The sequence below is a fragment of the Aplidium turbinatum genome, chromosome 2 (genome assembly GCF_918807975.1).
Source record: "Aplidium turbinatum chromosome 2, kaAplTurb1.1, whole genome shotgun sequence".
Classification (NCBI taxonomy): domain Eukaryota; kingdom Metazoa; phylum Chordata; class Ascidiacea; order Aplousobranchia; family Polyclinidae; genus Aplidium; species Aplidium turbinatum.
The window spans coordinates 45,710,466-45,831,493 of record NC_137473.1 but is presented as its reverse complement, the minus strand read 5'-3'; the positions used below and the strand labels follow the sequence as shown (position 1 = coordinate 45,831,493).

The 121,028-nt window shown below is 37.2% G+C and overlaps 6 protein-coding genes, 11 non-coding genes and 2 pseudogenes across 17 annotated transcripts; 5 read left to right on the top strand and 14 right to left on the bottom strand.

The window, feature by feature from the left end:
* Positions 1-2,546: 2,546 nt before the first annotated feature.
* Positions 2,547-29,765, bottom strand: LOC145764938 (galactose-3-O-sulfotransferase 2-like). The gene is made up of 9 exons (XM_082576644.1): positions 29,748-29,765; positions 11,277-11,397; positions 10,699-10,802; positions 8,713-8,830; positions 7,482-7,611; positions 6,381-6,486; positions 5,982-6,133; positions 5,331-5,523; positions 2,547-4,300 (listed from the first exon to the last, which is right to left on the bottom strand). Exons 2-9 carry the CDS (start codon positions 11,365-11,367, stop codon positions 3,896-3,898), a joined length of 1,299 nt encoding a protein of 432 aa, XP_082432770.1. The 5' UTR covers positions 11,368-11,397; positions 29,748-29,765; the 3' UTR covers positions 2,547-3,895.
* Positions 29,766-30,855: 1,090 nt separating this feature from the next.
* On the bottom strand, positions 30,856-30,928 carry Trnak-cuu (transfer RNA lysine (anticodon CUU)). Its single transcript has one exon. It is a non-coding gene; the product is annotated as a tRNA-Lys (tRNA).
* A 7-nt stretch (positions 30,929-30,935) lies between these two features.
* Trnal-cag (transfer RNA leucine (anticodon CAG)) lies at positions 30,936-31,018 on the bottom strand. The gene has a single exon. It is a non-coding gene; the product is annotated as a tRNA-Leu (tRNA).
* Positions 31,019-35,224: 4,206 nt separating this feature from the next.
* Trnal-cag (transfer RNA leucine (anticodon CAG)) lies at positions 35,225-35,307 on the top strand. Its single transcript has one exon. It is a non-coding gene; the product is annotated as a tRNA-Leu (tRNA).
* A 1,537-nt stretch (positions 35,308-36,844) lies between these two features.
* Positions 36,845-36,917, bottom strand: Trnak-cuu (transfer RNA lysine (anticodon CUU)). Its single transcript has one exon. It is a non-coding gene; the product is annotated as a tRNA-Lys (tRNA).
* Positions 36,918-36,924: 7 nt separating this feature from the next.
* On the bottom strand, positions 36,925-37,007 carry Trnal-cag (transfer RNA leucine (anticodon CAG)). Its single transcript has one exon. It is a non-coding gene; the product is annotated as a tRNA-Leu (tRNA).
* Positions 37,008-38,716: 1,709 nt separating this feature from the next.
* Trnal-cag (transfer RNA leucine (anticodon CAG)) lies at positions 38,717-38,799 on the top strand. The gene has a single exon. It is a non-coding gene; the product is annotated as a tRNA-Leu (tRNA).
* Positions 38,800-38,805: 6 nt separating this feature from the next.
* Trnak-cuu (transfer RNA lysine (anticodon CUU)) lies at positions 38,806-38,878 on the top strand. The gene has a single exon. It is a non-coding gene; the product is annotated as a tRNA-Lys (tRNA).
* An 852-nt stretch (positions 38,879-39,730) lies between these two features.
* Positions 39,731-39,805, bottom strand: Trnak-cuu (transfer RNA lysine (anticodon CUU)). Its single transcript has one exon. It is a non-coding gene; the product is annotated as a tRNA-Lys (tRNA).
* A 7,261-nt stretch (positions 39,806-47,066) lies between these two features.
* On the top strand, positions 47,067-49,152 carry LOC145765166 (3-oxoacyl-[acyl-carrier-protein] reductase FabG-like). The gene has a single exon (XM_082576941.1). The coding sequence runs from the start codon at positions 47,124-47,126 to the stop codon at positions 47,883-47,885; it is 762 nt and encodes a 253-aa protein (XP_082433067.1). The 5' UTR covers positions 47,067-47,123; the 3' UTR covers positions 47,886-49,152.
* A 2,660-nt stretch (positions 49,153-51,812) lies between these two features.
* Trnak-cuu (transfer RNA lysine (anticodon CUU)) lies at positions 51,813-51,885 on the bottom strand. Its single transcript has one exon. It is a non-coding gene; the product is annotated as a tRNA-Lys (tRNA).
* Positions 51,886-51,891: 6 nt separating this feature from the next.
* Trnal-cag (transfer RNA leucine (anticodon CAG)) lies at positions 51,892-51,974 on the bottom strand. Its single transcript has one exon. It is a non-coding gene; the product is annotated as a tRNA-Leu (tRNA).
* Positions 51,975-52,712: 738 nt separating this feature from the next.
* LOC145765585 (uncharacterized) lies at positions 52,713-54,414 on the bottom strand. Its single transcript, XM_082577421.1, has 2 exons — positions 53,339-54,414; positions 52,713-53,209 (listed from the first exon to the last, which is right to left on the bottom strand). Exon 1 carries the CDS (start codon positions 54,394-54,396, stop codon positions 53,800-53,802), a length of 597 nt encoding a protein of 198 aa, XP_082433547.1. The 5' UTR covers positions 54,397-54,414; the 3' UTR covers positions 52,713-53,209; positions 53,339-53,799.
* A 4,836-nt stretch (positions 54,415-59,250) lies between these two features.
* On the bottom strand, positions 59,251-59,333 carry Trnal-cag (transfer RNA leucine (anticodon CAG)). Its single transcript has one exon. It is a non-coding gene; the product is annotated as a tRNA-Leu (tRNA).
* A 7,036-nt stretch (positions 59,334-66,369) lies between these two features.
* On the top strand, positions 66,370-85,883 carry LOC145764338 (uncharacterized). The gene is made up of 9 exons (XM_082575955.1): positions 66,370-66,458; positions 72,803-72,987; positions 73,376-73,473; positions 74,510-75,503; positions 76,636-76,786; positions 78,570-78,687; positions 80,385-80,525; positions 82,320-82,463; positions 85,776-85,883. The coding sequence occupies exons 1-9, from the start codon at positions 66,370-66,372 to the stop codon at positions 85,881-85,883; spliced, it is 2,028 nt and encodes a 675-aa protein (XP_082432081.1).
* A 9,917-nt stretch (positions 85,884-95,800) lies between these two features.
* Positions 95,801-99,899, bottom strand: LOC145764822 (arylsulfatase J-like). Its single transcript, XM_082576500.1, has one exon. The coding sequence runs from the start codon at positions 99,862-99,864 to the stop codon at positions 98,275-98,277; it is 1,590 nt and encodes a 529-aa protein (XP_082432626.1). The 5' UTR covers positions 99,865-99,899; the 3' UTR covers positions 95,801-98,274.
* Positions 99,900-102,583: 2,684 nt separating this feature from the next.
* LOC145788217 (arylsulfatase B pseudogene) lies at positions 102,584-104,781 on the bottom strand (annotated as a pseudogene).
* Positions 104,782-107,719: 2,938 nt separating this feature from the next.
* Positions 107,720-112,037, bottom strand: LOC145788216 (arylsulfatase B-like). The gene is given in 2 exon segments (XM_082599913.1): positions 107,720-108,561; positions 111,374-112,037. Coding segments are annotated over 2 exon segments (1,428 nt in total). The 5' UTR covers positions 111,960-112,037.
* Positions 112,038-116,880: 4,843 nt separating this feature from the next.
* Positions 116,881-121,028, bottom strand: part of LOC145764487 (arylsulfatase J pseudogene) — a 4,172-nt pseudogene continuing 24 nt past the window's right edge.

The window sequence follows — 121,028 nt, the reverse complement described above, 5'->3', positions numbered from 1 at the left end:
GGACAGTTTTTTTCTGCTCGTGACATCACTAGTCAAGGATATTTATAATTACGGTAGTGTAAATGTTAAAAATGAAATGATAAATTATAAAATAAATTTAATATATAGGTAGCCTATGTGAATTTACAAAGGGCCCAACTCCGTTTTTTTTCATTTCACTTTTTCTGCTTTCCGATTCCTTTCAATTAAAAGAAATTGAATACCGGTATGTAAATTCAAGAAGGGCCCTCTAGTATTTTTTTCATTTCACTATTTGTGCTTTCCAATTTCTTTCAATGTCTTGTAAATTATACTAAAAACACATACAAATTTTTCAAACATATCGATAAACACATAAAAAATACCCTATCAATATTTCCATTGATTTTGAAATGGGCCCAACTACATCAATTACACTTCAACTTCTAAATAGTTTCTCCATAGAATCTTCACCGAGTGAACTTATTAGGTATGATGCTTCTTACCAGTAAGCATAAAATCATTATCGAAGTTTCACCACAAAAGTAAATGACCAAAATAATTAAAACGGTTGTGCAAAAACACTTTGTGGCAATTGGGCCCTTTTTGAATTCAATATTCAATTGCATCCCACCTGTTATATATATGTTAAATATATTTCTGCAGATCATGTTACCGGAACTAACGTTGTCGCATTTTAACTTTCTTTTAAGATAGTAATGGTGGTTTTAGAGAAGTTTCAATGTAGTAAGGGCCCAAATTTGAGATGTTTCAGTATAGTAAGACCTAAATCATCTTTATAATGGACAAGTAGACTACACGCAGTAAACTTTAGAAAATCAAAAAAAAATTCACTGAAACGCAAATGTCTGTTATTTGTGGGCCCCCTGAGATGGTGGGCCCGGGATGCGGGCCCCCCTTGGCCCTCTCCTTAACACAGCACTGACTGGAGAGTCCTGGTCAACCCTCTCAGGCAATGATAGTTGAAATCGTGATTATGACGCAGCCATGATTTTAATTTTTCTCGCCTGGATTTTTGGATGAAAAAATACTGTCTTCATCAATTTTTAAATCCTACAAGTTTAGTTTGTATTATTTGATTGATTTCTGTGTGTTGGCAAGCCAAAAATAGCAGACTGCGCAACAACAGGCGCGGCCATGCAAAAATGTATCGTCGGCACTCGGTCGGACTTGGCCCGTAGGACAGACTTTGGACACCCCTATAGTAGGCTAGCCTAGCCTATAGTCTATGCCACGGTCGCTATTGCGGACCAGAAAACTAAGCACATCAATAATAGGCCTACAAGCCCAAACGGGACAAAATGCGGGTTATTTTAGAAATCAGAAACGGAATGCATGATATAGCAGCATGGAACAAAGCTACTCTTATCTGGCTTTTCATCACCTGTCCTAAGCTTTGCAAAACGAGAAAGATAAAGCTCATGATACGGTGGAAAACACTTAGCAAAACACCGATCAATAGATTAATTGTTATTTTTGTTTTAAAACACATTTCGGTAAAAGTGATTGCCTATTTTATATCATAAGTAGGGCAAGTTTTTATTGACCTAGAAATACAAAAAAAAAGACTTTAAAATTCAATAAAATTGATTTTATTGACCTAACGAAAGTTTGACTAAATAAACCTCATGATTAGAGCAAGTAAAGTCAATAAAGTCAAGTTTTTTGAGTAACTTATGTGGTTTTAAGTAAAAGTTCTGTACATAAGGAGAAGGTTTCAAAATTTTAGTTTGATAGGTCAATAAAAAGTCAATTTTAATCGTTTGGTCATTTTTTCAATTTTAGATCAATAAAGTCAATTTTATGTAGGCCTAATTGACATGTCCAGTCCAAATGCTTTTGAGAAAAACTGATACTAACAACTTTTTGTTCATCGGTCTCAATCTGTGCTTCATTTGGCTTTTTAACATTAAAAACACTGCAAAACAATGACGACACTTCTAAAATAATGAACATAAAAATACCAGAAAGTAGATTGAGCGCCGGTTTGACACCGCTCAAGAGCATGTGACTGTATTTTTGGCAAGACACAGAAAGGCGTGCCGTCGATTGAGGAATGACACCCATTTGACTATGGCCCTAGATTTCTTTCATGGTTATAAACTCTACATTGCTGTAGAGAGAAATTATTACTGCCCTTCTTTGTATTATGTCCTAGTACTGAACTGAACATTACGTCACATTTAAACTTATTCTCTTAGTGAACGTGATGTTCATTGTAGAGTAGAGTTAGTTGCCTCCTTATACTGTACATAGCCTTTAGTCGTGACTAATATATTCTGTTGAAGATTTTAAATGTTTTTTCATTGAGTTGCATTTTTTTCGTTCAAGCAGCCTCATATAAAATGCAAGAATCATGAGGTTTTATTTGGCTTTTATACTTAACGATAAGCTACGTACCCTTGTTTCGTTAGATTGCAGATCGTGCTCATTTACTGCAAAAAACAAAAACACACAACATGATCAAACTCTACCTGACGTTTTGTGATCAGTGAATTTCCTTTAGCTGATAATTAATCTTGTAGCTGCTGTGAGGTGCACTTCCAAATCAAGAAATGTAGTTCATCGAATAAAATTTTTAATGTACCTTTTCTTCATGATTAACCTACTTATAATAAGCGAATGTAAAGAGTGAACAATAAAACAGGAATAAAGTTCGACAAAACGCTGATAAATGTAAACTAGACACAATAACAACAATACAGAAAATAATTTACTGTTTGCATTTCAGCTCAAAACCAGCTTAGACTATGAGGAGATCCAAATAACATTTTCAAATATAGGTCAATTAATTATTTGAACAGTTTTCAAATTGGAGTGATGTATTATCTTTTGAGTGACCGAGAGTCGACATCGACTGAATGGATGAAGATGAGATGATCTCTTGAATATTCCAATTTTTACAAATTTCTTTTTCAAATGTCTCAAAGCTTTTTAACTAAACATAGCCTACTAGTTTTCTTATTTAATATCACAAAGGATGATACCATAAATATTGTAGGATGAAACAAACATTTAGTAGTTTTGCCTTGATTATTAAATACATGTAGTAAGCTTTAAATGAGCATAGTATTCACCATTCAACACTGAAAGGATAAATAAAAACAGTTTAATATTTGATTTGGAACATCTAAATTAAAAAAACCAAAAGCTACTTTATGTTTATAGCCTAAGTGGATTGATACCGGGTTTGGATTCTAAAATATCGTACGTCATGTTTTCAACAAGACACTCTCATGTGAGCAACGTCGGGACGTCAAAACAGATTAAACGTCTATTCAAGTGGATTGATCTTTAGTGAAGTAGACTTTTAGCAGCAATTTCATAACTTTACATGGCTACCTAGAGATACGGCCTGAATTGTTACTTTCTGCAAACTTTTCGAGATTTTGCCAACTTTTGGTAACAGCTTAAATAAAATTTTCTTAAAATTATGTTTTGAAGTCTTTTTTACTGTCTTTCCTAGATGACAAATTGGGTTTTTACTTTACCTGACTTTGAAAAAAAAAAAAAAAAACTTGGTTCAGAAAATTTCAATCAAACTGTTAGCCGCTTTGAGTCTGATTGAATGTTTTTTAACTTACTTTTATCATTTTGTAGGCTACTGCTTCCCCAAGGCTACGAGAAGCTTTTATATCATCACGAGTCAGCAAAAAGTAAAAAAAATCTTACAATACATTTTCAGTCAAGCAGTTGCAGTAGCAGTAGTCAAAATCTGGCAATGTGGCAAATGAGGCCGCAGCTCTAGGTAGCCATGAACTTCACAAGCAATACTTCAGACTTTAAGTAACTTGCTCTTATTTGAATGAAACGAAATGTGCGAGGAATAACCTACTTGGTCATTAAAAAAAGGGTTACTAAGCAATGCTTAATAGCATAAAATAATAGAAGATAATAACATTTTTGCTTGAACTTTTTAGTCATTTTGAAGAGCTCCATTTGCTATTTGATTAAACAATTCATTCTTTTCTGCTTGTTCGTGTTCCGTTGGCTTAGTAAGACCAGGAATACTACCATACATTTTATCTCTTAACTGCTCTCCATAGACGGTTTCTGACCATGCTAAGTGTTTACAGTAATCAGAAGGCTTCTTTTTTAGCTTTGCTCCCACCATCCAGGGTTTCTTTTTGAAGGGTTGGTAAGAGTCAATGCAGAGATCTTCCGCTTCCTTTTGCTTTGCTTGAAAAGTTGCAAGATCCGCTTCCATCCTGCTCTTACCGTACTCTTCCACCGTTCTCCAGAACGTTTTATTGAAATAGTCATACAGCTTGTAATCCGCTTTGTTCCATTTCACGATTTTCTTCCCTAGCTCTTCGTTGACCTGCGTAAACATATTTCGTTCAAATATAGCCTAACCACTGAATAAAGCTTTCGAAAATTGACATTGACGATTATTTGTCAAGCAAACATCATGTAATTGATTGAGTTTCGCTTTTAGCAGCATGATCGTTGCTTGCTTCGCAGTGTAGATTCTCATAGCACATGACTAGGGAACTGTGTTCCGAAAGCTCGTGTAATTTGACATTGCCACCACGAACCCACAGCATCAGGCTAATACAGATCGTTAGAATCTACACTGTGAAGTAAACATCATGTAGTCTGTATTGAATTTGCTGCTGCAGTGCACTCCACTTTATAAGAATGAAAAAAAATCGTCTAAAAATTTAGATATTTCATGAAATCTTGCTATGCCTATTTCGCTTTCTACCGATTAGCAACCGACTCCTTTAGCGAGCAAGGCATTTCCACAAAGGGGATGCTTTTCAGTTGAAAACTTTACCAGGATGGAATAAATATACGGCTGGTTTTGGACCAATCCAGTGCAACATTCTCTAATACGAAAGAAAAAACTGACACATGCAATTCTTCGATCTTAAAAACGTATTTTTTCACTCAAGATAATAGAGCTTGTATAGGCAATTGTTCTTTGGATGTTTATTGTTTAATTATATGTTGATAATAATTAGGAAATACCAAATATTGAAATAATATGATTTGCCACTACACATTATAGCCTGATAAATTTTACTTTAAGTTTAAAAACTGAGAAATACTTAGAAAATTAGGCATGCTTAATTATAGTATACAGACATAAAACATAGTCGAAAACGTACTTATATCTTATATGCAATGTACCTACAGAAGATGACACAGTGAAAGCTACAAATTTGACTTTATCCAATTGAAGCTGCTCATTTGATGCTACAAAATTACATGATTTCTGCAATTGAACGACATTTTATTGAGTAATAAGCATATTTTCTAATGTAATTTCTGATAAATACTTTTTATATTGCAGTTGCAGCGAAACGAGTAATGCAACAGATTTTCGTGGAATTACTCATTCTTACCTCTGTTTTAGCTTCTTGAATTCGCATTTTGAATTTGATATAAACTACATCATCCCAATCCCAACATAGTTTATGCTTCATTATGATAAGACTTTCATCAAAAAAGTCAGTGAGCAATACCAGAGTGAAAATGTCATCCATTTCGTGTATTTTCGTATCGATGTATGTGTCATCCGTGTTAGACACATCGTATCTGGTGCAAAAATGAAGAAAAAAACATGAAATAATTTTCTTGTGACAGAGTAAGCAACTATTGATGCTCTGAAAAGTTGTCTCTTGCGTTTTTTTTAAAATATTTATCAGAAAACAATCTATTGGTAGACATGCATTATTGTCCCTTTTGTGTTTAGAACTTACTGGTTAAATCCAGACAGAAACTGTAAATTTTCAACCGCAATTAAATAAATCATTCAAATCATTAAGATGATTATTTTACAATCGATATTATTACCAACATCGTCGCAGCTACGCAATTTTACACCAATCAAACGCAAGCAAGCAAAAGAAATGCAGCAAATGTAGCCTATAATGTCCTATTTTTGTTTCCAGCTACTGCGTTAAACGTAAGTAAATCGAACTTTTAAATTGCTTGTATTAAACCTTCAGAATGAAAGAAAAAACAATAGGAATTTAAACAATGTATATATATACCCTATATCGAAAAACATGTGATTCTTTGCTCTGAAAAACCAATCCGTATTTTTGTTGTAAAACTTTTCTGGATTGTCGTAAAACGTTTGTAGTCTCAATGCAGTCGTACTGGCGGTTATATCCTTCAACCAGTCATTGAATGGGCTTTGGTCCTGTAAAAGAGGAAAAATAAAATGAAAAAAATGTAGCAAGTCACATTGAATATTATGTCGGTAAAATAACATAAGTGTCCGTTAAATATTTTCAATGTTATTCATTCCTTAGCTTGTTTGCTGTGGTATACGGAAAACAAACAACCTGGCCCCTTTTAAATAAACAAATAATAACAGATATGTTGATTGAAAACAAGAGCGTTGTTATCATTCAACAAACAGTATGCTACGTCATACGAAAACTAACCTGAAAGAAACCAAAAACAGATTCGACGTTATCCATAGGTGCTCTTATGATTGTAATATATCGTGTATCATCAGGCATGATTTGTCTAAGGTTGTCAATGTTAAACCTGCAAAATTGTAAAAACTTTAAAAGTAATTCAGGCCTTGCCCTTTTGCAATTTGCAAGTTGTTGTCAAGAACAAAATAGAACTAGATCTGAAGAGACCAATTTCACAGGATTGTTGGTGGCAACTTGCTATGTCGATTGCAGCGGTATTGCTTAGAGCCTTAGCCTACACAACTTTTTTTACATAACTTGCTTTGATTGTAAAAGTTTGTTATCAGTAGAATCAGTGTAGTCTATCTGAATTTATCATTAGCCTGTTTCATTTGTAATACTGACCTGGATATGCTATTGAATGAGAAGTTGCAATGATATATGACTACACCGTATGTTTAAAATAGTTTATTACTAAAACAGCTCCAAAAGATTACTCTGTCGTACGATGGATGCTTGCTCACTAAATAGCCTTGCATTGTAGGTACCAGCAGTGGCGTAGCCAGGGGGGGTTGGGGGTTACAACCCCCCCCTTTGGCACGCGTGTGGCGTCACGATATTGAGAATGATGCTTTTAGTGTAAAAAAAATTTGCCTAATTTTAAACAAATCTGCATTAAAAGAGCGAGTTTTGCCAATACCAAACACTGAAATATCTCAGCCTGGAAGTAGCAACAAGAAAACATACAGACTTAGCTTTATTTCAGAAAAATACCGAAAAAAACATGATCTAATGCTTTTGCTATGCCACCGGACAGCACCATTTTACAGGAATATTCATACCCACATTTTTGTTGAAATGGCTCTCAGAATGCACCAAATTCAATGTAATTTTTCAAAATTTTCTGGGGGAGGCTCCCCAGACCCCCCGCCGCTGGGTGTTGTCTTAGGCGAAAACCCCACCCCCCCCCCTTTCAAAATTCCTGGCTACGCTACTGGGTACCAGCAGTGTTGGTGTACATTTCCGTCATTTTATGGTGACCTCAAATAAATAATAACAATAGATGGAAGATAGTCAGACCTCGATTGTTTGGCCACACATCATCCGAAAAAAAAGTACCGGTACCTAAAGTGATGCCCAATGATGTTGTACTTGGGAAGCGGCGGATCAATAAGCCGTCTGTCAATGTATGCTGGATAACCACCCAACTCCCAATGGTCTTTGAGTGGCAATCCAACTGTGAGATTATGGTTGTCTGCAAAAGCATAAATAACAGTGTTAAATAAGGTTATTCAGTGCTCACCAGGAAATTTTCTTCAGTTTTAAACTATGTTGATAGCAAAATCCAATGTTCAAGTTTTTTGTCAAGTTTTCATATAGTATTTTTATAAAAATTTTGAATTACCTTTGCACTTCAATTTTTTGCATCACTGTACAGTGTACACTTTTTATGAGAACAGTTTAAACAAAAGCGGAAATTGCCTGACCTTTGCAAAACCAGCGATGATCAACATCTTTGCAATGTAAACGTAATTTTAAACCCGATTAATCATGGTTACATCACAGCGGATTTTAGTTTTAAAAAAGGAACGCCAAGTTTTGAGAAATGGCAAAAAAAAATAAACAAAATGTTAAGTGAAAACGTAAGTCGACTTTTTGATAACAGCGCTTTGTGCAAAGTTTCTTAGCTCATGGTGTATAGTCGTACATTATGTAAATTTACGTTGAGTTTCATTTTTTCTACTACGTTTTTGCACACGGTACGCCTGATTGCTTTTTCAATGTCAAGAAATGACTCCGCTTAGCATTCTGGAAACTGCATCGCACATTCATGCGCAGTTGTTCAAGTAATTTTAATCCAGCATTCTTCCTACGTTAAAGTGACGTGATATGACAACATATCAATATAAAAGTGATGCCGGTTGATGGTAAGAAAGCATCAAAACATGTGGACACTGCAACGAGCGTTTAATTTGATATAGAAAAAAAATAATGTGACAATTTTGTGAAAGTAAATTGCTGAATGACATGGCTATAATTGAGACTTCAAAACGCATCTACATTATCGGTACATTTCATCGTCAATTTTGAATATAAATTATATAATGAAAATTAGGCCTACTTCTGTAAATTATGACTTTCAGATGTACGATACTGGATCATACAATTTCCTGGATCGTGTTTAAAACAAATGAAAAAGAATACGATGCAAAAGCACCCGTTTTCTTTTGTTTCAGCCATATGAAATTCGTCTGAACACCTGTAATTTTAACTTTTATCTAACGTCAGCATCTTTCAATCAATGATAAAAAAAAGATATTGACATTTAAACTATCCTACATATAACATAGCTTACCAGCGAAACGGAGCATGATATTGGACATAGTTGAGGAGCCGGTCTTGTGAGTTTTCAAGAATACAACATTAGTTGAAGTTTTCGTGCATGCTTCTTTTACTTTGTGATACCGAGAACCCTGAACAAATAGGTTTTTATCAAAAATATCACCTTGTGGCTTTGGTGGCCGCAAAAACATAAACATATATTTTGCCTGATGAATGAAGAGTTTATCTTTGGTTTCATCAAATAACATAGCTTGGGCTTTGACCGATTCGTAGAAAAAAGATTATGAGGGAGATCTGGAACAAATTGATTCAATCAGCCAATAGACTCGAGTATAGTAGACAAACCTCATGAACTGTAAGAAAAAGATAGTGACAACACTGATCGAAACAAACAAAAAATTGCAAAATTGAAAAGTATTAAACTGTCAAAACCTCTTTTTTTGCCAGAAATGCACCGAAATAATAATACTATTAAAAATTTAATAAATTATTGATTTGTTCGATTTACATCAAAGAAGTTGCTTTTTTGGGTTGTTGTAATTCGTTTTCTTACCTATAAATCAGTTATTTAATTTAAGCATGTGCTTTTGTTTGTATATTGCAGAATTGACAACCACCAGTTGCAACTCTACTAGTCCTTTGCTAGCATATCATCCAATACGCTTCCAGTGTCAAGGATTAAAATGTTTAATAACTGTTTGTTTTTAATTCTACACAACTTAGCAAGGCCTTTAGAAACACTATTTTAAAGTCAAATTACTGCACCAATTAGGCCTACTAAGTAGGCTATACACAGTTTTATAGTCACCTAACCGGAAACTACAATACTTTTAAGCATTTTTGTTTCTAGTACTGGAAAGTAGTTATAGTTTACCATTCCAGTGTTGAATATGCAAACATATGTTTGGGATTTGGCCATCTGCAATTGGCAGCTTCGTAAAATTCGAAAATATGAACAGAAAAAGTATAACAACTGAAGAAAGTGTGAGTTGAGTTTTAGTATGTGGCTTGGCTCCCAACAAGCTTGGCTCCCAACTCACAAATAATGACAACTACAGTACTTTGATACTGATTTCAAATCAACAAACTTTCAACTCTTTGAAATGAAAAATGAAACTCTGCTTGTGAACATTAATTTTCAAATGTTTAATACAGCAAAGAGGAGATTAAATTGAGATATAATTAGGTTTGGCTATCACAACTATTGCGTACCTTATATGTACTGTCAAACACAAAAAATTGCAGCAAATGATCAACAATTAGGGATATTGTGAAAATTGAATATTGTGAAGAACAGCATACTTCAACATTTGTTTCACTAAATCGTTGATGCAACAAAATCAAAAATATGTGATAATAGCTTCAGGCATGAACTCTACGTCCTACCTTCCATAAGCTATAAGCTTTAAATGCGAGAGCAAATTAAACAGGCTGTTAAACCTGATTCAGGAATTCGTTAATCAGAAATTGAAATGTCAAAAAGACATTAGGGCAAATGGATAACAAAGACAAAGTAGCCAATGAAATACTGGCAGGAGTCTCATTTAATCAAAAAAATCCGGACTTGTTGAATTCAAGTAGGCTACGAAGTACACCAAGAATTAATGAAAAAAACAGCATTCTACCGTAAGAACCAGCTAAAACGACAATCGGCAATACTGCCTTATCAATGCATACAATTTAAAGCGACGAAATCTGATGTTATTGAGATGAGTTTGCAAAAATAGCGGTGTTATCTTTCATGAGATCTCACAAGATCAAAAATTAAAAGAAACTCGTGATAATATAAAATTGTTTGCACTGCTGTATTTTCACAAATCCTTATGGTATTGGGCTACTTGTCAATCAATATAATAGCCTACTGAAGGGAAAGCATCTTTAATAAAATTCTTGATGAAATCTATCGTACTTCAATGATGCACCGTTAAAAAGATAAAGAAACCTCAACAATATATTTACATGATCCCAAACTTTGGAGAAATAAAAGTCTAAAACAAACCTGTACTGCTGATTCGTGTGCTGCCATGTTAACTTCTTTTGAGCCTCGAAGATTGCTTTCTGGGGCCATCATGCTTCGTACAGACCTGTTATGCATATGCAAATCTGAAAAGAAGAATAACGATTATGCAAATACATGGTCAGCTTTGTTAAAAAGCGTGATGAAAAAAAACTCACGTCATTTGTAGTCATTTGCATGTCTCGGACAAAAGGATAATCCAACTACAACGAAATAATGACGTTGCAAAAAGCTGTTCTAACAACTTTTGGAATTGTTTAGCAATTTCAAATAACAAATAGCTAATTAACTCCCCTGTACAGCATACCTTGCAATGTAGGCTACTGTTGTAAAGTGCATGTACATTTTTTTTTTTTTTAATAGTTTTAGATGTTTAAACCTTACGATGACTTATTCTGACATTCCAAGTTGAATTTTTTCATGTTTATTGTTCAGTTAGCTCAAACAAAACATAAGCTGAGCTTCTTGTAAGCAAGCTTTAAAAAAGGAATTTTGATTCCTATTGACGTTTGGGTTCCAACTACAAATGAACAGTTATGCTTGTTAATTGAGAAACTTACGCGTTTTGGGATGGTTGAATGACCACAAGATGAAGGCACAGAGAACAACAAGAGTGATCTTAAAAAAAGGAGGAACTCTTCTTCGGAACATGATCGAGTGAGGCGTAGAGGGTCTTGAGGCCTGGAAGGAATAAACGGGCCTTAAACTCAGTAAAAAATAAAATTGAAACCATTTTATAGTAAACATATTTACAACAAAAAATAAGCTGTATATCGGCAATCTACTTGAAACAATTCAGAATTCAGCGGTAGAAAGTAGTTTTTTCCTCGTGATTACTGCTTCGTGATATTATCAGTATCTTATACAGCACTAGGTATTGAGAATTAACTCTTCAGTTTTTCACTATTAAGCATTAGCCTACGTTTTTACAGTATAATGTCATGGTTTTCGATACATGACACTACTCCACTCCGTGTTACATCAAGTTCACTATTCCCAGTGCAATGCTACAGCAACCATGCAACAGCAGTTTCTGTCAAATCATCCTTTCCATTTGTAATTACTAAAATCGAACTACTCATTTACACACGCCACTTTGCGTTCATCTATTCGTAGCTGGTAAAATGGAAATGGTTTATAAAGCGCATGTAATACAGTATGAGAATGAGATCATTTTTTTGAAGCTAACCTCGTCTAGTGATGTAAATTTTTACTTTTTTTACGAATTTATTTTTTCTATAGTGATAATTTTCTTGTCCATATTCTCATTTTGCTGTTGTTAAGTATTGGACTCTCGGGGTTTGTGCTTGAGCAACGCATTTCAGGACTGCTCTCCATTCAACGGCACCTAGTAAATGGAATAATTCCCCGACAACAAAACTTCAACATTCGGAAAACTTCAGTCTGTCAAGCTCGGTAACCGGCTCTGCGTCAAGAGCCTCTACAAGTAGGCCTATGCATGCGAAACGACCAGGAATAACCTATCAAGGCTTTGTCAGTCCGAGGATAAAGATTCAAAACCAACCAACCAATACGTCGTAACGTTCACGTTTTATTGCTTCCACTTTTTATTCTGACTTTGTCTTTGCTCTGTATTCATTCTAACTCTTGTGACAGTTAGTGAAATGATATTCTAAAATGCTAATAATTATTAGTTATTTTCATCAGACAAGAATCTCTATATTCTCATCACAAAAAAGAAATATACGAAACTAAAAGTCCTACAGTCGTATACAAACAGCATCTGGGCAAAAGCAGCGCAAATAGTGTTACGACTGAATTAGCCTCTAATACACAAGTTATCAATAATTATAGATTTGAAGTTGTTGTACGTAATGATCATTAGACAGTACTTTGCTATAATATCTCTGTTTATTACAAGTATTATTTTGCCTGTAATAACCCTAGTAATACTTTTTTGCCTTGGGCAATGGTTGCACCATCTCTTTGTGAGCTATTAAGTTGCAACTTTTAGGCAACTACAATAGGCGTTGACCCTTGTTATCCTTCAGAAACAAAAATCTAAGACTTTAATCCATTGCTTTTGAAAGGTTTAACAATGAAAAATTGTCAACTGACTGATTACAAACACAAAGGTCAAAATTTTGAAACTGAAAATAAAATAAAAGGAAAGAAAATCACATATTTTCGTCGACTATGTTTCAGCCAACGTTACATTGATTGAAAAAAAAAAAAGTTTCAATAAAAAAAACACATAATCTGCAGTATTTAGCTGTTGATCCACCCTGACACGTCTTATTGATATCAATGTCAAACGCACGTTTCAATTACGTGGTCTTTATCAATACAAAACGTCTTAAGCAAATTGTGTTCCGACGTGTTTCACTTCCTCTGTCAAATTTTTGTCTTGTTTAAGAAGTTGGCAAGGCAGCTTTGTCTTACGTTGACGTATCGTCATAAAATGTTAATTTAACGACAGCTCATAATAAAGCTTCACAAATGATTCAATAATTGGTGACAACAGATAAATTATTCTATTCGTTTATCGAAATTGCTTCAGCAGACTTTCAATATACCGTACGTCTAGTTTAGAAAATTATCCGCTGGTATGTGTTGCCTCAGTTCAAATAAAGAGCAGTGAACGCCAAAATGATCATATTTCTAACATTGCTGCAGCTTTGCAAATTTTCTCAGAGAATACTGTAACAATAGCTGCAATCTACTTCTTCGTTGTTAAAGTCTCTGGGGTAAAACATTTCTTATTTTATCACCCTAAATACTGTTTAAGACAATCATTTCTAAGGACAACGTACAAATTCATTTTTTCTCAATTGTTTTGCTAATGTAAACGAAACTATTTTTAAAATTACTTTACTAAACGTATGGTTATAGAAGTTGATCCGCTACAACGACTCAAAACTTGTACATGTAGTCCTACAGGACAACAACAAAGTGATGTTTCAGGGATTTAGGGAATTAGATTTTAAAAACCAATCATTTAAAGCAAAATTTAATGATCATTGAGGTAATGTTTGTTGCATTAAAAAGTGTGAAGATTAAAAATTTAATTTTCAACTAAAGTAAATTCCAGCAAGCTTTTATACAATCAGGATCACTTCAGATATAGCAGCCTACAATTAACCATAAACCTATTGACACACATGCCAAAAGAGTAAATAGCTATGGAAGAAATTACAATTTTTAGTCAACTGTTTATCAAGCATAGGCCTACCAAACCTCTGCTCGACACCACGCGTAGCAGGTGCTGGTTGGTAATGTAAAAATTTAGTATAATGACTTTTACTGAGCTAATATTTACCCGGGACATTTTCAAAATTTTTATTTTAGATCATTGTTCAGTTCAAAGTGGATGGTACAGATGCACATTTACCACAGTAGACGTTGGTGGTAACAACTGAAGTCTAGTTGTTGTAGTTTAGGTTAATATAGTATATAACACATTTCCTTTGAACTTAACATCTGTAAAAGTTGCAGCAAACATTTTCAATTAAAAAGAAGAAAAAAAATGTTGCATCACTAATTCCTGATAAGAAGTCGTAATATCTTAAGTTTGTATTTGGGCCACTGCATGTTTTATGTTTCGAAAGATACTGGAAGTTGTAACAAAGCCACATAACGTTGCCTTGGTTTTCATTCAATTACCGACTCAAGTATGGAGTTGCTCAAATTCACACGAAGTTTTGGTCAATAGTTCAGAAGAGCATCTAGAAGAAGATTTTTGGGGGACACCTGAGTTATGTCAAAGTAAAAATTTGTAAAGTAAAAAAACGGATAATATGGTGTTTGAGGTGCAATTAAAAATAAAAGATAGTGTAGAGCAGGGTTACTCAACTAATCTTAACAAAGGTCCAGTTTGACAAGTTGAATATTTTTATCGGTCCGGTGAATAAGTTATTTCACACGCAACCACGAAAGTTAAACAATCTGTACCAAACCACTTTTTTAGGTAAAATGTAACTCGAATGGGATTTCTGAGAAAGTGTTGGGGAGTCTAGGAGTCGAAACCCCCCTTGCAACTAGGATAATCACAGCAAAGATTGCTTCCTCCCAGTAGAAATCTGTTTAAAGAAGCCCTGAAATGTGGCAATGAGGTTATTCTTGCAAAAGCTCAAGGTCCACCATCAGCACCCAGAAGGTCCGGATTCGGATCGCGGTCTGCCAGTTGAGTAGCCTGGTGTAGGGGATGTCCTTCATAAATTTTGACATGTATAGTCTATTTGTCATCTTTTGGTTTCAAAAATGCCTCTTGTTTGAAACACACGGTTTACGTTTCACCTTCATTCTCAATCAGAGCGTGGTTGATCTATAGTACAGATAAGCCTACACAAATTGTACACTGGCTTTTTTCGGTTTGAGTACTATCTACTTGCGATTATGAACAAAATCGTGTAATGGGATACTTAGAGTAATAAACCTGTCTGCCTTAAATCACGCTAAACACCTTTCAGTCTCAGCGTATAACCTTGAGAACTCAACTATTAGAGTAAATTATGACTTGTACTAAACTGACAATTAACATTCTACTGTATGACTGCAATGGCACAGTTCTGACTACCATGACAAATGAGAATCATCACGACCACAGCCACCGATATCCAACTTGGTTATAAAAAGATTGACAATTTTCTTGATAACACTTAAATTACCAGTCCAAAATTGTACAACACTGCTTGACTTCACTGTTTCAGATTACAAATAGGCAGAGAAGACCATGCATTAGATTATACATAGCGATCTTGGGAGCATTTTATAAGAATCATGGTTATCTGGGACCTTTTCAACATATACTTCGAGACTGAGGCTACCTTGTCGTAGGACTAATTTCAAACATGTCTCACAAAAACTGAAGTAGCTTGCAATGTGTTTGAATGTATCGGTTACTGAAATACATTTGCATTTAAACTTTGGGCTTATCAATGATTTTAGCCTACGACAGATCGCTCACACGTAGGTGAAGCCGTGCCTGCATGCGCTCAAACATAAATTGTTTTCATATTTCAAATCTCACTTTCATGAATCATAAATACACTTTGTTCTGGTACTTCGTTTGTTTTTGGTTTGTTTTGTCAGGCTTGTACTGCAGCTGTCACATCTCTCAGTTGTAACTAGTCAGACCTCGAGGCAAACTATTCGCCACTGCCTTGTTTATTACACATAACTTGTGATTACCTTGCTTGTTAAATTTATCGTTGAAATAACGTAAGCAAGCGCAAAATTTTACTTTTGAATATCTTCTGTTGGTAAGGTGTGTGAATACCTCAACGGAATAGCAGTAATCTTGCTCACGACGTTAGTTTAATGGAAATTAACTTGTGTAAAAATAGCTCCATTTTGACGTTGTTGTTACATTTTATCTTTGAGAAATAAAACAAAGTAACTTCAGCGGGTTTAACATGATGTATTACATACACATTACACAAATATAACATAATTAATAATAAACTCTAACGTTTTCGACACGTACGTGTGTCCTCATCAGGAATTACGTATCTGCAATATACATAAAATGAAACGTTACTGAAGTGTCGTTAGTATGCAGTTACAGTTATAGTGCAAAGTAAAATTTACCTTACAATTTTCATTTTATGTATATTGCAGATATGTAATTCCTGGTGAGGACACACGTACGTGTCGAAAACGTTAGAGTTTATTTTTAATTATGTTATATTTGTGTAATGTGTATGTAATAAATCATGTTAAACCCGCTGAAGTTACTTTGTTCTATTTCTCTATGGTTCAACAAAGCAAACTCTCTACCAAAGCTTTATCATTCTATCTTTATTGCACATTTTTTTTCTTGTGGTGCCAATATACAGGAGAAACGCCAAGAATCGTATTAAAACGTAACTACTTGGTAAGGTGTGTGAACACATAAATATGCTGAGGTTTTTTTTATTACCAGCGACTCAAAATTGTCAGTGGAGTTACAGTGGAGAAACAAATTAAGCCTGCAGTGTCATTGCCTCTGATACTCATCACATAACCAATCCCTCCTGAAATAACATTTTCTCAAAATTTCAATATTTTGAAAAGGTTTTGTATGAACTCGACTTCGTCATGATGAGTTTACATCTCGCTTCGAAACCATCGAGCTTCAGCAAGTACGATTAAACACATGTGCCTCAGAAACAGCACTTTTTATATTATCTAAAGAGGAAGTTAAAACTATAAACCCGAAAGCATACCTCGACCTACACTTTTAATACTAGAACGTTTCTCAGCAGCTGTTCGGAATTAAAAAAAAAAAAAAACGAATTACGTTTAAATGCGGGCTAAGTACAATTAGTCCAATAGAATTACGTTCAGACAGTGCCAAATGAAATCCATCCTCTCAAACACCACTACGTTTTTACGACAAAATTAGAGCAGCATGTAGCCCACACGGCCTGTCCCAAATGGCTTATAACTAAATAAAGACTAGGGTTTGGAACAGAGGCATGTGAGCAATAATAGTTTACTTTTTTTCAAGGTGTGGGCACAACGTGGTCAGACGGTTAAACAAACTAGGCTATTCGATTTTGCAAAAACTTTGAGTTAGAATATAGAAAAGTAGGCTAATCACTTTTTTCTGAGTCCTTTGTAGATAACTAAAATTGTCTACACAGTGTCCAAAGCGGTTCAAAGCTTTTAGAAAAGGTTTCTCAGCATCAAGAAATTAATTCATTTTTAATCGGTTGTCATAACGCATTTAACATTTTGAAGAATAGGTAGTTTATTTCACTCTTTTATCTCTGTTTGCTGGGCTTCGGTGCATGAGCTGCATTGAAGTAGCCTACTGCATATTTAGAAGAAAGAAAATTCATTACGTTGGATCTCTTAAGATTCTAGTAAAGCTGTTATCACGAATTTCTCGTCTAGTTTACAATATTGTTACGGTACTCCAGAGCATTTCTCTTACCTGAAGAATATATAAAGGTTTTTCTTTCCGTCTCACGTTAATTAAGAAATTCGACTGCAATGGACCCTTGAGCTTTTTTAAATATCTTTTCTTGCTTTTAGAATCTAAACCGCATTTGATGTCAACTTCCACAATTGGGAGCCCAGAAAATCTGCTTCCCATCTATCGCTACCAGTGCGAAAAAATGTCAAATTCCCTGTCAGAGCACAAGAGTTAAGCTTCCAACCTTCTCAAGATTTTCAAGCTGACTGGCCACTTCGGCCTTGTAGGAGCGGTCGTCGCATTAGCGATAGCCCTGTAGGCATTCTCCGCTAGATTAAAAACGATAAGTGTTTTGTTTGTTTTCTTTTTTTCATACGAAATAAAGCAAATTATTTAGGCTACGTAGCTCGAAACGTCACGCACTTCATTGTTTGCAGTGTCGTACGACTGAGCCAAAAATCTTTACTTTTCCTTTTTTTTTATATAATTTAAGTTAAAGCATCCTGGTTTGCAGTTGTGCAAATTCTTTTCTAGATAAGAGTTTCAAATACTAGAAAAAATACTTTATAGAAAATTGTTATACATATAAAAAAAATAACCTACATTTTTAAAGCAATGTTAGTTCACGGTAGAAGTGGTCATGGGGAATAAAACAAATATTCTTGCTTTAATATAGTAGTCCAATTGCGATAAAATACTGTAGTTTCGGGAGACAGTTTGTTTTCTTGTACCAAAAACAGGCAAGACACTACAATACAACAGGGTTGAGCAATATAACAACATATTGTACATATTCAAGAAGTTGAAATTCATTGCATTTTTATAAATATTTTCAGATTCCTGATGAGGGGTTAAGTTAAGCCGAAAACGTTTGACTGTTAAAACTAATTGCAATAAAACACTTCAATTCTATACTTCACCCATAAATAGTATATGGATCACAAAATGTATATAATAAATTTAATTTGCAATAGAACTTAGTTCATATTGACTCTCTTGTGTTTTTCTAATTGAAAAAAAATTTAAAAAAATTTGGACATTGAGAATCTTTTCAAGAAGTTATGCCGACAAGTAGTTTATCTGGTCCAGATCTTTACTAGATCTGAACCAGATAAAGTGGTTGTCTGAGTAATTCTAGTGATATTTGCCGACCTGTACCTGTAGATTGAAGGTAGCCTACATTGAAAACCTGGCTTGTAAGTAGATGGAAAACTTTTGCATGTTAATGCAATGTAAGAAAATAATTTATTTTGGAAATTTTTTCTTCAAATATCAAATGTTGATAAAGTACAAATCACGGGACTTTTACTGATATTTACAGCATAGGAAAGAGGTTGTATTTTTTCGTAATAATATCTAAAATTCTACATTTAAATATCAGATAATGATTAAGATGTGCATTAATTGATGAAAGAATTTGTTTTCAGAACTGACAGGTTATAATTAAAAGTGTCATTGCCAACTTTAGTGTATAGCCTACATATGTTTGTCAGTTGTTTGTAAAAAACAAAAATGGCTTACAACATAAGCTATCTAATTAAGTTACTATCGTCAAATCAAAAGTGTAGATAATGACAATCTCGCAATAAGATAACCTTGCCCGAATCTTGTCTAACAGGTTTTGAGTCAAAAATGACATCACTATCAGCACGATGCCAAAATGAGGATAGGCCTGCGCAATAGCGGGACAACTCTAGGCGTGACATCTAATTAAAGCGATTCTGTTTGAGATTTGAAAGCGTAAGAACTAGGGCAGGGGCTCTGAAACGTTCTAAAGCAGGGGTTCTGAAGCTTTATTGTGCAACCCCATTTTAGAAAATAATTTTCTATGAAACCCCTGACGAGCAGTTTGCAGTTTAAACTGCTCGCTGTAGGCCCAGTGGGCCTATTGATTTGTTTGGTGAACCTAAAATTAAATTCGACCCAAAAAGATCAGTCGCATCAAGTTGTTTCAGATAGAATGGACGATACTATAAATTCAGGAATAAAATTAAATAGTTGGTCTAAAAAAATTTGACACATTGTTTTTATTTCGTTGCTTTCTACCTGTTATTTCGCTTCAAACACGCTTCTTGTTCTAAATCTAAACGCACGCTTTTTGTTCTTAATCATACTCCTCAAATCTGTCTTTATTAGACTGTCCTCAAATTCGAAGTTAAGTGTTTGCAAACGATGGGTTGAAAAAATTCAGTTTGAAATCGGGCTTGAGATTTAAAACCATGTTTTCAAAACTTTTCTTTGATCCTTAACGTTATAAAAACTGAAATACCAGTATTTTATTTATTTTTAGAAACGTTTTGAGCATGGCGGTCTATACAAAATACCAGGGGTGGTAACCACCGCCGGTGCAATCGATGCAATGCACTGGGGCCCCATAGCAAGAGGGCCAGGCATTATTTTATTGTAAAATATTTAAGTTAAAAACCAAAGTAAACTTGTTATTATTTTGTTACGAATCTACACGCAGTGAAACAATTATATTATAATTTATAATTAATTGTTTTCGAGCAGGATTTTCATTTATTACTTGAGGTTTTGTCATAGCTTACTTAGGGCTTCACTCTACTGTAGTCACTAAATGTTAGTGTTTGGTTCGGTTCACTTTTCTCTCATGAAACTCATATGTTGATACCGAATCAAGCATCATTTTCATTCTTTGCAATTATTACTTGTAACGCAATAGTTTCAATTCTTAGAACATCCACGCTTTTTATTTGGTATGGGTCAGCTACGTACACAGGCCCGTTGAGAGAATAATTTGGACCCAGTACCAATAAGATTTTAGCGCCCAAAGCAAGACACTTCTAAGAAAAATACTCCACATCCAAGCAGTAATCGGTGGTTTCTTCAAGTTTTCGGGCCCTTTGGAAAGACTCCCGGCTTCTAAAATTGTTCTGGGCCTGGATCCAAAACTACCCCCTGTCAACGCTACTGGCTGCGTAGCTAAAACTGCAAAAGTGAATATTAATTTTTTGGTTACAGTTTTATTAACTTTTTACATTTTACATAGCAGTAAAAAGTAAAACATTTCGGGGGAGCGAACAAAATTTGCCCAAATTTTGTCTTTCTAAATATGCCATCAAAAACGAAACATTACTCACAATCCTCCGCAAGAACCATATAATGCTTTAATACTTAATACAAGTGACATGTAGTGGTGAGTGATGAGTTGTAAAATAGGCCCATGTGTTTACTAAAGATGAGAAAAAAAGAAGGGGGATTCTGAGGGACCTTCCTCAGAAAAATTTGAAAAAATGCATTTGATTTGGTGCATTTTGCTGAGCGTATTTTCAGCTTTAAATCGTAATGAAAAGTTAAGATAAAACTTTCTGAGACCCAGATGGCGTCACGAAGAGCCATATCCATGGGTTCCCGACCCTGTCTGGTGTAATAACTCCACATTCATCAACTTGGCAGTGTACGAAAACACAGGCAACAAAACGTTCAACTTAGGTAAACAAAGCTGACTTAACTTTAATCTACATTTATAGATCTGTCTGTGTCCTAATTGTAAATACAACATCAGATTGAATCTTTCATCCATCAAACTTGCACCTTTGAACAAAACTATTTTAAGTATTTGATGTAACATTACAATGAAATCATAGTCAATGCTCTTTCAGCACCATCGTTACGTTAATAACTGGAAGTTTTTGTCCAAATATATTTACAAATAGCTGCATTAGTAGGGTATGGACAAGAAATCAAAAAACCTAAACGGATTTTCAATGCTAAAACAGAAAGCTTATAAGGTTACCAGGACCCAGCAGGCTTTCAAAATCGTACCGATGAAGACATGTAGGCTATAGTATCCTAAGAGGAATATCTGAAGAAAGCTTAGGTCTACATCTGTTTACTAATTGCATTTTTACATTTAAATTCTGCAGATACTAAATCGAAGCTTAACATTCAGCCCAATTTACAATACTAAATACAAAAGCTTCCAAAATTGGTGATGCTATGTTTTACATTTAAAGAAAAATGTTAATACACTTCACAATACAACACTAAACAAAGTTTCTATACTGATGAAATGTTGAAAACTCATGGTAAAAATTGATTTGTCCAAATAATTATAATTTTTGCAAGAATAATTTTATTAATAACTGCATTAGTTAGGATATAGAGAAGAAACCAAACAAAAGGTCATAAGATCACTAGTACCCAACAGGCTTTTGAATCCTACCCATGAAGAAATGTGGCCTACATGCTAGTGAATAAGCTTACCTCTGCTCGCCTCTTTTATCTTTTACAAATGTTGAATCAAAACTTTACATTCTGCCGAAATTGCAATACCACATATGCAATAGTTTCCAATACATTGAAAAACATCAATGTAAATGTATCTCATAAATTATAACAATTGCGTATCGTTGTAAACTGGTGAGATGTCGAAACATCATGGTAAGGTTGATGTGTAACCAAATAACGGTATCTTTTCGCCCAATTTTTTTTCAGTGGGGAACGACCACCCCTCCCTAGCCCCCAACCTTCTACGACCATGACTTTTTATTAACTGTTGTCAAAGTTTTATTAAAATTTTTAGGTTTTAAGTAACAATATTATAAAACTCTAGTTGACTAGGCTACAATTTAGTATGAAAGAGCTCAGCGCGGAGCACAAAAGAGACTAGAAAAGAGAGAAAAAAATAGCTGAAGCAGCCAAAAACTTCCAGCGATTGTGTTCGTAGCTGATGCAACTAAAAACATTAAAGCTGGTGATTTGAGTCCTCGTACGAAGAGACAAATAAATGTGTTGTTTTACTGCAACAATTTAAAAAAAAAAAAATTTGCAACAACATAAATGTTTCCACTCGTATTATTAATTGATTTAAGAAAAATGAGGAAAGTATGAATGCCAAAAGAATTGGAAAATGTGAAAAAAAACCGCAAAACCTCACCTACACTTGATAAAAATATAGTAAAAGTGCTTTTAGGCGGCAGGTGGAATTCTTGCAAAATATAATGCACCCTTCAAAGGGAGAAAAAAATACAAAAAATGCAAATAAATTAGTCACTAAAAGAAGATAATTTGGATGTAAACTCATTATTATACTATAGTAAAATAATACGTGGTGTTTTAGTTAACTGTTCGGCATCTTTGAAAATACATCGAGCCTTTAAAATCATCGCAGACCTGGGTCCAAAAGTGCCCTATAGAGTTGATTCACCCGATCAACGCTACTGGCCTAAGTCCCAACTTCTCAAATGGAAATACATCACCACGCATTTGTTAGAAAGCTAACGTGAATCAGAAAAGATTTTCACTAGAGAGCAGAAAAGGTTCCTATCCAGGCTGCGGAAATTTTAGCCTTTGCATCTGACGATAGTCTGAGTTTTAAATAGAGATGTAAAAAAACGGTTTTTTTTGTTTTTAAAAAAAACGAGCTCGTTTTTTTTGTTTTTTATCGTTTTTTTTGTTTTTTATTCGTTTTTTTTGTTTTTTTTGTTTTTTTTACCTATTTTTTTATTAAATGTCACAATATGCAGCAATTAGGGTAAACTCATTGCAATAGCGTCTCTTTCAACAAAAAAATAGTCTCATAACTCGTATAACATCTTTCAAATGAGACAATATGTCTCTCAAGTCTCAACACACGAGCCATAAAGGTTTCTCATCGTCTCAAATAGTAACACAGTGTCCTATGGTTGGCACATCTCAAGTATTGTCTGTAATTTGGTTCAGCCAGTTGTTAAATGCAGTACCACACTCGTGTACAGTTTCGAAGCCACCTGGGATTTTGGTTAATGGGCATGTTACGTTAGGACCAGGTGGTCAGGGTCCTGTTTCTCTACTTCACAAAGGCACTTTTCACCAGCACACCACACCATTACCAGTACAACGTCAAGAGATTGTTCCAGTTGATGTGCATTTGGTGCAAACGTGATGAAAATCACACAAGCGGTTCTCGAGTTATAAGTGAAATAACCTTAGCCACTAAGTGGCTTTATAGATAAGGAGCAATAGAAAAACGGCCATATCTCAAGAACCGCTCAACATATTTACATAAGTTTTAGCTCTACCCCCATGTTTTATGGGGTGGGCTATCTGTTTATGAATATTAAAACAAGTTTTGGCTACTACTTTTTGAGCTAAAAAGAAATTAACCTCTTGTCGTTACGCACCAATAAAACCATGGTGCGTAAATTAAAAAAAAAAATAATTGGGTAGAAGAAAGATTGATGACAAGTTTGGCAAAAGCAGTGTAGTGCTAAAGTCCCAACTTTTAGCCCAAATCACATTTAAATGTAGTGAAAGATGGAAACGTTTTGATGTTTTTTTATTTTCCCTGAAGAGATTCAATAATCCTTTGTGACGTCATAGTCATGTTTGTTTTCCCTTAATCACACCATTGTGCTGTCATAGACATGTTTAAAAGAAGTATGGTTATTGGTTGCACTTAATCCATCCAATTTGAACTAGTTTGCAGAACTTTGAGACTTTAGCACTTTTTTTGTTTTTGCCTAACTTTTCGTCAATCTTTCCTCTGCCCAATAAAAAAAATTAAAGTTTGCATCATGGTTTTATTGGTGCGTAACGACAAGAGGTCAATTTCTTTTTATCTCAAAAAACAGTAGGCCTAGTTCTCAAATAAAATAAGTTTTCATCTTTGATGTTTGTTTTGTATCTTTATCCTGCATTGTGGGAATATGGGTAAAACTTTATTCTTGTCAGGAAAAGCATTATAAAGCATTTATTCACTATGTGAACACTGAGCACTGAGCAGTGCTGAAAAACTCCACTTTAAAGGAAAAATTTCTTCATTCAAGGTTGGTAGAATGGTAGTTACTAGCAATAGTCAACATGGGTGGTGGGCATTTGAAAGGAACATTAACCTAAACCTTTTCTGACAAATGCACTAACTTTTGACAGCTAAAAATATCAGTGATAAGGTCTCTTGCATTATATGTCCCAAATAATCTGCAAGAAGCATCAATGACGAAGTGTCCAATCCAAGATCTTACAACACACGAAAAGAATACTTCTGTTTCAACATTTATAAAGCATATACATCGTTGGCAAGCTATCAGTTACAAAACATGTTTAAACAAGCTATTGGCAATAGCTTGCATTAGTAAATTACCACGTCCACAAACAAGGTGAATGTGTGTACTGAATACTGCCACCTTGTTTTGTCAAAATTTCGTCAACCCATTGTGTGTGTACAAGAATAACCAGTACCACAGTATACTAACATCATAGGCTAACTTCCATAAAAGGAAAAAGAAATTAACTCATCTACATTATGTCATGTATCAAATTTCATTAATTCAATGTTTGTCAGGTCTACTGCCACAAACATGCCAGAGAATGAAGAAGAAAGCGAAACAACATAGGTCCTCATAGGACTATGCAAGAACATATGCTGCCAAACACAAACACTTAGGAATTTCAGCACACCAATAAAACTATTTTTAGTAATTTAATGTTTTTCAAGAGCACTATAATGAAACTAAGCTGTAAATTGCAAAAAAATTGCAACTTTTTCAGAAAAATATGAAAAAAAACAAAAAAAACAAAAAAAACCAAAAAACGAGTGTTTTTTTTGGCTCAAGTTTTTTTTTAAAAAAAACACGTTTTTTTTTAAAAAAAACGGTTCGTTTTTTTTGCATTTACATCTCTAGTTTTAATACAGCAGACAAATTTTTTACCTTATTTTTTTTGTGCGGAAAAAGTATATAGGTAGCCATAAACCTCTGTTTAAACCAGTAGGCTAGCTGTTGTCCAAGCACTAAGCACGATTCTTATATTTTTGCGGCATGCTTCCTATACGAGCGTTATGCTGCAAAGCGTCACATTTTCAGCAATAGCAGACTAACTTTAATCACAATAGTGGAAAAGTTATTGGTTCAAAACCGGTTGCCTGGCTAAATAAAAGCCCGTTACTGTCAAACATTAACACCCCTACAAAACATTCAAGTTTCAAGATTTAAGTTAGAATAGGTCTATGTCTACACTGACATTAGTGACATATGCTGGAGGATGGAAACCGACAAAAATCTTGAAAAAAGACCATTAGAATCTATCACCAAAGAATGAAGAAACATTTCAAAAACTGAAAGATTTAAATGTATCAAATCATAAGAATGCTGCTCAGTGTCTAAACTCTAAACGCAGCCGGCTTTAATTGTGAACGCAACTGTTGACGTAACAGAGTTTACGCCTACGCCATGGGCCACTCACGTTCGCGGACATAAATTTCAATATTTCAAGCTATATCACAGTTGATGGCCGACTGCTAAAAGTGGTTGATATTTACAATAACAAAAAACTTTTATTCGAGACAAAGAGCGCACCTGCATGCGTAGGCTATAGGCCACCAGCATTCCGAAGTAAATTCCGAAGCCGTCGTTAACACAAATGGTCAATGAATCGACTTTATTTTAAGAGCTACCAAGAAAATGGCAATAAACACAATTAAAGTTTAGTCACGACTAAGTCATAACATTCTGGCTAAACTACAATTCTCAAAACTTAATCGTTTCAGCTAAAAATAACCTCACAAACTAAACAATAAACAAGTATAAAGCCCACGTGAAAGGTAGCCTATTGACTTGATTTTCAAGCGATGTTCAGCACAGATTACTCACTTTGCTTGTGATATCCAAACTTTCGCTTGCGGTTGATCGTTATGCAGTTCTTAAGTTACAGTTCTTTACCATTCAGCGTGCCATCAAACAACTAATACCTCAGCCACCCAACTGATCATAAAGTTTAGCTTCCACGAGTAAAAGCTGGCTAAAGTATGCACAATGTACGTACAGGCAAAAAGTTGCCCAAGGCAACATCAACAGCACCAAGCCTTGAAGAATAGTGATCACGTTCGAAATGGTATTGAGACCTAAACTTGAGACGTTGTTATTTTAATCGGGCTAAAATCAAAAGATTTGAAAGTAAAAATTACTACTTTGCTCCTGTTTATTGAAGGCTATTGAGCAATTAACAAGACAACAAACAGTACTCCGAACCCCAGGTAATCTAATTCAAAATAGTTGGAATGGGTTCATTTTGTTGATATAAAAAAACCTTTAGAATTCATGGCAAACACAACATTGTATTAACACAGATTGACTGAAGTGATCGTTAAAGATTATAATAATCATTCGCTATCTCCGCTTGCAGCAGATTGCGCATCAACATGGGTTATAAATAAAGATTATATTGACGTCTTTTTATAAAATGTTTGTAATTTTAAGAGAAGCAGAATGATTACAGCATAGACAAAAAAATATGCTTTTTAGCATCATACTGTTAACTACATAGAACCCAAAAGCTTCTTGTATCTTTTTGGTTGCATGCAGGAAACCACAAAAATAACTTCATGAGATATTCAGTGGCGAGTAATTGTTTATTTTATTTATGATCATTTAAACAAAACATAACAGAAAAGGTAGAAGCGTAAGTTCAAGCGTGTTCAAGACCGGAAGAAAATACTCTAATAAGAAAGGATTTGACACTGTTCGCAACCAGGGGCTATGATTGTAAGTAAGTATTATAGTTTATTTCAGTGAGACCGGCAGCGAGTTGGCAAAAGCAAAGCACCCAGAGGGGGACATTACCCAGAGAAGTTTGAAAAAATACCTTAAAATTGCGCATTCTGAGTGTACTTTCAGCCTTAATCAATAACAAAACTCTATCAAATGATGCTGTAACAGAAGGTAACATCTTTATTCAAATTATTTTGGGGGAAGGCGCAATTTCCCTTTTACCTTCCCCTTCCTTTGACTACGCCTCTAGTCGCAAACATCTTGGTTGGTTGTACATCATTGATAAGCAAATAAAACTAAACAACGATACGGCATTTGACATAAAACATAATATAAAGTAGAAATAAACTAGTAAATGTGAAATTTTTTCACTATACACCAGGGGCGGATCTACCGGGTGGGCCTGATTGGTACATGCTCACCCAGATTGACAGTGGACCCATCCAAAATCAGATTCATGAAAAAAAACGTATTAATGTTTAACACTAAAACAACCAAGTGGCACTGAATTGTCTGTGGCATCACTATTTCACAGCATTTGTAAGAGATATTCGGTAACAATAAGTTTTTGTATGCTGGCCGCCGTGGCATTATTGGTAAAGGCCCACCAAGATATTTCCTAGGCCCACCCATAAATTATTTTCTGAATCCGCCACTGCTATACACAGCACGCTAGCCCTTGTCAAGCATCTGAAGAACCTTTTAAGCACTGCCGTGTCTTTGCTTGATTTTCTTAACTTATGGTTCTACAATGTTACCTCTCCATCGAACCGGATATCAAAAGCAATCAAAGACCATAAACCACAGCAAAATTGCTTTCTAGTAAACCATAGCTTGGCTAAACTCAGTAGCCTATTATGGATAGTTCTTAAATCTCAAAATGCGACTTAATGTACATAGACTATCTACCAATATTTTCAACCATAGACCAAGAATAGCTTCATACATGTGTATTGTGTAATGTCGGTCCTGATCAGCTGGCGATTAAAGCAAAACAAAGAAGGGAAAAACAAATAATAGAATTAATGAAATAATAAAATTTAGCACAACTTTTCTTGAACCGACAAGAAATGCAATCTGTTACAAAAAATTAAAACGCTTGATTCAAAGATAAAGCTTCGATATGCTGGAAATATGGAGATTGAACTTTGCTTCCAGATGTAGGCCTATCTTCTTATTTAAAGAAACTAAAGTTACGTCTTCATAGAAAAAATGAAACATTTGGCAAGTTCCGTGTCTAAATCACCTCCATACCAAAATAATAGCTTTAAATACAAATAAAACAACAACTGTGTTAATTTTTCTACTCTGGTTACATTACAATCTTCGCATTACTGTAGCCTATCCACATGAACTTGTAATTCAACTTTGTTGAAATAGGTCAAAGCGTTTTTGTTAATTTTCCAGTAATATAATGTCATGTCGATGATCTCAACAACCCCTTATGTGCACTAATAGTATTAAATCTTCATTTGACTGACAGTTTAGCAAGTTTGGTCACAAATGATTACTTCTTTGCCGTTTTCTAAGTGACTTTTCAAAAACATTTTAAGGCGGTCGAGAGAAAGAAACTGGCCACCTTACTCTCCATAGTGTCGAAGGCTTAGTACAAGGAAAACCTTATCTTCCCATTTCCGACGCTTGAAGTCAAGTATGGGACCACGTTTACTTTTATACAAGGCTAGGCTATGCCTTTACAGCTTACCCAGCGTTCATATTGATAGTGCTTAAAATCAAATTGAATTCAAGTTAGTGCTTACATGTTAGTGTTTTATTTCTAAAATTAATGCATTTAGTCAGGGGCGAGTTTAACTGATGGGGGCCCGGGCACTTTTAGATCGGGGGACCGGTGCAAAAAAGTTTTTCTCGCCCTCGGCACGAAAAACTTTACAAGGTAACTTGAAAGTTACGCACACCGTTGTTAATGACTTTACACCAAGCTCAGTCGCAACCTTGTGACTAATAATTAACTTTGAAAAAAAAGGAGTTTTTTTGCAGAAACTTCAAAACCTGAGAGAAAATAATAATAATAACACAAAATCACATTTTTCCAAGTCGGGAGGCCCTTCAAAAAGGGGGCCCGGGCAACTGCACCCTCTGCCCTCCCTTAAATCCGGGCCTGCATTTAGTATCTACATGCTTACCCTTTTAAAGTTTTCACGACGTCTGTGGGCACAAGGTATACGAAAGTGGTTTATTCCAAGAAATATCCGTCGTGCAAAAAAGATCAGTCTAACCTCTAACTCTAGACTACATACTTTAATCAAAAAATGACAAAATAGTTCATTTGATGATTTTTTATTTTTTTTTGGCTTCTTTTTTCCACTTTTCTGTTTTGAAAATGAAAAATCCGTGATTTGAAATGAAAAATGCCCAGACGGAAAATAGAAACTAAAGATTGAATGCACCAAGAATGGATCATGTACCGACCATGCAAAAGCAGCGCATTGCGCCCAGGAAATTTCATTCCAATGCACTAATCGTGATCCGTTGATCAGAATCAACGATTACAGATCCACCGATGTAGTTTGTGCAACTGTCGTTCAAACGAATAATCACACAGTTAGCTTAATTGCCGGCTTAAAAGACCCGCGGCTGGTGCACCCAATTCTAAATCGCTAAATTCCAGAGATTTTAAAACGGACGTCTTGGGTGTCAAGCCTAGTTCCACACTAACTTACCAAATATTGGTTGATCTGGCTTTCTCCTGCGATGTACACCATTTTGTGTTTAGTTGTGTTGATAATTTCTGAAGCAAAACGTGACAACCAGTTTCAAATAATTCACTTATTAATTTAAACCTAATGATATTTAACAGTAGGTAGTTCAAAATTCCTGCAAAACTTTTTTTTAATGCCGTTGTTAGAGTTTTTGATCTAGTATTACTTTTGCAAGCTAACAAAAATGCGAAAACGTAGGCTATAACGTTTTCTTGAAACCTAATTTGCAAATAAGCTAATAAGCAACAATGGATGATCGATGTGGGGAATTAAGGTAGCCGACGCCGTATTTAGAGATGGCCGATGATGATGTTAAAACGTACTGTAGCCTATAGGTTATTTCGACTTCAAAAGCGTCAAATTCTCAAATAAACAAAACCCTTTTTGATTTTCAATAACTTAACCTTCTGCTTTTTATCTCTCTATATTTAGTTATGCTTTTTGTTGTAGCATGCATTTTCACAGCAAACAACCTTTTAAAATACAAATTAAACGAGTTTTCGTAAACGACCACCACGTAGCCTGTCAACAAATCATTAATTTCAACTGAATGAAACTTCCACCTTAAAACTTTCTCTACATTACAAAACTTTTCTGATTTCAGTCAACACTTGCTTAATATTGTAGGTGACCTTACTGACCTGTAACAAAGAGATTCACGGGAGACATTTGGATCGAGTCTCCTACAAGTCAGCAGTTGTGAACTGAGCAAGTGACAACTGAGCTAGCAACATTTGAGCGAGTGGCTGAAGATAGCAAGTGACAACTGAGCTAGCAACATTTGAGCGAGGGGCTAAAGATAGCAAATGATGAAACTGAGCAAGTAACAACTGAGCAAACTGAAACACCACAACTCAACAAAATGAGTTCGACAAAAGTCCGACACGAATACGTAAATCTCATTTGCTGACTTGTCGCATGCCGAGTGGTCCGACGACCACTTAGATCAGACCCCAGGATAATTTTAGAGACACGGAACCTTTCCAAAAGGTACAGAACTGGAGGAAGCCAGTCCTGACGACTTGATTTATATTTCTAAATTTTGGAAAAAATGTAGTCATAAAAACATCGCCCAACGTGGGGTTCGAACTCACGACCGTTGGATTAAGAGTCCAACGCTCTACCGACTGAGCTAGCCGGGCGAACCATTGACAGGAGCGGGATTCGAACCCGCGCCTCCATTGGAGACTGCGACCTGAACGCAGCGCCTTAGACCACTCGGCCATCCTGCCTGTGACTATCCAGCTAAGTAAAGTGTTGTTTTCCAACGTAACAAAATTTGGTTTTTATTTTTTGTTCACGCCAAAAAATTATTCTTACTAACCTATTACCTAACTGACACTTTTCGAACAAAAATTAAAATGTATGTTAGTTACAGTATACCCATTGATGGTAGCCTACACAGTTTTATATGTATGTGGGGTAGTACAACAAAGTGAACTCTCTACCAATGCTTTTGACAAATATTTAAAGCAACAACTTTTACACAATCATCAATCAATCCTTTTATTTTTCGTCATTAACGCGTCCGGGACGAAAAAGATACTAACTACAAAAATCGATATAAACCTACCAGCACGTTAACGAACGGGATATCAGCTGAATATACAGTTATACACCTACACCTACAGATACACATCTGAATATCAGCTAATAGCATCACCAAGCCTGTTTGAAAAACCTTCATGGTTTAAAACTAAATAAATCATAGCATGACTCATACAAACCAACTTCTTATCTTTCGCCTTCCTTCGCTTATATTTGGTCAGATGAATATCGCTTTCAAATCAAAATGTAACTTCAAATTTTGGGTTAAGATTGAATTCAAGCACACTTTAAAGTAGACCAACTGAAATAATTTTACATAGCGTCCTTTGTCAAAGTAAACAATTCAAATTGTCTAAAACACGTTCTGGTAGTTGAAGTTATTGAAATATCACCACGCCAACAAGTTTTAAATGAAAGCTAAACTGTAATATGATAAAATCAGGAGTTAGAAAAGAATAAGCTTACTAAGATATTACAAATTTTATCAGGGTTACACATAAAAGCTTGATGAAAACCAATCAGAAAGACGTAGCCTATTGCATGCCTGCTTAAATCCTTAGTCTATGTCCTAAATTATTATGTCCTCAAGGCTGCACTCAAAAATTAACATATAAATTCATGACCATGATAAGCAAACACGTCTAGCAACAAGCTTACTTCTATCAATGGGTGGGTTACGCAGCATGATTCACCAGTCATCTCGCCACACTGATATTAATCTCCATAAGTAGCTTGCAGGTTTGGTTAAACAAAAGCTTTGGCATGCTGTCAAAAATGATCAATTTTATGCTCTGGTCCATTTCTTCGTAGTTTTTTTCATATAGGCGGCCTACTGTACTTTCAAATTTTCTCTGCCAGTTTGTTGTTGCTAAACATTTTGTCTTAGCCTACTTTAATAGTAGCCTAATTAATTTTTCTGATTTGGGCATTTTCAACACTATTTCGCGATGTTTTAAGCTATAAATTGCATTTTTTAAACATTCATAACTTAATACACTTCATTTCAGTTTTGAAGTGGTTTTTCGGCATCAGTTCGTATAAAAATTTTTACTTGTGGTGAGTGAAGGTATTAGGTGGCTATGAAAACACTGCGAACTTTTTCAAACGAAATTAAATACCTTTTGGTGTTCTTACGTGCTTTATTAATACTAAAACTAACTCTAGCTATGATTTACTTCGGTCAGTTCCGTTGACAGGAGGGTTCAGGGGATATTTCTTGGCCTGGACCCGAGATGGTTTTGGAGCCCGTGACGTGACCTTTCTGAGGGGTCCGGAAATTGGAAGAAACCACGGCGTGTTTTTAGATGTAGCGCATTTTTTGATTTGAGGCCACGGATCTCATTGGTACATGACCAAATTATTCACTCAACGGCTGTGCTCACGGTGGACGGCTAAGCTATCAAAAGCCTGCAGAACAAATTTATTTCTGAATTCTCCATGTAGCATATTGGTCTTACACTGTACCCTGCTAATGCAGGCTATCAAGCTCAGTTGCTCGTGCGTTCTGGTCATACACGTGCTCTTTGCCTTCAAAAAGCACACGTTTGTTGCATGTTAACGCTTTATCATCTTATGGCATAGTCCAGCTCACATTCTTCTGAAGATTAAATTTGTGCTTTTAGGCTTAGATGAGTAGTATAAATAGTCTCACTAAACTTTTATTTCACTGTCAGATACTCGCTTCTGGTCTGTGAAACTACATTCAATCAAAAATGCTCTTTTATTAGGAAAATTTGTAATATCTTTGACAGTAAGCAGGCTAATTTTTTTCTTGCAAAAATGAGAATTTTGTCAATTGAAACCATGCTATTAATACTTTAGTTTTTGCAGAGATTCGAATTGCCTTGGTGACTGCATTCGGGCAATGAATGGACTGTTTAAAGTCTACCTGACAATAATCTCCAACCTGCGTCTAGTTTTCATGCTTGTTTACGTTACGTAGATGTGATTTGAATGTGAATTCAGCTAAGTATAAACACATTTTCTCACAAAGTGGCTTTATTGTTTTATCATCAACAAGCACATAAAACCTAGACGTTTCAGAACTGAAATAAGCCGGTTATGACTGGTAGTGGATACTGGTTGAACCCTATTAGGTCAGTAATATGCACGCCTTTGCACGGGTTGGCACTATAGACGTCCAGGTTCAGCATAAATCAGATGCAATAAACTTACAGCAAAAAGCTTTAGTTAAGAAAAGAATCGTTATTTTTAAAATGTTTTCTCTCGTAAATAACAAACCTAGAGTGCCCTAATTGTTACAAAAAAAACAAATCTACTGCGTGTTTTTAAAGAAACCTATTGCAATCAAGAAGCTATTGTGGAGATAATTTTGTATGAAAATCATCAAACTGCTTTCAAAAAATAAATTTTTGTCAGTTTTCACAACACTTCTGCATTATGTAAAGTGCTAACATTGACTTATAATTAGTTTAGTGATGCACTTGAGGCAACAACTTGGGTCATGAAGCCTTACACTTCGTATCTGCCAAAGTTTATCAAATCAAAACTGGATTCCCGTAGAAGTTTCAGTGACAAGTTTTAGTTTAAAACTGAAGTTACGTTTTGAATATTTTTTTTTCATGAACACAGAAGGATTTCAATAATCTATTTCTTTAAGGTTTGTTTAGTGTTGTGTAGTCTTTTAGTAAAACTTCAAACACTACATTTCACCTCACATTTTTATAAACAAAGAAATTGGTCAATTTAATTGTTAACGAGTTGAATGAACAATGGTTTTATTTCGGAATAGCCTATTGCAACATTTTTATAGGTTTTTTGAGGAGTTCAGAAATCATTTCTACCCTTAAATAAACTGCTCTTGAAACCCTGCGCACCTAATGCCTCGGTTAAGTTAATTAAATGGGATTTAGCAAGCGCAACAAGTGAAAATTTGTGCAAAACAGAAGAAAAATTACATTATCATCAGTCGTCATCTTCGCCTGCAGCAGATTGCGCATCAACATGGGTTATTTTCTTCCAAGAGTGGCGATTTTGAGCCAACTCGCCCAGTGTCGCCAAGTTGAGTCCGGTCCATGATTAGATGTTGTCTTGCCATCGTTTTCGTTGTCTGCCACATTTTCTTTTTCCTTCTACTTTGCCTTCTGTGCAAACTTTGCTGATTTCGAATAGTGATCTTTTAGTGTGGCCGAACAGTTTTAAAACTTTTGATTTTATTATTGCTGCAATTGGATGTAATTTTGTCATAATTAAAAGATCTCCTGTTTTCGTGTGGTCAAGTAGCCTTTTGTTGGTCATGCTTCTCATGAAGTGATTTTGGAAGGTAGTGAGTTTTTTTTTTTGCAAAACGGAAGAAAAATTACATATGCTTTTTTATTTATTTTTTTTATCTGGAAGAATGGGGGCACAAAAACAAGTGCCCTCCTTTTGGATCCACTACTGGACTACACCAAGTGCAAGTCAGTCAGTTATGGGTAGCTAATGTTCACAAGAGTTGAAAAATAATCTATAGAGAAGAAAAAGGCCCGGATAAATAAAAATTATTCCGTGCAAAGCAGATTTAAGCACTAAAGATACGCCACAAATAGAAAAAAAAAATTCGTCGATTGCATAAAACAAGAGCATACAGAAAAAAACTGATTGCAGATTTGGAATGAGCATTCCAAACTCATGTAGAATCCGTCAAAAAATCTTATGCAACAAAAATTCTAAAACAAAACTGTTGATCTGTCTAATGAAAATGAACCACTTGAAGTCGGTCTTCAATTTTTTTGAAAAAGTGGACGTTGAATAAAATATACTACGCATTTGTAGCAACGATTGAAGAATTTAATGAAGACCAACTTATTGCTGCAACGCTTTGCCACTTCCGGTTTTCAATGCAGAGTACAGGCCAATTACTTGAAACATCGCAAGCTGATGAATCAGCAGGCAGGATGGCCGAGTGGTCTAAGGCGCTGCGTTCAGGTCGCAGTCTCCAATGGAGGCGCGGGTTCGAATCCCGCTCCTGTCAATAGTTCGCCCGGCTAGCTCAGTCGGTAGGGCGTTGGCGGTCATGGGTTCGAGCTCCACGTTGGGCGTCAACATTTTAATAATGCAAGTAAATTTAAAAGCAACAAAAAATATTTTTGTTGAAACCAACATGCAAAGTCAACTGCTAGAATGGAAAACTAAATAAGTGCAGATGACCAAGAATTTGAAAGACTGGACGGATTTGACCAGGGATGTGATTGACTATAAAACTGCAATCGAAAAGCCTCATAAAGGAAAATTTGGCGCTGCATCGCGTATGACCTTCGACGAGAGCAAGGAACTTGATGATGGAAATGGCAGTTCTTCATAACCCGAGATCAGGGATGTTAAACTTTGTTCCCGACAATTATCACCAAATCAAACGTCATATAAAAACCGTTATGGTCTACTTAACCTAGCTGGCATCTTACGTCATGGAAATTGCTAGAAAATGTCCAAATATTGCACCATCGGTCGTAAGACCTGATGAAATATTGCATTAGCCGCTTGAACACCTGTTTGAATGACTTCATAATTGTCTTTCATTATTGCGTCACAGTTACTGTCTACGTGCATTTGAGATATCGCAAATTATTCTAGTCATTCGTAAAATTGTTTGTTGGAAGTCAGTCGCAAGTTTAACTGTTTGCTTGGTGCTTGCTAGCTGGACAAATTTTCCGTCTTTTATCCAAGTAATCTGTTCTGTAGTGACAGTTTTAGAGGCGTACGGTGTTGCGTCCCATTTTCGATAGCCACGGGCTAATTTTACAGGAATACACTTTTGAATAGACGTTTCAAAAGAGTGTTTATTTTTCGGTCATTACATGCAGATGAACGGATTTGGGAATCTTATGTTACAATTTTCCCACGAAGAGATTATGGTTTACCGCTGTGACCAAACTTAAATTTTTTTGAAAGTGTTACGACTTTTCTAAATTGCTTAACTCAGCACTCAGCAGCCTATCCTATTTCGATCACAAACACATTTTCATGTTTGCGTTTTTTGGTTTCCTGAACGTCTGCTATGTTGGCATATCTTGCATTAACTTTGTTAGTAGACTTAAGTAAAAGTCTCCAAATCTAAGTTTTGACCAGGTCATCATCATCCACCATCAGCTTTTTTGATTGCTTGGATTCAGAAGAATTGATCTGATAGCACGGAACAAAAGTTCTAATACATTTAAATTGATTTGTAACTTTGAAAATTTATAAAAAGCTTTGAAATGTAGAAACTTAGAAACAAGCTTTATTCGAAGCTATCTTTTAATAATGTCTTTTTAGACATAATTTTTAAACAAACATAAAAGAGTTAACATGTCTTTTTAGACATTATTTTTAAACAAATAAAAAAAGAGTCAAAAGTCATGTAAATTTCACTTTGTGTGGAGCTACATGTACTTGAGAGGTTAACTGTTATTTCTTTATTCACTTGTTTATTAGAAACTAGAAACAAGCTTTAAAATTTATAAAAAAAAAGCGTAAGTGAAAAAGTAAAAGTCAAAAGAGCGTAACTATTTATTGTCTCATTAAAACGTTGACGCCCAACGTGGGGCTCGAACCCACGACCGTTGGATTAAGAGTCCAACGCTCTACCGACTGAGCTAGCCGGGCGAACCATTGACAGGAGCGGGATTCGAACCCGCGCCTCCATTGGAGACTGCGACCTGAACGCAGCGCCTTAGACCACTCGGCCATCCTGCCTGTTGTTTCAACAAAAGATGTCAGTCAAAAATAATGAAAATTCAGTTTTTGTGTTGTATTCTGTGTTTAAATCCTGCTATTTTTTTACTTTTCTCATTACAACCTAAATTAGAATGTTGTCTGGGTTAGATGAAAGAAAGCGAAAACGTATTTGTTCAATTTCCAATAGCATGAACTGACATAACTGACAAACACATACATTCATTCTTTTATTTCACAAAATAAAATCTTTGGCAACGAAACTCTTTCAATGTAAGTTTTATGTCTTTAGCCTACAATATGACATTTTGGTCATTTTTGCCAAATAATTTTAAGTCCAAATAATTTTTAGTCCAAAATGTAGTTCAGAGAAAATTCAACAATGAATTAACAGGAAAATCGTGAAAATACTTACTGCACTTACTGATAATGAACAGTTCAATGCTGACACTTGGCTGTTAATACATGTTTCAAATAATACTTTCACCCCTTCTCCCCCATGAAAAAGTACCTATTGCAATCAAGAAGCTATTGTGGAGATAATTTTGTATGAAAATCATCAAACTGCTTTCAAAAAAAAATTGTTGTCAGTTTTCACAACACTTCTGCATTATGTAAAGTGGTAAGATTGACTTATAATAAATAGTCGTGCACTTGAGGCAACAACTTGGGTCATGAAGCCTTACACTTCGTATCTGCCAAAGTTTATCAAATCAAAACAGGATTCCGTAGAAGTTCCAGTGACAAGTTTTAGTTTAAAACTGAAGTTACGTTTTGAATATTTTTTTTAAGAACACAGAAGGATTTCAATAATCTATTTCTTTAAAGTTTGTTTAGTGTTGAGTAGTCTTTTAGTAAAACTTCAAACACTACATTTCACCTCACATTTTTATAAACAAAGAAATTGGTCAATTTAATTGTTAACTAGTTGAATGAACAATGGTTTTATTTCGGAATAGCCTATTTAATTGTTAACTAGTTGAATGAACAATGGTTTTATTTCGGAATAGCCTATTGCAACATTTTTATAGGTTTTTTGAGGAGTTCAGAAATCATTTCTACCCTTAAATAAATTGCTCTTGAAACCCTGCGCACCTAATGCCTCGGTTAAGTTAATTAAATGGGATTTAGCAAGCGCAACAAGTGAGAATTTGTGCAAAACGAGAGAAAAATTACATATGCTTTTTTTTCTGGAAGAATGGGGGCACAAAAACAAGTGCCTTCCTTTTGGATCCACTACTGGACTACACCAAGTGTAAGTCAGTCAGTTATGGGTAGCTAATGTTCACAAGAGTTGAAAAATAATGTATAAAGAAGAAAAAGGCCCGGATAAATAAAAATTATTCCGTGCAAAGCAGATTTAAGCACTAAAGATACGCCACAAATAGAAAAAAATAAATTGTCGATTGCATAAAACAAGAGCATACAGAAAAAAACTGATTGCAGATTTGGAATGAGCATTCCAAACTCATGTAGAATCCGTCAAAAAATCTTATGCAACAAAAATTCAAAAACAAAACTGTTGATCTGTCTAATGAAAATGAACCACTTGAAGTCGGTCTTCAATTTTTTTGAAAAAGTAGACGTTGAATAAATTATACTACGCATTTGTAGCAACGATTGAAGAATTTAATGAAGACCAACTTATTGCTGCAACGCTTTGCCACTTCCGGTTTTCAATGCAGAGTACAGGCCAATTACTAGAAACATCGCAAGCTGATAAATCGGCAGGCAGGATGGCCGAGTGGTCTAAGGCGCTGCGTTCAGGTCGCAGTCTTCAATGGAGGCGCGGGTTCGAATCCCGCTCCTGTCAATCTTCGCCCGGCTAGCTCAGTCGGTAGAGCGTTGGACTCTTAATCCAACGGTCGTGGGTTCGAGCCCCACGTTGGGCGTCAGCATTTTAATATAACGTCAACATTTTAATAATAATAAATCAATTAAAAAGCGACAAAAACTACTTTTTTAAAAAGACAACTGCCAGAATGAAAAAATCAATAGAAAACGAAATAAGTGCAGATCACCAAGGATTTGAAATAATGATATAAAAGACTGGACGGATTTGACCAGGGATGTGATTGAATATAAAACTGCAATCGAAAAGTCTTATAAAGGAAAATTTGGCGCTGCATCGCGTCAGACCTTCGACGAGAGCAAGGAACTTGATAATAAAAATGGCAGTTCTTCATAACCCGAGATAATTTTAAATTTTTTTGAAAGTGTTGAGACTTTTCTAACTTGCTTAACCCTTTCCTTCCCGAAATATTATTTTGGGCGGGAAAATTTTTCTAAAGCTCTCATGGGGTAGTAATGACTAAAAAAATTTAAAAAAATGAAAATTTTTTTGTTTGTTTGTTTATTTTATTTAGTGTTGCCGAACGGCAACACTGGTAACTTAGTTTCACATTTTGATCACAAACACATTTTCGTGTTTGCGTTTTTGGTTTCCTGAACATCTGCTATGTTGGTATATCTTGCATTAACTTTGTTACTAGACAAGTAAAAGTCTCCAACTCTAAGTTTTGACCAGGTCATCATCATCCACCATCAGCTTCCTTGATTGCTTGGACCACGCTTGGACTTAGAAGAATTGATAGTTATAGCACGGAACAAAGTTCTATTAAATTTAAATTGAATTGTTACTACAAGCTTTGAAATTTATTCAAAAATAAAAATAAGAGGAAGTGAAAAAGTAAAAAAAGCTAAAGTCAAATAAGCGTAACTATTTATTGTCTCATTAAAAAGTAAGCGACCAACGTGGGGCTCGAACCCACGACCGTTTGATTAAGAGTCCAACGCTCTACCAACTGAGCTAGCCGGGAGAACTACTGACAGGAGCGGGATTCGAACCCGCGCCTTCATTTTAGACAGCGACCTGAGCGCAGCGCCTTAGACCAGTGATTCTCAACGTGGTCCAGGTGGACCACAGGTGGTCCCAGTGGCGTAGCTAGGGGGGGCGGGGGGGGGCGGACCGCCCCGGGCGGCACGTCTGGGGGGCGGCACTTTCAGACAGGACGTTTTGTTTTTTTTGTTGATAATGCAAAAGTACACGGAAAATAAAAGCAAACAGAATGGCAACGTTCAAAACAGTGGCGTAGCCAAGGGGGAGGAGGGGTATGGGGGTTACAACCCCCCTTTGGCACGCATGTGACGTCACGATATTGAGAATGATGCTTTCAGTCTCTATGTCTCTAAAGCAAAGTTTGCCTAATTTTAAACGAAACTCCATTAAAAGAGCGAGTTTTGCCAATATCAAACATTCAAATATCTCAGCCAGGAATTAGCAACAAGAAAACATAGAGACTTAGCTTTATTAAGTTACCAAAAAATTCCCAAGAAAACATGATCTTATCCTTTTGCTATGCCACCGGACAGCACCATTTTACAGGAATATTTATACCAGGGGATTTATACCCACATTTTTGTTGAAAATGCTCTCAGAATGTACCAAATCCAAAGTAATTTTTCAAAATTTTCTGGGGGAGGCCCCCCAGACCCCCCGCCGCTGGGTGTCGTCTTTGGCGAGGACGCCGTCGGGCTTCGCCCGCCGGCCCTTAAAACCCCCTCTTTCAAAATTACTGGCTATGCTTCTGGTTCAAAACATACAATAATTCCACTTTAAGTCAATTAAAAAATTTTCATTTTCACATGCTTTTACTTGAAGGGGGCGGCAAAATCTGAATCCGCCCCGGGCGGCACATTCCCTAGCTACGCCACTGGGTGGTCCACCTGGAATTTCTGTTGGTCCACAGAGAGTTCTATAAATCCTTGATAAGACGTTCTTCATTAACTTCTTCAAAACTTATTTTACTAGTTGAGGAGTATCCTATTGAACTGTTCATTGGTTCAAGGCATAAGTGAAGTGCTGGCAGGCCTAATCAATAAATCATATGTTGCTGTAATTGTTGTGTTGTCGGTGCACGAAGATTGCGCTTCTTCATGGTAACCTGCCAAGTTTCTTTCGGGAGAGTAGAGTTATTCGCTGTTTCACTGAATGTTAATCAACTTATTTTATGAATGTCACATGGTATATTTTTTCAAACGCTACGGTAAATCAAGTAACCTACTGTATTCTGCAGTGCTTTCAGATTAACAAAATGTCAGAAGCTTTTGTTGCTAAGAAGGCAATACTGACAACTGAGACATTACCATTTTATTGAAACAATATGTGCATGATGTTTTGTTAGAATGAAATTTGAGATTAAAATTATGTGTATTCAAGTAGTTAAGGCTGAGTGTAAATTGAGAAAGTTTGCTTTATTAGTTAATTACGTTTTATTTTATTTGAACACGCATAATTTTACATAATTTTTAGGTAGGCTATTATCCAGTACAGCTCGCTGTGTTAGCTGGTGTATCAATTGGTTTATCCGCAGGTTGGCTGGGACAATACCTGACAGTACAGGTTAAGAATCGATTGGAAATCAGTCTAAACATACATTTGAGGAATTGCTTTATCTTATACTCACATACAAAATGATAACTGAAAGATTACACAGCACAACGGGTTAAGTACTTAAAAAAAGAAAAAATTAATTGTTCAAAGAAGATTCGATCGCTGTTTTGTAAGTTAATGGACTCCTTCCAGTCGTTAATATTGTTGGTGTGCCGCGATATTGTTTTCCATTCATTGCCACCCTTGACGTCGGATCATGTTCCCAAAGTATCTCAAATTTCCGAATTTGTAATTGACTTTTACTTGATACTTTCATTTACTTCAATTGAACACTTATAAGCCAAAATGGAACTCGATTTCACCACCTTTAGATTAAAAGTCCAACGCTCTACCGACTGAGCTAGCCGGGCGAACCATTGACAGGAGCGAGATTCGAACCCGCGCTTCGATTAAAGACTGCGACGTAAATCCAGCGGAATTGATTGATTGATTGATTGAATCTTTATCCTCGGACTGGAAAAGCTTCTTGCAGAGCTTAATCCTGGCAGTTTCGCATACTTGTAGAGGCTTTGAATCACTGACGCAGGCCCGGTCACCGAGATTGACGGAGTGAAGTTTCCGATTGTTGAAGTCTTGTTGCCGGGGAATTATTCCATCCATTAGATGCCGCTGAATGGAGAGCAGTCCTTAACGTGCGTTGCTCAAGCGCACACCCCGAGAGTCGAACCAGCGCCGCTTGATCTTGAAGCTTCTTCTTTCCAGAAGTGACGCGCTAACCAATTGATTATGATTGAACTGCACTAACTCGATTACACAGTAGCAGAGTTAAAATTTACTCTAGATAAAAGCCTAATGATAAATCTTTTTATCATAAAGAAGTGATTTTGATAATTTGTTTTTGATAAGTTTTAACAAGATTGGCTCCAAAAAAATTATAGCAGCTTACAAGGTTTTCTTGCATTTTACAACCACTACTGACTAAGGTAGAATATGTCAGAGATATGTAGTTGTGTGAGGAGGTTTTTTTACAGAGGAAAATTGCATTTTTTTTGCTTATGAAGTCCACGAGATCACGCACGCGTGGAAGCTTAGAAGGCTAACTTTTTCAAAGTTAGAAAGTAGCATTATGTAAAGTAATGTATATTTGTTTTAGCTTTGCATCAAATTTCTATGTCTTTTCTGCAAAAATATTGGCTCTATTGGACACTAAACTAAATGGATGTTGAAAATGTTGACCCTCTCCCTTTAATTTCTCTTTTTCCCCAAGTTACAATAGCCTAGCGCCGACACTGATTCCCTTTAAATCCTTTCCTTAAAACACACATATCCCTCAGTTCTTCAACATCAACTGCTAGGCTGGTCAGTGACGTAGCTACCCAGATAGCAAATCAGCCGTATTTTCCATTGATTCAACGTCTGCAGACGTTAAATCAATGTAAAAAAAACAGCTGGTTTGCTGTCTGCGTACTAGCTAGACTCAGTGTTTCTCACCCATTTGTGGTTCACGACCCCTTTTAGGTGTTTAATACAGCTTGCGACCCCCTTCCTGCTTTCTTTTTTATAGATAAGCTATAAAAATTAGCACAAAAATACATTTCAATAACATTCAATTTCAAAGAACTGTTGAATGTCACAACTTTTAATGTTTGGCGCTTCAAACCGGCCTCATGGCGTTGAAAAAATTCTAAATTTTTGCTGATGTGGTTGGAATGCTTTGTTTCTAAATTCCGTTTTAATTTTGATGGTTTCATAAACTCAGCACTGAGAACTTCATTGCACAAAACACACTGTGGCTTCTCAATGCTGTTGCTTACTATGAAAGTAATGCCAAACATTAAATACTCTTCAAAATATTTTCGTTTCTTGTCCATGGTAAGTAGGCTATAGAACTGAAATATTGATAAACACTGAAATACGTTTACTCCTGACTCACTAAATGCAACTGCACAATAATTAAAATCTGATTTAAACAAATGATGTTATAAACTTTGTTCTTCACTTTTACCGCAATTTTCTTCACTTCGCCGACAAAGGTTTTGCGACAACTAACGTTTTAAGATTGTTAAATAGGTTGACTCAGTTCATTCGTTCTACTTGAACAAACGATGATAAATTGGCCTACAACCGAGCTACGACGCGTTTTCTTTCGTAACAGTGCAACCAATTAGTCCCTTGCTATGACATTACTGTATACAAAGTGATTGCTGCGAAAAATTTTCATTTTTCCGGAATTCTTTGCGACCGCGACCCGCAGGTTGAGAAACGCTGAGCTAGAGAGAAACTTTTAAGGAGATAAAAGCAACTGTTGGTGGAGTAAACACTTTAATATTTGAAATAAAGAGTTTGTTAAAAAATCCAGCTAAACATTTATGAAACGTCGTTCAACATGTAATACAATGTCGTTAAAGCGTAATAGTAGCCTACTGTTTTTGAAAGCTTGTTTTTGGGCAGAAAGGTAAAACTTTAGATAAAATTTTTCTCTGCTGCTTGATTAACATAATTGAGCAAACGAAACCAGGCAAAAAAACTTTTTTTGTTCCAAGAAAAATTGCCTTTGTTTTTTAGGGGTAGGTACGTAACCAAGTTTTCTCCGAGCCTAGCATGCCTGTATGACGTCACGAACACGCTTGAATAGTTTTGCCTGAGGGTTCAATTAACACTAGACCTCACACTTTTACTCTTTTTTTAGCAGCGTTAGGTGGCGGAGCGTTAGAAAGTCTTTGCTGCTTTAGCATAGATTAGACCTGGTTGTTAATGATCAGACAAGTTCTATGTTGAAAATAGATAATAGAACGTACACTAAGTTGCGCACAATGTAAGACTTTGTTCAGGTCAATTTTTAAAAGAAAAGCTGAGCTGAATGGTAGAAATATTTAAATGATCATCTGCAGTGGGTCTAACTCAGAAATGCTTCTGCATATTATGCAGTGGATAATGAAGTTGAAAGATATGTATATCGGAAGCTTATTGCAGTGTTCTAGCGCGTACACAGCTCTACGCTGATTACCAGGAAGAATTCGACATGAAGTTGTGAAACAGTCTTACTTGTTTAACAAATTCACTGAAACTTTTAGTAAAGACTTTTAACTTTCGACCATAGGCGTAGCCAGGGGGGGGGCGAACGGGGCCATGGCCCCCCCAAATTTTCAAAGTTTGGATTCCGAAGTTGAACCCTTTGTTGAAAATATAATATAATTTGTATAAATTTATATTGTTTTCCAAGACATCTGGCTATTATTAACACCCCCCAGGACTTGTTTTAGACACACAGAAAGTCACCAATAAATTTTGCAAATCGTAAATCGCGCAAAGTTTATGCGATTTACGCTTCTTTTAACTAATCTGTGGAAGCAATTTCAGAATCGCTTACTCTGTAGGGTTTTTGTGTAGCTGAGTTTTTTGTGTTCTCTAATTTTAGCCGCAGTTTTTGCCCGTTTGTGTGTAGATAAGAGCTACCTTTAATAAGTTAATAGCTGTTTATCTGCTAATAAGTTTCATACAAATATTACCCTGAAAGTGTTTCCAGAAAGCGTTATAATCCATTATTTAAGTGTAATTGTGCAAAAAATTTTCGGGGGAGCATGCCCCCGGACCCCCCAAGAATACGCGTGCCTTCGGCACGCTCTAACCCCCACCAGCTTTATTGCTTCCCTTGCTTAACCCACCAGGATGCGCCACTGCACATCAGGTGGTGATGTCTTAAATCAAACATTTTGTCGTTCTCTTCAATTCATCAAATATTTGGCCCCCCCCAAAAATTTTTTCTGGCTACGCCACTGCTTTCGACCCCAATTGGTTGGTTTTTAATGTACAGTATGCCGCATAAAAAAAGGTAAAGATGAGTCCCATACTTGATCCAAGCATCGGGGATGAGAAGATAAGGTTCTCATTAGGCTATACTATGCCGCATACGTTTTGTTAAACGTATTTTCTGGGCTGTGCAAGCAAGTGATGCATTTAGACCTCACCCTGAGTTCATCCAACCGAGCAAAGCATTAGCGTTTCCATTTCTTAGGCGAGAAACTGTTAAAGCAAGCGTTACCTTCAATTTATTTTTTTTTTCACTCTAGTGTAGCAAGAATTAACAGCAATAGATTCTGTGGCATGAATTAGTGGTACGATACTCATGAGCCGTTTGCAGCCAGACGATGAGCCAGACAAACATCAAGTTCCAATTGTAAGTAACGGTAACACCATAGACTAGTAGCTGACGTCGTAGACGTAGACTGTGCAAACATTGCTCGAAGTGTTTGACCATATTTTACATTGGCATTTACTGAGCTGACGTTAAAATAAATTCTACCAGTAAACTTGTTCCGATGCTTCAACGATTTCAGGGCATTTTCAGTGTATTTTGATCTGAATATGGCAATGGTTTTGTCGAATTGAATATTTTCCTCAAGAGTGGTTACCAAAATTCTCTCCATTCGGCCACACAGCCATAGCTCGTCTAACAATCGTATGGTCGCATACACGCGCATTTTAAGGTGATTTAAGTAATTGCATTAGTCACATTCTTCAATCAAACTCTAAAGTTTGCCTTGCAGAAAAGAGGAGTTATGATAACAACATTCACATTCTTAATAGATTCTGCAACACGATAAACCAAACAATGATTCCCTTTCCATTTCAGCTTGTTTGGTGGCCATACAATCAATCAATCAATGAATGTTTTATTTGTCAGTAACAGGAACATAGGTACATGTTTGAAATATGCAAATAATATAGGCTACACAATGCAAAAGTTACACAAGTTCCCATATCGACAGGGAGACAACGAGACGACCATACGGTCTACTAGTCAATTGCCACCCTATTGCCACCCTATACAGTTTATAATGACAGAGCTACTAAGTGAAGTGCTGAACAAACATTTAATAGCTTGTACTCAGGCAAGCTAGTCTACGAATTCTCATATGTTGAAGTGGAGTACTTTAACTAATTTCAGTTATTTTTTCGTATCTATAAGGCTTTCACCTAATTGATGAGTTGACAATAGATCACTTTACTTATAGATTAATTCCTATAGTACAGTATTTGCAAATTTCGTTCGGGGCTTGACTAGCATTGGCGGCATACGTGATTAAAACAGCTTTTTGTCTGTAAATGTATAAAATATCTGACAACAAGTAAACATTGGGAGTCCAGGGCTGTGAAGCTGGAGTCTGAGTCGGAGGGATTTTGGCGTGTCCGCAGTCAGAGTCGTTAAAGAAAGGCCGACTCTGATTCCGGTTTGATACAAAACGATGAACAATAAACATTTTGTTTGCAAGTATTTTTTTGAATTTTTGTTCTCTTATTCTCCGTATTGCGCCCTAAAACTTCACTAGAAAATAGAAGTGTTTGTTTTGGTCAAAATCAGAACGGTCAGAAATGAAAACAAAGCTGAACTAAACTTTATAAGCGTGACAACCCTCTTGTGATACCGAAGCGTTTTTTTACAACATCCACATTGGCTTTATGCTAAGGCAACTTCTTCGCAAATTGTTTTGAAATTTTATGTCTCATGATTGTACACGATTACTTTAGCTCTCAAGTCTACAGTGGTTTAATGAACGCAAAACTGTGGATAAAAGCTGGATCTTTGCAGTAGTCTTCTACCACAAAAAGAACTTGTAAAGTTGCAAGCAACTCACAGTGCAGATTTAACGTTTAAAGTAACTTTACTGTTGTTATTATTTAGACTTCATCTAATACATTTAAAGATTAATCGTCAGCTTAGTTTGTTTTAAGTTTCCCTCACAATGAAAATTGTTTTAATTACTGGTGCCTCAAGTGGCCTAGGTGCTGAAATAGCAAGAGCTTTTGCCAAGAAAGGAGCTTCGCTGAGTTTAACTGGAAGAAACAAAGAAAATCTTTCTAAAGTCTCTAAGGAATGTAAAGAGCTCGGAGCTGTTAATGTTGTTGAGATTGTTGCTGATCTGAATGAGAAAGAAGGAATAGAAAAAGTTGCTAAAGAAACTACGAAAGTTTATGATACGCTGGATGTACTGGTCAACAATGCTGGAGTGTTATTGGCCGGAACAAATGAAACTCAAACATTTCAAGATTTTAACACCATGTGCAATGTTAACCTGAGAGCCTCGTTTTTTCTTACGCAGATGTGCATACCATATCTTGAAAAGGTTAAGGGTAATGTTGTAAATATGTCCAGTTTGCTCTCTAAAGTGAACTGGCCGCCTTTGAGTGCTTATGGTTTGACAAAAGCCGGCCTTGATCACTTTACCAAGACAGCAGCTTTGGAGTTGTCTGCGAAAGGCATTCGAGTCAATGCGGTCAACCCAGGTGTGGTACGTACTCATATCTTCGACAGTTGGTTTGGTGAAAGTGGAACAGAAAGTTTCTTTGAGACCGCGAAATTGCATGTACCTCTTGGCAAGAAGAACGTTGAAGCAAAAGATGTTGCTGATGCTGTTCTATTTTTGTCGTCAAATGAAGCAAAAATGATCACTGGAGTGTGCATGAATATTGATGGAAGCGAAGGTCTTGCAGGGCTAGGAAATTAAACATTCCCGATTGTTGTTCTGTATATCGCAAATTCCACTTCTACTACTACAGTATCATAGCCGATGCGGCCTTTGATGAACTAGATGCTCAGTTCGTAAATTCTTCCAATGTTCCCTTTGTTGTGCAATGTCCCAAAGTGTTCTTGGTTGGCTGATTGATGTATTTCGTTGAAAATTAGATATAAATGTTGTTCGTTGCCTGCCACGAGCACGTCTCCCGAGAAGGCGACCGCTTAGACAAAGATTTTCGAATTCTTTTTTTCTGATGATGTGACCGAGAAATTTGAGTTGCCTTTGAGTTATGTTATTCAATAGTTCCTTATCTTGATGTACCTGGTTTAAAACTACTGCATTTGTGATGTGATCAGTATATGAAATCCTGAGCATTTTTCTGTAAAACCACTTCTGTAATTCCACTGTCATGCCATAAAAAACAAATCCTGAAATTGTGCTACTACATTTGTTATTATCGATCATAAGAAAGTAACCGAGGTTATTGTAAGCTGAGGACACAAAAGCGATGGCTTAAAAATGCTCATTATCGTAGTATAGTAAAAATCCCAATGTAGGCTAGTTTGTTCGTTTTATGAAGTTATATTTCAATTTGTTTTGTTGAATCTTTTGATGTTAAAGGCATACTAAAGGAAAATTTCAAACCGGAATTAAGCATTAAAATGAGTAAACTGAACATTCAAGAATACATTTCAAAAACAATTACCGAAAAAAATTTGTTTTCAATGGCGCTGGCAAGGCCCAAAGTCCAGAGTTTCATTTATTTTCATTTTTTTCAAAATGACCGAAACGTGCAAACACTGCTCGAGAATACGTCATAAAGGCCAGCAATAACAAAAGCCACGTTACCAATCTGATGTTTTGAGCAAACTGTCTGCTGTTTTGATGTTAAAATGTGCTGTTTTGATGTAAATACATACATAGCCTACAGTCAAATCGCCCGCAGTAACAATTATTGCGTGATCGGTTGATTGCTAGCCTTTATGACGTAGACTGCACAGTCGCACGCTTCGTGGCTCAGGCTCAATCTCATTTTGAAAGCCCTGACAAAAGCACGCCCACAATGGTGGTCAGACCGCAATGGGGCAAAATTTTATTGAAAATCGTTTTATGGTAGCATGTTAAACACAAAGAACGTGGAAAATCGCCAAGTCAGGTTTTTCCTTTAGTACCCCTTTAACAAGTTTATCATTTCTACATAAATACTGTATCTCGATAAACGGTATTAATATTAATGTCAAAAAAGTGCTCAATGCCAAGCGCAATGCTAAGCAGAGCTAGTTCAAGTAAATTGAATCACTGTTATCAAAGTGACCTTTACAGCCTGTTTCACCCCTTGCGGGATCGTCAGAAAGTGCTGTGCAAAAGATAAATGAGTAATATTATGCAAGTGTAGATAGAAATTAGCTCTGTCCTCAGCAAAACTTACAAAACTCTCGAAAATTTTATCATTGGCGAATCATACGTAGCTCTGAGCTGCTGAACCTGACTAAATCTGGTCTGACTGCAGCATATGTATTGTTATAGCTGTGGTGGAACATTGACGGCGATTACGTTATGAGGGAGCTTTTATGACGCAATTTTCGGCTGCGTTTTAAAATGTAGGCTTAAGGGCGCTGTGAGGACAAGGCGGTGCCTGCGCTAGACATATCTAAACTTAAATTTGTTACGATGACGACACTTATTATTACTCACCATCTCGGAGCGCTTATTTAATAGGTGGTCGCGGTTAGCCTGCAATATTGTCAGCTTTTCATCGAACCAAAATTGGCAGAGACTTCGGCCACCACCGTAAGGTCCGTCTCGTTAGCTCAGTGGTTACGCGCCTGGCTCAAGATCACGCGGCGATGGTTCGGCTCTCGGGGTGTGCGCTTGAGCAACGCATTTCAGGACTGCTCCATTCAGAGACACCTAGTGAATAGAAAAACCCCCAGCAACAACACTTCAACAAACGGAGAACTTTACTCTGCCAATCTCGGTAACTGGCCCTGCGTCAAGAGCCTTTACAAGTATGCGGAACTACCAGCAATAACCTATCAAGGCTTTATCAGTCCGAGAATAAGGATTCAAAAACCAACCAAGGTCGGGCATAGACCACTAAATGTAGGGTTCGATGCCTTTGTCTTTAAGGAACCAGACTGGAAAGCTCCGTGCAATTCTCGTTAAATTAATTAAGAAATGAGGATTTATGGTTGCAGTAGCCAGTTTTGAAAGACGTTTTACAACAGCCAAAGTAATGCAGAGCTCCTGGGGCGTTGATGATTAAAGATTGATTGAATCTTCATCCTCGGACGGAAAGCTTCTTGCAGAGCTTAATCCTGGCAGGTTTCGCACATTTGTAGAGACTTTGAATCACTGACGCAGGCCCGGTCACCGAGATTGACAGAGTGAAGTTTCCATCCATTTGATGTGGCTGAATGGAGAGCAGTCCTTAACATGCGTTGCTCAAGCGCACACCCCGAGAGTCGAACCAGCGCCGCTTGATCTTGAAGCTTCTTCGTTCCAGAAGTCACGCGCCAACCAACTGAGCTATCGGATCGTGGCGGTTCAAAGGGCATTCCATTTTTAATTCTGCAATTCCATCCTAGTGGAGGTGATGAATTGGTAGCCTGTGGTCTTTTTGTTGTGGCCGGACATTGCACTTGTTCTGTTGGGAGTGCAGCTATAAATCAATGTTATGATGCTTCTATTGAAAAATTTGTGATATCGATGGTGGGGTTGGAAATAAATGGATACAAGTTTGAAAAAGTCTTTACCAATATTGTTTTCGACTTGCAAGGTAATAGGGGGGTTGAACCATGGAATGTTCAACCCCCCTACCATTTATGGGTTCAACCCCCCTACCATTTATGGGTTCAACACCCCTACCATTAGGTTGAACCAATGAATGTTCCTTCTTTTTCAGGGTAGTTATGGGTTTTCTGAGAAATGATAACGAAGTTTTTCTTTGAAACAGCTTTTAGCAAGACTGTCTATATAGGCCTATGCCTAGCTTCATGGATATGTTTCTTTATGTAAACAATTTTATGAAGAAACGACTCTTATATTTCAAAGGATAAAGTAGGCTATTCTACTGCGAAAGGGGATATAGAAACTTCGAAAACTGACATAAAATGGACCGGACCCGCTAGAGAGGACCAATTAACTCACAATGCGAGCAGGAAAAAATCGAAAATGAAATACTTTCAGCCCATTTCCAACAACTTGTCCTATTTAGCCTACATGCAGTTGCCATGCGAATGCGATTTTGCCATTTTGAGCAATTTCATTTTGAGTTAGATTTCAGAAATTGTAGTTACATAATTTATTTTTTCATAGTTCCGGTAGCATTTTTGCAAAAATCCGAGATTGTTTTCCTTAAAAAATATCTTCGACTAGTTTTTATGTGTCTACTTTTTAAAAGGATATATTGCCCTTTTGCAAGCTATATGAGAGTTAATCATCATCCACACATTTACGGAAAACATCAGTTAAACCAGTTGTTTTTATCTTAAACCGGTGCATGACTCTTTTAGATATCGGTGCATGCAGGGGTAGCTTAAGCAATAAGCCAGGCAAGTCCTGTTTTAGGGCAACCCAGCAGTCACATGGACACTTTAGTGATTTCCGTAAAATCCGTCGCGCGCGAAGCCAGAAAACATGCAACATAATTTTTTTTTCACGAAACCAATTGATAATAACAATAATTACTTGATGTTTTTTTGCTCTAATCAACCAACTCGAGGGCTATAATTCACGACTTATAAACCGAAAAGCTACGGTACTATTGGAAGTCTTAATTTAAATTGCACGTCCTACCTAATTGGCTACCAGGCCAATAGAGTTTTATTGACGTCGGAAAAGGGCGAAGATAGAAATATTTCAACAAAAATATTGTCATTGCTCTTAAATTTATTTGTTTCAATAAAATAATGACGCCCAACGTGGGGCTCGAACCCACGACCGTTGGATTAAGAGTCCAACGCTCTACCGACTGAGCTAGCCGGGCGAAGATTGACAGAAGCGGGATTCGAACCCGCGCCTCCATTGGAGACTGCGACCTGAACGCAGCGCCTTAGACCACTCGGCCATCCTGCCTGTTACTTTCCAATGATTTTTCCAGTTGGGCCTTGTTACATTGTCTTCAATTTTGCTTGGTGCTGCAGTGAAAATATTGTTTTCATTGCAGCACTTGTTCATCACCACGGTCGTCGGGCTTTTCCGCTCAACCATGCACCAATGGGAAATGGCCTCTTCCTCCTCCTGTGAATGTGCTGCCGAGGAACAGACCGCAGACCACATCATTGATTGATTGAATCTCTATCCTCGGACTGGGAAAGCTTCTTGCAGAGCTTAATCCTGGCAGTTTCGCATACTTGTAGACTAGAGGCTTTAAATCACTGACGCAGGCCCGGTCACCGAGATTGACAAAGTGAAGTTTTCGATTGTTGGTCTTGTTGCCGGGAATTATTCCATCTATTGGATGCCGCTAAATGGAGAGCAGTCCTTAGAATACCTTGATCAAGCGCACACTCCGAGAGTCGAACCAGTGCCGCTTGATCTTAAAGCTTCTACGTTCCAGAAGTGACGCGCTAATCACTTGAACTATCGGGGTGGACATCATCAATGACTGTACTATCTTCAAGCCACTTAACGCAGTGGAAGGTCTGCGTGTCATGGATGATGAAACCAAAGACTGTGTTGTGTGCGACGCGAACACAACAGGTGCGGTAGTTAATTGCGCCGGTGACGTCACGATTTTCCTAATCCACCCGGCAGGACTGAGCAACTGTTAAAGCACGCCAACTTGAAGAAATCACTCGGTTTCCAATGACTGCTTCGCAGCAATGAAGTTTATACGGTTTTTCTGTCAAGAAATAACACAACATAAGACACTAGTCACAATTCAGCAAGCATAACAGTCGAACTGATAAACGTACCAAATTTGTTGACAAACAGTTCTCAATCCACTGTACGGTACACAAGTTCCACAGGTTGGCCAATGACGCACTGAATAAATAAATTCGCGATGTTACCTTACACAATTATTACGTAGGCTACCGTACCGTACAACCATAACGCTAGGTCAATAATCATTAAAAAACAAAGAAACGTGGCAATTCACTTGGCCTAGTTAAGATCGGTTTACGAGAACTAATTTCCATTAGGCTGACAAATTATTGGTCAATAATTCAGTAGTAAACATAAATCCACAATTCACGACACAAATCAATCAATCATACAATTCAGAATAATGAACGTACCGGTAGTATGACCGGATCAGTAATGCCAAATGATGCACTTGTACGCGAAAGATTCTATAGTGATTGACTCTGCAATATTTAAGTTTAAAGTATTAGCCTAACAACAATTTACGCACATCAGAGATACGTTACGTTTGTTTACGGTAGACAGTCAACATTCAGTTATACAAAACATTATTACATCACAAGTACGCTCACCAGTAAGTTGAACTTTGAGAGATAGCAAGCTGCAAATATGGAATTCAGCCTACACGCAAATAAGTATTACCATAGCAGTTGTCAAACTTAAGTCCTGTAGAAATACATAACAGAGAAGCAGCTAACAAAGCATAAACATCACTCAATCAATTTTCATTCACAAACTACAGTAGCTAACAAGTTCGGCTAGCTGGCAAACTAGCAGCAAAAACGAAAACGTCTCGAAAGTTCCATAGACAATCTCGTGGTGAGTGTTGCCATTTGCAAATCCGCGATAACAATGAAGGGGAAACGACGCTAGGTGGCGAATACACAAATCAACGGGAGTAATGCAGTAAAACGAAAGGCAGGCTTTTCTAAGACCTGTTGAAAATCTAACACTCCCGGGCCAAAGAAGGGCCAAACTGGGTCATTCTTTTCATGAATAAAAGTTTTTCAACAGTCTATTGTCATGTAACAGTTCAGTCTTTAGTCTCTTCCTCATCGCTCTGATCTTCCAGCAAAATCTCAACGGTGTCTATTGGTGTCTCATCTTCATCTGGATCATCTTCTTCCCTTTGGACAATTACACAAAGCTTGGATATTGGTCTCTTCAGAGATCCGGTTGCAGTCTTCACTTCTACGGAACGAACAACGCCGTGACGATCAGGAAATGTTTCAATTACTCTGCCTAGTGGCCATCGTTGTCTGGGAGCAGAGTCATCAATCAAAAGGACGATGTCTCCTCTTCGGATATTCTCCTTTCTGTGAAGCCATTTTGCTCTTGACATCACAGATCGTGGGTATTCCTTAACCCACTGCTTCCAAAAGGTGTCTGCCAGAAACTGCACATGGCGGTATCGATCACGTGGTCGGTAGCCATCTCTGTCGCAGCTTAACATTGGCGGTAAATTCGCTGAAGAATTCAACTTCAACAAGTGGTTAGGTGTAAGAGGTAAGTCGCCATCAACTTCCAGCTTCACATCGGTGAGTGGTCTTGAATTGACGATGTCTTCCACTTCAAGAAGTAACGTGTGCAATGTGTCATCATCGAGTGGTTGTTTTGGTAAGATGTTCATAAGAATTTGACGTACTGTGCGAATCATTCTCTCCCAGGCTCCACCCATATGGCTGGCTGTTGGGGGGTTGAATGACCATTCTACACCTTGTTGTCGAAGGCTCTGGTGGATCTGGTTCTGATTCCACTCATCGATGGCTTGCTTCAAGATTCTTTCACAACCCACAAAGTTGGTTCCATTGTCAGAGAAGATTTTCTTGATGGGGCCTCTGCGAGCTATAAAGCGCCGCAAGGCATTTATGAATGCGCCAGTTGTCAGGTCTGGTGCCACCTCCAAGTGAATGGCTCTAGTTGTGAGACATTTGATGAAAAGAGTTTCACGCCATAGATTGAATTGGCAATCCTAGATTCGTTCGTTATGAAGTCAGCAAAATGTTGGAATCCAGCCACTTTTCCAGTGTCATCATTGATTTTCAGAGCTTCAATTACCCACTTTTCTTTCAGAGACGCTGGCAGCTTATTTGCAAGGCAGGTGATAAACTGCACGGTATCCAAGTTCGAAGCTTCGGTGTTTGAGCTCAATGATGAACAACATCTTTTCAACAGGACGGACAACTTCTCCAACTGTTCGGGTTCGTGGTGAGAAATTCTGGTAACAGCTCTCAAGCGTTCCTCGCAAGCATGCGCAATAACGTGTGGTTGGCCATACCTCCGTTTCAATTCTTCCCACGCTTCATCATAGCAGTTGTGACCTTCGCTGCTATCGGCAAGGTGCCTTATTTGTTCACAGACTGCATCACAGCAGTGCTGCATGAGGTAAGACATCTTCCTGTCGGGTGTCAACCAATCAGAAATATGGGACTTAAAACGGTGCCAGAAAGCCCAGAAATCGAGTGGGTCACCAAAGAATTTCTTAACATCTGGTTTAGGTAGAAGTCGTTCTGAAAGATCAGGTTGTCGGCTAGTATAATAACAAGGGTAATTTACCTTTTGGTCTGGCATTCCTGCAGATGTTGCAGTTGGTTCTTGTTTGTGCCGCTCATCACCGTGACGCAGAGGTTCCAGGTGTGTGTCTTTGTGAGTGAAGGTTTGCTGTGGCAATCGTACGGGTGTCATTGATCCAATATTGATAACCGAAGAAGAATCATCTTGCCAGAGTGCGGCTTCAGTTTCAGCAGCTTTAATTTGACGCAGGTCTTCAGCTTCGGCTCTCTCACGTTCAAAGCGAGCTTTCTCTTGTTCCATGCGAACTAGTTCTTCTTCCTCTCGTCGCCTGGCATCATTCTGTTCTTTTGTCAAACGAGCTAGTTCCAATTTGGCATGTGCTTCACGTTGACGCAAACTATACATTGTACTCGATGACCGAATGCTTCCGGATTTGGAGCGATGGGAATGAGTACGCAAGGACGAGTGATGTGAGCGTAGTGGAGGAGTTTTAGTGTCTGTCCTCTCGCATTCCGAGAACCACTGTTTGACTCTATCAGCAAATTCTTCTTTACCTTGAATGTAATCTCGTTTAGTTGAAAGGCCTCCTGGAATTTGTTCATTCTCAGGGACATCGACACAAAGCGCCATTAAAGAGGCATAATTTTTGTCAATTTCTAACAGGATAGTCTGCACTTCTGTGAGGTTTTCACGTTTGCTCATCAGTTGTTCACCACGCTTGTAGCTGTCTCTCAAAGTATCAGCTGCTTGTTGAATAGCTTCGGCTTTGGAATCCATAGCTGTGTATGCAAATCCGCTTCGTAACAGCATAAGCTAACTTCAGCAAATGAGAGATGTCACGTAACACTGATGGGAACTAGGTAAGTAAACGCAAATTTGATCGTCAGGTTGGTGAAGATCAGCAGTTCGGTTCGATTGACGAAATCAGCTTCAGTTCAAAGATGGTCAAGCTTTGATGCCAAATTTGAAAAACGATGTTGTGTGCGACGCGAACACAACAGGTGCGGTAGTTAATTGCGCCGGTGACGTCACGATTTTCCTAATCCACCCGGCAGGACTGAGCAACTGTTAAAGCACGCCAACTTGAAGAAATCACTCGGTTTCCAATGACTGCTTCGCAGCAATGAAGTTTATACGGTTTTTCTGTCAAGAAATAACACAACATAAGACACTAGTCACAATTCAGCAAGCATAACAGTCGAACTGATAAACGTACCAAATTTGTTGACAAACAGTTCTCAATCCACTGTACGGTACACAAGTTCCACAGGTTGGCCAATGACGCACTGAATAAATAAATTCGCGATGTTACCTTACACAATTATTACGTAGGCTACCGTACCGTACAACCATAACGCTAGGTCAATAATCATTAAAAAACAAAGAAACGTGGCAATTCACTTGGCCTAGTTAAGATCGGTTTACGAGAACTAATTTCCATTAGGCTGACAAATTATTGGTCAATAATTCAGTAGTAAACATAAATCCACAATTCACGACACAAATCAATCAATCATACAATTCAGAATAATGAACGTACCGGTAGTATGACCGGATCAGTAATGCCAAATGATGCACTTGTACGCGAAAGATTCTATAGTGATTGACTCTGCAATATTTAAGTTTAAAGTATTAGCCTAACAACAATTTACGCACATCAGAGATACGTTACGTTTGTTTACGGTAGACAGTCAACATTCAGTTATACAAAACATTATTACATCACAAGTACGCTCACCAGTAAGTTGAACTTTGAGAGATAGCAAGCTGCAAATATGGAATTCAGCCTACACGCAAATAAGTATTACCATAGCAGTTGTCAAACTTAAGTCCTGTAGAAATACATAACAGAGAAGCAGCTAACAAAGCATAAACATCACTCAATCAATTTTCATTCACAAACTACAGTAGCTAACAAGTTCGGCTAGCTGGCAAACTAGCAGCAAAAACGAAAACGTCTCGAAAGTTCCATAGACAATCTCGTGGTGAGTGTTGCCATTTGCAAATCCGCGATAACAATGAAGGGGAAACGACGCTAGGTGGCGAATACACAAATCAACGGGAGTAATGCAGTAAAACGAAAGGCAGGCTTTTCTAAGACCTGTTGAAAATCTAACAGACTGGCTGCTCTCTAGTAGACTTCCAGTGTAGTTCGGGAACATCGTGAATCTGGGGCAGTAGAAGGATAGACCATCGGCCCCAGAGGCTCACACGACGACGACGATTGGGCAAGAACATTTTAAAGCCCAAAGGGCAGCTGGGCAGGCCTAAGTGACGAGCACTTTGAAATGCTCGTATTTATCAAAGCAAGTAAACATAGTCTATAAGCCACTGAGTAATTTTTTTTTTTTTTATACAATTTAGTTGGTTTTGTACTTGTGCTGTTATGTTAGCATGGATGGCTCTAACACTATAAAATCAAACATTGCGGTTAAACTAGACTTGCATGCAGAGCAAGCCAGGTGCAGAATTTTATGTTCAGACTTGTGAGTAGGCTAACTGAAAGTAACTAGTAACGGTAACTAGTTACTTTTTAAAATCGGTAATTGTAACGGTAACTCAGTTACTATTTTGGCCAAGTAACTGTAACTCAGTTACTTTTGAAAGTAACTTTGCCCACCTTTGCTCCTAAGACCTATAGTCTAAAGCAGTGGTTTTCAAACTTTCTGTTTTACTCTTTTTGGTGCACCCGAAGGGGTCGCGGACCTCTAACAAAAAATTTATCTAAAATTTTAGTATGTTGCGTCTCTTAACAGAAACAAATATAGCATAAGCTTTGAATTAACATATTTGAAAAACTTTGCTAAACTCGCAAGTCGCAACGCACTTTTGAAGATCATTGACATTGACGAAGTTGTATTGCATGTTATGTTTACACACAGGATATAAATCATCAGTTATGTACTGTATATGCTGCTTTTAATGGGTTTTTTTTTATAAATTTTATCGAAAATAATAGAATTTGTGTGACCTTTACAAAGAATTTCTCTTTTTTTCATTTGTAATCAATATTTCATTTGTAATCATAGGCATGGCAAAACTGTGAGTGCTAATATAATGCTGACTAATGTTTGCATCTCTAAATCAAGCATTGATCAACAATCTGCTGTCTCAAAACAATCCAGTTGAACATATATATTATATAAACAGATGAAACCAAGCAAGAAGCAACCACACAGTACTTAACATAATATATTGAACTGAACATAAACTATAAACTACGAACGCTTTCGGCCATAGACATGTTAGCCCTTTTCAAGTAACGAAAAAATAACTGATTTTACATCTACATTGAAATAAATAACTGATCTACACTACTACATTGGTTTCATCTTTTTATGGTTGAAGAAAGTCAATCCGTTACCAAAATTGTATATATTATATAGCCTTATAAAAAGTTTGAACTCTTTCGCATAACATTTTTTTAGTTAGGAAACCGAATCTTTGTGCGATGCCCTTTGAAATTTCAAAAGACGCACTTAGACGTCGCGTCGCACTGTTTGAGAATCACTGTAAATACATAAATAAAGCAAAAAACAATTTTTAAAATGTGTTAATTTATCAATCATGCTGCAAATCCGGAAACTTTTACGACCTCTTGAAAACGCTTTGTGGACTGATTGGAGGAACTACTGCTCTAAACTCTAAAGTGCCCAAAGTGTGAATGGATTTTTGTCAACTCCCTTTTCTATCCCACCGTTTTTCTAATTGTTATATGTAGCCTAGTATTCTGAAAATCAGGCTTGGCTATTGTAAATATTAGCACCAACTTAATAAAAAAGATTGTTTGAAGTGTAGTTAAACTCTCATTTTTTAGCATTGCAAAAGTCAAACGAGAGTAACTATTTATTGCTGAAATAGAACTTTATTGTTTCATTAAAAAGTAACGCTCAATGTGGGGCTCGGACCCACGACGGTTTGATCAAAAGTCCAGCGATCAAAAATCCAACTGAGCAAGCCAGGTGCACATTGACAGGAGCGGGATTCGAACCCGCGCCTCCATTGGAGACTGCGACCTGAACGCAGCGCCTTAGACCACTCGGCCATCCTGCCTGTTCATATACAAAGTTGTCGAACTTTCTCCTTCATTCGTAATTTGCTCAAGTCTTGCTACCGACTCGATGACAAAAGTGCACCAACTCAATTAGTCATTAGTCAATTATGCAATCGTAGAATAACTAGCAATTTGTTCTAAATAGAAGCCTAAGAGTATTACATCCTTTCTCCATAAGAAAGTTATTTTAATGATTTGTTTTTGACAGGTTTTGATAATTTTGTTTTTGACAAGAGTTGCCTTCAAAGTAATTTGAAACTTACTGTAACGTAGGTACAAAGTTTTCTTGCGTCTTAGCACCACTATCGAACGGAGAGGAATATGAAATTGTGAGGAATGAGGAAAATTGCACTATTTGCTAGTATTCCCTCCTATTTGTGTTCAAATGTTGTGTACAAGTTCACTTGTTCGCACAAATTGAACTATATACATACATTGGTATGTCTACGCCACATTTTGGCCACGAAAGTGAGGGAGCACTTAGATTTAACTGCTCTGAACATGACACTAAAGATCATATACTGGATTGTCAAACTTGTTTAAACAATAAACCATTCCTGCAGTTATTTGGAATTGTGCGCATAGATGCTTCACCGCATTTGATGCTAAAATCCACACGGCTCTGCTCATAAAATCCTGCAATCTTCGCCTCAATAAGCAGTTGGTTGCGCAGGTGCCTCCTATCTGCTAAACGTCTTTACTTAACTATGCGTCGTGTGATGTGTTTTTTCCTTGCGTAATTATCCGTGACGTGATGCTCCCTGGACGTGATGTGCCTCTACTCTGTCTTGCCGGTTCATTCTTGTATATTTCTTTTTGTCGATTCATTGTATGTAGATCAGATATGTATTTGCACTTTTTGCAGTATTAATAGTTTTCATTGTTTTTATTTTCAGTTTATGTATAGGATCAGTCATTTTGATACTTGATAAGGGCTAAAATGTATATGGCCGAAAACATTTGTAATAGGCTTACGTAGTTTATTTTCATTTTATTGTGTCATTTCCTTATATTAAATGCCGTGTAGTTGTTAGGTTGCATCTGCCTTTGACTAGTTGTACTAAAACATTGTATGAGTTGAATTCAGAAAATAGCCTACTTCATCATTTGTGTACTTTGGTTTTTATGAAATTTTTAACATTCAACTAGATGTATGTTCTGGCATCAATCCTCTTCTCCATCGATTGTGGTATTGTCCAAGTGTCATCATTTGTGTGAGAGAGTTGACTATACAGAACGCTTTGGCATTATTTTACATTTGGCTAAAAAAGTTTAATTTCTTATGAAGGCAAGTTGGCTATCTCATGAGATCACTCTCTACCCAGTTCCCTTGTATTGACACGATTAGGTATTCCAAATGATATTGTACGTACCACATCCACTTGTTCAAAAGAATGAATAAATATATAAACTGATTACTTTTATATCTGCGATATAGAATTAGGATCAATGCAAGAATTATAAATGGCCCAGTCAACAAAGCTTTCATTTATATATCGTTCCAACTTTCAAGGCGTCTAGACTGCTTGAAACGATATATAGCCTAGAATACTCAGTAGAATAGGCTACCAACATTGGCTGAATGAGGCAACTTCTAGTCTGTAGGAAAACTACAGGCGATGGTCGCTTATACTAGGTCTACTGCATCAAAAAAAAGCTTATGGGAGATCAAAATATAAAACTTCTTGGAGGATAGACGGAAATTGGAGTTGAAGAGGAATCGGTTCAAAAACGTGTTCTCGTGTTCTCACCTGATTTTCTGCCCAAACAAGTTTTCTTTAACAAGAATTTGCAATAATTATGATTCTCCGGCAACGTAGGCAATCGCTATAGAAGTTGCGTTATAGTTTCAGCCTGAGATTGGAATGATCTTTAAATACTTTTGAGCTCTTCGACTGTAATCTTACGCAGGCTATAGCATAAACTGTAAAGTATGAATTTTTCTGATCCTTGAGATTAAGCAAGTTGCTTCAACCTTCGAGAAGTGCGCTCACGGAACGTATTTTAAAAACCGCTCTGGATTCAGTAGCATCTATTAGTGGAGGAAATAATTTACACACAACAACACTTCGACAACAAGAAAAACCATTTTGTCAATCTCGGTGAACAAACTTGCCACAGTGATACAAAATACCTCTAGGCCTACAAGTATAAGAAGCTGCTATAGGGGCTTTCTGACTTGCAGGCTTTCAACAGCAAAAGACAAGAAACGGCAAACTCAAGCGAGAGTGGTTCACCTCTGGATGTGTGCAGATTAAAAGCGTACTTTAATCTCTTGTTTCTGTTGAGCAGCACCGAGCGAATGAAATATTTTACAAAAAACAACATTTTATCACTTTACAATGCAAACTCTCGTGACAGGGAAAGAACTTTACTTAAAACTTATTGTAGCACCCAATGTAGATCTCGTCCCTACGACCGTTGGATTGAGAGTCCAAAGATCTAATGAACTAGTTATTGACAGGAGCGGGATTCGAAACCGCGCCTCCATTGGAGACTGCGACCTGAACGCAGCGCCTTAGACCACTCGGCCAACCTTCCTGTTTTTTCGTAAACAATATAAATCATCACATCAAAAAATACATCTGGACTTGCTACAAGAAATGAACAATTGAACATACAACAGAAAATCACTTTAATCATGTTTTTAAAATAAAGTAAAATCACTCATGTTTTTACGTCTTCGTGTTATGAAATGGTTTAAATACAAGAAACACGCATATTTCGTTTTTGAAAGTTATAATTAGTCTGTTCATGTTGACAAGGTTTTGGTTTTCAAGGTTTTGGTTTTGTACGGTATTCCATTTTAGGTTGGGTTTGGTTGGTTTGGTTTTGAATCTTTATCCTCGGACTGACAAATCCTTGATAGGTTATTTCTGGTATTTCCGCATACTTGTAGAGGCTCTTGTCGCAGGGCCGGTTACCGAGATTGGCAGAGTGAAGTTTTTTTTTCCGTTTGTTGAAGTGTTGTTGCTGGGGATTTATTCCATTCACTAGGTGCCGCTGAATGGAGAGCAGCCCTGAAATGCGTTGCTCAAGCGCACACCCCGAGAGCCGAACCAGCGCCGCGTGATCTTGAGCCGAACGCTTCAGACGACCTGTATTTTAACAGCATAGTCTCATTTGGATTTCAACAAAGTAAAATAAAATTGAATTGAAAGTCGACGGCTCCTACACTTCAGAAGGTTTGACTGACTACGATTGCTGTGCGGTTTAGTGGCGAGAATGGCTGCACGAAAGGAACGAACCTGTTTTGGTCGAAATTAAATGAATTTGATTTATTGGTTGTGGGAATCTTTATCCTAGAACTGCGAAAGTTCCTTTAAGAGCTTAACCCGGGAAGTTTCGCCTACTTGTAGAGGCTTTTCTTATAAACAAAATTTAAGCTCGTGTGGGCGAAATTTTGGATCAAAACCTTGAAACGGGAACTGCCCGGATAAGCCGGAACGTAGCCTTTGGCAAGCTTAGTCAAGGTCAGCCGACCATGAATACCAATTACTCACTTCCAATTTAACATTGCATGGGGTTTAACTCCGTTAGCAGCCTCTGTAGTGCAGTACTGAGAAACAAAATGGTGGCAATGTGATCTTTGAGTGCCTTCTACAGTTTTAAGTCAAAACGGGTTGATTGCAGTAAAGTTTGAGAGTGTTTTAAAAATAAATTGGAAAATTGCCAATTATCAAATCTGCATGGTACTGGATAAAGCGTTCCTGGCTTGGCTTGTTTCAAAACCTCATACACAAATAATTGTGATAAGCAATCTTTAAAAATCAAAATATATCAAATTTTTCAAAGTTTTTTTTGTTTTGTTGAGATTTGGAAATTCTAGAATAGTCTGATTTAGTCAAATATTTCAGCTGCAAAAATTATTTCAAATACCTGTCAAAAATAAGAAATATAGCCTACTTTTACCGGACGTAGTGTGGGATAGTATTGGGCAATTGGCCAGGAGTGACCGTTTTTTTAATGCGATTAAACATTGAATGAAATTTAGCCAAACTCTCATACTGAGTCTTGATATCTTGATACTGACGTCAGACATCGCTCCAATATTCCCACAGTCATTGCTAATTTTAAATGGGAAGTCGTGCAAGCCAATTGACGGTCATTCTTGTCTGAAACAGTATTGAAACAAATTGCAGGCAATTTAGAAAGAAGCACATTTGAAGATCATTTTTGTAAATGGAAAGTCATATACAAAGTTTAGCAATAGAAGAGAAAGTATTTACTGCCAAGTTGAAAGCAATAATAAAAGATTGTTCAAATGTTGTTCGCCTTTAACAATGTTTTGAAAAACGTATCATATGTGAGAAACATATCACATTATATTTCCCCATATGTCAACACGACATGCTGTGTACTGTAGGCTACTACAGGCAGATAGTCAAAAAACTATGAGTGCACTTTGAAAAACTTCTGGTGCCGTTACAAATTGTAGCGTATCCGCAGATGATTCGTGCAAAGTGAAAGTCAACTCTAGTTGGTTGCACTTCTATTCACGTTTTACAAAGGCAAGTTTATTCCAATTCAATGATTATCCAGTTTCGTGAGCTGAAAAGTATCAAAATTAGCACGTGCAATCATCGCACTTGAAAAATAGCCAATCGTTTAGTGACAGTGGATGAAAAAATGCGCAAGATAAAAACACTTGAAACAGAAAAGATTAATTATTAATAAGATTGTCAATCTTAATGATCATTACGGTCTCGATTCTCATCGAAAACAGTTGCGTTTTGTCATAAAGATCAGTTTATTTTCTCCGTGGTTTACTTTTGAATTTTTTTTTCTTTCGGACTGCACAAATATCTAACCATCCCAATTCACTGCCATAAATCTTAATGTCAGTAAATATTGCTATGATTTAAAACAGCTCAGTCGGTTACTTTGAAAAAAAATTCTATCCAAGCATAGTCAGAGTGAAGAAAGGCGTTCTTCCCGGCTATCAGCACAAGGCTGATTACTCACTAGCACAGCGAGCTGCAGTGACGCTTCGCTAACCAGCTCGCTGTGCTAGTGAGTAATCAGCCTTGTGCTGATAGCCGGGAAGAACGCCTTTCTTCACATTGACCTACCCCTGGCACCTGCTGGTTTTGTTGGCTCTTTCTTTCCACAAAGATAAGAGTTAAACTGACTGGTAAAGCGGCGGTCGATTACTCAAGTGGCAAGAATACGGTGCGATACTGATGAGCCCAGCCTCATGGGCGAAACACGTGTCTATCGCTGTCTATTCGATGCTACAATCGGCTGCCAAAATAACTTAAACATAGTCAGAGTGTTAGCAAAAACAGTTTTGTCAAACTGCCTATTTTCTCAAAACATTTTTTTAATGTAGGCTACACCCAAGATTGAACCACCGTTTAGTTAATCATATTTTTTTTATTATATCTCAAAAATTTGATGATAGTAAAAATCTGAGTTCAGATTCGGATTCAGCACCCCAAAATGACCTGAAATCAGTTGTCAAAGTCCAAACCGCAAAAAAAAATTTTTTTTTTTGTAACCAGTGTTATGCAAGCTTCATTTTCGATACCTTCACATTCAATTATTTCAAGTAACAAAGTTTCACCAGTAAACGTTTAACTTTTCATACTGAAGCAAAATGTGCAATTCAACGTCACACTAACGCAAACAAACTTTAAGTTAACGTAATAAAATTTCCTACGCTGCTCTGTAAACCTAATCCATTTTTTCTTATTTTGAAAAGTAATGGCCGTCGCGGAGAAAAGAAGTAACTTAGACACACTTTAGTGGTATAGTGGGTGAAGTGGGGTGGAAATACAGTAAATAGATTTTTTTAAACATCACCTCAGCATGGGTAATCTTGACGGTCGAGGAAAAGTAAAAAGTGTTTGAAAAAAGCATTTTTTCTATGCTGTTACATTAATACTTTCTCCTGTGTACTGTAAGAAAGTAATTGTACGATGAAAGGTTGGAAAATATTTTTCCAAGCCCATGATCTATTCACTATCGAAAGACTAGTGTAGTGTTATTTGCTATCAAATGAGTTCAAACAACGTAAAAAATTGTAGCTTTACGAAGATGAAAAAGTGGACTGATTCTACAACCCAACGGAACAATCGTCGATCGTATTGTGTAGCATGTTTGTGGCATAAATAAAATGTCGAATTGCAGAAACACTTTTATATGAAGTAGATAGATTTGTCTATGCCGTAGCGGCTTTCAAATAGAGAGCTTTCTCGTATACAAAAGAAAACGAGGTCAAAGTTAGACGGCATGTAATCCAAACAGTCATATTATCATAAATGAGGATAAAATTTAATGATCAAGAAGACGTTGGATCGATGGAAACTAAGCACTTGTCCAAACAGCAAATCAACCTTTTTGACATTGATTCAACGTCCGCAAATGCTGAATCAATGCAAAACACAAGCGGTTTCTGAAGGCCAAAAGTGGCAGAAAATCTCCATCAGTTTGAGCAATGTTGCTTGGAAGTTAGAATTATGTGAATACCACACAAAACAAATTGGTTCTTTTAAAAAAATGAAGTTAAATTTTAAAAATGTTGTTTCTTTTTAAGTGTTTATTTGTTTTTTGTTTCATTAGGCTATATGCATTCATAGCAGCAATCACATTTCCAATCAATTGTTATAATGTTTTATTGGAAAGGGACTTGTCAAAGTATTTGAAAACATCTGTATTAAATATTGCAACTGTCTCCAACGAGAAAATGAAAGGAATCGTATGCTTTCTCCACGTTATATTTCATTTAACGCAGACTACTCAAGCATATTTTGGGTAAGTAATTTCTCTTTATTGCTTCTAGAGTTCGTTTTAAAAATGTCTTTCCAACTAGCAAATGTAGAAATAATGAATGTACATTTTCAACAATTTTTGTCAGTTTACCAGAATAGCGGTTCCCCTCCCCCCAGTGCCTTCTGCCAGTTATTCCTACGACAAAGCACGCTTGGATGCGCTGGAACTGTTTACATTGTGATGGGATGGGCGTGTAAAATAGTTACTGCAGAAATGTTTCAATTTTTTTAATGTATGCAACTCTCGTTCACACATATTATTATGACTTTTGACAACAAAAATAATGTTTCTGTTCCTCAAGATAAACTGGGAATTGTATTTTATGTCAGACAGGCAGCCACAAAAACCAAGTGATGTTATTTCAGTGATGGCTAAATATGGACTTGAATGTTTGAATTTTTTTTATTGCGAGCAACTAGGTCAAGGATGAAGACTGTGTTGTAGAAATAACATTTTTGACCTTCACTGTAAACACCACAGGACCGCGCAGCCCACTATGACGTATTTTACTCTTGCTGAGATTGCAAAAACACACAAGTTCGAACAATTCAGCAAATGTCATGACTTTTTCAAAAAAGCGCAACTCTATAGCACTTTATAAAAAGTTTTTACCATTGAAAAAGTTAACTTTCTGTTTGGTACAGCCAACCAAGAGCATCACACACACTTCAATAAATAGCCACGTTGTGATCACTTAAGACAGCCGCCTTTGAAATTTAGTCAATGATTTCACTAAACCACGCAAATGGATACAACATACAATGAACTAGAAATGCACTGGTGGGCTGTCTTGTCGCTACTGGTTGTATAAACAAACTCTTTCATCTGAATATTTATGGTTTTTAAGGGAAAGTTCCTGACGGGATGCGATTATTTGTACTTCTGTTACGGCAGTGCATCAACTGATCAGTGTTGATTAATTTGACATTATTAAAACGTTTAATTTACCAAGACTTATTATTATCAAGTTACAGTTTTATTTTACAATGTTGTGTGTTGGGCCATGGTTGGACTTTTACTCTCTTAGCACCATTTTCGCAGGCTTTGTTTATCACAAAAAAGACTTTCCTTCAGAGTTTCAACATCCGCTGCTGTTGGAAATAATGTTTTTGCTGATAAGACTTGTATTGACTGCTTATTTGAAAGCTTAACTTTTGATGGAGTATCAATGTTGATGACTAAATTCATTATAGAAGCGCTACTGTGTTATTTTGGTCAACTATTATTGCACACTACTATTTAAATTCACAATTCATATTAGGTTGACTTCGAAACAAATTTTACGACATAACATAGAGTAGATCAGCAAATTAAATACATTATGGTTTTTGCTCAGATCTCAGCAGCCTTGTAGGCTCTATATCAGTATTATGCGTTTCTATTTCTATCATCTTTATGCTATAAATGCGTTTTTTCTCGACTAGCATCTAATTGAATTACAAAAGAAAAACCACAACTCGTACCCACTGTAATGTCTTCGGTACATAGCCTAACCCGGCCTGAAATCAAATCCAGGTATACCAGAAGGAAGGCTGTCTCAATCAAGGGATAAACATTCCCACATTCAATCAGCAGTAAAAAGGCACAAGTCAATCTGTCGCTGAACGTGGCACATGTCAATCACTAAATCAATCAACATTTAAACTATATTTTCCTGACCTTCTTTCTTAAATCTTGGAAAAAAATCAATGACATTTTTAGGAAAAATTTTTAAGCTACACTTCCATAAATATTCATCTAACACAACTCAAAAGGGGCGCTGTTTGAAAACACTGCAAAATAAGTGATGGTTCAAAACTTCGAAATCAAGTTTGTGTGAACTTCTATGATGGTATTTGTTGACCGTGACCCGACAGTTTATCGAAAGACAATTTATCGAACGACAGTTCATCGAACGACAGTTTATCGAAAGACAGTTTATCGAACGACAATTCATCGAAACGACAGTTTATCGAAACGACAGTTCATCGAAACGACAGTTCATCGAACGACATTTTATCGAAACGACAGTTCATCGAACGACAATTCATCGAAGGGGCTAGGGGCTAGAGGCTAGAAGTTAGGGGCTAGGGGCTAGAGGTTAAGAGTTAAGGTTAGAATTAGGGGTTAGTGGTTGGGAGTTGGAGTTTAAGGGTTAGGGGTAGGGGTTAAGGGTAGGGTTAGGGGTTGGGGGTTAAGGGGTAGGGTTAAGGTTAGGGGTTAGGGGTTAGTGGTTAGGAGTTAGGAGTTAGTGGTTATGAGTTAGGGGTTGGGGGTTAAGGGTTAGGGGTAGGGTTACGGTTAGGGGTTAGGGGTTAGTGGTTAGGGGTTGGGGGTTAGGGGTTGGGGGTTGGGGGTTAGGGGTTAGGGTTAGGTTTTAGGGGTTAGATTTTCGATTAACTGTTGTTCCAGGCCCCTAGCCAGCAGGGAGCCAGGGAGGCCTCGCCCCCCTTAAAAACAAATCCGCCCCCCCTGGAAAAATCCAAATATTCAAGAGCAACAGCTACATTTATAATGATTTTGCCCATTTAAATTTTTTCGGCCCCCCTTAAAAAAAGTTGGCCCCCTTGCTCTGCGGTCTGGCTACGGCCCTGTGTCGTTCGATGAATTGTCGTTCGATAAACTGTCGTTCGATAAACTGTCGTTTCGATAAACTGTCGTTTCGATAAACTGTCGTTCGATGAATTGTCGTTCGATAAACTGTCGTTTCGATAAACTGTCGTTCGATAAACTGTCGTTCGATAAACTGTCGTTCGATGAACTGTCGTTCGATAAACTGTCGTAGTACCTTGTTGACAACTTAGCTCTTGTAATTATCTTAATACACAGCAAGAAATCAACTCCTCTTTAGTCTTTTGTGACAATGTGCAATTGCAAGTAACAATGTTGTAATAAGTACACCAGTTTGGTATTTAACCAAAACAATTTGTAATACAAAATAAATATAATAACTTATAATAACTTGAAAAGTATACTTTATGGAGAATTGTGAAGAAGAATTTACTATATGAAGAAAACTAAATACTTTTTTAAGTTACAACGTTATAAGGCTAAAGTAGAAAACGGCGTTTAAATTTTTTTTTAAATTAAAAGATGCTTACTATGTAGAATCAATTGATAATGGAATATTCAAAAACATTTGGAGTATTGTTTGCATTTATCACCAGAACCGAATCAATCAGCTCAAGTGTCATTTTCACTTGTTGCTTGAGTAAGACAATTTTATTTGCACAGGCAACGCGTGAGCACTTTTGGGGTGGTGGTACTATCCTCAAGCACTAAAAGAAACAACATGACGGTTTTAGTCCAAACACTTTCCCTAACACGCAGACGGAAGCACTTTCTTGATAGCACTCACTTATGACTGTTGTCATGCTGAACCAGATGTAAAGAAATTTAAAATAAATTTTTCGGTTTTATGTGTATGTATGTATACCTACATTTCCATACATCGAATTAACCCCAGTTTGGAATAGAAGTGCTAAAAAGTTTATCCTTGTAGAAAAGCTACAAGCGCAGATGCCATATAAAAGCCTACTTTATTCTTTGCAGCTTTGGTCAACACCGTATATATGTATGTCAGTATACATGCACACCATCGTTAATATTACAGTACATGTTTAAATTCATAAACACATTCTTTCTTTATACATCTTGGTTTTAAAAGATTTAAAAAATTTAGTTTAATAATAAAAAGTTAGTTGACTTGTCCAATAAAGGTTTCGAAAAAAGCATTTCCTTCATGATGTGAAAGACGCCGTTTCAGAATATTCCCAGCATTGACGTAACGTCAAACAGGCTCAAAAGCGAAGTCTGTATCTTTAAAAAACAATACACTAAAGCAAAAAATTAGTTACAGAAAATTAACGTTTGTAAAGGGGTAGAAATGAAAAGTTTGATTAAGTTTGTTTGAATATTTGCAGTCAACTTTGAGCAGACAGCGACCAAACCTTATCAAGAAAAAAACAGAAAAACCAGCGTTTTACCTTTCCATAAAATAGAACATGTCAATTTGCGTCAACCTATACTGATAATAATTATTATCGGCGAAAGTTGTGAGTGAAAAAACGTCAATGCTTAAATTATAAAGCAACATTTTCTGACTCTTTGTTTACATCTGACAGCATGCGGACTATCTTACGTTCATTGACATTCATCTGATCTTTTTGCAGAAAGAGATCAGCCACAAAATAAAGGCGCCACGTTGGTCAGCAACGCCAGTCATTCCAGAAACGCAATTTGGAATTTAGTTAATAATTTTTTACCAAAAGATTGGCCAACTTACTCCACAAAGTTTGCAGTTTTCTGTTCCCGGTATTCTTTCAGTGTCTGCTGACAATGTTTGAAAAAGCTCTTCTGGATTTGTTTAACATTTTACAATTAAAACTATGCAAGCTAAACTATTTACAAGCATTTTTACAAGCTAAACTATGCAATAACATGGCATTTGTCACGCTAAAAAATACAACTGTAAACGTTTTCGGCTTAGATCGAGTCTTCTTCGGGCATTTTGTGAAAAAATATTTTGCATTTGGTTCTCCATCGACATAAAAACACCTACCGAGGTAATCTTTTGATTGGTATTTCTTGTTTTAGCGGAGTGTAAAATATTAAATCATTCTTTGAAAAGACCAGAAGGCTCGGTGCAAATTATAAATAACGAAGGGTGAAGCTCAAAATTAACTTTTGCTCTGATTTTTGGATACACAGAATATTCTAACCCTTTGGTATAATGTTTTTAAATTTCTGTTCAACAGATTTGAAGTGTGGCAAGTTTGCGTAGAAGCAGCCTATCATAGCTTGAATAAAAACTTAAGACAAGATTAAAACATTCAGAGTATTTGTTCAGGAACGCAGATTTCACTGTGAATGCACTGTGGATTTGGCGCTATATAAATGTTGTTATTATTATTTCACAAACATCCTCTTTTCCCACGTGTTTCTTCAAAAGGAACAGAATAATTAGCCCCATTAACCTTTTGAAATGAAACTTCTCGCTCCGTCGATGTGGATAATAAGAAATAACCAGCAGCCTACGCTACTTGCCATTATTCATTGTAATATCTATAAAAGATTGTAAATTGGTTAAAACCGCAAACATTTAGGCTAAAAATTTACTGGATCCTGACAGCCAAAAGCACACAATGGATCCTGTGTAAATTGATCTAGTTTGTGCCATGACATGTCAATAATTCATTCAAAACAGCACTAAACTTTCTAGAGTACTAGACCATATTGAGATCGAGCGCAGATCACTGCTATAAGCAATCCGCATCGGACAACCTTCAAATTAATGAAATTGTTGAAATTCTATCTGTGATACCAGTTGTAAGTGGTAGATAGGCTGAAAAACTTCAAACAAAAACCTGCTGCTATGCTTGAAACAATGGATGCTTTAGCTTGCTAGAAGTTGAATATTTTACTCCAAATTGTGCAACGCGAACTACTTTTGTTTATCGGTCAACACAGCTAGCTGTGGGAAATACTACGGCTACAGAAACAGCTTTGAGTTTAGCTTGAAAAAACTTGAATTTTTTTCGTACCACGTGTTTACAAGAGGATGTGATTTAGTGACCTCATACAAAATTAAAGATCGAACACATTTGTGTAAAGTAGTAGGCCATAACTAATAGACCGTTTTCTTTTGAAAAAGTTTCAAGTTTATATTTGGCCACTATTAATTTAACTATTCACTATCCGTATATATTGTCGTTTCGAAATTACTTAACATAATTTACTTTAAGTTCACTTCTAATGAAGTTTAAACTTAGTGAAAATTTCAATCTATTAAGTTTGTGTTATGGATAGGGTGAGTTTGATAGAATTCGGGATAGAATATTAGGACAAACAGAATTAAAATTATTTGTAGGAAATACGGAGGTTTGACATCAAACTGTTACAATTCTGACGAGGTTATTTTTATCAATTAAACATTGTCATCTGAAGAAATAGAGCACAACCTTTGCCATCGATTGTTTGCTTAAAATGCAAATAATTAACACAAAGATTGCGAGTTAGTTGATCAGCATTTTCAAAATACATTTCTAATATATTGCAGCTTAACGATGTGTAAAATAGTTAAATAATACAACAACTACGATTTTGGTCGTTCAAAAATCACAATTTAATCTGAAATTGTATTCAAAACAAAACAGAACTTTTTTTTCATTGGAGATGCTACATCGAGGTAGCAATCTCCTGAGAGATAATGAAAGCATAAAAAAATATGATACGCCACCGTAAAAGGATATGAAATAGAATATATCGCAGGCTCGCAGCATTCATTATTATCATTAAGTTCTTTCCTCTTGTCGAGGGTTGGAGGCAATGAAGCGCCAAGTTTCTCTGTTGTGAGATTTTTCTTTTGCAGTTTTGCAATGAAGTCATGACTACAGTCTTCTATAACATTAGTCCAAATTCTTGGTGGTCTGCCCCTATTTAGTTTTCCATTCATTTTTCTTTTGAATGGTTGTCTTTGAATATAATTATTGCTAATTATATGGCCAAAATATTTTAATTTTCTTGTTTTAGTTGCTTGTCGAATTTCCATGTCAGTTTACATTCGAAACAGAACATTTTCGTTTGTGATTTTTGTCCTTCCATGAAATTGTAAGCCTTCTTCCAAAAGCATAGGCTACCTTTAAAGTAAACAAAAAACTAGACAAACAAATAAAAACATCTAAATAAATCCTTCTCACTAATCATCATGTTTTAGATTAACTGGAAAAAGTCAACTAAGTGATCTTTGGAACATAAATTTTGACGCAGCTTCACTGGCTACCTCAACTGACTTAGATACATGGAATCAAGAAATAGACACTCTTGCACCATCCCAAGAATATAAAGCAGTGAATATGAAACTGGATCCTCCAACGCCCTCTTCTATTCAAGGACGACGAAGTAAATCTAAAGCACACATTCTTTTTATGAATTGATGTTTTTAAATCTAAGCTTAACTTTAGACAGCGGACCTCAACAGATTGAATCCATGTCTCGTAATTATTATTCAAGTAGAGACAATGCAATAATATGCAAAAACTGATTTGACGTTTGTAATGTTTTAGCGTTGAGTTTTGAACTTTAGCAATTTTTATATGTTTTTTTCAATGGGAATTTCTCAAATGATGTTCTGAACTTCATGTTCCATAATTTCTAGTATTATTTTCACCTCACATAACCAAGAAATCTTTAAAACCTAGGAAATATCAAACGAGTAAGAAATGGAACTAGAAAACAATTAAATAAAGTACAATGTTTTTTGGCTTTGACCCATGTCTTTTTGTACCAGCAACAATGCAAAGCCGACAACGTGAATCCGACAACCCATTTGGGAAATACGAAAGCTTGAAAAGGTTTCCTGGCTCCATCAATTCCTCCAACCCACCTGTAAGTTTTCTGTTCAAGTATATTGTATCAACGTTAATTATTTCATCAAAGTTACTAAAGGTTTTTAAATTCACAACCAATAATAGTCTAACTGCAAAGATTCCTGTAAGTGATTTCCAGATGTACGTAATCATTGTAAGTTCTTTTATTTTGCATCACCAGCATATGCAAAAAAAACAAAACGAAAAACAATACAAGATTACAAAGTGAGCTAGGTTGTTTGCTGATGATGATAGGAGTGGCAGAAGGACCGAACTGGTCATCAAGTCTGCCACACCCGTGTGGTGTCATAGCTCATTTGACATGGAACGGTGTCAGAGTTGAACGCAAATATATATTATATAAGTTACAACATAGAAAACAATACACATACGAAATTAAACAGTACAATATAAAAACAGGAATACAAGAAATGATGCAGAAATACAAAATGGCATATACAATACATACAACACACAACACGGCATAGCCTACTGGTAAGACAAAAGCGAATATACAGTAATTAGTGAGATACGGTGAGAATAAGTAGAAACAGTTTGATGGTACTATACCAATTACTCAGACATTAAGTGCAGTTTTAACTTTTTAGAAAACATACTAATTGTTTGAACTTTTCTTAGCTGTTCCGGTAATTTGTTCCAAGTGTTTGTTCCAAGAAATTCAATTGAGCGTTGGCCAAGCTTTGTATGCATTCTTGGTTTAAAAAGCATACCTTTCTTAGCACCTCTGGTATTATAGGCTAGTTATGAGTTTGATTACTAGGACGAAAGTACTCAAAAAAAAATTGCTGGTAGATGTCCTTTATTGATTTTATAAACAAACTTACATACTTCTATTAAAAACATGTCTTCGATTTGTAGCAAGTTGCTTTTATTGAAAAGAGATTTGGTGGGAATGTTGTCTTTAATCTTGGTGAAGTTTTAACAGCGAATGATGCGATTGTGTACCAGATTTAAAGGATTGAACAACAAAATTGTGTACCAGATTAATCGTCAATGTTTTGTACGTTGTTGTTTATGCAGCTTTACATTTACAGAATGACAGTTCAAGCCTGCTCCGGGATGATGTGGATCATGAGGAACAAACATTTTCACATAATTCTGATCAGCTAGAGGAAAACACTCAGCTGTCTTCAAGAATCGACAAACTCAAACAGAAAAAACAGTTTGACAACAGAAAAGCAACCCACAATTTATTAAGAAACTCAAATCACAATTCTCGTACCACCAGGCAACCATCTCGCACCTTAGCCAGTATTAGAAACCCACAAGATCGAAAGACGACAAGTAGAAATCGAAACGTCAAGGCTTTGAACTCTGAAAACTACAGATCATATGCCACGAGAGATACCGATGCTGCCTCAAGGTTAGCTCACTCGAGAAAATCTAACAAATATTCTCGAGAATCTCCTAATACAAACGCACACAATCGAATAAAATCTGAGCTTTCACAAGACATTGCAATGATTGTGAATCATTCTTTTTCAATGCCGCATGTTCGAAACGAACGTGGAAGCGAAAAACGACGAGACTTACACGCACTGCGGCATTATACAAAACAATATCTAGTGTCGTCTTCAATTAGTCAGTCAATCTCTACATCTAAGGTAGGCTATAATGGAAGACGAGATCATGAACAAACATCAGTGAAAAGAAAATCCAAATATTTCCAAGAAACCTTTAGAAACCATTCGAAACCTGCAATTCACGTTCCACCGGGTTCAATGGGAAGTGGAGTTTTAGAATTTGATGAAAACGAATTCAATGCATATTCTGCTTTTATTGAAAGCAAATTGGGAAATTTTACAGATAACGTAACTCCCAGGAAAATTGATAGAAAATCTGCTAAAAAGCTGTGCAAGACATTTCGGTTAAACAGCGATCAACGAAGGAAATGTAATAGAGATACTGGATTACCCCTGGTCTTAGCTAAAGCCACTCATATTGCAGCAGCTGAATGTCTGTATCAGTTTCGCTACGAAAGATGGAACTGTTCCCTGGGAACATCAAGGATCCACCTCTTGAATAAAGGTAGGAAATTTAATCTACTAAAATACTGTTTAACCAAAAATAATATCTACGGTTGGAATGTTAACGCAGTTGTTTAAAATCCCGCCGTAATGTTCCAACCGAGGGATTATAGTAAATACAGCATATTCAAGAGTTCCTCGTTTGGTCGAAAAGTGTCTGGTCACAGACTTCGTAAAGCGCTATTTGATTTCAAGTCATGTCTGTATGACAAACCAGTCAAATGGAGCCTCAAACAAGATTGAACTTTGCTTGAAACTGAAAATGGCTTTTCCATCCCACTGACTTTGCTAATACTAATAGCTTAGCAATAAGACGACTACGATGGGATAGGCCTATGGTTTGTGACGGGGACAGGGACACTTGTAGATTGCATACCAAAGTAATGACACTGGGCTACAGACGACCACCCACGCAGATTAGGCCTTTAGGTTACACTCAAAATTGAATACATTTATGAAAATCAAGGTGCTGTCATAATAATTAGACGATCTATTATGTGGTATTGCATTTGCACCCAATAAAATAACCTGTATTAAAAATAGGTCACCAGCTAACTTAGCAGCATGCTTTTTAGATAATTCAATTCAAAATCAAATCAAATAGTGAATGTTAAACCCCTGGTTTAGTTCGGGATCTCTTGGTAGCCTAATATGTCGCCTTGCTCCACCAGCAGTAGCATAATTCACATGTCCTGCCAAAGTGAACCAAAAGTGAATTGCATTGCCGAGTGGTGAGAGCCTTGGTTCGACGTTCGACAGAGGTTCGACACCGCTCAAGAGCATGTGGCTGGCTCTCTGGCAAGACACCTAAAGCATGCCATCGATTGCGCAGTGGCGCCGCTTCGACTATGGCCCTTGATTTCTTTCATGATTATGAACCGTACGTTGCTCTGGAGAAATGCCCACGGTCCTTCGTAGGGCTATGGCCTGCTGAACTGATCAAAATTAGCAGTTCAGAAAGTAATTGTGTCACTTCTAGTAATTGTCACTTTGCTAAAAAAAAATTACTTTATCTTCAGACTTAAGATTAAACTTTCAATGCTGGTAACTTCTTTGCACGAGTAACAACCAACAATCAAAAAGTTTAAGTTATTTCATTTGTCCTATGCTTTTTTTACTGGTGTTTTTTTCAGGAAATAAGGAAACGGCCTTTTTGTACTCTATTTCGTCTGCCGGATTGACTCACTCTGTAGCCCGCGCATGCGCACAAGGCCACCTCGAAAAATGTTCTTGTGAAGCTAGTTTTGAGGATCGCAAAAATCAGGAAGCTTGGCTTTGGGGAGGGTATGAAACAATTTTATTTTACATTTGCTTGATGGATTTTTGGACTGATTAATTGATTGAAGAAATATTTTCAGGCTCATTCTAATAAGCGTGAGATTTTTTTTGCAATCTATTCAGTTCAAAACTAGTTAAAACAAAAATGTGTTAAAAATATGGTTTTGAAAATTGTGATTTTAGAGTAGATTTATTTTGCTATCTAGACTCTGAACTAGCGTACGGTAAACCACAAGAAAACTCTTGACCATAATGAAATGTTAATTTAGTAAAAATTAGCTATCTACTGGAAAAACTCCAGATTCTTGTAATTTCTATAATATGTAGGATGTAACTTCCAGAGCAATAAACAGTCACCTGTCTGAGACATTCTATCAACCAAACTTTGTTTGCGGATTTTAAAGGGCGGGGAAACCCAAATTAACTTTGCGAGTTTTTTGTTTCAGCGTGATGTCATTGTGTACAACATGCGTTTTAGCAATAAAAAAATCCAAATTTTGTTGCCCTCGTCTCGCTAAGGCCGCTTTTGTTTGATACCCGTTTGCGAGGTCTCGTTGCGCATCAAGCTGTGATGCTGTTCGCTGTGACGTCACAAGGTACATATAGTTGTGGCCAAAAGTTTAAGACCAGACTTGATTTATGACGATTTTTGCATTACTTCAAAATACTGCATCAGATATAAGATGATGCATAAAGATGATGCAACTGAAACAATATCTGATGCATTATTTTGAAGTAATGCAAAAATGGTGATAAATCAAGTCTGGTCTTAAACTTTTGGCCACAACTATATGTACCTTGTGACGTCACAGCGAACAGCGTCACAGCTTGATGCGCGCGAGACCTCGCAAACGGGTATCAAACAAAAGCGGCCTTAGCGAGACGAGGGCAACAAAATTTGGATTTTTTTTTTGCTAAAACGCATGTTGTACACAATGACATCACGCTGAAACAAAAACTCGCAAAAAGTTAATTTGGGTTTCTCCGCCCTTTAAACTGTTTTTCCGCCCAAAAATATACTGATGTACAGTATCACAAAAGTGCAGTAGCCTGTTGGTACATTATGTAGTTGCTCAGTCAGGTGGCGAAGCTAGGGGGGCGGGGGGGCAGACCGCCCCGGGCAGCACGTCTGGGGGTGGCATTTTCAGACTACGATTTTTGATTTTGATTATAATCTGATAAAAAAACGCATTTCATTTTCACATGCTTTTTCTTGAAGGGGCGGCAAAATCTGAATCCGCCCCGGGCGGCACATTCCGGCACATTCCCTAGCTACGCCACTGACTCAGTCTAAATCGGAATATGTTGTTCCATCTGCCTCGTTGATAAATAAACAAACGATGTAAATACGAACGCATCAATTAAATATATTTAAAATCGAAATTTTACGATGTTTCTTGTAAATTGTTGTAGGCCTACAAGGAAGACTGAAATGTATTCGTAGTAGGCCCAGAGGTAAAGTGTCATCGGCCAGTGATGTTTTCTTGCATCAGCTTTGCTTATGTTTGTAATTTTTCTTCTGTAGCCTACGTGTATTTTTTTTTTTTTTTTTATGCAACTCCATATGGATGCGTAACATGCATGCATATCTAAAGCAGATATACAAATGAAAAACTTATAGGTAGCCTAGCTGTCGTTACCTTTAAAAGGTTTCTAGACAATCTTTCCACTTATTATGCCAATTAGATTTAACAACATTCAAAACTAGACGTTTCAACCAAAAGAAAACCTCCGATTTTCTTCGACTGAAAGTACACTTTAGACAAAATGAGAAATTGATGTTTCATAGGTGTGGAGACAACGTTGCTTTTGCTGCAAAGTTTGTGAAAAGGTTTCTGCAATCACAAAGCACCAGTTCGGATGTACGTGCTGAAATTGATCAACACAACAGCGACCTGGGAATTCGAGTGAGTAGCCTATGGCAGATTTCAAAAATAATCTGGACCTACTTAACCTACAACTCGCACAAAATCACTAGTTTAGTCAACTATTTTTCTTTGAACATCATTTAATATCACAGGCACAAAGCGCAACTTCTTTGGTTGTGTTGGGTGTAATTCTGTTAATTTTTTCTTGGGCCATAATATTCGTCGCCGTGTGATGACGGTAATTTAGCCCACTCATTATTTTGATATATGTTGCAAGAAAACGGCTGACCTATTTTGAAAACATACTCACGAAATGTCTGATAAGTGAAATTTATTTGAGATTGGCCCGTAGAGAAAAGATTATTGATTCAAATTCAGTATAGCAGTTTTACGAATTTCAATGACGACATTGATTTAGCGAGCCTGTGGAAATGACTAAAAATGCCATGCATTGCTGATAACATCATCAAACAAAATAGTGCTTTTATAAACCAAATTTTCCTACATATTCTTTGCAGATAACAATGTAATTGCTTACTGTGTAAATAAAACTTGGGTCTTCACCACGGTGAAGTGCTTTGGCATCTCATCCATTACTTTGAGGCTATACCGTAAACAAAAGCAAAAACTGCTAACCTTAAAGGCATCACTGGGTTTCGATGGTTACGAGATACCAAACTAATCCTAAAATAAACGTGGAATAAAACACAGCAAGGAAAATTACTTGCACAAATCCCTTCAAATTTCATCTATTGTGTTTACAATATTGTAGATTAGCTTTAAGACAGGACTTTAAAAGACAATGTTCTTCATAAAAAAAGTCTTAGTGGCTCCAGACAGCAAAGAAAAGGTAGTCTTATACTTGGTTTTGAGCTTTGAGGAATGAGAAGATAAGGCTCTCATCACACTAAGCCTTCGGCACTAATGAAAGTATAGGGTGGTCAGTTCCTTTCTCTCGGTCGCCTTTTCTTCAGCAGCTATGACCACCCAATTTATTATAACCTACCTTGGGTAGAGGTGAGCGGTGTTTATCAACAACCAGCCTAAGCTGGGGGTTGAACCAGGTTTGTATAATTGGAAAGTTCACGCCTCATCCGTCGCACCATCTCACCGCCACACAACATCTGGGTCTGTCCTTTGCCAAGAACTCCAGATTGCTTTGTAAAGTGAATGCAAAAGTTAGGAGTAGCTCTCCAGTCCGATATGACATTGCGTTTAAAACCATCGCTGTTTTATATTTTTTCCCAGACATATCATGTTCGTTTTAACCGAAAATCAGTTTCTAGTATGCCTAATTAAAGCCAATTAATGTGATAAAAGCCAAATGGGAGATCTCAAAAATTGTAACTTCTTTCTTCTCTCACCTTAACTATTTACAGAATAGGCTAGCAGGCTATAGTTAATACCCTACGCAATTTCGTTTCGAAAAGGTTGTGGTTTCGATAGTTGCAAACCTAAATCTGAATTAGAAAGTCTGCACAAAACATAACACCACGTCACTTGGATAGATATCTAAAGAAAACAAATCAAAACCAAGAAAATTTTGCGCCGAAATGCAACGAAAGTTATATTTTTGTTTTTCAAATAATTTTCGTTTTAAACAATTCTATTAAGCCTAGCTTAACCGTTTTTAACCTACTAGATCTCTAACAGAGTACAAAAGTGTCCAAATAATGTGCTCTGGTTGCATCTCAGCAGCATAGCCTTATAAACAATGTATCATGTTTTTGTTACAGTTTGTCAGATCAAACTTACGTCAGACGTGCAAGTGCCACGGTGTGTCCGGATCATGTACGACGAAAACGTGCTGGAGGAAAATGACCCCTTTTTCCGATATTGGGAGAAAAATAAAACGAGCTTACGATAAAGCTGTGAAGGTAAGGTAGCTAAAAGTATTGCTAAATTGCGTCATTTGGTTTCAAAATTCAATTGGCAACGTCAATGTCAAAAGAGACGTGGTTGTTTCCTTACAAGTTCATTTTTAATTTCTGGCGTAGTTTCATTTGTAAATTTCAGATCTGTTTTATCAACTTGGTCGTATGCCTTCTGGTTCCCTATTTTTGGAAAGCTTTAACAAGAGGTGTACGTGATCCACTAATGTTTACTTGGCCTTTCAGTTTAAAAAATTGTGCTAAAATGTTTTTTTAAAGTGAAACTGTTTTGTCTATAAATGCTCAAGATTACAAATAAGCCTTCGCCATACACAAGCACAATGAGTATAACAAATTTGCCAGCAAACCGACATCAAGTTGACCTTTTCGAATGCCTTGCGTCACGATAATGACGTCAAATGTTGAAATTTTTGACAGTTTTACTTCTCCACAGTACCTGTGCGTCAACTGTAGATTCAATAGGTTGCTTGTAGATTAAGAGAAATTCATCACTTGATGGGATATGACACACCATTTAAGTGTTGCCTGAAGTAAATAGCGAATACAAAACGAAACTAGCAAATAAAATTGATTTATCGTAGAGCAGGGCTTAGTTTTTACTTGCAAATGTTTTTCACGCGACTTTACGACCACAAATTTATAAACGTAATTTTATACATCATCTTTAACTTGCGTGTTGTTGGAAATAAAACTTTATAGGGGCAATTTATGCTTTACCACAGCACAGCTGTATTTAGTCATCTCACTTGCGCTAAAAAATTGTTTCAAGTGTCCAAGTAATTTACGTAATGTTTTGGGTGAACTTGAGCAATTGTCCTGGAGGTGAATACTACACTACCCTAACTACAAAAGTTTAAATTCAACAGGTGTTTTTACCACTGCACCGCACTCAGTAGGCTAAATCAAAATCTTAGTGCGCTTTTTACGTGTGACGCTTGGATGACATTGAATTTCAAAATATGTAGCTCAGACGAACAATTTGCCGTTTTTTTATTTTTAGCGGAGTTCATTAGTTATAGAAGCTAGTTTTTTTTTTTAATTTTAAACATTTAGGCGATAAGGAATTGGTAATTAATAATATCTTTCAAATTTTTAAATAATTGTTAAAAATGACTGCCTGACAATGTTGCCTATAGTATTTCTTTCAAATGTTAGCTCAGTTAAATTCTGGAAATGATGGGGTTGAAACTCAACCAAAATTAAAAAATTTCAAAACTTAAAAACTTCCCAGACAGGCACTTTATCTGGTCCAGATCTGGTGAAGATTTGGTCAGATCCGTACTCGATCTGGTAAAGATCTGGACCAGATAAAGTGGCTTTCTGGATTAGGTTCTCCATACAAAAATCAAAATAAACACCATCAAACACCATCGTCTGCTAGTTTTAGACCTAAAACAACGTTTTGGCGAATTACGTCGCAATGAAAAATCTAAAAAACAAAATTATATTCGACCCGGTGATCTTACAATTTATTTAATTCTCCGTTCACTTTTAATCGAGACTTAATTTCAGTTAGATCTTAAACGTTTGCTTTTGAATTAGGAAATATAGCTGCTGGATCAAGCGGTCTTCTTAAGCATTAGTTTTGTTAGTAGTCTTTAAGAAGTTACGCATTACCTAAATACACTCTTTCATTACTGAGCTTGGCAGTATCCTAGTGGTAAACATGCATCGTACTCAAACTTTATGCGGTTTTGTCGTATCCAAGCATTTCAGAACTTGTTCAATATGATTTTCCAATTCGTGCTAAGTTTACTGATAATGATCACTTTCTTTTAGGTTGAAAACATTAGTAACTCCAGTGGCAAGCCAAAGTTGATCCGCAAGACACAGAAGGACACTCGTCGCCGTACAGGAATCAAGCCACCAGGATCTGCTAGTGGTTCCCATCGTCACAATCGAGACAAGCAAAACAGAAAAACGGTTCGTCATGAAAACAATATGATACCCCGGCTGCTCAAAAACAAGCATAAGACTCGAGCTACATCTGATGTACCTGCGGGGATTCAATATCGTAGTAAAGACAATACTCCAAAGAAAAAAGAGTTGATTTATATTGACAATTCACCAGCTTACTGCAAAAAGAGTAAATTTTCTTTGGGTACTAAAGGCCGCATTTGCGGTAAAGAAACCGACTGTAAAAGAATATGCTGTGGAAGAGGCTTTACCACTCATGTACGAATAACTCGAAGGTCCTGTGAATGCCAAGTAAAATGGTGCTGCTATGTCCAATGCAAAACTTGTAACGAAAGGAAACAGATACACACTTGCAAATGATTCAAAAAACACACATAGAAAGCTTGCCAATCTCTATGTCGGTTTTTACGTCTGCAAGTAAGAGTTAAACCGACTAAATAATGCCTGCTCGAAACTTTATGGAGTTTTCTGCCACGTTAACCTCCAAAATGAGCGTAATGAGAGAAGACGATTGATTGTTGGCGAAAGATGCTTTCAATTAGCAAAGAGATTTTCAATACTACAGCCACTTCTGCGAATATTAATCACAAGCACTGAAACAGGGCAATTCAAAACGAATGTGTTTTTGTCGAAACCAAATTCAGCAGGCCGCCAAAGAATTTAGTTCAAAACGAAGCGATATCAAGTTCAAGACAACGATTTTTTTTTGTCAAAACCGAACAAAATATTTTTTATTTGTATAAAATTTAACACTTGTAAACATGATTGACATCTGGAAAATCGTTTCTTTGACACATTGAAACAAAATTCCCTTTTTTTTCAAAACAAATCAAGAAAAACCATGACGTAAAAACAAAACACTTTGTTTTGAACTCCCTAAACAGGGGTGTCCAAAGTCCGGCCCGTGGGCCAAATCTGGCCCGTGAGACGTTTTTTATGACCGCGCCTATTGTTGCACAATGTGTTACTTTTAGCCGGCAGATAAACAGAAATCATACAAATTCGACTTGCATTTTATAAAACATACATTAATGAAAACCATGTTTTCTCACATAATTGCGAAATCAACTATTATAATTATTACTAATGAGCGATACAGTCGAGCATTCATTCATTTTCTTGCTAGCAAATTCAACGATAGCTTTCGATATTTTGCCGCAATTGTTGCTTTTCACTTCTTTCTGCGTGAACCCTGATGAAGTTCCAGCTGATTGAGCTTCACCGCGACGCCGAAGTGGACAGTAACATCTTTCCCTCGCGGCTTTTTACCAGCAACTGGATAAAAATAAATTTCCAGAAATGCGAAAGTTTGTAAAGAAAATGTTGAGCTTATGCGGTTCAAAATTTTTGTGTGAGCAGACGTTCTTGGTTATGGACTTGAAGAAGACTTGCTTGATGACAAAGCTGAGTGACTTCCACCGACGTAATATTTTACGCTTGTTTATTGGAAAAGCAAGTAACTTGTAGGGTAGCTTACAACCTAACTTATCATATACAATCCAATATCGTATAGGCTACAACCAAACAAGATTGTCAAAAGCTGGGCACTTTCGCTTTATTAAATCTGGCCCGCCTGGAAAATAAGTTTGGACACCCCTGTTCCACAACAACGCACAGAGATGCCTATACATTTTAGTTCATCTACCTGCTTCCACATGCCGTGCTGCTCGATTTTTAAACTGCAGTTTGTTTTTTGATTTGTGCCTGATCACCAAAGCAAACATGAGAGATCACTTGCCATATAAGGGAACTACTCGATTATCCTATGAGGGATGAGTTAAATGTCTTTCCAGTTCAACCAGCACAGTGCTGTTATTGGCAGCCAAAAAGGTGTAACGCACGTCAGGGAAGTAGCCACGGAAGGCCCTTGGAGGAACAATCAGTCCTTTAAAATTGTATCTCGCCACCCAAAAACTATATTTTTAATACTATATTGCAACGTTTCAATGACGTTGTATTACATGTCAAATGACGCTTCATACAGATTTGGCTGCATTTAGAAGCTATATTGGCTGCATTTAGAAGGTGTTGCGACCGTGCCAAATTTCTTTCAAATCAATAACTTACTTCGGTCTCAAGCACGTTTTAACGTTGGCGTTTTGTCGCTTCTACCTTTTTCTCTACCTTTGCTATGTTGACGTGTATTGTTTTGATATGATGGTCAGAAATAAAAACAACTGAACTGAACTATATTTTAAAGCAAATTCTAATTTCAAATGTCTTTCGCCAACAGTTGTTTCTGCCGCCCTAAAGTTTTCTTTCTACAGTAGCTACGACACTGCCGTACTGTGCTGTTTTTATCGCTGCCAGAACTTAACCATACGACTCGTTCTGACCTCTTGCGTGAAAACCATCAGTTTTTCCACCATACCATTGACCAGTAAACAAGTTGGAGTAATGCTGTGTCTGCTAGCGCTGTGCTGTTATGAATGACTGATGTGGAAAGTGAATGCTAATCCTGGATTGTCAATGATGGTTCAATGCCTTGTGAATTTACTGCCGCAATGTATCAAACTTGTTTGGCTAATAAGATTACTGTATAATTCCTGACCACGATATAAGCTGAAGGCATGTTGAATAGACTATCATTTTCCAAAGTTAACACCTTAGCCTATACGCCGAGCGTATTCATGTTTATTGTAAAAATGTTACGCAAAACCAAAATTGTAGACAATTCAATCAACTGTCACTCAAAGTAAAAAGTTTTATTCGTTGGATAAGCTACCAACTTATTTTTGTTGAGCCTAATTCAAACTTCATTGTCAAATTTGATGTAACACATCGAAAGAGATTTTATCCATGATTTTTTCCCATCGTAACAAGCTTTTTCACGTAGTCGGCAAACCAGCAGTAGCTTACAGACGTGTATGCAAAAGTGACATAGCCTAATCCACTTGTAGTTGAAACTTGACAGAGCTTTTATGTTTGTTGTTATTTATTTATTTTACAACTTTTAACGTCGTCTTATAGCGTCAGTATTTCCTTTTAAATATTGCACACAAGTTCAAATTGTAAATAAAAATTGTTAGTACAGTGTGACCAATTCATTATTAAAACCTCATGCAATAACTCAGTTTACACTACCGTTAACATTTATTCAGTAGGCTAATCAGTAAGAATCCATACGGAAAAAAATCATACGGCAGGGCAAACGGGGGCGTGTTGTCACAATTTTTACAAATCAGCATGTATCTCTTACTGTACTAATGGTATCGAGATGCCAAATGGTGCAATTGAAAGAGGTATTATTCGACTTTTTTTAGCAACAGCTAAAGTTTTTCCAAGTTTTTTTTTTTCATAAATGCATGTTTATTGCAGGTGGATGGGCAACAACACTCCGGGGCGTGTTGTTACAGAGCATGTGGCTGTTGTTATAAAACTTCTGCGGATGATTACAGTATGACAGAAAGTAACAAAAATGGTTGAATACAAGCTGAACGGAATAAGAGAATATGCAAAATGCAAACAAATAATTTAGAACGTATTGGTAAAGAGTTTATGCTCATGTTGAGAAGTATGTGTCACTGTCGAATATATGTGTCTACCACTATCTAATACTAAGTTTTATTTCCTAAAAACGCGTTAGGATTTAACAAGTACGCATATTCCCTCGTTGTATATGCATAAATATATTTTTAGCTGTGACAACACGCCCCGTGGTATGAAATCACGTAGTTTCAACAACCATGTAAGCTACAGTTGTACATTTCTACTTGCATGTCTTAGCTGTTCCGTGTAGTAAGAAGAGCAGGCTAAAAGCTAACGAATGGTATCTTTCCTGGTTAGTTATGACCATATCTTAGTTTGCCAGACCATTTCTTAGTTTAGTTAAAGAAAAACAAATTTTGCCTAAAATTTAATGACACTCCTAAAATAATAGTTTCTGCTATGGTGACAGATTTATTAACTTTTTCTGCTAGCACGAAAGAGAACTGAAAACAATGCCTTCTACTGAAAACTCGTGGTTATAGGCTACGTTTGGGTCATCAAATGGAAATCGTGCTGTGACAACCGCCGGGTTTGCCCTATACATAACTTACGGAAAATACCCCGACTGGAAAACTAATTATTACTGAAAAATACTTATAGCAAAAAAAAAAATCGCGATTGGAAATATTCACTAGAAAAACGTCTCCCTATTAAAAATAAGGATATATTCTGTATGGACTTTTACTTTCGTTCCATTTATTAGACACCCACGCGCCTACAAAGAGCATTTTTAACCAACTGATGCTGAGAAAAAAGTAAATCCCCTACACAAGATAAAAGTAGATGAATTGAATTTGTGCGAAAATCTGAAGAAGAACAACGTGGCAAATGCGGACAACTGCAGTTTCTCAGCTTACCACAAAGCGGCATCGAAGGAGCAGTTATTTTTATCAGGTAAAAGTTTGCATTGAGAAAAACAATAAAAACCTTCGCTCGTCAGCGCAAACTCACCACTGTGCGGATGTTAGATACACGGTGGATGTGTAGTTTTGTTTTTTGTTTGTTTGTTTATCTTTATCCTGCATTGCGGGAAAGCGGACTTGAGCGCTATGCATCGGTGTACGCCTTCCGACATACACCTGACCCACGCTGCAGCCGACGGCAATGTCTGTTTTCCGGTTGTCTACTTTACTTATGACTTAAATTTGGTACTACCCATTACTCGAAATCGATCACTAGGTAGAGGCAATTATCGTTAAGTTTCTTGCCCAGAGAAACAACAGCATGTGCGGGTGGCTGGAGTCGAACATGCAGGCTCTCGACTGCGAGCCCAACGCGCTAACCACTCGGCCACGGCTGCCGAGTAGTTAATACCTCTTCATTGCAACGCTATACAGTAGAACAATTTTAAAGATAATAACCATCTATTGAGAATTCCTATGCTTCAAGTCGTCATCTTCAAACGGGCGAGCGAAACTCAATCGACCGAAAAGACAAACAACCCGCATGAATATTTATGACATTTTCAAAATGAAAGCATACAAGCCGGATAAAAAATACAACGTAGCATTACCATATTAAAGAAAATAATCAATATCATTTTTAAAGTAGGCTACTGTATCTGACCAGATATGATCAGAAATACAAGTGAAAACACTGATTTGAAATAGATTATAGAACGGCCACAAAAACCTTATTTTCATGCAGATGTTGAAGGAATGGGTGAAGCTCAATCGCCTGCGGATTGGGTGGGCCGTTTTAACAGCAACATGTGTCCAATGGGGCCTGGCCGACTCACCATCTTGTGCATGTGGCTCAGATTCTCAGACTGCACAGTGCACACCACATTATCTATTATTGTCCTGTATATCGACCCCAGGAGAGATACGTGGACCTCACAACGCTCCATGAACACACAATCCATTGGCTGCTGCAAGATGTTCAAATTTAAAGTGCACCTTCACGAAAGCAGGCATTGTTAGATCTAAAAATGAAGCATGATTTTCCATAAAATATTGAGGCAACCTTTGCATCTTCGACCCAACGTTAGATAAAACCGTGGCCCCTTAAGCGTTTCTTATATACATAGCCTATCTTCAAGCGTAGTGTTAGTTAACTAACTTAATAAGCTATGATAACATACTGAAAACAAGCTCTAAATCTAATATACGTAATCTAATAGCCTACGGTAGGCCTATGTCAAACTTAAAAATACAAAAATGTTACTATTCCTGAGCAGAGCATGTTAGTCCGAGTTGGCTTGAATTACAGGGTAATAAAAGCTGTTGAAAGACGGTAAATGTTTACTACCTCAGAACATGTGACTGTTATTGAGTCATGTGTTGTTAAATAAACAGAGCAGTTTGCAAAGCAAACTTACGTTTTTAAAATGTTTTAACATCATGAAACGTTGAACAATACACATGCAATTTTGTGAGCAGAGACTGCATTGTAAGTGTTCAACTAAAGGCTGCATCAGAACGCAGAATTGTGCCAATTTCGTGACGACTTAACTGCATTTTGTTTGGGCACTAAGCTATTAAATAAAATTTCACGGCAAGCCAATAGATCAAACACAGTACCGTACGCAATTAAAAAGGCATGCTAACAGATTACAATTATTGCAATAGTGTGAAAAAAAGCTTCCTATGAAATTCAACTGAGAAATACAGAAAACGAACGAACCTGGTTTTTGAATCACTATTTTTGATGCGGACGCTTTACTTTCAAGTTATTATTGAATAGCCAACAGACAGTTCGCTTTTGAAAGCTGTTAGTGCAACATAGCCTACCTGCCTACTGTGTGAGCGAGGCAAGTGTCGCCAGTCAAAGCATAGTGATCGACGACGTCACTCACATTCCTGTCAGGGTTCGATCTTAGCACTGGTCCTCTGGCCAATGTCTAGTGCGAGTTCCCCGCGGACCAGTACGAATCGTTTCGCACTGGTCCGACTGTCCAGTGCGAAAATATCATCGTATTATGTCGTTTGATCGTTTAGAGTGCGTGGTTCTCATTTGCGCTTCTCTTCAAACAACAAAACACGTGATCCGTGCGTGTTAAACCGTAAGAAAAAGGCAATCGCAAGACCACGTGTTAAATCGTAAGAAATAAGCAATCGCAACATCACGTTGTTACGGCCAATCTCTGTACAAATCAAACGTCATATAAAACCGTTCAAGTCTACTGAATATTACGTCATGGAAATTCCTAAAGCATGTGCCAAAATTGCACCAGCATTCATAAGAATTGTGTCAAGCCTGTTTGGGCCTGTTTGGGCCTGTTTAAACAGGAAATATTACATCAGCTCTAAACACCTGTTGGAATGACTTCATAATTGTCTTTCATTATTGCGTCACAGTACTGCATACGTGAATTTGAGATATTGCTATCTATTCTGGTCATTCGTAAAATGATTGTTTGAAAGTTGGCCGCACATTTAACTGTTGGCTTAGTGCTTGCTAGCTGGACAAAGGTTCCGTCTTTTATCCAAGTAATCTGTTCTGTAGTGACAGTTTTCAGTGGTGTACGCGTTGCACCCCCTCGTTTTCGGTAGCCGTGGGCTAATTTTTACAGAAATACACTTTTGAAAAGAAGTTCAAGTGTGTGTTTCTTCGGTCATTATATGCAGACGAAAGGATCCGGGAACTTTAAGTTACAATTTTCCCACGAAGAAATTATGGTTTACCGCTGTGACCATAAAAAATAAAAGACGATTCTCTGTCTAGTGTTTGGCACAGAAGCACTTAGAAGCAAAAAATAAAAGACGAAGTTAGTTAGTTGGTAGGCCAAGAAGCACTTAGAAGCAAAGAAATAATAAAAGAAGATCTTATTGGTTGGTAGTCTAAAGAAGTAAAGAAAAGTAAAGACATTTCTTCTCAGTTTGGTACAGAAGAAAAAGAACTTTGACATTTATTGGCAAGAAAGAAGATTAAAGGCAATCCATCTGTGCTTGAAGATTCAAGTGGAAGAATCCAAGCAAGTTTTGTGGACGTTTGGACTTCACATACTCGTACAGCTACGGTATCGTGCATTTAAATTCTTTTTTGTATTTTTACGGTCTTTGCAGTTAAGTTTTTTATAACTACTGTAATTTGTGTGTTTGTGTAACTTAATTTTTTAATTGTTAAATTTAGCCCTAACATTTGATATGTCTACACTCGGTGGTGACAGGGACTCGACCGCCGTCGACTCGACTGAGTTTAAGCCTGATGATGTTCTTTGCGGTCGGGCAGGCCATTCTGGGGAGGGACCCATTAACGATGAGGCTAAGTCAGTTCGAGAGGCCCGGCATCTTAGACGGGATATTTTGACTCAAATTGGGAAACTTTCTGTGGCCCTAGGTTCTTTGAGTGATAAGCAGGAACTGTTAATTTTTCGGTCTAACTTATCTACTTTAGAAGAGGAATTACGGCATTTCCATGCTCTTTTGAGTAAAATTGTTAACTCTGCAATCTTGGCAGAACTTCGTGATAGGGTAGATCCCGAATTTAACTCGTTAAAAAATAACTTCGAACAAAAAGAAAGTGAGTTGTCAGATAGGTTGGATGCTGACATACATCCTGAGGATAGCGCCTCAAATGTAAGCACTAGGATGTCTGAGAGCTCGTCACGGATAGTTGCACAAATTAACCTACAGTTAAGACGAGAGGAGCTCCAGATCCAAGCTGAGGCCGAAGCGAGAGCTGCTGAGGCCGCCGCGAGAGCTGAGGCCGAAGCAAGAGCTGCTGAGGCCGCCGCGAGAGCTGAGGCCATACGAGCTGAGGCCATCGCGAGAGCTGAGGCCGAAGCGAGAGCTGCTAAGTTCGCACTCAAAGACGCTCAGTTGAGGGCCGAACAACGTAAAGAGGTAGTTTTAGCTGAATATCGTTCTGAGTTGGGCTCCCGGCGTAGCTCTAGGAAGGGCTCTTCTAGGCATTCCAGAAGTGAACATCAATCACAGTTTAATTTACCTAACCTTTTCCACACGCCTGTTCAATCCGTAAGTGGACCTGTACAATCCACATGTTTTCCAGCTGTTTCAGGAGGTCTCGGGGCCGCGGCTAAGGGTCTTCCGAAGGCTGTAGAGCCAAGGTCTGCAAATTACAACCGAACTCCTCCCCCAGAGCGTACAGGTCACGGGGCCGCCATTAGCAGTAATGCTTTGCCCCCTTCACAGTTTTCAGCGCCGCTAGTTTTTGATCGCCCAGCTACACGTAATTTGGGTGGTTGTGAGAGGCGTATCGCGTCTCCTGATTTTAACGTGTGTGAGGATCGTGATCGGGCTGTGCATGTGACTGAGCCCACTCAGCCCCTTAAGGGATATAGCTTGTCTTCTCCCGCTAAATCGAGTTCTCAACAGCAGGATTGCTTTTTTGAATACCAAAATAGTAGGACGTTCTTCGATAAGGCGGCCTTGATTGGTTACGATGGTAATAATATGCCATTTGTCTTCTTTAAAAATCGTGTTATGGCCTTGATGGCAGCTTCGCCCTTTAAGGGAACTCGTTTGACTTTGTTGCAAGCAGCTTGTGTTAGAACAGCTGCACAAACGATTGCTAATTTGGTTTCTGACACTCCTGGCTTGTCAGAGGAAGACAGGATAGAAATGTCGTTAGCTCGCTTGTCCCAACGTTTTGGAGTTCGTGGAGGTCTTTTCGCAGAACCAGAAATTAGAAAGTATCGCTATGGTAGCAAATTGACTTCTATCTCTTCCAGTGATTTGAAAGAGTTTAAAGATGAATTGTCGCAGTGTTTGCTTTACGCGAAAGCTTATGGTCAGCGTGATAAATTAGAAGGACGTTTTGTTTTGGATTTGGCTAAGCGACTCCCGTTTGACGCTAAGCAGCGTTATCTTGACTTTTTAGGTGATCAGTATGGTAGCACTGAGGAACCTACCTTTCAGAGTTTGTTTGAATTTGTAGTACGAGAGGAAACGCGCAAGTCGACTGATTTTAGCATTATGCTAATGGGCGATTCTGGTGAGTCGCAGCAATTTAAAAAGTTTGGCAAAGGAAAATTGCCTTCATGTCCGGTTAGGCAGACGTCGGTAAAACCCCATGATAATGTGATTTCAGGGAGTTCGCAGTACTCGACTGCTGTTGGCGCACCGCGCGGCGGTGTGGCCAGACGTAGTGACATACCGGCATGTTTTTGTTGTTCATCACGTGGTCAAGTTGAATATCATTTTTTGTCTAATTGTAAAGAATTTTTGCGCTTGACACCTAAAGGTCGGAGAGATGTCATTGTGAAAGCTGGAAAATGCTTGAACTGTTTGCGCCAGCATATGGTTAAGGACTGTAATCATGCAAACAACTGTCGTCAGTGTGGGCCTAACAACGATAGGAAACACTATTTTCTTCTGCATGATTTTTATGTGACGTCACGTGATTCTCTGGATTCGGTCGGTAAAGATGATGCTGGTGCCAGAGTTCCTGTGCGTAATGTTAAGATTGGAAATGTTAAAGCAGCCTTTAACCGCGTTACTGCTGCTCGTGTTTTGAATCCAATGACTGGCAAATCGAAGTTGGTGTATTGTCAGCATGATCCTGGTTCGCAGTTGACCTTTGTTTCGAGTGACTTGGTGTGCGAACTTGGTCTTAAACCGTATGATAAAGCGTCGTTTAAAATGGATACTCTGGCTGGTCAGAAACCTACTTGTGCTGAACTTGTTAAACTCAACATTCAGTCGTTAGAGACGAATGAACTGTTTTGTGATATAACTTCGGTGGTTAACCCAGCTTGGGCTGACGATGTTAAGACTTTACCACATAAGCAGGATTTAAGTAGTTTCCGTCATTTCCATGACGTGAATATGTTTCATTTGAATGATTGTAGTACTGTAGATGTACTGATTGGAAACGACAACGCTTATTTGATGTGGGCAAAAGAAGAACGTGTTGGTGAAAATCGCAGTGAACCGCATGCTTTACTCACTCCTCTCGGTTGGTTGGCTTGTGGTGGTAAGTCACCCTTAGTTGAAAGCGTTGCTAAAGTGTGCAGAGTGCAGACGTCTTCAGAGTCGGATGTCATCTCTGGCTTTCAGCGTAAAATTGAGTCTCGTGATATGGAAATAGCAGACCTGAATAAAGTCATTCAGGATTTGACTTTGCAAAATGAAACCTGTGAATTGTCTCGCAATGATAATTTGGCTAGAGAACTTGTCGAACCGAATATTGAGTTGAAAGATGGTCGATTTGAGATACCTGTTCCGTTGAAGGAAGATATTGATCTACCTAACAATTTTGTGTTGGCGTCAGATAGAGCTGCTGCTTTAAGAAAGAAGGCTTTAAAACAACCTGAACTTCGTGATTTCCTTACTGACACCATGAAAGATCTTAAATCTAATGGCTATATTGAGCGTGCTGGTGAAGCAGGAAATGTCAAGGGATTTGAATGGTATTTACCATACTTTGTGACGTCACAATTAAAAAAGCGCATTGTTTACGAGGGCAAGTCTGAATTTCGAAGAACTTGTGTTAATGATGTAATGTTTTCGTGTCCTGATTTGTTAAACTCTCTGGCAGATCTCTTGGCTAGATTGCGGCTTGGCAGATTTGGTTTCGTGGCCGATATGACCAAATACTTCTTTCACATTTTGGACTCTTCAATTCGTAAGCCCAATTTTATTGAACTGCTTACGTACACAGGTAGTGCCGTTCGGATCGTGAACGAACGCCCTTTGGTACCTTTGAGTGACGACCTTAGGGATTTTACTGTCATCACCCCTGCCTCACTTTTGACCCCATACTTAGACCCATACTGTGCTGTTGGGCAACCACATGATCGTGACCAATTAAGAAGGGATTATCGGTTCAATTTGTCACTTTCTCAGCAGTTTTGGAGTAAATGGATCGATTTTTACTTGCCAGGTCTTCAGGGCCGGAAAAAATGGCTAAAAATGGCTGAGAATTTGGAGCCTGGTCAACTTGTAGTGGTAGGTTCTCTCCAAGACATTGGTAAACGTGGGAAGTATCAACTTGGGAGGGTGCATGAGGTAGTTCCACAAATTAGGAAAGGGAAGCCTGTGGTTCGTAGAGCCAAAGTTGCCGTCTGCAACTATGATGAGAATACGGGGAAAGTAAAAGTAGACTACGTGTTGAGGGATATTTCGTGCCTCGCCCCCGTAAAGAACACCTAAGTGTTATGGTTTGAGCCTGGTTTTGTCTGCGGTGGCCGACCCTTGTCTGAGCCCGGAACATTCGGTTATTATCGCAACTATTGTATATAGCGTCATTTAGCGTGTACCTATGGTACCAATTTCATGTATCGTCGTGTTTATTCTTATTGCTGTTCATTCTTTGCATGCCCTTTGTATTTGCGTATTAACTTAAACGTGAGTGATTCAAAAAATTTGTGTATCGTGTGTTTTATTCATTGGCTCACGATTGTCCTTCAATTCTTTTTTAGTTATGCCATGTTAGACTGTCATAACTAGGGGCCGCTATGTTACGGCCAATCTCTGTACAAATCAAACGTCATATAAAACCGTTCAAGTCTACTGAATATTACGTCATGGAAATTCCTAAAGCATGTGCCAAAATTGCACCAGCATTCATAAGAATTGTGTCAAGCCTGTTTGGGCCTGTTTGGGCCTGTTTAAACAGGAAATATTACATCAGCTCTAAACACCTGTTGGAATGACTTCATAATTGTCTTTCATTATTGCGTCACAGTACTGCATACGTGAATTTGAGATATTGCTATCTATTCTGGTCATTCGTAAAATGATTGTTTGAAAGTTGGCCGCACATTTAACTGTTGGCTTAGTGCTTGCTAGCTGGACAAAGGTTCCGTCTTTTATCCAAGTAATCTGTTCTGTAGTGACAGTTTTCAGTGGTGTACGCGTTGCACCCCCTCGTTTTCGGTAGCCGTGGGCTAATTTTTACAGAAATACACTTTTGAAAAGAAGTTCAAGTGTGTGTTTCTTCGGTCATTATATGCAGACGAAAGGATCCGGGAACTTTAAGTTACAATTTTCCCACGAAGAAATTATGGTTTACCGCTGTGACCACACGTGACGGTGTTAAGTCGTAAGAAAAAGGGTAATCGCAACAACACGTGACACGGGCAGGTTTGACAACATTCTGAGCTGAGTAGACCTGGTTCTGAGTATGCCAGCCAGCTCAGGCAAACGATTGCCAGCCAGCCAGGCAAACGATTCATCTGTGAGGTCAAGAAGGCCCGACACTGGCTATGTGTTTACAAGGCCAGACAAACACACATCGATTCCGATTATGACACCGTGAATCCGTGATCGTCCCGTCATCAAATTCCGATTATGACCCATCATCGGATTCAGAAATTGAAGAAGAGCCCCAAGTAGTTTGAAGACTCAACGCAGATTGAATGTCTTGCCTAGATAAACTGTTGTTACTGTTATTGCCATTGTATATATATTTCCAAATTTTCCATGTTATTGCCACCATTCATTATTGTCGTTTTAAGGTGGTTTTTCCTGGGTTGGCCTCGTGTTTCCCACGACAATCTTGTTTTTATCAGTAAACGGGACGGACCAGTGCGATCTCGTGCGGACCAGTGCAAATGGTGAGCCACTGGTCCGGTTGGCCAGTGCGAAAAAAAGTTAAGGTCGAACCCTGCCTGTACTGGTAGGCTACTACGGTCTTGAACACAGTGGCCACGCATTGATCAATTTAATTAAGTGTTGATAAAATTATGAATTTTTACTTCTCTATCCCTGTCGATATTGCGGTTCAGTCGGTTCAATCTCAGTCGATATAACTGCACTTCAGCTAATTCCCTTATTTTGTCTCGAACAGGCTACTTGTCAAATTTTGCATTTTGTCGTTCCAACATTTTTCTTGACTCTTGCTGTGTTAGTTTCTTTCTATGTTTATTAGAAATGAAATTGACTTTACCATGATGGGTCACAGAACGATGTTGATCTACGCGAATAGAAACAAAAGATGAAAAAAGTTTGATGATTTATTCATTCAAGCGTATATAAAATGCATATAATTGTGATAAAACAAAATAATAATAATTAACTTAATAATAATTAATTAATAATAATTAACCTAATTAACTTATTTTTCATTTTTGTTGCGTTTATCCAAATACAGAAAAGTGAGTACCTGAAAAATATAGTAATACTGTATTGTAAGCATTAAAAAGAGCATTGTCAATTAAGTTGGCCGTGAATTGAAAAACGATTGGGAAGCACTAATCAATACACAAGAATTATAGAAATGTGGGGATTTATAGAAGTAATTAAGGTTTCCATCGAACGAAAATGGAGGATGCCATGCTCGAGTTTCATCGTGCATTGAACGCAATACAGACTGAAGTCAACAACAACTACAGAGTGGTCAGGGTGGTTAAGGACGGCATGCTGGACGCCGGAGCAGGCCGACAATCTCGACGGACGTTCAAAGTCAAGGACGTCCACAATTTCCATCAAGTAGTAAGTTCGATTGCCGACCCAGACAACTTGGATATGCACCGTTGATGATCTCAAACAAGGGTGAAACTCGAACATGGCGTCTTCCATTCTCGATCGGGGCCTCAATTACTAATCCATATACCCAATCCATGTGTTGCAACAAAACAATTACAACTTCAAAGAAGTACTGTAGCCTATGTAAGGCACAAATTAAGTCATTGAGAATATTCTGTAACAGTTGCAAACAAAAGTGCTCTTCATGGCAAAGCAAGCATGATATTATAAACAGTAATCATTAATTTTACAAAGCAAAATTATGTGGTGTATATAAAACAAAAGTGTATGTAGACAGATAAAACTAAGCATTGTATAATGTAGTGAATATGAAAGTGCACATGAAACAAATTAACATCTCTGATATGAATAAACGCCAAAGGTAGTACGATATTACGTCACAAAAATACTAAGTCAATTATAAGTGAAAACACATTATTAAAATCAAATAGGATTGGTCTGCAGTCAAAGATAGTACGTAAATTAAGGCCACCATTAAGCCCATGCCAGTACAGTAGGTCTAGTAGGCTACCCTTTTTGTCTCAGTTGAGTCCTTGCCTGGTCAAAATGACCCTATCGTTTTTGGGGCATTTAGAAACACGGATTGCCTTTGGTATTATGAGCAAGGTATAATTATACATTCTACACAAGACCGGTGAGAACTATATCAACAAAACTGAATTGTTTTCTGACAACCACAACCACAAGAAAACCTTTTAAAACTAACTTGCTGAAGTGAGCAAACTTTAGTTTTATGTTTAGCAAGGAAACTGGTGAAACAAAGTTGTTGCAAACAAAAGCTAATTTTTTCAGATATTCTTTTTCAAAGTACCTTTTTCTTTGCCGTCATGAATCAGTAACGGACATAAACTTCAAATATTAAAAGCTTGACGGTACTTTTCGACACGTGATACTGCATACTAAATCTTTCGCACCACGAATCATTGTAAAATAATAGTTGTAAATGCGAGACGCAAAGCTTGTTTTGTTGAACTGCAGACAGGACGCCACTGTACGAACGCCTTATTATATAAGTAATGCAGCGTGGTGGTTTTTCCATTTGTGGTACGCAAGGAACCACATTTATATACTTTCACCCACTTTGCCAAAGTGCTCAAACTGCCAGAGTGGTGAGCTATGCGCAATGCAACAGCAAGGTGTCTGCTGGTAAAGTGCTCAATTGGGGAAGCAAGAGCATTACATAACTGCAGACAGGACGTCACTGTTTCGACCTAAATTTATTGATATTTTTTAACATGCGTGTCACCCGATGGGAAATAACAAAGGCGTTGTGAACAAAATTTTAAAATTGAGGAAATTTTTATATTCTACAAAATTGTATCAGAAATCAAGCCCTGCAAGGAATCCCGGCAGAACCGCTTGAGTTTTCCAATCAAACTGGGAAAAAAACTTGCGTTAGATCTTGAATATGAGAAAATTACAGTTTTGCCGCCAGCAAATACTTCACATCATTTTTACACGTGAATCAAACATTCTGACATAGAAATATCACCTCGGAGTTTTAACAATGTGGTTCTATTATGGTTCATAACAAACCAACACATAAATAATCCATAAAATTAAAAAGCACAACATCCAGTCTAGAGCATTAAACGAAAGCTGGTATAGCTTAAATGGCAGTCAAACCACATCTGAGACAAAAACAAAAACCTTACAAATTGAAACACTATCAAATTAAATCTAAAACACCAGGAAAATGGAATGAAATAAAACAATTGATTTATTTTATAAGCAAATCAGATTTGTGGAAAAAATGCTGTGCTGATTTCAAAGTTCTCCAACAAAAGAACACAATGATATTTTAAAATATGAACTGCTTCTCTGATTACAAAACAGTGACTAAAAGATCTTACCATCAAGTAAGAAGATTGGATATCAAATAAATAATCAAAACTCACAGCAACAAAATTTTGCAACCTATATGATGGTTATCTTTACTTGATCCATGGCTGCCAAAAGCCTCCGTGAAGTTTAGGATCAGCGCGATGATCCGGTTTAGGAAACACAACCGGTACTGCGGTTGCATTGTATTTAGCCAACCTAACCAACAACTTGTCAACAATGTCAGGATAAATATCAGAAACTTCAACCCTCTCATACGGATCGTTCCGGATGTTGAAAAGCTGCACCAATTTGGGATCATGGACTTGAACACCAGGGTTGTAACCAAATAAATCTTTAGGGTCTGTGATATCCACTGCCTTTGTATTTTCTGATTCAGGCGGCTTTACCCAATCGTCAAAGCCTTGATTTCCAGTCAATAGCTTCCAATCACCGCTGCGAATGCCAGAGTAAACAGAAGTATCAAAGCCGCTTCGAATTGTATTCACTCTATGCGCGTTCTTTTTGGGATCGTTGCCTTGGAAGTATGGTACATGAATAGGGTCGATATTGTGAAGTATTTCTGTGCGAGGACTATTAGCATTCATACTTATGGTTTTCCATTGATCGAAACCATCCAATGGTTGAGTTCCGGGCATCATAGGGCACTGAGCTGCACTTAAAACGGTAGGAAACCAGTCGGAAATATGAATCATTTGCTCGTTTATGATTACATTTGGATTGGGAACATTAAGCATTTTTCCATGGACGAAACCAACTCCACGAACACCACCTTCCCACAAAGTCAATTTACGTCCTCTCAGGGGCCAATTATTGCCTCCAGAAAGGGTCTGACCGCCATTATCAGCTGAAAATATTAGCAATGTGTTATCCCACATTCCTGCAGCTTGTAAGTGTTGAGTCACATTCTTTATTGCTTCATCCATTGCTGCTACCATACCAGCATATATACGTCTGTTTGAGTCTTTTATATGAGCAAAAGGTTCAATGTAAGAAGCAGGCACTTGCATAGGAGCATGAACAGATTGGAGTGCAAGATAAAGAAACAAAGGATTCGAAGTGTTGTGTTTATCAATAACTTCTCCCGCTTTCCCAGCAAACAGATGAGCAGAATAGTCTCCATATGTTGCATTTGTAGGTCCATCCTGCGAGTCCATATCATACCCACAGTACGTAGTCCCATCACATCGGTATTTTGTGTAATAATCTTCACCGCCAGTTAAATAACCGAAGTAAGTGTCAAATCCTCGTTTCCATGGCAAATATGCATCTTTGTAAAATCCAAGATGCCATTTTCCTATCATGTGCGTGTCATAACCGCAACTTTTCAATTGCTCAGGTAATATGATGTTGTCTAAAGGCAAGCCATTTGGCTGCTGTGGAGTGATGACATAATGCTGTAAACCTGTGTGAATTTGATATCTCCCACTCATTAACTGACTTCTGGATGGAGAACAGATCGGTTGAACATAGTAGTTTTCCAGTCTCACTCCAGCCATAGCCAGTGAATCAAGAAATGGAGTTTTCATATCTGATTCATGGTTGATAGCATGGTAGCCGATATCATTGAACCCATAATCATCAGCAAGTATGAAGACGATGTTTGGTTTGGAGCTGCTACCCAAAGATATGTCCAAGATGACAAGATAACAAACACATAAGAGCAAACCTAACCTGTGCATATTTGAAAAAGTTTCGAATGCAATTGACTAGAAATTGCAGTTTCTGGAATAAAAATACAAATATGACATTTCACTTCATTAACTTAAATAGCCTATTATTTTTATTAATAAACTTAATAATAATAATTCTGGATTAACTTTTTCATCTTTTTATTTAACAAAAACTGTATAAAAAGCTGAAAGTTTATTTCAGTGGGTTCCAATTGCAAAGGTTCGCGGTCGTAAACCTTTTGTGATGAGGAAACGATCGCAGTTTAAACGAATAAGAAGCATTGCAAATGAGTCATAATTTGATTTTTTTGGGGGGAATACTTCAAAATATGACACTAATCATACAAAAAAATAATTTCTGTCCTTTAACAAGCATGATATGTATTGACATCAATCTGAGACAATAATTCTCGTATTCGCATGTCACTGGACTTTGATCTGCACATTATACGTGTCGTTTCATCAAACTTAAGAAATTAATACAATTTGGGTAGAGAGGTAAGGGTCAAGTATGGGTCAAGTATACTTGGTCAAGTATACTTGACCCGTTGCGCTGTGTAATTTTCAGTTATCATTTTGTGTGAGCGAGGCAGTTTCTCAAATGTTTAGATTTGACCATATTTTTGCTGTGATACTATATGATTCTTTAGCATTTCTTTCAATAATGTATTTTTCTTATAGGCTTGAAAAGGGCTATATGACTAGCCGAAAACGTTCGCTTGTTGTTTTTTGTTTTTATAATGTTAAATGTAGTGTTGTTGCTTAGTTATGTCTGTTTATGGTTTAAGAAATTAAACATGGGAAAGGATCTAAAATGGTGTCCAAACATTGAAAAGATTCGTTTTTAGACATAAAATGAGACGACTGAGGCATAGGTTGAAAGCCTACCAAGTAAACAGTAGGTTTCCTGAGTGTTTCTTATCTCTTACTTCTAGTTTGCTCAAGCAGCTTGCAGGCTTGTTGGCGCACATTCAAACACAAACCTTCTTATAGCAGGCAGGCATCAACGTTAATTCCTCTACGGTTTCATGAAATGATTGATTAATGACAAAAAGATGGAATGGCTTGAAACGCATTATCGCATGCTTTGAGACAAGTTACGGAAGATCTGAATACACTACACAATATCAACAATTTTTACACTACTGTACAAAGTGAAGAAAAGTCCAATATAACAGTTAAAAGTTTCTGTTTATAACACCAGCAAAGAAATGTTGTTTCCAGAATGTATTGTGTATCTTTATCATGGTAAATGCAGTCATAGGCGCCGACTGCGGGGGGGCGGCGCCCCCCCGTGAATTTAGCTCGGGGTGGCTGCCCCCCCGCAAATTATTTAAAAAAAATCCTAAATCAAATGTTTCTAAGTTCAGATTTGTGTTAGTTTGACCTTCATTGCGGATCGATCTCAATTAAAAGATCTTGTTGATCTTACTTGTTGCAACAAGAAAGCTGCTCCTAAGATAACAAAAGAACAGAAGTACGGTAGCTGATAAACGCCAGCATGGTGCCGTTGAAGCATAGTAACAATGATTGAAAAACGTTTTTCTTGATTTCTTCCGCTTTGTTTTTTCTTGGGAGTGTCAATAACGAGGTGCAGTTTGCTGCTTGCTCAGTTTAGTATCTACGCGTATTAAGAGCTAAAGTTCAAAGTGACCAGCATATTATAATTCGAAGTAGCCTACAGGCCTCGAAATTCGTTTTTGTTGACGGCGGACAAACGTGTCCGGTCTGAGCAGCTATCTCGGCGGACAAATCAAGTCTCACGGCGGACACACCAGTATTAGCCGTCGATCGTCATGCTTAATCACTTTATCTTGATAATAATTCTTCGCACGGTTTTAGAAGGCTTTTTAAAAAATCAGTAAAGTCACTCTGAAAGGCTTTCATCAGAACGACTTGCGCTTGAAAAGTCAAAGCGCCGTGTAGCTGGTCAATACGTCACATAACTGATTAATTTCCCCGAACGAGGTCGTGTAGCTTATTACGTCACAATGCTCTGGGCAAGAGTCGGAAAATTTCTACACCAACGCTACTATTTTCTGCTGTGCAAAGTTTCACAGGCTTTTTTCTTTAAGTTTATTTTTGCGTGTCATGTGAGCGAAAGTGAATTTTCATTGGGTCTTTTCTTTCTCACTGTAATACCAAAACTTAACAAATTTTGTTGCATCTTGCTGTAATAACCTACTCGTATAATCTAATTTAGTAACCAACCTTGCCGTATCATTATTACTCGGAGATCAAAGCCAGACATTGTGACGTAAAACTTGAACTAAATTGCGCGTGATTAGTGTAGAAGTACCTGTACTCCTATCGATTCATAGCGAAGAATTCACTTTTGTTACGCTGATTCAATGTCATCAATCGTTGAAGCAACGTAAAAATCGAAAGTTTTCCTCCTTGAATGGAAGCTAAGGGATACATTATTCACATTTTCTAGATGCGCGCTAGAATGCGCTGGAAAATATATTATCGCAACAATTGTTCGTGCTATGCAATGACGATTTGTATCGCTAGTTCCTGTGTTATTTCTCGGCGGACAAATATGACCGATCTAGATGGTACTTCCCGTGGACATCACATGCTGTGACGGCGGACATGTCCGCCGTGAATTTCGAGGCTTGAGCCTACATTATAAAGCTTGGCGATATACAATGGCAGATAGACGCAAACAAACATCAATGCTGACAAACAAACATCAGCATTTTGAATGTAAGCAATCGGTCGGCTAGAAAGTTCGCCCCCCCCGGCAATTTTCAAAACCCGGCGCCTTTGAATGCAGTCGTATATAAGTTATGTACTACTGTATGTTTGTTTGCTTTACATCATACATCAACTGCGTAAGTGCGTAAGAGCGATGTATAAGTGATTGCACTAAATTATACTTAAAAAGCACATTGCAAAAAAAGTTAATACAGGTAAATAGAAAAAATGTATAACACATAGCATACAAAGTAACATAAATAAGGTAAAAGATTACAGAACATGATTATAGAATAAATGAAACTAGAATATAAATCGAAAACTTGGTTTAACCGAAAGCATCACATACAAAATTTCGCATTTTGAACTGATATATCAAATATAGAATAACGGGTTTATACACAATACCGGTACATTTAAAACATTTCAATACGCAATTCCAACCTTTTACAATCGTTTTTTAGATGGCAATGAATAAAACTGGCAATTGACACAGAAAATTGGAGGATTCAAATATGTAGAGCTATTACTCATTGCAACGGTAGGCTAAGCCTTAAATTCACACAGTAGTAAATGATAAACAAATCATAGACACAAAATGGAAGGCTTCTACGATATACTAAACTCATTTGATCCATGGTTGCCAAAAACCACCATGAGACTTTGGATCTGCCTTTGCGTCACCTGGTGGAAAATTAACTGGAACTGCTGTTGATTGATAGTAAGCCAATCTTGTCAAAAGCTTGTCAACAACTTCTGGATACAACTTGGATACCTCTGTTCTCTCAAAAGGATCTGCTTGAATATTGAAAAGCTGGACTGGACCGGATCCATGCTTCTGTATTCCTGGGTCATTCTCTCCTTCCAAACCATTTGTTGTATAGTATATATTTTTTGTATTGTTTGATTCTGGGGGTTTAACCCATTCATCAAAACCTTGTTTTCCAGTCAATAATTTCCAATCGCCACTTCGAATACCAGCATGAATCGATGTATTGAAACCACTACGAATCTCTTTGTGCAATTTATTAACTTTTATACGTTTAGGATCACTATGGTGGGACATAGGATCAATATTGTGAAGTATTTCCGTGCGCGGTGATTCAGCATACTGACTTATTGTCTTCCACTGATCGTATCCATCCAATGACTGTGTTCCGGGTATCATTGAACATTGCGATGCACTTAAGATGGTGGGATACCAGTCGGAAATATGAATCATTTGAGTATTTGGAAATATATTGGGATTGGGAACATTTAACATTTTTCCATGGACGAACCCAACTCCACGGACACCCCCTTCCCACAAAGTTGCTTTTCTTCCACGTAATGGCCAATTGTTTCCTCCAAAAAGGGTCTGGCCACCATTGTCAGTTGAAAATATTAACAATGTGTTATCCCACATTCCTGCAGCTTGTAAATGTTGAGTCACATTCTTTATTGCTTCATCCATTGCTGCTACCATACCAGCATATGTACGTCTGTGAAAGTCTTTTATGTAAGCAAAAGGTTTAATGTAAGATTCAGGTACTTGCATGGGAACGTGAACAGATTGGAGTGCAAGATAAAAAAACATAGGATTTGATGAGTTGTGCTTATAAATAACTTCTTCTGCCTTTTCAGCAAAGATATGAGCGGAATATTTCCCATATGTTTTGTTAGTTGGTCCATTTTCAGAGTCAAAATCATAACCGCAAAATCCAGAATAGCAACGACGCCTTGTATAGTAATCTTCGGATCCGGTCAGATATCCAAAATAAGTATCAAATCCTCGTTTCCATGGCAAATATGCATCTTTATAAAATCCAAGATGCCATTTTCCTATCATGTGTGTTTTATAACCACATTTTTTTAATTGTTTTGGTAATATGATGTTATCTAATGGCAGGCCATTGGGTTGAGATGCCCAGATTATGCCATGTTGTAAACCTGTGTGAATTTGATATCTTCCGCTCATTAACTGACTTCTGGATGGAGTGCAAATCGGTTGAACATAGTAGTTTTCCAGTCTCACTCCAGCCATAGCCAGAGAATCAAGAAATGGAGTTTTCATATCTGATTCATGGTTGATAGCATGGTAGCCGATATCATTGAACCCATAATCATCAGCAAGTATGAAGACGATGTTTGGCTTGGAGCTGCTACCCAAAGATACGTCCACGATGATAAAATAATAAATGCACAAAAGCAAACCTAACCTATGCATATTAGGAAAGTTTGGAACGCAATTGACTAAAAATTGCAGTTTCTGGAGTGTTAGCAAATAAATATGATAATTTACTTTATTTACCTTTAATAGTATTTTTAATTTAATTAAAATAATTTCGAATTATCGTCTGTTCTATGATTGATAAGTTATAAACAAAATTTCATAATCAATTCAAGAATGACAGAGGTCTGACCATCAAGATCAATAGTTTAAAGTTTCGGCTTGTGAATTAAATGTTGTTATCATAAACTATTCTATCTAGTTGCCATAAACTATTAACACTCAATCAAAGTTACCATACACCCTGCTCAGTTATAAATGCTTACAATTTAACTCACATCATATGGTTTTGCCAACTTTTCATTTGAAATTGCTGGTGTTTATTAATGTAGTAATAAGGCTTACAATCTTTAAGATGGCTTGTAGTGAAAATGTAGCAATAATATAATGAGATACTTTATGTCGTCAAGCCACAGTAGAAAATTTTACTGTGCCGACTGCTATTTTCTGATATCAAGTATGTTGGCTTAATGACTGTGCAAAGTAAGTATTTATCTCAACAGACCAGAAGTAAAACCGGAGCAAGTCTTCTAGGTGTTGACAGTTAGGTGCCAGCCAAATAAGTGCGCACACTGTGGCGTCAATATATTTAGGTGGGCACACAGTGGCACCTGGTCATTTAGTTGCTATTCGAGTATTCGGTGTGTCAAATTTTTTTAGTTTGCACCAGAGTAGATGTGTACGTAATAGACATCAACAATGGCCATGCATCTACTAAGCAGAGTACACCTTGGTTAACATACAGATAAGATTAACATATACATTTGTACAAAAATTAAGTGACATTTAGTTTTAAGATGAACATATTTACATCACACCGCATATAGTTATTAAATCCAAGTGATATGTAGAGTAAAAATTTTATATAAAAGCATACCCCTTTCAATAAAAGTAGCTTATAAAATAATAAACGTATTAGATTCTATTTCAATAAAAAAATAATAAGCTACTATCATTGAAAAAAAAATGAATACGCTTATTATATATTTAATACCTCCACGACCTGAGTCGACAGGTTATCGTCGTGTGGAGGCTTGCAAGCACCGAATAATCTGTCAGGTAAACAAAGCCATAAAACACCCACTCTTGATTTGACAACAGATGAGCTATCAGACTAAGATTGACTCACCCCCGGCATCACGCCAATCACCAAAGCTTATATGAAACAACTACTACTATTACTTAATAGAAATTGTACGATATAATGCGACAAAGAAACATACATATATATATATATAAAAAAGGGAGAAAATGCTTTGAAATCAAACCATTGTACATACAAAAATAAAATGGTAGCCTACATGACAACTTGTCAAACCTCGTGATGAGATATTACTTTACTGCAGCGTATACTCGCATCAGTACAAGTTAGAAAGTGCTGGTATTTGCAGTAAAAACTATCACTGTTGGCGACATTTCGTCATGGGTTGATGTGTCAGTCTTTGGTTTATGACATTGGGCTACAATTGCAAATACTGTACGTCATAGTTTGATTTTCTTTTTGCCTACTATATGATATCAAAAGGAAAAAAAAATGAAAGGTTTGATTGAACTATACGTTCTACATGAAGTTAGCACTAAAGAAATCAAATAAAACATCTATTTTCAGGCATAATGTGTAAAATGACATCAATTTATTTATTCGTATGTCGTTAGACATTGATGTACATGTGGACTTACCAAACTTTAAAAAAAATTAAAAATGGCAGAAAATCTAAAATAGCGTGCAAGCACCAAAAAATCTCTTTTTACGTGTAAAATGAGGCAACTTAGACATAAGTTAACAGCCTATCAAACTATTGGTTTTCTTAGAACGGTTTTGTTTGTTTACATCTTGTTTGCACAAGTAGATTGTGTGCCATAAGTCATTCAGGAGCACTCACATACAACCTTCTCTATACAATATTAATGATTAGCGAGATAGGTATTGGGTACCAATGTTAACCCGATTACAGTTTCATGAAACGTTTGGTTTATGGCACAAGGCTGAAAGGCTTGAAAAGCATTTGGTACACTGGTACAGTTGCAAAAGATCTAAAAAAATGCATTACATACAATTTTTGCAGATACGGTACATCATGGTGAAAAGTGCAATACATGGGTTAAAGATGTCTGCTTACAACACCAGCAAAGAAACATTGTTTCCAAAAATCATTTTCATTTTGACACATGCAATGGTGTATGTGTGCTATACAATGTTTGGTGGCTTTACGTCATACATCAAATACGTAAAACTGAGTGACTGCATTATATTGCATGTAAATGGTATATTGCACCTAAAGTTAACGCAGTTAAGCAAAAAAAGGATAAAATATAGCATACAAAGCAGCATAAACAAGGTAAAAGATCACAGAAGGTAATAGTAGAATATATAAAATAGAGTATGCCGGTACAATGTAATTGTACATGAGCAATCTTGGTTTAACCGAAAGCATCACATAACAAATTAGCCATTTTGAATTTGTAATATATGCCACATTATAAAGAAAACATAAGAAGTCATTGGAAAGGATGATTAGAGAAAACAAGAACTTAAAAATTGAAAATGCCCATGATGAAATGGAGGAGTCGCTGACAGACAACTGCCCAGTTATGTTTCAGGATGAAGATCAGGCTTCTTGAAACCGAACTGGAAAGAAGGAGATAATACTGAATAATGGGTTCATAAATGCATCTGAAACATTCCAATAAGCAATCCTAACATTTTAAAATTGTTTTCTAGATGGCAATCAATAAAATTAGCGATTGGCGGAGTTATTTAGAGGATTCAAATATGTAAAGCTATTATGACTTATTACAACACCATAAGCCTTGAGGACATACACGAACAGACGATATAAACAAATAAGATATGTAGGCCTATATAAAATGCAAGACTTCTATGATATACCAAACTCATTTGATCCATGGCTGCCAAAAACCACCATGAGACTTTGGGTCTGCTTTTGCGTCACCTGGTGGAAAATTAATTGGAACTGCTGTTGATTGATAGTAAGCCAATCTTGTTAAAAGCTGATCAACAACTTCTGGATACAACTTGGACACCTCTGATCTCTCAAAAGGATCTGCTTGAATATTGAAAAGCTGAATAGCACCAGATCTACACTTTTGTACGCCTGGGTCATACTTTCCACCCAATTTATCAGATTTAGGGTACAACTTTTTTGCATTCTTGGATTCTGGGGGTTTAACCCATTCATCAAAACCTTGTTTTCCAGTCAATAATTTCCAATCGCCAATTCGTATACCAGCATGAATCGATGTATTGAAACCACTACGAATCTCTTTGTGAAATTCACTGACTTTTATACGTTTAGGAGCACTATGGTGGGACATAGAATCAATATTGTGAAGTATTTCCGTGCGCGGTGATTCAGCATACTGACTTATTGTCTTCCACTGATCGTATCCATCCAGTGACTGTGTTTCGGGTATCATTGAACATTGCGATGCACTTAAGATGGTGGGATACCAATCTGAAATATGAATTAATTGAGTATTTGGTAATATATTGGGATTGGGAACATTTAACATTTTTCCATGGACGAACCCAACTCCACGCACACCACCTTCCCACAAAGTTGCTTTTCTGCCACGTAATGGCCAATTGTTTCCTCCAAAACGAGTTTGACCGCCATTGTCAGTTGAAAATATTAACAATGTGTTATCCCACATTCCTGCAGCTTGTAAATGTTGAGTCACATTCTTTACTGCTTCATCCATTGCTGCTACCATTCCTGCATATATACTAGGGTGCGGCTGGTGCCCCATGATTTTCAAAACTGGAATCGATTGACCCTTACTTTTTTTTGGTGGGGAAGTTAGGGGAATAAAACAATCTGTTAAAATTTCAGGAAAAATAAACAATGTTTAGGGGTAGCAGGTCACCCCCAAACTTTTGAACCCCCTTGCTCGCCCCCGATAATCACGATTTTACAGTATCTGCAGTTATACTTGGGCTAGAGAGTTGATTTATAGCTCAAAATTACCAGAAACCTCATATTTATATTAGTCTTTCTAACATTATATAGGTCTATATCCTTGAGAAATAAAGATAATGAGAAAAAACTATTTTTCTCTTGTACGACAAGAATTATTTGGCATTAATGGTATATAATATACATGAAATTTATTTAAAAAACTTGTTCTATAACCATGTAAGTGTGTAACTAATACCTACTTTTAAAATAATTGCTAACTATTGTAATTTGCATATTTAATTTCAACAGAAACAAACATTCGACACATTGCAAGGTAAAGCAGTAAGGTAGTATTGCATTAATTTATAATGCTAGAAACCACGATGCTAATTTCAGATTTTTCTTTCTTTGATTTGGTAGCTGATGTTTGGCATTCTCAACCACTTGCAGGATATCTTGATGACGATCTTCTCTCTCTGCTGCCTCCAAAAAATCATGGCATAGCTTTACCCCTCTCTCGGCGGCATCGTTGACCACATGAAGACTTTGTACAGTAGTATTAGCTTTTTTGTACTGCTCATCTTCTGACCATTCTTTAATTGGTTGCGAGAGGAAGGCATGCCCAATCTTTAATCCTCGAAAAACATCCACAAACCACTTCCAAAAAATTGTATCAAATTCATGGATTCTTCAGTAGGCATTCTGGAAAAACACGGTCTGCCAAAACCTGTTCCATATCGGTTGGAAGCAGTTGTGGATCTTACCGAGAGCAAACAATCAGCCATTTTCAGCTTCTCTTCGGGAGGGACATGTTGACTGAAAAGAGCCAATGGCACCAGTTCTTCTGTGAGATACCAAAGATGGTTTGCAAAGCCTCTGAGGGCAGAAGTAGCAAGCGTTTGGTCACTACGAACATAATGCAATAACGAGTTAGTTAAACCAAGATCATTCTTAGGTGCAGTGGCATGATCAGTGGTTGTCAACCACTATGGAATGTAACAATAAACTACAAACTGGACAGATTGGTGGATTTTGGTCTGTTGCATTGGTGTAACCACTTTTGCTTTGGGCAATTCCGTCACAATTTTAGAACCCATTAAGTCCATCCAAGCAATACAACAACTTCGACATCCAACATGCTTTATGCAGGGCACCTGGTTTACGAAATGCAAAGTTCTTGACTATCTCACTATCACCAAGATAAACCAGCGTCAAATGCACCAATTCTTTATAATCACCACGTACAAACGATTGTGTCAATGCATTGTTACATAGATCAATAATGCTATGCCTTCGATCCTGGAGAATGGAGATGAGTTGGTGTGATTGGAATATCCAAATTATCAACATCTCCATGGGTCAAAGAATCATAGTTTTCTTTGAATCTGGTAAATAATGTATCATGCATTCACTTTGGTAAATAAAATTTGTATACAGTACCGTACCAAACCATTTCCAAAAATTTAGAAAAATGTTTCATAACTGAAAAATCACTAAATGGAACACATAACTATGTAACAAACACTGCAAATCTGTCCAAACTTTTGCAAATCTATACCTGACTGACTCGTATAGGTAATCTTATCATCATCATCTTTCAGCCTTAACACAGTGATCAAGTTTTTTAACAGAAAGATATCTGCTCTGTACTTACCTTTTAAATACCATGATATCAGGACTTTTAGAAACTTCCATGTTTAAACTATTCCATGAATGCGTTAGTACAACTTCGCCTATATGGTGTCTGCATGCAAACCACAGTAACTTTCGATTCAACTTCTTTTGAATAGATATTATACACATGCTGCCGTTTGAGATCCTGAAATCATATAATCTATATGCCTAGTTGCTGAACTTGCTAAGAAATAATATTTCTCTTAGATACTGCATGTGTTACTGTATATCTATTTATATTTCTGTTGTAATATGCATACTGTTTCATATTTTATTGTTACTTACTACTCATAAAATATAGCCTTACAAGAATAATTCATTATAATCTTATTAATCTGGTCTGCCTTCTGCAATTGTATAGATATTACTGTATTGAGTTAGCCTTTATTGAACTGTATTTTACTGAATTCTGAACTTATAAATGCCTGACTGAATTTTCTATTCTATATAATACTACCGGTATTAGAAGCCGTTGTGTCAAATACCATCCCTCCAACACACTCAGTGCAATTTTATTCCTTGAAATGTTCAATGGTAGCTTTTGAAATTAATTCTCCTGACTTTTGTGATTAGAACAAGTTTTTTAAATAAATTTTATGTATATTATATACCATTAATGCCAAATAATTCTTGTCGTACAAGAGAAAAATAGTTTTTTCTCATTATCTTTATTTCTCAAGGATATAGACCTATATAATGTTAGAAAGACTAATATAAATATGACGATTCTGGTCATTTTGAGCTATAAATCAACTCTCTAGCCCAAGTATAACTGTAGATACTGTAAAATCGTGATTATCGGGGCGAGCGAGAGGGTTCAAAAGTTTGGGGGTGACCTGCTACCCCTAAACATTGTTTATTTTTCCTGAAATTTTAACAGATTGTTTTATACCCCTAACCTCCCCACCAAAAAAAAGTAAGGGTGAAACATCCCTACAAGGGGCACCAGCCGCACCCTAATATATACGTCTCCTTTTGTTTTTGATATGAGCAAAAGGCTTAATGTAAGAATCAGGCACTTGCATATGAGCATGAACAGATTGGAGTGCAAGATAAAGAAACATAGGATTTGATGTGTTGTGTTTATTTATGAGTTCTCTTGCTTTTTTAGAAAATAAATGGGCAGAATATTCTCCAAATGTTTTGTTAGTTGGTCCATTTTCAGATTGAAAATCATATCCACAAAATCCAGAATAGCAACGACGCCTTGTATAGTAATCTTCTGATCCGGTCAGATACCCAAAATAAGTATCAAATCCTCTTTTCCATGGTAAATATGCATCTTTATAAAATCCAAGATGCCATTTTCCTATCATGTGTGTTTCATAACCACATTTTTTTAACTGTTTTGGTAATATAATGTTGTGTAAAGGCAAGCCATTGGGTTGAGATGGCCATATTATGCCATGTTGCAAACCTGTGTGAATTTGATATCTTCCACTCATTAATTGACTTCTTGATGGAGTGCAAATTGGTTGAACATAGTAGTTTTCCAGTCTCACTCCAGCCATGGCAAGTGAGTCAAGAAATGGAGTTTTCATATCTGATTCATGGTTAATAGCATGATAGCCGATATCATTGAATCCATAATCATCAGCCAGTACAAAGACAATGTTTGGTTTTTTAGCACAGTGAACTATGCTTGAACAGATGAGCAAACCAGCAGTCAAACAGATTATTCTGAACATTACCGCAATGCCTGCAATAAAAAATTCAACACAATCTTAACCAAAGAACTACAATATCGTACCTGTCGATTGACTGATAGGGCATTTGGATCTACAATTACTTTCTGTAAATGAGCATACATTCAGCTGACAAGTCATCCAATTTTGAAGTTTGGTATGAACTACATGCTTCTTCATAATTGCTTGAGCTTGACAAACAAAACCATTTAACAAAATCACAGGTATACCTAGAACAACGATACTCCGTAGTTCTTTACAGCCCGCAAAAAGAGGACAAAAGGTTTTATTGAATAAAACAATGGGGTCCAACTACTTTTGACCAGAGGGTGATCACACAAAAAGTAACTTGCTAGAATGCTAGCCAATCCCAAAACCTTCATACCAGAAGCAGCACATTCAAAGTTTTACAACTAAAAAAATTGAAAATTAATGAATAAGCCTACACCCTACGGCCTACATAGGTAGGGTCAGGGCTGCGATTTTTTCTTTCTTGTCGAACGACCAAAAATTCTGCGTTTGTTTGTCGAATAGTGGTATGACATCACAAGAGTCGGATTATAAGCGTTTGGCCGTGAATTACTGCGTGATAGAGAATTTTTCCTTTGGCATCTCTTTAGTCTCGCTTAGTACGTTAATGGTTATGCACGTACCCGCATGCAAACACAGTTAGGAGCGAAACATGCAAGTTACCAAGAAACACAGCGAAGAAGCAAAAAATGAACTACAGATAAAAGAAAACGGAACAATACCACGATAATACAACAACGGCGTAATGCTACAGGCCTACAGCGTTTAAGGTGTGCCGAGATGGCAAACAAGCCTCTTCGTACAACATTGCAACAAACTACATACAATCACGTAAAGTAACACAAGAACGAATTAATTAATAACAGTGAAAAGGAAAGAATATTAGTAACAACACAAACATTAATGCCAGGGCATGCTTGCTGCCTCTGTATGACTTTAGACAGGAGATTTCAAATGCTTTGCGACGTTAGGCTACTAAACGCTATTAGCTGGAAGTTTACCTGAATGATAAGTTCCAAAGTAACGTGGCAATGCTTCTCTCGATAGCTTTTTCGAACAGATCCGCACTTCACTCGCTGTTTGTTGAACCTTAACCGCTTCTCGGTAAGACCGACCGAAGCTTTTGCCATCCGTGTTGTCGGAGGATTCTTTCGTTTTTTAGTCATTATAGGATACTGACTAACTGAAGACCATCCTATCTGTAGTTGGGCAAAGCTATGCTGTTCTTACAACTTGCCTATTACCTTGCCTTGTCCACTCCCAGTGACTACCTACTATTCTTCTAGAAGCGAACTCTTATATATAGCGACCTTTCTTATCTGTGTTTCTGATTCTGAACATCTGGTCGGAAACTAGGCTATTTTCTTGATGTAAAAAACTTGCGTAATAAGTAGGCTTTATTGTGTTCTTTTATTGTGTGCTTCTGCGATTATTTTCTCCTGTATCAATCACCTGCTTTAAGTTATGTAACGGAAAGGAAATCTTACATTTGTTTTCGTCATCATGCACTGGCTACATAAATCCATCATTGTTAAATCTTTCAAAGGATGGCATCTCGCCTGGTGCGAGACAAATTTCCTGCAGATGTCCAGACTTTCCAGCCAGCAAACTTGTTTATACATGTCATGCATTGTGATTCAACGTCAATGTAAAAACGACGGTTTTGCTAGCTGGGTTGTGTGCTTTTGTGAATGTGCAAAATCACCCATTACGTAATCACAGAAACTCTTTTAGTGGAAGGAAGTCGAGTTGCAACCGTGTTTATCTGTCTACTATTCTTTATTCATATTGCAAAACATTTCTGCAATCTTGGAACAACAAGTGCATAAGTCAGACATAAATACAAACTTGCAAACACGTTGACAACTAAAAGTAGCCTACTTCGGTTATTTTATCTATAAAAGAAACCCGTTGTGTCGAATAGCACGAAACGTGTGTGGCGAATTGTTTGATGGCAGGCGTTAGAACTTCGATCAAAGCATTTTTCTGCTGTGTTCAAAATGTTCTGGAAGCGAACTCCTTTCCATAAAAATAGCGGCTTTTTTCATCTGTATTTCTGAACATCTGGTCGGAAACTAGGCTGTTTTCTACATGTGAAAAACTTTCATAGCAAGTATCCAACAGTCATTTTACCAGAGCAATATTGTTATTTGGCTCAAACGGCGAAATACAAACTGGCATAGATGTTGACAACTCAACGTAGCCTAGGTTATTTCATCTATAAAAGAAACCCGTTGTGTCGAATAGCACGAAACGTGTGTTGCGAAATGTTTGATGCCAGGCGTTGAACTCCGATCAAAGCATTCTCCCGCAGTGTTCAAAATGGCGACGCTGAAGCCTTGGGAGTTTCTCGTGTGAAGCGTCGCTTTTTAGACCTTGCTATGAAGTAGGCTACCTGGCGCAAGAAAGTTTACGTAAGACAGCACTTTTATGATTGCATCACGTGATGCCCCCCCCCCCCCGATTGTTCCTCGACCTGACGACGTTTAGTCCTCTCTCAGTTTTTTTTTCTTTTTATTTCCCTTTTTTTTTCGTTTTTTTCCGTAAGGCACGGCGTTTGTCGAATAGTGATGGCGCGTGTCGAGTGACCTCGTCACCGAAAAAGGCAAAAATCGCAGCCCTGGGTAGGGTAATTGAAATTATCACACGTACACAATTTATAACATATTTCTACCTTTAGTCACCGGTCTGTGACAATTTGGTGGAGCCAATTTGAAAAAAATAGCCCCTTCTGTTTTGCATTATGTCCAAGTCTTGGAACATGGTAAATGAGTTCAAAAAATTGAAATATGCTGCCAGGCCAACTTCTGGACCAGCTCGTGCTGTAACCAGACTTGGACGACTAGAATTTTTGTAGTCTTTCGAAATTAGATTATAATTAGAGTAATTTAAGCTTTTACAAATTAGACTAGGAATAGAATTAGAGCTACCCAAGTTTTCACAAATTAGAATAAAATTTAAACTAGATTAGAATTAGTTGGATGCAGTTGTCACATATCTTTTTTTGGTAGGATAAAAACGTCAATGATGTGGCAACTCGGGATCAAAGTGTTATTTCAACATCAAAGCGCCAAAACCACTTACGTTATAATATACATTGTAATGTTAGTGAATTGATGAACTAATAAAATTTTTCATGACTTTGCTGCTCAAGGGATGGAATGACACTTTGATCTTGATCGTTTAATTGCATTTTTATATAACGTTGATTAAGAGCACAGTATACTTCTATTTGCCAAAACATACTGTTGGACAAACTAAAAAATTTAGCAAAACTGGAGATTGGATAAGAACTGCAATTAGAGCAAACAAGTTTTTACCGAATTAGATTAAAATTACCGACATTTCGCTCTAATTTATCGAATTAGACAACTGGAATTATCTAGTTGTCCAAGTCTGGCTGTAACATCACAGAATTTAATTAACTGAATTCAAGTTACTGTTACATAGCAAAATTATAGTACAAAATGGCTTCTGGCATTTATTTGAAGTGTCTCGTCCACATCCAATGCAGTGTACAACTGCGCATGGATGACTTGGATGAGAGTAAATACACATCCATTTTACCTGGGCATTGTTGGACTTGCAATAAAATACTCTGCAGCAGTTCACCATCATCATCCAAATTCGGTTTTGTTCAACTAGTGGGGGTGGCCTATTTTTCTTTGCAGTGATTGCCTTCACTCCTATTCTCCATGTTCTGTCTATTGCATCTCCTTCCTTCGGTCTGACTTTGTCTGCTACAGTCTTTATCTGTTCCTTCCATGTTCTTTTTGGACGTCCCGTTTCCTCTTCCCATGTAGATTTACCATTGTACCTTCAAAATCAATGCCTTTCGAAGAAAACTACCTTCCTCTTCCTTTGTACATGCCATTTCCCTTACCATGTTACGCCATTTTCCCTTTGCAAGTTGTTCAATAGTCTTTCTCATCTCTGGCATATCTATCAGCTCCAGTCTTTTTCTCTCTCCTCGTTTTTACCCCACAAGTTATCATTCCAAACACAAAGCATGCATCTATCCAATAACTTCTCCAAAAGCTGACACATATCCTATTCATCTCGCAGTGTCACTCTTCTTCTTCTTCCTCACTCACTTTCCTTTTTTTCTGAAGTGACTCTAGCGAATAATCAAACTCAAATGATTTAAGTTCTGACATTGGCTTGCTTTGAATCACAACTTTTGAAACACTCTGCACATTTTTCACCACATTCTGATGCATTTGCGATATCAGCTTCTCTTCTTCATGCAGATGCTGTATTGCTATAGTGTACAGTTCTGCTATAATTTGTTGTAAACGTGTTTCTGATATCACAACATGTAGATTGTAGAATGTAGATGTGCATATAAAGGTATAACTCGATCGTTTAAATAAACTTTAACTCTCCATTTTTCTTGTAATTTAGACAAGATTTTCTACATGGCATAGATTTATCACATTACAATGAGATAATATGAAGCAAATGGAAGCTGTGATTAAGCACTAAATAAAATTAGAATGTTCATATTGAGTGCCCCAAAAGTGGGACATGCCATAACAAGTTGTAACATGCCCATGGCAATCAGATAAAATATTTATAAACGCAACCATTTTGCTTGTCATAAAGTCCATCAATTCTTCGTTGAATAGCACACTATTAAATGGATGTTGAAGATTGGTATAGTTTACTTAGATGAGTTTGCCTTTTCCATCTGCAGTCAATTCAAGACAATTCCTAGGTTTTTTCAAAAACATACAAATCCCAGCACCTAAACAGTAAACACATGTGAATGATAAATGATTATACTTCACACCAGGAAGCGAAAAAGAAATGACTTTCATAACAATCAAACTGCATAGTTCAAACTAAAATTTATACAAATGCATAATATGATTATCGTATTTATCTTTTACAAAATACTTTCATTGTCTACATTCATACGTTTGCATTTTTGATTAGCAAAAATAAATGAAACCCGTAGTGAAAAATTAATAACTAGAGATGTACCGATATATCGGTATCGGCATCGGTATCGGTGATATCGGCCATTTTTTGAGTATCGGTATCGGCATCGGTATCGGCAAAATTTGGCCGATACTGTGGCCGATACTAAACATGTAAAAAAAAGGCGTTTGCTGCGGATTTTCTGCAGAAGCAAAGATATTATATATATAGATTTTTTTAAAGTAGTAACTAACGTCACATTGAAGTAGAAAAATAACAACCTGTTCAAATTTTTGATCCCACACACTCCCATGACTTCATGCGCGCACCTTTTGGCATTGTTTGCTTACAGTGATTCTTTCACTCAAACAAAACGTTTTGTTTCAGCAGTTTTGCGTTGTTCGATTCTTACGTTGTGAAGGAGACTCAATTTCTCCAATATTTATCATTCGTGTTTCTTTTTTACTCTCAGCAGAGGATAAAACCAGGCCAAGACTACCCAGGTGGCGGAATGTGTAGTTTTGCATCGTTTTTGCGTTGCTGGAAGTTTGAGGGACCCGTGTGGCTTGGTTGTTTTTGGTGGGCTGGTTCTGTCAGTTTGTGATTTGGTTTCCACTTTTCGTTGTGGTGGACTCATCAGGCTTGGAACAAAGTCGTGGCGGAGTGGGTGGGCTCGAGGTGGGGGCTGTGGGACTGCGAATCCTCGCTGAACTAATCAATAAGTGGTCTTATGGCGACCTCATTGTGGGGGGGGAGTGTCCTTTCCTGCTGTCGGCACGGGGCTGGGCGCTTACTGGTGCGGCGGGCTGTTGCGATTCGCTGGCCATAACGGTGTAGCTTCCACGCTAGCCATTTAGACCATCCAATCAACTATATGTTTCTCGGCTGCCGTTTTGTAGTAGTAAGAATTGACATCGACAAGAATTGAAATGGCTAGTGTGGAAGCTGCATCGTTGTGGTTGGCAGGTCGCGGCAGCTCGCTGTGCTGGTGAGTGCTCAGCCTTGTGCTGGTGGCCGGGGGGGGACGCTCCTTTCTTCGCAATGAGGTTGTCAACTTGGGCGCAACGGGACCATTTTGATTGGTTTGGTGAGGATTCGTGGTCCCATTGCTTTCTTTTTGGGCCTACTTATCCTGCCGTGACATTGTTTGAGCTTGGTGAGTTTGTTGCGGCTAAAGGTGGAAGTTGAATCGCCGACTGATGGAGCCGGCTTGCTGGGGGCAGCCGAGTTACACGGGTTTTTTGAGCGTTTGGCGGGTGGGAGCGATGCAGAATTGTGCATTTTTGCTATCTGGGTAGTCTTGGCCTGGCAAAAGCTTTTCAACCAAACGACAAGCGTCCTTAGGTTACACATTACTTGTCGAATAGTTTTTGTACGACTACACAAATCACTTGTTTACATTTTACATCTTATTATCAATTATGATAGCCTATTTGGAGAGTTTGCGCAAACACTTTTTTTCAGAAACCCCAATTATGATGTACGGTAATGTTTCTTCCCTTATACCCCAATTACGGTGGCTTTTCATTACTAAAACCTACTATTATGACACAACAATGTGATTGAGATTGGATTCTTGAATCTTTAATAAATTATGCCAATTGAAAGCTTTTTTTAATAGTTTTATGCAAATAAGGTAAAACTTAGCATTTGATATATAATAATTTCTTGCAAATACCAAAATTGCTTCTTTTTGTAACACCAAAGTATCGGCCAAAATATCGGTATCAGTATCGGTATCGGCCTAAAAAAGTGATATCGGTATCGGGATCGGTATCGGCCAAAATATTGGTATCGGTACATCTCTATTAATAACAATACAAAAAGTTATAATAAATGCACACACAGAAAGAAGTAAAGAAAGATATTTTTCTTCTGGATATTACTAGGAATTTAGCTTACTGCGATCCATACACTCACTCATTGCAGTTCATTCTGACAATTTATGATAAAATGAAAAATCATAGAATAAGTAAAAGTCCATAAATTTCCAGAAAGTAATTTTTCTCCATGTTTTGCCTTTAATATCAAAACACACTGAAACACAAAATGTCTATGAAATTAAAGCAACAAACTTGCAGCGCCATGCTTTAGTCACTAGTTTTTATAACAAGAGTTTCAAATCACTTCTTAAACTGATTGCACCAATTGACATCATCTGTCCACAATTTGGCAAATCTTTGTGCAAGGCAACAAAAAAACTTTTTGAAAAAATTGCAAAGTTATTAATGGATATTCGATACATAGCCTACATTCTGGTTGTAATTGATTAATATTGATAGAAAATAGTAAGTTCAATAGAGTGTTGCAAACTATTTATCTCTCTTTAAAAACAAAATAACATCGTACTCAGATATATATGTATATAATGTGTATGACTACTGATGCTAAAATACAAATTTCCAACAACGTTGCATTCATTTGATCCATGGTTGCCAAAAACCACCATGAGATTTTGGGTCTGAGTTTTTATCAATAGGTGGATAGCGAACCGGGACTGCTGTTGATTGATAGTAAGCTAATCTTGTTAAAAGCTGATCAACAACTTCTGGATACAACTTGGATACCTCTGTTCTCTCAAAAGGATCTGCTCGAATATTGAAAAGCTGGACTGGGCCAGATCCATACTTCTGTATTCCTGGGTCATTCTCTCCTTCCAAACCATTTGTTGCATGGAAGGGAGTTTTTGTATTCTTAGATTCTGGGGGTTTAACCCATTCATCAAAACCTTGTTCTCCAGTCAATAATTTCCAATCGCCACTTCGAATACCAGCATGAATCGATGTATTGAAGCCACTACGAATCTCTTTGTGAAATTTGTTGCTTCTCAAAGTCAGCGAATCTGAGTAAATTGGATCAATATTGTGAAGTATTTCCGTGCGCGGTGATTCAGCATACTGACTTATAGTCTTCCACTGATCATATCCATCCAATGACTGTGTTCCGGGCATCATTGGACACTGAACTGCACTTAAGATGGTGGGATACCAATCTGAAATATGAATCATTTGAGTATTTGGAAATATATTGGGATTGGGAACATTTAGCATATTTCCATGGACGAATCCTACACCATGCACACCACCTTCCCATAAAGTTGATTTTCTTCCACGTAACGGCCAATTGTTTCCCCCATAAAGGGTCTGGCCACCATTATCAGTTGAAAATATTAACAATGTGTTGTCCCACATTCCTGCAGCTTGTAAATGTTGAGTCACATTCTTTACTGCTTCATCCATTGCTGCTACCATACCAGCATATGTACGTCTGTGAAAGTCTTTTATGTAAGCAAAAGGTTTAATGTAAGATTCAGGTACTTGCATTGGACTGTGAACAGATTGGAAAGCAAGATAAAGAAACATAGGATTCGATGAATTATGCTTATCTATAACATCCTCTGCCTTTTTAGCAAAGAGGTGGGCAGAATATTCCCCATAAGTTTTGTTAGTTGGTCCATTTTCAGAGTCAAAATCATAACCGCAAAATCCAGAATAACAATGAAGCCGAGTGTAATAATCTACTGATCCGGTCAAATATCCACTATAAGAACCAAATCCTCGTTTCCATGGTAAATATGCATCTTTGTAAAATCCAAGATGCCATTTTCCTATCATGTGTGTGTCATAACCGCAACTTTTCAATTGCTCAGGTAAAAGTATGTTTTCCAGTGGCAGGCCATTGGGTTGGGATGGCCAGATTATGTCATGTTGTAAACCTGTGTGAATTTGATATCTTCCACTCATTAACTGACTTCTTGATGGAGTGCAAATCGGTTGAACATAGTAGTTTTCCAGTTTTATTCCAGCCATGGCAAGTGAGTCAAGAAATGGAGTTTTCATATCTGATTCATGATTTATAGCATGGTAGCCGATATCATTGAACCCATAATCGTCAGCAAGTATGAAGACAATGTTTGGCTTTTTGGCACAATCAACAACATTAAAACATAGTAGAAACAAACTAAAAATCACA

What these genes read in the sequence shown, in the direction of transcription:
- LOC145765166 (XM_082576941.1), top strand. Translation starts at nt 47,124, where the DNA reads ATGAAAATTGTTTTAATTACTGGTGCCTCAAGTGGCCTAGGTGCTGAA.
- LOC145764822 (XM_082576500.1), bottom strand. Translation starts at nt 99,864, where the DNA reads ATGCACAGGTTAGGTTTGCTCTTATGTGTTTGTTATCTTGTCATCTTG.
- LOC145765585 (XM_082577421.1), bottom strand. Translation starts at nt 54,396, where the DNA reads ATGAACATCTTACCAAAACAACCACTCGATGATGACACATTGCACACG.
- LOC145764938 (XM_082576644.1), bottom strand. Translation starts at nt 11,367, where the DNA reads ATGTTCCGAAGAAGAGTTCCTCCTTTTTTTAAGATCACTCTTGTTGTT. An exon ending in TATCATGCTCCGTTTCGCTG is followed by an intron (nt 7,612 to 8,712) that starts GTAAGCTATGTT and finishes ATGCTTTTGCAG; the next exon opens with ACAACCATAATCTCACAGTT. An exon ending in CACATGTTTTTCGATATAGG is followed by an intron (nt 5,524 to 5,981) that starts GTATATATATAC and finishes TTTTTGCACCAG; the next exon opens with ATACGATGTGTCTAACACGG.
- LOC145764338 (XM_082575955.1), top strand. Translation starts at nt 66,370, where the DNA reads ATGACTTTTGACAACAAAAATAATGTTTCTGTTCCTCAAGATAAACTG. An exon ending in GAAGCTTGGCTTTGGGGAGG is followed by an intron (nt 76,787 to 78,569) that starts GTATGAAACAAT and finishes GATGTTTCATAG; the next exon opens with GTGTGGAGACAACGTTGCTT. An exon ending in ACAGCGACCTGGGAATTCGA is followed by an intron (nt 78,688 to 80,384) that starts GTGAGTAGCCTA and finishes TTTTTGTTACAG; the next exon opens with TTTGTCAGATCAAACTTACG.